We start from the raw sequence: 144179 nt of genomic DNA, 5'->3' as shown, positions 1-144179 counted from the left end.
TATTTAGGAAAAAAATGAGAAATGGGGAACATTAGTTCTGAGTGCAAGATTAATATATTTCCCTTTCCCTGAAATATCATTGTCAAAACAATAAGTTTAGGATTGCAGCATTCATTGATAATGGTATCCATACTCCATATTCTCTATCTTTTGATTGAGGCTATTGCCTAAATAAGCTGTATTGATAATTTTTCCAAACACTTTTATTTTAAGAAATTACCAATTGACATATCCATATACTTTTTACCAGCAAATCATGTCTTTTAATTACCATATGATAATATTTGTTTTCATTTATGGATTTTTGTGAATATGGCATTTCAAGTAGAGAGTGGATATTGTCTTGCAGTGGGTATAGTAAAAATGTGTACAGATGTATAGAATACCAAAGCAGAAGGTAAATGTTGAGAACATAAATTTGTTGTTAATTAGACTCAACTTTTTGAAGTTCATCATAAATTCATACAATTTTAGCCTTGTCAGGAATGTGCTTGTTCCAGATATGCCCATCACTTGCTCTATCCCTTCCTTCAGGCTCAAGTCACTATATCAAAGAGATCTTCCATAAAATACCAGTCTCCCCAGGAAAGATTCCTCAGGGGAGGAACAACCTAAGATAGGCACAGTCGCAGGGGGGCCATCAGGTGAGAAATTGGGGATCAACAGAGGTGAGGCTTAGAACCTCACCCCCCCTGTTTTGAGAGAAATCTTCTGCATCCGTGGATGTTTTGTTGCCCTTGTCTAGCTTGGATTAATACTTAGTCTATAGGCACACACCTGATCATCTACATTTGCACTCTTACAGCACTAAATTATGTTTTCTACCTTTATCTTGCATCTACCTACCACGTCAGCATTTTATTAAAAAAATAACAAGGGAGAAATGTGGGATTCACATATAAATCAAGTATAAAAATCAAACGAATAATCATATCTGACTTGATTGTTTATAGTTCATGATGCGTGATCAAAACAGAAAGTTTCTGTGATATGACTGCCCTTGCACTGTTCACCATGTAAGAACTTATTCACTATGTAAGAACTTGTTCACCATGTAAGAACTTGTTCGTTATGCTTCAGAAGATTGGAGACTGTTGAGAATTAGGCTTGGGGTTGATTAATGATTGTGCATTGAGTCCCCTATACAGAATTTTATTGTTGTTAACAACCATTTGATCAATAAATATGAGAGATGCCCTCTCAAAAAAAAAATACCAGTCTCCCCTCTGTCCTTTTCCATTTGAATAAGTATTTATGGAACCTATAAGGAAACTTTAGAAATAATCCTGCTTACCCTGCTTTTGACGAAACTCATGCCCAGAGAGTCAAAATGCAATGTTATCTAAAGTGATGTTGCTTGTCAAGAACCACGACAGGATTTAAATACTGGCTTCTCACCTCTTAAACTATGGCATGCTGCATGGCTGTCCTTGGAGATCAAGTCTGTGATAACACACTACCTTTAAATCCTATTAATGAGCATTGTCTATAAAATTTCTGTTTTTTGCTTTTTTCCTATGAACATAAAGGACAGCTTGAATAATAGATTATACACAAACTTTAAGGCAATATCTTTAGAAAGATAAATAGTATAGTCTCAAATTCTGTTAGCTATTAGCATATTCAAATAATTAAATACTACATGTGGTCAGCCAGGAAAATAACAATGTTTAAATAACACAGAAAGTGCCTTGTAAATTTGTCTCAGAGTAATGATCATAAACTAATTGTGTGAATGAATAGCCTTTGAAGAAAATGAACTTGATCAAAGGCTTTAGAGGGCAACTATGATGTAAAACAGTTAAAAAAATCTAACAGTAAAAAACAGCAAGGGAGAAAGTATTTACTAATAAACATTACTGTTGACATGTCAGCTTATGAAATATTGGTCTGCCAAAAAGACTTGTAAGTTATTACATTAACATGACGTTAATAATACCACAAGAGCCCTCTGTTTCTAACACAGAATAAGGAATAACTATGGAGAAAAGCACAGTAAAAATAGATCCAGTCTAAATAGACTTTGCAGGTCTATGGCAATAATGGCACTGATGTCCTCTGGCAAATTTAGATGCTTATTGAAAGGATAAGCTAATTCATAGGTCAGCATTTTATATGTATGACAAAATTATGAAAGGCATTCACTGTATGTCACTCTCTCAGATATTTTAGAATGCATAACTAGCTGAGAAGCTTTAAGTATTTTGTATTTCAATATTTATTTCATTTTTTACTTCATTTATGCCAAATTCTCAGCAAGTTTATATTTCTGATGATATATTTAGATAATATGTCCAATAACTAATGTTTCTTTTATGAATGCTCTTGGTTATGTTTGAGTTGGCCAATAATGGAAAATCTCATAAATAATATGACTTTCTGGCTTCCAGATAGTGGAGGCTTTCATGCTTTCAAATCGTCCTATCTAGCTTTGATAGTGAGTAGTAAAAATAAAATGGTCTTTGGAAAACAAAACAAAACAAAATGGAGTGCTTTACTGTAGTATTCAGAATTGGCTTTATTAATGAATAACCAAATTAGTGCCATGGGATGATAGATAAAACTCTATTGTAGCTTTCCCCATTTCCAGTATTTTAAGACATTTTTAAATGAAAATTTAATTATCACAATTATGTAAATCAAATTCAGAAAACAAATTGGCAGTTGAAAGTACTAGAATTTTGCTTGATATTTTCCTGATAATTTAAAATTAATGGAAAAGGAGACCTGCACACATATAAAAGCTTTACAGTAATAGGAGACCAATTAAAACAGCATTAGGTTATCTCATGAAATTAGGGTTACTATATGGCATATGTATTGAATATTTCTATTTCTGTTTCTTCATACTTAAATTATTTTGAATAAGAAAGGTAAGTAAACAACAATGTATATATTTTCTACTACTGAAATTACTGGGAGTGGGTGAATTTAATACAACAACTAGGAGGTTAAAAAAAGTGGCTCTGGTGAAACATCAAAAGGTGAGTTTTCATCAGGCACTCACTGATCTATTAAAATAGATTGTGACTACTTTGGAGATACTCTGAAGGAAGAGAAAATTTTCACTTCCACTTGGTTGATATACAAATTTCCTCACTGGACATTGATTTCCTTGAAGATAATTCTGTATTTAATTATTTTTTCTATCGCCAGAGCCCAAGATTATAATTGTTTAATAACTTCTGGTTGACTGATAAAATAACATTTCACTTGTCACATTGCTTCTGATTTCAAAGCTAAATGTTCCCCGAGTAATAATACATATTCAATTACAAAGAAATATCACAAACAAAGTGGGATTTAGAGTTTTACTGAACATACATACTCATTCCGTCAGTATGCAAATCTACGCTAACCTATTTTGTTGAAGACTTTTGTCATCACAAATGCACCAAGCAGCTTAATCTATTGCTATTTTAATCTAAATTCTCATTAGCTCATGCTATATACGGTAGCCCAGCAGCCTATATGTTGATGGGAGAAACTCCAGATCTTTCCCATCAATCCTTCACACAAATGTTAGTGTCTTCCATATAAAACCTTTTTACCTACCTCATTCTTTTCCCTATCTTTAAAGGGACCACAGTTTTCAGGAATTATTATTTATCCTTCAAGATACACATTTTAGTTTTGGTTAGTTTCATATGAAGGCAGGATAGGGCAACACATCATAGTATATAACTTGAAGGGCATGGCAAGACTTGCTTGGTAAGCATGATTCTCTTCATTAATTTGCCAAGGTGCGATAACTTTTCTATTAGAGATATGCTTAATATAATACAAATACTTTACTTGAAAGTGAAAATTTTGTAGCAAGTATTAGCAGTGATTCTCAAAGTGTTGCTCCCAAACAGCATCAAAATCAACTGGCAAATTTTTAGAAATGCAAATTCCAGGCTTTATCCCATACTTACTAAACCAGAAGCTCTGAAAGAAGGACCCAGTAATAATCAACGAGCTCTCCAGGTGCCTTCAATGTATGCTAAAGTTCTATAACCAGTGGATCAGAGTATCAACTCCCTGGCAGAGAACAGGGAATTAAATGAATGGGATATAGGTAAGGATCTTTTGTGAAAGGGAAAAAGACAGCCACTGTGGAGAAAGGGTCTGAGTAGCACCTGGGTAGCTTACAGGGCAATGTGAAAACCATATAGTATTTAGGAATTCAAAGGAAGGAATTTAAAAAGGTAAGAAAGATGACTATGCAAAAAAATTTCCTTCTAGTCTTGTCTAGAGTTGACCTGGGTTACAGGTTAACTGTGAAAAGCATCCTTGTGTAGAATTCTGAAGTTAACTCTGTTTAGAGAAATTAGTGATTACAGAGATTAGAAGCTGCAATCTCTAATCTTACAATATTTTGAAGCTTTTCTTTTTTATTAAAATATATTTGATATACAATCTTATGATGGTTTCACATAAACAACACAGTGGTTTTAGCATTCACCTATATTATCAAGTCCTCATCCCCTCCACTGCGGTCACTATCAGCGTTGTAAGATGCTGTAGAGTCATTACATTTATTCTTGTGCTGTACTGCCTTCTACGTGACCTACCTATATTGTGATTGTAAATTATGCTGCCCCTTAATCCCATTCTCCCTCCCCACCACCCATCCACAACCCCTCCCCTTTGGTAACCACTAGTCCTTTCTTGGTGCCTGTGAGTCTACTGTTATTTTGTTTCTTCTATTTTGCTTTGTTTTTATACTCCAGAAATGAGTGAAATCATATGATATTTGTCTTCCTCTGCCTGGCTTATTTCAATGAGCATAATACCCTCTAGATCCACCAAGTTATTGTAAATGGGAGGCTTTCTTTTCTTTTTATGGCTAAATAACACTTCATTGTGTATATGTACCACTTTTTCTTAATCCATTCAGCTACTGATGGGCACTTAGATTGCTTCCATTTCTTGGCTATTGTAAATAGAACTGCGATAAACATATGGGTGCATATGTCTTTTTGAATCTGAGAACATGCATTCTTTGGGTGAATTCCTAGGAGTGGAATTCCCAGGTCAAATGGTATTTCTATTTTTAGTTTTTTGAGGAACCTCCATATTGCTTTGCACAATGGTTGAGCCAATTTACATTCCCACCAACAGTTTAGGAGAGTTCCCCTTTCTTTGCATCCTCACCAACATTTTTTGTTTCTTTCCTTTTGGATGCTGGTCATCCTAACTGGTGTGGGGTGATATCTCATTGTGGTTTTCATTTGCATTTCCCTGAAAATTATTGACGTGGAGTATTTTTTCATGTGCCTGTTAGCCATTTGTATTTCTTCTTTGGAGAAGTGCCTATTCAGGCCCTCTGCCCATTTCTTAATTGGGTTATTTGTTTTATGGGTGTTGAGGCATATGAGTGCCTTATGTTTTGGATGTTAACCCTTATCAGATAATTTATGAATATATTTTCCTATACTGGAGGATGTCTTTTTTTTCTGCTGATGGTGTCTTTTGCACTACAGAAGCTTTCAGTTTGATGTTGTCCCACTTGTTCATATTTGATTTTGTTCCCTTGCTTGAGAGGATATGTCCATGAAAAGTCGGTCATATTTATATTCAACAGATTTTTGCCTATGTTTTTCTAAGAGTTTTATGGTTTCACGATTTCCATTGAGGTCTTTGATCCATTCCAAGTTTACTTCTCTGTATGGAGTTAGACAGTAATCCAGTTTCATTCTCTTACATGTAGCTGTCCAGTTTTTCCAACAACAGTTGCTAAAGAGGCTATCTCTTCCCCATTGCATATTCATGGCTCCCTTTATCATATGTTTATTCACCATAGATGCATGGGTTTATGTCTGGGCTCCCCATTCTTTTCCATTGATCTATTGGCCTATTCTTGTGCCAGTACTAATTGTTTTGATTACTGTAGCTTAGATGAAGAGCTTGAAGTAAGTGAGCATAGTCCCCAAGCTTTGTTCCTCTTTCTCAGGATTGTTTAGGCTATTTGGGGTATTTTGTGTTTCCATATAATTTTTAGAACTGTTTGTTCTAGTTCATTGAAGAATGCTGTTGGTATTTTGATAGGGATTGCATTGAATTTGTAAATTGCTTTAGGCAGGATGGCTGTTTTGACAATATTTATTCTTCCTATGAATGAGAATGTTATAAATTACCATTTTTTGGTGCATTCTTTAATTTCTCTGATGAGTGTCTTGTAGTTTTCAGAGTAAATGTCTTTCATCTCCTTGGTTAGGTTTACTCCTAGGTATTTTATTCTTTTGGATGCAATTGTGAATGGAATTGCTTTCCTGATTTCTCTTTCTGCTAGTCCATCGTTAGTACATAGAAATGCAACAGATTTCTGTGTCTTAATTTTGTATCCTGCAACTTTGCTGAATTTAGATATTAGTGCTAATAGTTTTTGATGGATTTTTTTAGGGTTTTCTATGTATAATATCATATCATGTGCAAACAGTGAGAGTTTGACTTCTTCTTTACCAATTTCAATGTCATTTTTTTCTTTGTGTTGTATGGTTGCCATCACTAGGACATCCAGTACTATGTTGAATAAAAGTGGTGAGAGTGGGCATGTTTGTTCCCTAACTTAGAGGAACAGCTTTCTGCTTTTTGCTATTAAGAACGATGATGGCTGAGGATTTATACATGGACTTTATTATGTTGAGGTATGTACCCTCTATACACATTTTGTTGAGCAATTTTTTGAAAATTTTGTTATCATTAATCTACAATTACATGAAGAATATTATGTTTACTAGGATCCCCCCTTCACGAAGTCCCCCCCACACACCTCATTACAGTCACTGTCCATCAGCATAGTAAGAGGCTGTAGAATCACTATTTGTCTTCACTGTGTTGCACAGCCCTCCCCATGCTCCCTACATGCTAATTATAAATGCTAATCATAGTACCCCCTTCTTTTTCCCCACCCTTATCCCTCCCTTCCCACCCATCCTCCCTAGACCCTTTCCCTTTGGTAACTGTTAGTCCATTCTTGGGTTCTGTGATTCTGCTGCACTTTTGTTCCTTCAGTTTTTCTTTATTCTTATACTCCGCATATGAGTGAAATTATTTGATACTTGTCATTCTCCACCTGGCTTATTTCACTGAGCATAATAACCTCTAAATCCATCCATATTGTTTCAAATGGTAAGATTTGTTTTATTCTTATGGCTGAATAATATTCCATTGGGTATATATACCACATCTTCTTTATCCATTCATCTACTGATGGACATTTAGGTTGCTTCCATTTCTTGGCTATTGTAAATAGTGCTGCGATAAACATAGGGGTGCATCTGTCTCTTTCAAACTGGGCTGCTGCATTCTTAGGGTAAATTCCCAGAAGTTGAATTCCTGGGTCAAATGGTATGTCTATTTTGTGCTTTTTGAGGAACCTTCATACTGCTCTCCACAATGGTTGAACTAATTTACATTCCCACCAGCAGTGTAGGAGGGTTCCCCTTTCTCCACAACCTCACCAACATGTGTTCTTGTTTGTCTTTTGGATGGTGGCCATCCTTACTGGTGTGAGGTGATATCTCATTGTGGTTTTAATTTGCATTTCTCTGATGACTAGCTATGTGGAGCATTTTTTCATGTGTCTGTTGGCAATCTGAATTTCTTTTTGGAGAACTGTCTGTTCAGCTTCTCTGCCCATTTTTTAATTGGATTATTTGCTTTTTGTTTGTTGAGGTGCATGAGCTCTTTATATATTTTGGATGTCAACCCTTTATCGGATCTGTCATTTATGAATATATTCTCCCTTACTGTAGGGTACCTTTCTGTTCTATTGGTGGTGTCCTTTGTTGGACAGAGGATTTTCAGCTTGATATAGTCCCATTTGTTCATTTTTGCTTTTGTTTTCCTTGCCCAGGGAGATATGTTCATGAAGAAGTCACTCATGTTTATGTCCAAGAGATTTTTGCCTATGTTTTTTTCTAAGAGTTTTATGGTTTCATGACTTATATTCAGGACTTTGATCAATTTCGAATTTACTTTTGTGTATGGGGTTAGACAGTGATCCAGTTTCATTCTCTTACATGTAGCTGTCCAGTTTTGCTGGCACCAACTGTTGAAGAGACTGTCATTTCTCCATTTTATGTCCATGGCTACTTTATCATATATTAATTGACCATATATGTTTGGATTAATGTCTGGAGTCTCTATTCTGTTCCACTGGTCTGTGGCTCTGTTCTTGTGCCACTACAAAATTGTCTTGATTACTGTGGCTTTGTAGGAGAGCTTGAAGTTGGGGAGCACGATACCCCTCACTTTATTCTTCCTTCTCAGGATTGCTTTGGCTATTCAGGGTCTTTGGTATTTCCATAAGAATTTTTGAACTATTTGTTATAGTTTGCTGAAGAATACTGTTGGTAATTTGATAGGGATTGCATCAAATCTGTATATTGCTTTGGGCAGGATGGCCATTTTGATTATATTAATTCTTCGTAGCGACGAGCATAGGATGAGTTTCCATTTGTTAGTGACCTCTTTAATTTCTCTTAAGAGTGTCTTGTAGTTTTCAGGGTATATGTCTTTCACTTCCTTGGTTAGGTTTATTCCTAGGTATTTTATTCTTTTTGATGAAATTGTGAATGGAATTGTTTTCCTGATTTCTCTTTCTATTAGTTCATTGTTAGTGTATAGGAAAGCCACAGATTTCTGTGTGTTAATTTTGTATCCTGCAACGTTGCTCTATTCCTATATCAGTTCTAGAACTTTTGGAGTGGAATCTTTAGGGGTTTTTTTTTGAGAGGGCATCTCTCATAATTATTGATCAAATGGTTGTTAAAAACAATAAATTTCTGTATGGGGGACTCAATGCACAATCATTAATCAACCCCAAGCCTAATTCTCAACAGTCTCCAATCTTCTGAAGCATAACGAACAAGTTCTTACATGGTGAACAAGTTCTTACATAGTGAATAAGTTCTTACATGGTGAACAGTGCAAGGGCAGTCATATCACAGAAACTTTCTGTTTTGATCACGCATCATGAACTATAAACAATCAAGTCAGATATGATTATTCATTTGATTTTTATAATTGATTTATATGTGAATCCCACATTTCTCCCTTATTATTATTATTATTATTATTATTTTTAATAAAATGCTGTCGTGGTAGGTAGAGGCAAGATAAAGGTAGAAAACATGATTTAGTGCTGTAAGAGTGGAAATGTAGATGATCAGGTCTGTGCCTATAGACTAAGTATTAATCCAAGCTAGACAAGGGCAACAACACATCCACGGATGCAGAAGATTTCTCTCAAAACAGGAGGGGAGAGGTTCTAAGCCTCACCTCTGTTGATCCCCAATTTCTCACCTTATGGTCCCCGTGTGACTGTGCCTGTCATAGGTTGTTCCTCCCTTGAGGAACCTTACCTGTCTCTGGCTAACCAGTCATCTTCCGGGGCCATACAGGGAAATGTAAAGTTGGTAAGTGAGAGAGAAGCAATATTCTTTGAAAAGGTTAGCTTTTTACTTCTTTGCAGATTTATGCCCTGTGGCTTCTATGCGCAGCATTTGTCTTGAGGTATCTTTACCACTTGGAAGAATTATGATACTAGGTAATTTTCGATATGAGGCATGAATTTTACTAAAGGGTTGTGATTAGGAAGGAAGAAGAAAAGCTATAGAAGTAGCAGAAGGAAGAAAACATGGGAAGATTGATTATTTCTTTGACATATCTTCTTGTAGAGTAACATAAGCATGTATAGGTTTTAACAAATTACTAATTAAATTGCATACACACATTAACATAATAGGAATACAGCTACATAACAAAAGCAGACCTACAATCACCAGCCATATCCAGTGAAACCAAGAAAACCGGTTAGGCACCCTAGGCATTTGTGAAAACTTATCAGTGATATGATGGATATTGTCTAACTGAATTTGAATAGTTTGAGAAAAAGCAGACAAATTAAAACAACACATCCCTGGGATCTGTTCACATCCCGTATGTTCTTTTAACAGTAGTTAGTCTATAGTCGCATGATTTTGGAGCACTGCAACTTGCACTTCTCCTGATTCTTGGTTGAGTTCCAACAGTATAGATCCAGTCAAATTTGTTGTTTCACTGTATGCACAGGCCAGCTTAGATATCTCCTTCTTCCTTCCAATGGCAAGTCCAGGAACCGGTGGGATGACTGCAGCTACAACTGCAACAGTGCCAGGATCTTTGTTGAAATTTTTTGATGATCATCTTCTGGAATGACTCTTCCAGGGGATGTTGATGTTGGAAGTTCTTCTTCATATCGTATCTTAGTTCATTTTCTGGGTAGCCAAATTAGCCTTTCATCCTCTATATAAACACAAACAAACCGTACGCCCACAATTTGATATGACCTTTATACAAGTGTGAAGAACCTACTGGAGATCACCACACAGGAACTGCTTTTTTTTTTAAGAGAAAGGAATATTATCAGAAAAATGTAACTCCATAGCCGATCATCTGACACCCTTTAAAAGATTGCATTAATCGATGATTTGCAGTTAGTTTTATCCTATCAGGGAATAATACCCCTTTTCTTTCTCTTTTCTTTGTTATCATTAATCTATAATTACGTGAAGAATATTATGTTTACTAGGCTCTCCCCTACACCAAGTCCCCCCCACAAACCTCAATACAGTCACTGTCCATCAGCATAGCAAAATGTTGTAGAATCACTACTTGTTTTCTCCGTGTTGCACAGTCCTCCCCTTTCTCCCACCCCCCACATTATGCATGCTAATCATAATACACCCTTTCTTCTCCCCCCACTTATCCCTCCCTACCCACCCATCCTCCCCAGTCCCTTTCCCTTTGGTACCTGGTAGTCCATTCTTGGGTTCTGTGAGTCTGCTGCTGTTTTGTTCCTTCAGTTTTTCCTTTGTTCTTATACTCCACAGATGAGTGAAATCATTTGATATTTCTCTTTCTCCACTAGGCTTATTTCACTGAGTATAATACCCTATAGCTCAATCCATGTTGTTGCAAATGGTAGGATTTGTTTTCTTTTTATGGCTGAACAATATTTCATTGTGTATATTGTACCACATCTTCTTTATCCATTCATCTACTGATGGACACTCAGGTTGCTTCCAATTCTTGGCTATTGTAAATAGTGCTGTGATAAACATATGGGTGCACCTTTTTTTTTCAAACTGGAGTGCTGAATTCTTAGGGTAAATTCCTATGAGTGGAATTCCTGGGTCAAATTGTAAGCTTATTTTGAGCATTTTGATGAACCTCCATACTGCTTTCCACAATGGTTGAACTAATTTACATTCCCACCAGCAGTTTAGGAGGGTTCCTCTTTCTCCACAACCTCACCAACATTTGTTGTTGTTTGTCTTTTGAATGGTAGCCATCCTTACTTGTGTGAGGTGATATCTCACTGTGGTTTTAATTTGCATTTCTCTGATAACTAGTGATGTGGAGCATCTTTTCATGTGTCTGTTGGTCATCCGAATTTCTTTTTTGGAGAACTGTCTGTTCAGTTCCTCTGCCCATTTTTTTAACTAGATTATTTGTTTTTTGTTTGTTGAGGTGGGTGATCTCTTTATATATTTTGGATGTCAAGCCTTTATCGGATTTGTTATTTACAAATATATTCTCCAATACTGTAGGGTACCTTTTTGTTTTACTGACGGTGCCTTTTGCTGTACAGAAGCTTTTCAGCTTAATATAGTCCCACTTGTTCATTTTTGCTTTTGTTTTCCTTGCCCGGGGAGATAAGTTCAAGAAGAGGTCACTCGTGTTAATGTCTAAGAGATTTTTGCCTATTATTTTTTCTGAGAGTTTTATGGTTTCATGGCTTACATTCAGGTCTTTGATCCATTTCGAATTTACTTTTGTGTATGGGGTTAGACAATGGTCTAGTTTCATTCTCTTACATGTAGCTGTCCAGTTTTGCCAGCACTATCTGTTGAAGAGACTGTCATTTCCCCATTGGATGTCCATGGCTCCTTTGTCAAATATTAATTGACCATATATGTTTGGGTTAATGTCGGGAGTCTCTAATCTGTTCCACTGGTCTGTGGCTCTGTTATTGTGCCAGTACCAAATTGTCTTGATTACTATGGCTTTGCAGTAGAGCTTGAAGTTGGGGAGTGTGATCCCCCCACTTTATTCTTTCTCAGGATTGCTTTGTCTATTCGGGGTCTTTGGTGTTTCCATGTAAATTTTTGAACTATTTGTTCTGGTTCATTGAGGAATGTTGCTGGTAATTTGATAGGGATTGCATCAAATCTGTATATTGCTTTGGGCAGGGTAGCCATTTTGACGATATTAATTCTACCTAGCCAAGAGCATGGGATGAGTTTCCATTTGTTAGTGTCCCCTTTAATTTCTTTTACGAGTGTCTTGTAGTTTTCAGGGTACAGGTCTTTCACTTCTTTGGTTAGGTTTATTCCTAGGTATTTGATTCTTTTTGATACAATTGTGAATGGAGCTTTTTTCCTGATTTCTCTTTCTATTGGTTCACTGTTAGTGTATAGGAAAGCCACACATTTCTGTGTGTTAATTTTGTATCCTGCAAATTTGCTGTATTCCGATATCAGTTCTAGTAGTTTCGGAGTGGAGTGTTTAGGGTTTTTTATATACAATATCATGTCATCTGCAAATAGTGACAGTTTAACTTCTTCTTTACTAAACTGGATTCCTTGTATTTCTTTGTTTTGTCTAATTGCCATGGCTAGGACCTCCAGTACTATGTTAAATAACAGTGGGAAGAGTGGTCATCCCTTTCTTGTTTCTGATCTCAGTGGAAAAGCTTTCAGCTTCTCACTGTTCAGAATGATGTTGGCTGTGGGTTTATCATATATGGCGTTTATTATGTTGAGGTACTTGCCCTCCATACACATTTTGCTGAGAGTTTTTATCATGAATGGATGTTGAATTTTGTCAAATGCTTTTTCAGCATATGGAGATGATCATGTGGTTTTTGTCCTTTTTTTTTGTATCATTAATCTACAATTACAGAAAGAACATTATGTTTACTAGGTTCCCCCTTCACCAAGTCCCCCCCACATACCCCTACACAGTCAGTGTCCATCTGCATAGTAAGGTGCTGTAAAATAACTACTTGTCTTCTCTGTGTTGTGCACCCCTCCCCGTGCCCCCTATGCACTATACATGCTATTAGTAATGCCCTCTTCCTTTTTCTCTGCCCTTTTCCCTCCCTTCCCACCCATTGTCCTCAGTTCCTTTAACTTTGGTAACTATTAGTCCATTCTTGGGTTCTATGATTCTGTTGCTGTTTTGTTCCCTCAGTTTTCCTTTGTTCTTATACTCCACATATGAGTGAAATCATTTGGTACCTGTCCTTCTCCACTTGGCTTATTTCACTGAGCATAATACCCTCTACCTCCATTCATGTTGTTGCGAATGGTAGGATCTGTTTTTTTCTTATGGCTGCGTAATATTCCATTGTGTATATGTACCAGTCTTCTTTATCCATTCATGTACTGGTGGACACTTAGTTTGCTTCTATATCTTGGTTACTGTAAACAGTGCAGCAGTAAACATAGGGGTGCATCTGTCTTTTTCAAACTGGAGTGCTGCATATTTAGGGTAAATTCCTAGAAGTGGAATTCCTGGGTCAAATGGTATTTCTATTTTGAGCATTCTGAGGAACCTCCATAGTGCTTTCCAAAATGGTTGAACTAGTTTACATTCCCACCAGCAGTGTAGGAGGAATCCTCTTTCTCCAAAACCTCGCCAACATTTGTTGTTGTTTGTCTTTTCGATGATGGTGATCCTTAGTGGTGTGAGGTGATATCTCATTGTGGGTTTAATTTGCATTTCTCTGATGATTAGCGATGTGGAGCATCCTTTCATGTGCCTCTTGGCCATCTGGATTTCTTCTTAAGAGAACTGTCCATTCAGCTCCTCTGCCCATTTTTTAATTTTATTATTTGCTTTTTGTTTGTTGATGCATGTGAGATCTTTATATATTTTGGATTTCAATCCTTTATCGGATCTGTCATTTATTAATATGTTCTCCCATACTGTAGGATCCTTTTTGTTTGATTGACGGTGTCCTTTGCTGTACAGAAGCTGTTTAGCTTGATATAGTCCAACTTGTTCATTTTTGCTTTTGTTTCCCTTGCCCGGGGATATATGCTCATGAAGAAGTCACTCATGTTTATGTCCATGAGATTTTTGCCTATGTTTTTTCTAAGGGTTTGATGGTTTCTTGACTCACATTCAGGTCTTGATCCATTTTGAGTTTACTTTTGTGTATGGGGTTATACAATGATCCAGTTTCATTCTCTTACATGTAGCTGTCCAGTTTTGCCAGCGCCATCTGTTGAAGAGACTGTCCTTTCCCCATTGTATGTCCATGGATACTTTATCATATATTAATTGGCCATACATGTTTGGGTTAATGTCTGGAGTCTCTATTCTCTTCCACTGGTCTGTGGCTCTGCTCTTGTGCCAGTACCAAATTGTCTTGATTACTGTGGCTTTTTATTAGTGCTTGAAGTTGGGGAGAGAGATCCCCCCACTTTATTCTTCCTTCTCAGGACTGCGTTGGCTGTTCGCGGTCTTTGATTGTTCCATATGAATTTTTGAACTATTTGTTCCAGTTCATTGAAGAATGCTGTTGGTAATTTGATAGGGATTGCATCAAATCTGTATATTGCTTTGGGCAGGATGGCCATTTTGACGATATTAATTCTTCCTAGCCAGGAGCATGGGATGAGTTTCCATTTGTTAGTTACCTCTTTAATTTCTCTTAATAGTGTCTTGTAGTTTTCAGTGTATAGGTCGTTCACTTCCTTTGTTAGGTTTATTCCTAGGTATTTTATTCTTTTTGATGCTATTGTGAATGGAATTGTTTTCTTGATTTCTCTTTCTATGAGTTCATTGTTAGTGTATAGGAAAGCTACAGATTTCTGTGTGTTAATTTTGTATCCTGCAACTTCGCTGAATTCCGATATTAGTTCTAGTAGTTTTGTAGTGGAGTCTTTAGGGTTTTTCATGTACAATATCATGTCATCTGCAAATAGTGACAGTTTGACTTCTTTACCAATCTGGATTCCTTGTATTTCTCTGTTTTGTCTGATTGCCATGGCTAGGACCTCCAGTACCACGTTGAATAACACTGGGGAGAGTGGGCAGACCTGTCTTTTTCCCAATCTCAGAGGAAAAGCTTTCAGCCTCTCGTTGTTCAGTATGATGTTATCTGTAGGTTTATCATATATGGCCTTTGTTATGTTGAGGTACTTTCCCTTTATACCCATTTTGTTGAGAGTTTTTATCATGAATGGATGTTGAATTTTGTCAAATACTTTTTCAGCATCTATGGAGATGATCATGTGGTTTTTGACCTTCTTTTTTTTTGACGTGATGGATGATGTTGATGGATTTTAGAATGTTGTACCATTCTTGCATCCTTGGGATGAATCCCACTTGGTCATGGTGTATGATCCTTTTGATATATTTTTGATTTCGGTTTGCTAATATTTTGTTGAGTATTTTTGCATCTATGTTCATCAGGGATATTGGTCTGTAGTTTTCTTTTTGGTGGGGTCTTTGCCTTGTTTTGGTATTAGAGTGATGTTGGCTTCATAGAATGAGTTTGGGAGTATTCCCTACTCTTCTATTTTTTGGAAAACTTTAAGGAGAATGGGTGTTATGTCTTCTCTGTATGTCTGATAAAATTCCGAGGTAAATCCATCTGGCCTGGGTTTTTGTTCTTGGGCAGTTTTTTAATTACCGCTTCAATTTCGTTACTGGTAATCGGTCTGTTTATATTTTCTGTTTCTTTCTGGGTCAGTTCTGGAAGGCTGTATTTTTCTAAAAGTTGTCCATTTCTCCTAGGTTTTCCAACTAGTTAGCATATAGGTTTTCACAGTATTCTCTAATAATTCTTTGTATTTCTGTGGCTTCCGTAGTGATTTTTCCTTTCTCGTTTCTAATTCTATTGATGTGTGTTGACTCTCTTTTTCTCTTAATAAGTCTGGCTAGAAGCTTATGTATTTTGTTTATTTTCTCGAAGAACCTGCTCTTGGTTTCAGTGATTTTTTTCTATTGTTTTATTCTTCTCAACTTTATTGATTTCTTCTCTGATCTTTATTATGTCCCTCCATCTGCTGACCTTAGGCCTCATTTGTTCTTCTTTTTCCAATTTTAATAATTGTGACATTAGACTATTCATTTGGGATTGTTCTTCCTTCTTTAACTATGCCTGGATTGCTGTATACTTTCCTCTTAAGACTGCTTTTGCTGCGTCCCACAGAAGTTGGGGCTTTGTGTTATTGTTGTCATTTGTTTCCCTGTATTGCTGGATCTCCATTTTAATTTGGTCATTGATCCATTGAGTATTTAGGAGCATGTTGTTAAGCCTCCATGTGTTTGTGAGCCTTTTTGCTTTCCTTGTACAATTTATTTCTAGTTTTATACCTTTGTGGTCTTAAAAGTTGGCTGGTACAATTTCAATCTTTTGGAATTTACTGAGTTTCTTTTTGTGTCCTAGTATTTGGACTACTGTGGTGAATGATCCATGTGCACTTGAGAAGAATGTGTATCCTGTTGCTTTTGGATGTAGAGTTCTATAGATGTCTCTATTAGGTCCATCTGTTCTAGCGTGTTGTTCAGTGCCTGTGTGTCCTTACTTATTTTCTGTCTGGTGGATCTGTCCTTTGGGGTGAGTGGTGTGTTAAAGTCTCCTAAAATGAATGCGTTGCATTCTATTTCCTCCTTTTATTCTGTTAGTATTTGTTTCACATATATTGGTGCTCCTGTTTTGGATGCATATATGTTTATAATCGTTATATCCTCTTGTTGAACTGAGCCCTTTATCATTATGTAATGTCCTTCTTTATGTTTTTTACTTTCTTTATTTTGAAGTCTGTTTTGTCTGATACTAGTATTGCAACACCTGCTTTTTTCTCTCTGTTATTTGCGTGAAATATCTTTCTCCAACCCTTGTCTTTTAATTTGTGCATGTCTTTGGGTTTGAGGTGAGTCTCTTTTAACTTGCATATAGATGGGTCTTGCTTTTTCATCCATTCTATTACTCTGTGTCTTTTGATTGGTGCATTCAGTCCATTTACATTTAGGTTGATTATTGAAAGATATGCACTTATTGCCATTGCAGGCTTTAGATTTGTGGTTACCAAATGCTCAAGGTGAGCTTATTTACTACCTTACTGTCTGACCTCATTTGCTTTTTGAGGTGTTATAAACACAGTCTGATGATTATTTCTTTCCCTTCTTTTTCCTCCTCCCCCATTCTTCATATGTTGGGTGTTTTGTTCTGTGCTCTTTTTAGAAGTGCTCTCATCTAGAACAGTCCCTCTAAGACACCCTGTATAGGTGGTTTGTGGGAGGGAAATTACCTCAACTTTTGCTTGTCTGGGAATTGTTTAATCCCTCCTTCATATTTAAATGATAATCGTGGTGTATACAGTATCCTTGGTTCAAGGCCCTTCTTTTTCATTGCATTAAATATATCATGCCATTGTCTTCTGGCCTGTAAGGTTTCTGTTGAGAAGTCTGATGATAGCCTGATGGGTTTTCCTTTGTAGGTGACATTTTCACTCTCTCTGGCTGCCTTTAATACTCTGTCTCTGTCCTTGATCTTTGCCATTTTAATTATTATGTGTCTTGGTGTTGTCCTCTTTGGATCCCATCTCTCAGGAGTTCTGTGTGCCTCTGAAGTCTGAGCAACTATTTCCTCCCCCAGTTTGGGGACGTTCTCAGCAATTATTTCTTCAAAGACACTTTCTATCCCTTTTTCTCTCTCTTCTTCCTCTGGTAGCCCTGTAATGCAGATATTGTTCCTTTTGGATTGGTCACACAGTTCTCTTAATAATGTATCATTCGGAGATCCTTTTATCTCTCTGCATCAGCTTCTATGCGTTCCTGTTCTCTGGTTTCTATTCCATCAATGGCCTCTTGCATCTTATCCATTCTGCTTATAAATCCTTCCAGAGTTTGTTTCCCTTCTGTAATCTCCCTCTGGACGTCTGTAATCTCCCTGTGGACTTCATCCCTTACCTCTTGCATTTTTCTCTGCAGCTCTGTCAGCATGTTTATGATTTTTATTTTGAACTCATTTTCAAGGGGACTGGTTAGGTCTGCCTCTGCAGATCCTTTCTCACATGTAACTATCTTGGAGTGGACCAGATTTTTTTGCCTTTTCATGGTGATAGCAGTGGCTGTAGGCAGGTTGTGGGTGTGTCAGCTGGGAGAAGGAAGTCCTTTCCTGCTTGCTGTTTGCCTTGCCCTTCTTCGCTGCCTGTGTCGGCTGCCTGCACTCCTGGAGCAGCCACCGGGTTAATCTCCTAATCTGCTGTGGGCAGGGTGTCTGTCAGAGAAGCGCGTAACCATGTGGGGATTTGCAGGCACACCAGGTGCACTCCTCTGTGGTAGCGGCGACCCTGCCGGGCAGCTGTGTAACATCAGCTGCCTTTGGGTCTAGCCCAGGCGGCTGTGCGTTTGGCTGGGATTCCGGTTGGCTCCTGGGAGCACGACTGCTCCCTCTGGCTCAACTGCAGTTGCGTGCGGAGCTCTTCCGTGCAGGCTTCTACCGGGCTCTGGCTTTACTGCCGCCAGTGTGCGCGAGCTGTGCCTGGGCTGTTCGGTTGTGCTGTTGCGTGCTAGCACATGCTTCTCCTGCGGCGCACTGATATGCTCTCAGTTCCTTTTGGCACTGCTGACCCTGGAACACGCTGCCACTCTCCTGCTACTGGGCCCATGTGTCGGGGTCTGTGCCAGTTGGAGGAATGACTGGCAGGCTGCCTAGTCCTGTGAGGTGCTTCAGAGCTGCACTGCCAACGTTTAGGGCACCTAAGTTTCCCCAGTATTCCCAGCTGCCGGGACAACTTCGTCCAGCTATGGGGTCCTTGTCTCTTTAAGACTTGCAGAAAGCATTCGCTTTTCTTTTGTCTCAGGGGTGCCAGTTGTGGGCACCTGCCCACAGGTTTTGCTTTTCCTTTTCTCTTATATCCAGCACCCCGTGCACCTTGTGTCTGTGTTCCGTGTGTGGATTTCTAGAGCTGGTTGTTTAGCAGTCCTGGGCTTTCACTCCCTCCCTGTTCTGACTCTTTTCTTCCCACCGTGTTTTGGGGTGGGGAGCTTTTGGTTCCCGCCTGGCTGTGGCTTGTATCTTACCCCCTTCATGTGATGCTGAGTTCTCGCAGATGTAGATGTATCCTGGCTGTTGTACTGCATCCAGTGGTGTCTCTTTTAGGAATAGTTGTATTTATTGTATTTTCATAAATATATATGTTTTGTGGAGGAGATTTCCTCTGAACTACTCACGCCGCCATCTTCCCGTGATCCTTTGTCCTTCTTTTTGTTGATGTGATGGATGATGTTGATGGATTTTAGAATGTTGTACCATTCTTGGGTCCCTGTGATGAATCCCACTTGGTCGTGGTGTATGATCCTCTTGATATATTTTTGAATTCGGTTTGCTAATATTTTGTTGAGTATTTTTGCATCTACATTCATCAGGGATATTGGTCTGTAGTTTTCTTTTTGGTTGGGTCTTTGCCTGGTTTTGGTATTAGGGTGATGTTGACTTCATAGAATGAGTTTGGGAGTATTCCCTACTCTTCTATTTTTTGGAAAACTTTAAGGAGAATGGGTGTTATGTCTTCTCTCTATGTCTGATAAAATTCCGAGGTAAATCCATCTGACCCGTGGTTTTGTCTGATACTAGTATTGCAACACCTGTTTTTTTCTCTCTGTTATTTGCATGAAATATCTTTCTCCAACCCTTGACTTTTAATCTGTGCATGTCTTTGGGTTTGAGGTGAGTCTCTTGTAAGCTGCATATAGATGGGTCTTGCTTTTTCATCCATTCTATTACTCTGTGTCTTTTGATTGGTGCATTCAGTCCATTTACATTTAGGTTGATTATTGAAAGATATGCACTTATTGCTATTGCAGGCTTTAGATTCATGGTTACTAAAGGTTCAAGGTTAGCTTCTTTAGTATCTAACTGCCTAACTTAGCTCACTTTTTGAGCTGTTATATACACTGTCTGGAGATTCTTTTCTTCTCTTCCTTCTTATTCCTCCTCCTCCATTCTTTATATGTTGGTTGTTTTATTCTGTGCTCTTTCGTGTTTCCTTTAACTGCTTTTAGTGGGTAGTTGATTTTATTTTTTGCCTTTAGTTAGTATTTGGTTGGTCTGCTTTCTTTGCTTTGATTCTATTTTCTCTGGTGACATCTTTTTTGTCTTAGGAATCCTCCCATCTACAGCAATACCTCTAAAATAGCCTGTAGATGTGGTTTGTGGGAGGCAAATTCCCTCAACTTTTGCTTGTACAAGAATTGTTTAATCCCTCCTTCACATTTAAATGATAATCATGCTGGATACAGTATTCTTGGTTCAAGGACCTTCTGTTTCATTGCATTAAATATATCATGCCATACTTTTCTGGCCTGTAGGGTTTCTGTTGAGAAGTCTGATGATAGCCTGATGAGTTTTCCTTTATAGTTGACCTTTTTCTCTCTGGCTGCCTTTAAAACTCTGTCCTTGTCCTGGATCTTTGCTATTTTAATTATTATGTGTCTTGGTGTTGTCCTCCTTGGGTCCTTTCTGTTGGGAGTTCTTTCTGTGTATTTCCATGGTCTTTTTAATTATTTCCTCCCCCAGTGTGGGGAATTTTTCCTCAATTATTTCTTCAAAGGCACTTTCTATCCCTTTTTCTCTCTCTTCTTCTTCTGGTACCCCTACAATACAGATATTGTTCCTTTTGCATTGGTCACACTGTTCTCTTAACATTGTTTCATTCCTGGAAATCCTTTTTATCTCTCTCTGTGTCAGCTTCTATGCGTTCCTGTTCTCTAGTTTCTATTCCATCATTGGCCTCTTGCATCTTGTCCATTCTGCTTATAAATACTTCCAGAGTTCGTTTCACTTCTGTAATCTCCTTGTAGATGTCTGTAATCTCCCTCCAGACTTCATCCCTTAGCTGTTGTATATTTCTCTGCATCTCCGTCAGCTTGTTTATGATTTTAATTTTGAATTATTTTTCAGGAAGACTGGTTAGGTCTGTCTCCTTCTCAGGTATTGTCTCTGTAATATTTGTCAGCCTCAAATTTTGCCTTTTCATGGTGATAGAGATAGTTTGCAGTGCTGGCAAGGGTAGCAGCTGGAGGAACTTCCCTTCTTGTTGGTTTGTGGCCTTCCTCTCCTTGGAGAACAGCGACCTCTAGTGGCTTGTGCTGGGCAGCTGTGGACAGATGCGGCTTCTGATTCTTGCCCAGCCGCTATGGAGTTTATCTCCGCTTTTGCTGTGGGAGTGGCCTGCCTTGGGCCGCTGCTCCGATATGGTGGAGCAACGTTGGAGGGGGGAGTGGCCAGGAGGCTGTTTAGCTCAGTGAGGGGCCTCTGAGTTGCCCTGCTATCCAGGGGTTTAGGGTGCCCGGAGTTCCCTGCTGCTGGACTAAGTGTCCCAGGATTCTTCCCTCCAGCTGTGGGGTCCCTGTCCCTTTAAGACTTCCAAAAAGCACTCGGTTTTCTTTGTTCCTGGTGCAGCGGCTGCAGGGACCCATTCACAAGTCTTACTGTCCTGTTTCCCAGTATCCAGGATCCCATGCATGCACTGTGTGTGTGCTCTGGTGCGATTGGCTAGGGCTGGCTATTTAGCAGTCCTGGGCTCCCTCTGCTTCCCCGCTCCAACTCCTCTCCTCCCACTGGGAGCTGGGGTGTGGGGCACTCAGGTCCCGCCGGGTCTGGCTTGTATCTTACCCCCTTCACGATGCACTGGGTTCTAGCAGGTGTGGATGTGGTCTGGATGTTCTCTTGTGTCTTCTGGTCTCTCTTTTAGGAAGAGTTGTCTTTGTTGTATTTTCAAAAATATATGTGGTTTTGGGTGGAGATTACCACTGCTCTACTCACGTCACCATCTTGGCTCCGCCTCCCTTCTTTAGGGTTTTTTTATGTACAGTATCATGTCATCTGCAAATAGTGACAGTTTAACTTCTTCTTTACCAATTTGGATTGGTTGTATTTCTTTGTTTTGTCTAATTGCCATGGCTAGAACCTCCAGTACTATTTTGAATCACAGTGGAGAGAGTGCGCATCCCTCTCTTCTTCCCAATGTCAGAGGAAAAGCTTTCAGCTTCTTGCTCTTCAGTATGATGTTGCCTGTGGGCTTCTCATATATGACCTTTATTATGTTGAGGTACTTGCCCTGTATACCCATTGTGCTGAGAGATTTATCATGATTGGATGTTGAATTTTGTTGAATGCTTTTTCATCTTCTATGGAGTTGATCATGTGGTTTTTCTCCTTCTTTCTGGTTATGTGGTGGATGATGTTGATGGATTTTTGAATGTTGTACCATCCTTGCATCCCTGGGACGAATCCCACTTGGTCATGGTGTATGATCCTTTTGATATATTTTTGAATTTGGTTTGCTAACATTTTGTTGAGTATTTTTGCATCTATGTTCATCAGGGATATTGGTCTGCAATTTTCTTTTTTGGTGTGGTCTTTGCCTGGTTTTGTTATTAGGGTAATATTGGCTTCATAGAATGAATTTGGGAGTATTCCCCCCTCTTATATTTTTTGGAAAATTTTAAGGAGAATGGGTATTATGTGTTCTCTGTATGTCTATTAAAATTCCAAGATAAATCGATCTGACCCGGGGGTTTTGTTCCTAGGTAGCTTTTTGATTACTGCTTCAATTTATTTGCTATTAATTGGTTTGTTTAGATTCTGTGTTTCTTCTTTGGTCAGTCTTGGAAGGTTGTATTTTTCTAAGAAGTTGTCCTTTTCTTCTAGGTTTTACAGCTTGTTAGCATATAGGTTTTCATAGTATTCTCTAATAATTCTTTGTATTTCTATGGGATCCGTTGTGATTTTTCCTTTCTCATTTCTGAATCTGTTGATATTTGTTGATTTTCTTTTTCTCTTAATAAGCCTGGCTAGAGGCTCATCTATTTTGTTTATTTTCTCGAAGAAACAGCTTTTTGTTTTATTGTTTTTTTTCTATTGTTTTATTCTTCTCAATTTTGTTTATTTCTTTTCTGATCTTTATTATGTTCCTCCTTCTGCTGATTTTAGGCCTCATTTGTTCTTCTTTTTCCAATTTCGATAATTGTGATATTAGACTATTCATTTGGGCTATTCTTCCTTCTTTAAATATGCCTGGATTGCTATATACTTTCCTCTTAAGACTGCTTTTGCTGCATCCCACAGAATTTGGGGCTTTATGTTGTTGTTGTCATTTGCTTACATATATTGCTGGATCTCCATTTTAATTTGGTCATTGATCCATTGATTATTTAGAAGCATTTTGTTAAGCCTCCATATGTTTGTGAACGTTTTTGCTTTCTTTTTACAGTTTATTTCTAGATTTTTATCTTTGTGGTCTGAAAAGTTGGTTGGCAGGGTTTCAATCTTTTTGAATTTACTGAGGCTCTTTTTGTGGCCTAGTATGTGGTCTATTCTGGAGAATGTTCCATGTGCACTTGAGAAGAATGTGTATCCTGTTGCTTTTGAATGTAGAGTTCTATAGATGTCTATTAGGTCCATCTTTTCCAGTGTGTTGTTCAGGGCCTCTGTGTTCTTACTTATTTTCTGTCTGGTGAATCTATCTTTTGTAGTGAATGGTGTGTTGAAGTCTCCTAAAATGAATGCGTTGCATTCTATTTCCTCCTTTAGTTCTGTTAGTATTTGTTTCACATATACTGGTGTTGCTGTGTTGGGTGCATATATATTTATAATGGTTATATCCTCTTGTTGGACTGAGCCCTTTATCATTATGTAATGTCCTTCTTTATCTCTTCTTACTTTCTTTATTTTGAAGTCTATTTTGTCTGATGCTAGTATTGCAACACCTGCTTTTTTCTCCCTGTTGGTTGCATTAAATATCTTTTTCTATCCCTTGACTTTAAGTCTGTGCATGTCTTTGGGTTTGAGGTGATTCTCTTGTAAGCTGCATATAGATGGGTCTTGCTTTTTTGTCCATTCTATTACTCTGTGTCTTTTGATTTGTGCATTCAGTCCGTTTACATTTGGGGTGATTATTGAAAGATATGTACTTATTGCCATTGCAGGCTTTAGATTCGTGGTTACCAAAGGTTCATGGTTAGCTTCTTTACTATCTTCCTGTCTAACTTCAGTTGCTTTTGAGCTATTATAGACACTGTCTGGTGATTCTTTATTTCTCTCCCTTCTTATATCTCCTCCTCTTTTCTGTATATGTTGAGTGTTTTATTCTGTGCTTTTTTGTGTTCCCTTTAACTGCTTTTAGTGGGTAGTTGATTTTATTTTTTGCCTTTAGTTAGTACTTGGTTGGTCTGCTTTCTTTGCTGTGGTTTTATTTTATCTGGTTACATCTGTTTAGCCTTAGGAGTGCTCCCATCTATAGCAGTCCCTCTAAAAAACCCTGAAGAGGTTGTTTGTGGTAGGCAAATTCCCTCAACTTTTGCTTGTCGTGGAATTGTTTAATTCCTCATTCATACTTAAATTATAATCATGCCCGATCAGTATTCTTGGTTCAAGGCCATAATGTTTCATTGCATTAAATATATCGTGCCATTATTTTCTCACCTCTAAGTTTTCTTTTGAGAAATCTGATGATGACCTGATGGGTTTTCCTTTGTAGGTTACCTTTTTCCTCTCTCTTGCTGCCTTTCAAACTCTGTCTTTGTCCTTGGTCTTTGCCATTTTTATTATTATGTGTCTTGGTGTTGTCCTCCTTGGGTACCTTCTGTTGGTAGTTCTTCGTACTTCTGTGGTCTGAACGATTATTTCCTCCCCCAGTTTGGGGAAGTTTTCAGCAATTATTTCTTCAAATAAACTTTCTATCCCTTTTTCTCTCTCTTTGTCTTCTGGTACCCCTATAACGGAAATATTGTTCCATTTGGATTGGTCACACAGTTCTCTTTATATTGATTCTTTCCTGGAGATCCTTTTATCTTTCTCTGCATCAGCTTCTGTGTGTTCCTGTTCTCTGATTTCTATTTCATCAATATCCTCTTGCATCTTAACCATTCTGCTTATAAATTCTTCCAGAGATTGTTTCATTTCTGTAATCTCCTTCCGGATGTCATCCATTAGCTCTTGCATATTTCTCTGCAGCTCCTTCAGCATGTTTATGACTTTTATTTTGAATTATTTTTCAGGGAGATTAGTTAGGTCTATCTCCCCAGATTCCTTCTCAAGGGAGACTTTCTGGGTTAATCTGGTCTGTATCAAATTTTTCTGCCTTTTCATGGCGATAGAGGTAGTTTTGGGAAGATGGCGTATCTGTTGGCTGGGAGAACATCCTTTCTTGCTGGTTTGTAGCCTTCTTCTCCTGGGAGAACAGCTGCTGTTAGCGGCTTGTTCTGGGCAGCTGCTTGCAGATGGGGTTTCTAATTCTTGCATGGTCACTGTGAAAGAATCTGTGACCTGCTGGCTCAGGCTGCTGCTCCACTATGGCAGAGCGGCATCTGAAGGGAATGGGCAGGAGGCTGTTTATCTCAGTGAGGGGCCTTCAAGCTGCACTGCCACCCAGGGGGTTAGGGTGCTCAGAGTTCCCTAGGATTCCCAACTGCTGGGCTAAGTGTCCTGGGATGTTTCCATCGAACTGTGGGTTCTCTGTCCCTTCAATTCTTTCAAAAAGCACTCGCTTTTCTTTGTCCCAGGTGCACCAGCTGTAGGGGTCCACTTGCAGGTTTTGCTGTTTTGTTTCCCTAGTACCCTGTACTCCACGCACTGTGTCTGTGCTCCGGTGCAGATGGCTAGGACTGGGTGTTTAGCAGTCCTGGGCTCACTCTCCCTCCCCGCTCCGACTCCTCTCCTCCCACCGGGAGCTGGGGTGAAGGGATCTCAGGTTCCGCCAGGCTGCAGCTTGTATCTTACCCCCTTCATGAAGCGCTGGGTTCTCTCAGGTGTGGATGTAGTCTGGCTGTTTTCCTGTATCTTCTGTTCACCCTTTTAGGGATAGTTGTATTTGTTGAATTTTCAAAAATATATATGGTTTTAGGAAGAGATTTCTGCTACTCTACTCATGGCGCCATCTTGGCTCTGCCTTTGTTGAGCATTTTTATCATGAATGGATGTTGAATTTTGTTAAATGCTTTTTCAGAATCTATGGAGATGATCATGTGATTTTTGTCCTTTTTGTTGATCTGGTATACGATATTGATTTATGAATATTCTACCATCCTTGCATCCCTGGAATAAATCCCATTTGGTCATGAAGGATGATCTTTTTGATGTATTTGAATTTGGTTTGCTAATATTTTGTTGAGGATTTTTGCATCTGTGCTCATCATGGATATTGGTCTATAACCCTCTCTTTTGTGGTGTATTTGTCTGGCTTTGACATTAGAGTGATGCTGTCTCATAGAATGACTTTGGAAGTCTTCCTTCCTCTTCTAGTTTTTGGAATACTTTAAGAAAAATGGGTATTAGCTCTTCTTTAAATGTTTGATGAAATCTAGCCATGAAACGTTCTGTGCCAGGTCTTTTGTTTTTAGGTAGTCTTTTGATTATCAACTCGATTTCATTGCTGGTAATTGGTCTGTTCAGATTATCTGTTTCTTCTTGAGTCAGTCTTGGAAGGTTGTATTTTTCTAGAAATTTCTCCATTTCTTCTAGGTTGTCCAATTTGTTGACATATAATTTTTCATAGTATTCTCAAATAATTATTTGTATTTTTGTGATGTTTGTTGTGATTACTCCTTTTTCATTTCTGATTCTGTTTATGTGTGTACAATCTCTTTTTTTCTTGATAAATTTGGTTAGGAGTTTATCCATTTTGTTTATTTTCTCAAAGAACCATCTCCTGGTTTCATTGATTCTTTCTATTGTTTTATTCTTCTTAATTTTATTTTTTTCTGCTCTGATCTTTATCATGTACCTCCTTCTACTGACTTTAGGCTTCATTTGTTCTTTTTTTCTAATTTCTTTCATTGTGAGTATAGATTATTCATTTGGAATTGTTCTTGTTTCCTGAGGTAAGCTTGTATTGCTATGTACTCTTCTCTTAAAACTGCCTTCACTGCATCCCACAGGTTTTGGGTTTTGAGTTATTGTTTTCATTTTTCTCCATGTATTACTTGATCTCTATTTTTATTTAGTGATTGACCCACTGATTATTTAGGAGTATGTTGTTAAACCTTCATGTGTTTGCGGGCTTTTTAGTTTTCTTTGTGTAATTTACTTCTAGTATCATACCTTTTTGGTCTGCAAAGCTGGTTGGTACAATTTCAATGTTTTTAAATCTACTGAGGCTCTTTTTATGGCTTAGTGTGTAGTCTGTTCTGGAAAACATTCCATGTGCACTTGAGAAGAATGTGTATCCTGCTGCTTTTGGGTGGAGTGTTCTGTAGACATCTGTTAGGTCCATCTGTCCTAATGTATTTTTCAGTGTCTCTGTCTCTTTACTTATTTTCTGTCTAGTTAATCTGTTTATTGATGTAAATGGTGTGTTCTAATATGAATGCATTAAATTTTATTCCTCCCTTTTATTCTGTTAGTATTTGTTTCACATATTTAGTTGCTCCTATACTAGGTTCATAGATATTTACAATGGTTATATCCTCTTGTTGGACCGACCCCTTTATCATTATGTAATGTCTTTTGTCTCTTTTTACTTTGTTTTGCAATCTATTTTGTCTGATGTAAATACTACTACTCCTGCTTTTTTTCCTCATACAATATGAGATATGTTGCCTTATTTTTTCCATGCACACTAAGGTCCCATGATAAATTCCTATTTTGGTGGGTCATAGAGTTACAAAATTCTGGACTATTATACTTGGATGAGAGTTTAGAGAAGCTTAATTAAAAGATAAAGTGGGACCCCAAAAAAGTAGGTTACTTGTTACTTAAGCTCAGAAATTACTTATCCATTTATTTTAACACATAGAGTATTTACTTATATTACCCAGAAAATGAGTTTTGACACATATTTTTTTAAAATTAGTTGCAATAGAATTCCTTGAGTTTCGGATTTCCAAAAAAAATTCCCAGAATAAACAACAATGTTTTTAATATGATAATTTAAAGGAGCAGCCGGTTAATATTTTCACCAAAGTTGAAACATATGTAACACAAATTATGCTGTCAGAAGAAACTATTTTACTTTCTTGTATAAGGAAAGAAAAGATGACCTCAATCAGCATCAGATAAAATATGGAAGCATGTCCACTTTAAAGTAGCTATATTTAGATTTTGTTTTTACACAATCCAACACATACAATTCATATGCTTTTTCTTATATCCTGCGAATCACTTTTGAAGAAATAAAGCCTTTCATTATGACCTTTAATAGTCATAATCTGCATTGTTACTTTAGTGTTTGTTGAGGAAGTCATATAGTATTCATATTTTAAAGTTGCAGTTTTAAAGAGCAGTGTTCACATTTTAAAGTTGCCCCAAAGTTAACAAATACATTTTATAAAATATGTGACGTATGAAGAGACCTATGCTTTCCTAAGCACTATTAATGAAACTCCCTAAAACTGAACTAACTAAAACTTTTACAAGACTGTATAAATGACTTCATTTTATAGCTACAAAAAAGTTAAATGTCAATTGATTGTTTTTAGATTATCTTTTTTGAATAAAATTATGAAAAATATTCATATAAAAATCAAATGAAGATTTGATTTTGAAATTACAACAGCTTCTCAACTGTGTCTATGTGTCTGCAATGTCTCTTCACTTCAATTCATACCTCTAGAATAATTTTTTCGAATATTATTTTCATTAGATATTCCTCAACTCAAATATCTGCATTGACTTTCTTCTGTCTATTAGTCCAATCTCCTCATCTTGATAGTCAAGGACAATTTGGCTGTGCCTTAATATTATTTTATCAGATAGTATTATCCTGTGATTTTCTCTGTTTTAGTCAGATCTGTCACCTCATTGCTCCATGTCTGCAGTGTTCAAAACTCTTCCCTGGTGCCTTGCTGAGACTGTTCTGTGGAAAGAAAAAACCTCTCTGCTTAGTCACACCTTAACCAGAGCTTTGTAGAACCATAGTATATGGCCACTATTAGGCTTCTTTAAGTTTATTCACGCCACCCCTTCACTGTCTGAGACAGATAAGTGAAGTCACTTGCTCAAAATCCTGCACTTAATACGTTTACATCTACAGTCTAGACTGTCAGCTAGGTTGCTTTATGCCCAGTTTAGTGCTTTTGTTGCACCTCAGTCTACTGTCTTCAAACTCACGCCAAAGCTCATCTTTTCACCCAGCCTATTCTGATTTTTTAATGAACTCTTATTTTATGTATGCTTAGTACTATAGAATTTAGCATTTGTGTGAAACCAAGATGACTTGACATCCTATTATATGCAAGGCACAGGGGTAGCTACTCCACTTACATTTTCTCATTACTCATGGTAACCCCATGAGGTAGGCATTTTCATCTCAGTTTCGATGAGAAGTAATCTAAGACTCATAGAGACAAATTTGCCCAAATAAGTGATGGAACTGGGAACCAAATACATATCTTTGATTCCAAAGTGTATAATGTAATTTCTCTCAACAGTTTCAAGATGTTCATCTTGACTCTCTTCAAATACAGGCTAAGTATTAATTTTCCCCATGGATGTAGAAAACCATGACGTAATGGTCCTTTAAATTTGGATAATGCAGGTAAATACCTGAAAGGATGTATCTGAAGCAGGAAAATAATATATTTTATAATATATCACTTATGCCAAGTTGAATAAAAGATTTGTATCAAATTTGTTTAGATTACATCAAACTAAAATACTTTGTCCAAGTATTTGAATAAAAGATTATCAAACATTAGGTGACACATACCAAAAAGACTGTTGGAGCCATGGGAAATAGGTTTATCCTTGGGTATTGAGAATCTTCTGGTTTTTTTCAAAGAAAAAATATTTTCAGGGAGACTGAGTCAAGTAACTTTTAAAACTTATTTTAGACAATGGAGAGAATTTTAAAATTAGTTTATATATTCTGAATTGCTTAGCAACTATAAACTTAAAGAAACATCCTTTGTAGAAATTTTCTATTAGAACAGATTCATTAAAAGGACATTTATTTTGGAGGAGGGTTCTGGGAAGATGGCAGAGTAGGAAATAGCATGAATTTGTCTCCCTACCTAGACAAAAATTGTACTGGCAGAATCTATAAGATGTAACTATTTTAGAACTCTGGAGTCTCTTGAAGGCTTGCAACATCTAGGGGTAAGAGTAAATTGTGGTGAATTTTGATCAATTTTTACTATTAGCACAATAGCAACTACACATCCTTCTCCAGCTCCACAGAAAGCAGTGGTAGCATGTTTTCCTGGAGCAACCTGCACACAGCTTGTGGAAGCCAGAGTGGGCAAAAAGGACCCTGTCCTCCAGATATCAGTTATCTGTGCTCTGATATCTAATTGTTTCTTTTGATCACCGAGGCTCAGATTAACAAATGTGTGGCTGTTTCTCCTCCTCTCAATGTTGCAAGCCCCCTGCCGCCTGAAGTGACTTTCCGGGGATCTTAGTGGCTGATGCTCTTCCTCCCCCCCTTCGTTTTTCTCTTTTCCAACTTTTGGGAGCCAGATTTTAAAGGTTAGGACATTAAAAAGCAACTGAATATATGTGGGGGAAATTAGACAATGACTACACAAAGACAGCCTAAAACATTCACACACAAAAAAATATAGGAAAACCTAGATGAAAGGGACAAATTCCTAGAAACACAATACCTACCAAGAGTAAATTGTGAAGATATAGAAAATATGAATAGACCTAAAATTAGTAAGGAGATTGAGTCAATAACAAAAAAGCTATTGACAAAAAAAGCTGTGGACCTCATGGCTTCATTTATTATGTCTACCAAACATTTAAAGGACTAATGCTAATCCTTCTCAAATGTTTCTGAAAATTTAAGACGAGTGAACACTTCTTAACTCATGCTATGAGGCCAGCATTACCTTGATGCCAAAGTCAGAAAAAAAAAAATGCAAAAAAAGGAAAACCACATATCAATATACCTTGTGAATACTGCTGCAAAAATCCTTGACAAAATAGTAGGAAACCGAATTCAGCAACATTTTAGAAGGATTATACACTGTGACCAACTGGAGTTTATTCATGAAATTCAAGGATATTTCAACATATGAAAATTGATTAATATAATGTACCACATTAACAGGATGATAGGAAAAATCACATGATCATCTCAGTTGATGCAGGAAAAATATTTGACAATACTCAACACACTTTAATGCTAAGAACACTCTGCACACTAGGGAATAAAAGGAATTTACCTCAATATAATAAAAGCCATATATGAAAATCTCACAGTGAAATCACACTCAACTGTGAAAGACTGAAAGCTTTTCTTCTAAGAATGGGAACAAAGTAAGGATGCTCTTTCACTACCTCTATTCAACACAGTGGTGGAAGTTCTAGCCAGAACAATTAGGCAAGAAAAAAAAGTGAAGGTCATTCAAATTGGAAAAGAATCTGCAAAATTATCTCCGTTCACAGATATGATATCATATATAGAATATCTTCATTATTCCACATTCAAAAGAAAAACTGTTAGAACTAATAAATGTATTCAACAAAGCAGCAGGATAAAAAGTCAACACACAAAATCATTTGCATTTCTAAACACTAATAATGAACATTTAAAAAAGGAACTTGAAAAATTCCATTTACAACAGCATCAAAAGAATAAAATACTTAAGAATTAACTTAACCAAGGAGGTTACAGACTTGTACAATGAATACTATATAACATTGCTGAAAAAAATTAAGATATAAGTCAATGAAAACACATCTCATGCTCATGGAATGGAAGACTTAACATTGGTAAGATGTCAACACTGTTCAAAATGATCTACAGATTCAATATAATCCCTATCAAAATCACAATGATGCTATTTGCAAAAATAGAAAACCCATCTTAAAATTCATATGGAATTCCAAGAGACCCTGAATAGTTACAGTGATCTTGAAAAAAGAACAAAGCTGGAAGATTCACAATTCTTGATTTCAAAACTTACTACAAAGTGACAGTAATTAAGACACCATTGTACAGGCATAAAGACAGACACATAGACCAATGGAAAGAATAGAAAGCCCAGAAATAAATTCTCACATATATGTTCAAATGATTTTTGACAAGGGTTCTAAGACCATTCAGTGGTGAAAGGACTGTCTTTTCAAGAAATGGTGTAGAAAAATGAGATATCCACAGGCAAAAGAATGAAGTTGGACCCTTACCTAACACCATACACAATAATTAATTCAAAATGGATAAAAGTTTAAATGTAAGACCTAAAATTATAAAATTCTTAGGATAAAACAGGGCAAAAGCTTCATGACATTGGATTTGGCAGTGATTTCTTGGCTATGACACTAAAGGCATGGGCAACAAGAGACAAATCAAACAAACCAGACTTCATGAAAAAAATTTAAAATATGGCAACAAAAGAATATCAACAAAATGGAGAAAAAAATTACAAATCATATATCTTCTAAGGGATTAATGTCCAGGTTGTATGACTATCACTCAACAACAAAATATCAAACAACTTCATTCAAAAATGGGTAAAAGACAGACAGTTCTCCAAAGAAGATATATAAGTAGGCAGTAAATACATGAAAAAAATGCTCAACATCATTAATCATTAGGTAAATGCAAATTAAAACTATAGTGAGATATCAGCTCACACTCATTAGGATCATACCTATCATAAAACTAGAATATGACAAGTGTTGCCCAGGATGTGGAAAAATTGGAACCCTTGTGCACTATTGGTAGGAATGTAAAATGATGCAGCTGCTGTAGAAAACAATATAGAAGTGCCCCCCCAAATTAAAAGTGGAATAAACATATGAAGCAATTCCTTTTCTGGGTATATACTCAAAAGAGCTGAAAACAGAGTCTCAAAAAGATATTTGTACACTCATGGCAGCATTATTCACTAAAGCTAAAATGGAAGTAACCCAAGTGTCCACTGTTGGATGAATGAATAAGCAAAATGTGGCATAAACTTAAAATGGAATATTATTCACCTTTCAAAAAGAAGGGAATTCTGACATATGTTGAAACATGGATGAACCTTGAGGACATTATGCTAAGTGAAGGAAACCAGTCAAAAAAGACATATACTGTATCATTCCACTATATGAGGAAGTCAAAATAATAGATACTGAAAGTAGAATGGGGGTTGCCAGGGGCTGAGGAAGGGGGAATGGGGTATTATTGTTTAGTGGGTATAGATTTTTAGGGTTTTTAGGTGGTAATGGTTGGAAAACCATCCATAATATATTATGAATATATTTAACACCACTGAAATGTATACTTAAAAATGGTTAATATGGCAAATTTATGTCATGTATATTTTACCATAATAAAATATTAGGGAAAAAAGGGTATTTATTTTTATGTAATTTATGATTACACAGACAAAACACATAAATCTATAAATTAATTACATCAATAGTAGTTATTTTATGTAAAAATGTAATTTGTTACTTTCTTCTCGAGGTTTTTTTCTTAACATAAAGGAACATAAGGTCAGTGCTCTCAAAATCAAAGAAATAGAATTTCTGTTATGAGCATTTTCTGTGAGCCATGAGTTACTTTCTGGAACCCATCACTGCCATACAAGTGCTCCAGTTCCAAGTTCTTCCAATTTATGACATCTATAGCTTTGAATAATGATGTATTTTGTTCTTTTTAGCTTTCCTTTCCTTATTTTTATCTACAGTGAGGGTACTATTGCATGTGAAGGTGACTTAAAACAATAACTGTTAAAAGCACATATTGTGATAATGCTTCATGCAACTGCTAAGCCTATATAAAAACAGAAGGAATTTTTAATATTGTACATTTTTTCTTCTACATGTGGGGTAAAGGTGAGGGTTTATCTTCGATGAATTTTGAATATCACCACTTAATGTTACTCAGGAATCTCCATATAAATTGTCATAAACTAATATACCTCTATCCCATACATGTTCTCTCTAATTTGGTTAATGACACCACCATATATATCACCATGACAGAAAGCTGGGAATTATACTAAAGATTTCTTTCTTTCCTTCTTTCCTCCTACATCAAATAATCCAGTAACTTTAGCCATTTTTGTCTTAATAGCTCTCAAATTTGTCCTGTCTTCTCCATTCTTACTAATTACTGCTTTATTTCAAACCCTTTTCAATTAGAAAATTAAGACAGCTTTGTCTTAACAGGTGTCCTTCTATTCTTCCTCCCCTACAACTTTTCCTTAAATCCATTCTCCACAGCACCACCAAAGTTATTTCTCTGAAGCACAATCAGACAACATTGCCACCATGCTTACAGTCCCTTAAAGGTTACCCATCACTTCTGGGATGAAGTCTAAATTTCCTACTATGACAAACAAGGTTCGTGCTGTCTTTGGTCTCACTTACCATCGGCCTTCAGTCAGATCGTGTATTATATGCATGCTACACTATGGGGAGTTACCCAAATGTGCTATTATCTTTCTCAACTGACTTTAAAAATAGAAACTTGGGAATGGGAAGATCAATATTGTTAACAGAAACTTGAAGTTCCATGAGTGAGGTAGGTCTTGAGTAGAGGGAAGGTAACCAAAATGAATACACTGCCTATATATACAAACAGGACAATGTAGGGAAAAATTGGGGAGACTCACCTACCTGGAGCAGAGACTTGGGTTTAACTAATAGAAATGATAGAGAGAGTGGTGACATATTATGGAGGTCTTAAACAAAGGTTTTGTAGTTGAATTCCTAAGTGTCTTGTAGTCCTCAAATGTATCTGCAATTACTACTCACAAAGAAGTGTTTGTTTCTTTAACTACATCTGGCAGCCTAGCCCCTATTTCTAACTGCAAAGGAAAGACATGTAGTTTCTTTTAGTTGTTTCACTGTTTTTTCCAGCTCTCTTGTCATGAGCTATTAAAGTTCTATAACTTGTTGAGCTGCTTTCTGGCAGCTCCAGAAATAGCCTCATTCATTCAACTCATTCATCTCTAAAACTTCTTGGTAAAGAATATGTTACCAGTTTTCTTAGGATAGCAAGGTTGAGTAGGATAAATAGCAAGTTATGCAAACACTGCACAATACTTATGAATCTCAACTATTTTAATTTTGTTAACCATACTCATAAAACAATAACAATAAGCAACATTAACAATAAAATAGCAATTTATTATGGTGCTATTAAATTGAGTGACCATCACAATATTAAAGGGATCTGTCAAGATTTGTCAAAAGTTAAGACCATTTTCTTCTGGAGACAGACCTATGCAAAAGATAGAGATAATTTCTGTTCGAAAAATTTGATGGCACTTTTGAGTCATTAACAGTTGCTAGAAAGGGCCACAGTTTGTCTTTTTCCTAATTCCAGAGTCTGCCAGAAGCAAATAAGATGAATGGGGCAATTGTCACATGGTATTTTGAAGCAACATCTTTGGCCCCAATAGACAATAAAGGCATGGTCACATAATGGGAAGGGGATGTGAGAAAGAACATATAATAAACATTGCTCAGGGATCTCTGTAATTTTTTGAAGTTATTTGCTCAAATACTCAAAACCTTCTTGGCTGTGCCTCTGTCTTTTCCAGCTCAAGGTATTCTTTTCATTAATCAAGGGCCAAGGTTTTGTCTGCTACCTGTGTGGAGGATGAGCTGCAAAAATAGGATAAAAAGAAACTTGGGAGTTAAAAGTTGTAAGAGAGAAAAATATATTTTTATCCTTAGACCACTTTAAATAGATTATTTAATAGAAAATACTGGATATCATGACATTGAAAATATCAAATCCATATCCAAGAAGCTACTATGATTACCTTACAATCAAAGTTATAATACTGTCTCTTAAAATACTGAGATAGAACCACAGTAATGGTCATTTTGTAACATAGGTGCCTGTAATAGGTTAATACAATGTTTACTATGCTTGCACCTTTAATTACATGTTATTTTAAGCATATAAAACTGTACATTTTTCAGTATAGGCTCAGAAACTTTTTCACTTGGTAACTGTGTGATCATAAAAAGGTTACTTGACTACATAATGCCTCAGTTTCCTTATTTGTAAAGTAAAGATAATAGAAAAAATTATGCGACTTCATAGGGTTGTTGAGAGGATTAGATAAGCTAATACTTGTAAAACTCAAGAATGCTTGTCAGATAGTAAGTGCTACTAACTATTGGTTATTAAATGACTGCCTGAAGATTTATCTTGAGTTTTATGTATTTTCATATATTTTCCAATTTCAACATTGATGTCTCCCCAGTCTTTTGTATGTCACATCACATTCTATTTATAAACTATATTCAAGAGTAATAGGAAGTTATGAAAATAATTATATGGAGAATTGAATTTTGTGACCCTTTGCTTAAACCTCTCACAATTAGCAATCTTAGTCATTTTTTTTCTGATTCAGAGCCTTTTGCAGCTTTCTAGATATGGTATTTTGAGGTCCTAGAAAAAAGCTTTGCTTGCCTCATTATCACTATATAGTCAGATTGGATGGACTATGCTTCTTGGCTGTGACCAGTATCCATTGGTGGTAGAGCAATTATGGAATAAAATAAAATGTTGCTTGTACTCGTTTCTTCAATTGTTTCCACTTCACTTACTACTTGACTGGCCATCTTTTCATTCAGGAATTACCAAGATAGTAAGTGTGGGTAAATATAGATTGTTCTCAATTAATAAAAAAGCTGCATTCCATAAATTCATTTATAATTGAGTTGTTTGTAATAAAATAATTTTCTTATTAAAATCGTCAGCAAACAGGTAGTACAGATGGTTCAGAACAGCTTGACAGTTTGGTTATTTTCTGAATTGAGCAGGAAAATTAGGGAAATAGAGTGACCTGAGAATGGGAAAAACAGAAGCTTGTAGTAAATAAGTGATGGTTTGTTAACACAGGGGGCTTATATTTTTGGTATTTGCAGCTTTCAAATTGTGTATGTGTGTGTCTGATGAGATGAGGGCAGGTCAGGAAGTACAAAGGATGATGTAGAAGAAAAATATTTTCTTTACAAATGGATTTAGACTAGCCAGAACATACTGGGATTCAATGATATGATAAAAAAGTAAAGCTTACTGCAATCATGTTTATTATTGCACAATATTCCTCTTTCTCCATATAACATTATTTCCATTGCCTTCACTTCCCATATACTCTTTTCTTACTGCTACCTTCTTACCACTACTCTTTATTTTTTTGAGGAACTCTATTACATTGGTCCCATAAACACTCCATTTAATTCATGCAGGTATCTATAGAAAGGGTTTGGTTGACATGAATCATAAAAGGCAAAAACTGAAATTTCAAACTTGCTTATTTAATCATTTCACATTTATTTTCTTTGACACCTAATATGTCCAAACTCAAACTTAAAAAACTTTGGAAAATGTAGTCTGTCAGTTGTCTTTCTAAGTAGAAGATGGAATAAATCAGGTGCCTTAGTTTATTTAAACCAGGAAAACATGGCAGATTAAACAGATCCTGTAGCTGTTGAATGAAAATATCCACTGCAGCAAACACTTCGGGAATTTAAAATTCTAGTGAAATTTTTTTGAGAATAAAATGCATCTTTAGTCAATTATTTAAGATTTATGATGTTGAGTGGCAGATAGTCACTCCTAATTTAGTCTCTACCAATATTTGAACTCAAGTTGATTTGGTCTGATTTTCTCTCTCAGTATTGCATTATTGATCTTGTTGCTAGATCAGAGAGAGCTGAGTCAAAGAACCTTGAGCCATCAGGGAAAATATGATTCTGAAATTTCTACAGAAAGAAGGTTACTGGCACAAATTTTCTGCATTAGGGACAGTAACAAAAAGCTCTTTGAGCTTGGGGCAACTGGTTCTCCTTTGGAGAGCTCACCTGGATCATTGTAAGTTTGTGGTTAGCTCAGAAACTATACATGTTGTAGATAAAGGGAGGAGGCTGGATTCAGTATGAGATCTTGATCTTTTAGCAGATTAACAGTTGTGTTCTACAAAATTATTCAGAGAACAATGGGCAGGCCACATTGTTAGCAGGAGGAACTTTTGATTTGCTTGATATTATTTATTTAGTTACATTCAGTTTGAGATCTTTTACTAATTCATCCCAAAAGGAGATTCCGTCTCAGTTCACTCTATCTCAATTTAATCCTTTCAGGACCCTTATCTTACCTAACAAGGAATCCAGAAATACAACGCTTTAGTATTACGAAGAAATATGAGTAAATTGATATATAAAGGGGGGACTTTATGGGCAGGTTTGGTGCAGAGGTGGCCTCAGTAGTTTACCAATTAACAGATCTTGAGCAGGTTGGCAGTATCTTTGGACCAGAGATGGTTGGTTTTGTTGTATTTTAGATTGAAAATTCCCAGAAAATATGTCTTCCACTGTAACGAAACACAGCATATTCTTAAAAAGCTAGGAATTGAAAAACTGTTTATCTGTATGTAAGTATATTTAGTTAAGAAGCTTTTAGTCAGGACATTGCTTTAATTAACTGGAGCATGTGGGTAAACCTGACTAAAGGTTTGGCTCAACTTACATTTATTTCAATGAATATTAAGCAGAAGAATTAAATGTATTAATGTATTCCTATGGCAATATGAGCAGGAAATAAAAGATGCACTGGGTAGAACATTTTGAAATGAAAGTATGAAAACTTTTAGCTACTTCAGCCATTCTTTCTTTTGAAGATATTGTACTGTAAATTTAACCTTTCCTGAACCAAGACTTACCTGTAGGCTTCCTCAAATTTTCAAGGTATTTATAAACAAAAGCATTTTTTGGTGGTTAATTTTTGGAGCAATTACTAGAGGTACTATTTTAAGAGAATTTTGGTGCAAAAAGCATAACACGTTTCATTGGTATGTTCAGGCATCTGCTGCTAGAAATGCTTAAATAATTCAAACTCCATATTTACAAACTCTCATTTTAATAGAGTGTACTACATGAGAATTTTTCTTCAGTGTTACTATTGCATCATCTTTGTTCCATAACCACAATTAGCCACTTTGAATGACCCTACTGCATTTCTTCTCAAGTATATTGGAAACTGCCAAGGACTTAAACTAATTAAATACTTGCGTAAGTTTTGTATAAAAGCTGTTTTCACAGTTTAAGAAAGGTAGAATGACTACTGATTTTATCTTTTATATGGAATCACATTATGTCTGAAGGATTGTAAGTAAGTTCTTGATAATTTATTAAATGAAACTAGAATCTTAGTAACATAGCTCTGAAACTACTTTCAGTGGAAGTCAGGATAACTCTCACAAAATGAAAGACAATTCAAAAGTTATAACCTTGGTTATTTCTAAAAAGTGCAACAGACTAATAATACACACACATATATTTCCAACTACCTTAATATATTGGTAACATGTGGTCTGGCTATCCAAAATGTTTCTAACCTTTCTGGAAACTCAGTGAGATTGCCATTTTATTTGTCTTCATGTAGCTTCTACACGCTGACACTTGTTTTCCTATTAAGGTGAGTAGGCTGCAAGCACTTTAAAAAAAACTAACTATGCTTTTCACTTAGTTTGTATATTCTTTGAGACTTCTAAAGTTTCATTATTAAATACCTATTGAAAGAGTGAATGATAAGGGTACAAATGGCTTGACTGTAAGTTCTAATGGTGAGTTGGTTGGATCACTTATGGTTGGTAGAAAAGTTTATTCCTTTTAAAGTGAACTTCTCTCACTTCTTAAATTGTTTGGGGAAAGCACCTCTGTTACCCCATTATAATTGCTTGTGATGGAAATACAGACAAGGGTGTAAGATACCAGGAAAATGTGGAAATACCAAAGGTCTAAAGGAGGGGAATTATCCATTCTTTCAGAAAAATGTTTTATTAATGAAGTCATCCAAAATACATAGTTTCCTAAGCTATTAATGAATGTATTTTGAAGTCTTTCCATCTTTATTGAAAATAAAGAAAGTGGTTGCCTGTATACCATTATCTAGTAATGGTCTGTAATGTATAGATGTACTACGCATAGTATATATACAGCTATACAGCTAAATATTCTATTAAGAGCTCATTCTTATTATTACATTTTTGGGGAATCAAATACTTTCCATTTGAAAAATGTGATTGTTTTTTGGGGGGAGTACCCTACTTTGTAGGTAGTTTTCATCTAAAATCAACACAGTATTTTACATACCGCAACTTAGGATGCATAGCTCTTAGATACTGTGATTTGAACTGCAATATGTTGGCTACATTCCTTAACTAGTAAGCTAAAACTTCTAACCATAGTTTCATTCAGCCAGAAACACTAAAACCATCAAATTAAACATATTTTTAGTGCTTTCATACTACTTCAAAATTTCATTTGTGAAAAACAACTGGGGAAAACATCTCTTTTTTCTAATGTTAAGGCCTATATCTTATCAATATTATTTTTATTATTTGTAACTCGCCAACATTACCCTTAAGTTTATATAAGGAGAAGCTATAAAACTATACTAGATAATTATAACTGCTTACAAGGAGGTATGTTCTCTTGGGAAAATCACAAAATCATTATCTATTAAAGTAGAAGCACTAAGGAGATACCAATTTTATACTTTCATTTGTTCTAATTAATTTTCATTATAAAAATGCATGTCTTATTTTAAATGCACAGTTACATTCAGTTGCACATTCTAGTAGAAAAAAAAGTAATTATATTGTTTCACACAGATACTACAACCCAAATTAAATGTATTTGTTTACTATGTCTAGTGAAGTAGAACAAGGATAAAACTGAATATAAACCAACTTAATTATGTCTTAATGACAAAATGTTAGTAAAGTTTCATAGAAAGGAATATTATTTGTTGCTGTCAAAAATAGTTTTTAAATATTTAACAATCTTTGTGCATGTAATTCAGAGTGCTAGAAGAAACACTTGATAAAGACTCATTAGGAATATAATTTTACTTATTTCCAGGAGAGAGAAAGTAAATTTTAAGTCAAAAGTAGCAAAAGTTTTGGGTTCTTTGTTCCCTAATATCATGTCGCCAAAGTAATTCAAATTCTATTTAATTAAATGAGAGATTAGAATATCATGGCTATTTCTAACAACCTTCTTAATAAAATGTGATTTTTGAGAGATACTTGTTTTATTTATCTAATGGTATTTAAAATTTGTTTAACTTTATTATTTCTCTGTATATAGAGGGAATGACCAACAGCAGGCTAAGTATAGTTGAGAGTAGGTAGGTAAAACATTACTTGGTTGTTTGTGATTTGATTTACATTTATCTATGCAACCCTCAATAGAGGTGGTAGATGAGCCAGTCACAGTGCAATCAAAGTCATTTGCTGTATGCTAGTTTTATAGCACATGGATTTTTCTAATGAAAAGCCATCTTGCTGGTTACAGCTGCAAAGGAGAAATAATATGGACACCTTGTCTCCTCTCCTCCATGGCTTGCATGTCCAAATAAATAAAAAAAGGACTTTTTTGATCTCATTGAATGACCTAACAATCTGAATTATGGGAAATGAGGAAGAAATTTAAAATCTTCATTTATATAAACTTACCTTAAAAATTTGATTCACAGCACCTAATGATATGGTTAACTTCTGAACATCTGGTGGTTCAGCTTTCACTATAATATAAAAACTAGGAAGTGGAATATTTGAACTGGAGTCAAAGTTTAAACTAGCATGATCTTTGATACCAATGGGATTCTGAACTCTGGACATTTTTAAAAATCCAGATTCCTTGGCATCAAGGACATCCTTGGACTCAGTAACATACTTAAAGCTAGCAGAGTCCATGGAGCCAGCGGAGTCTTTGAGGCACACTCCAAATTTGTGGTCATCAAATATTGTATAATCTCTATCAAGCTTAGATGGATCAGAAAATCCAGGGATGGTTACATTTTCAGAAGTGAAAGTACAGTTAATGCAAAAGTGGGGTAATTACCATAAACAATATTAGGAATAGAGGAACTGGGACCTATTTCCAATTCAGGCTCAGAGAAACTATTAATATTGCTGGTACTAGTAGACTTGTGACCGTTATGAGTATTTATGACATAATTGGGATTGATGACAAAGTTGGAGCCAACAACATGAGTAAATCTAGGGTCATGGTTACTGTCTGAGGCATAGTCAGTGCCAGCAGTATAGCTAAGCTTAATAGTACCAGCGCAAGCAGTGGTATTGCTGGTGTCAGTGACACTGACAATGCTAGCTGTAATACTAGCTCTGGTGACAGCATAGCTGTTTCTGGCAATATAGTTGGGGTGGACTACAAAGCTAGAACCTACTACATGGGTAAATCCTGGGTCAGAGTCAATATCTGAGTCATGGTTTGAGACAGTTGCAGAGTTGTGGCAAGCAGCACTGGTGGGTTTTATATCATAGCTGGAGTTGGCATCCTTGTTAGGACTAATAGCACTATTGTGACTAGTAGCGTCACTAAGCCTGACATTATAGTTAGAGTGAGCATCTTTTCTAAGGCCAGGGTTATTATTGTCAAGATCAGTGCTATTGTCATTGTGTTCAGGGCTATGGCTGGGGCCAAGGCCACTGATGTTAGGGCCAGAGCTATTGCTACTGGGACCAGGGTTATTGGGACCTAATGTGATATTTTGGGGATGATGGGCATTGTTTTGGAGGCCAGATCCATTGATATTAGAGCCAGGCCTGATGTTGTTGGGGCCCAGTCCATTGTTGGTGCAAATATCATTGCATGACCTTGTGGCATTGCTGGGGCCAGAAGTGTAGTCCAGGTCAGTTCCACTTGGTAGCCCAGAGGTATAGTTTGGATTAATGCCATTGTTGGAGTCAGCAGCACAGTCTCGAATAACACCACTGTTTAGGTCAGAGGCATTGTCTGAATTGTTGGTGTGTTTTCCCTCAGAATCAGTGCTGTATTTGGAGTTAGTATCACTGTTAGTGGCATTATCAATGTTAGTGTCAGGTTTATTGCTGGAGTCAGTTCAATTGCTGAAGTCACCATCTATGTTGGAATCAGCTTCACTTGGAGGGTTAGCATCACCACTAGGCTCCATTATTTGTGTCTGCATCATTTTCAGCATTGCTATCTTTGGGATCAGTGTCATCAGACTCAGACATATCTTTGGGATCTTTCTTATCTTTGGTTTTGTTTTCATCTTCAGAGTCTGTTTCATCTTCAGGATCATTCTCATCTTCAGAGTCTGTCTAATCATCATGGTCTGTCTCATCTTTGAGAAGAGGCTTGTCTTTGGCATTACCTTACTTTTTAGATTGGCAGTACTGACCAGTTTAGGCTCATTGTCCAGATTGGCAGTAAGATTGAACTTGCCCTCACTCACAAGACCAGCAAAATTGCTGGTGTTGATTAAATTTTTTGGGTCAGTGGTACTATGGTGGCCCATGGTATTTTGAGGATTCATGGGTAATGTACAGGTAACAGTAGAGCTTATGAGATTTTGGCGAGCTGAGCAATTTTCACAGTATAAATAAGAAATTGAAACCAAGGAATATTTAGAATCTTCCTGGTGTAGAGGACAGCAGATGCCCACAGGATTATTAGGATACAGATACTGAGATAAAGAGCTGGTCCAAGAAGTCTTGTGGGGTCTAATAAATTTAGGGCTCATAAAATATTTAGAATCCAAGGTAATTTGGAGATGTAAAGGAGAATCAGGGTCTGTATTGTCATCAGAATCTATGAAACATTTATGAAAAGGAGAATTATTGATTTCCATGAAACATTTGGAATATATTGCAGCTCCAGTGTCCAAAGAATATATGTTATTTCTGTGAATCTTGGGGCAGACAACAGACCAAAGGCTCATGGAAGTGGGGTGACAGACAGGTGCTGAGACTTCAGAGGTATAATCATCAGCACTTAGGAGATGAATAGGATTCATTTGAGACCCAAAACTCTGGAAACTCTGTAGGTATCTATAGTCCTTGCAATGACTCCTACAGATGGAAATTTTTTGGCTGGCATTTCTGTGATGCTTGTTATCCATGATTGTATTTGGATCTGGAGAATGGTTGTGGCTCTGCTTTTCCTTTAACTTTTGCTGTGAGTTTTGCTTGTCACTGAGAGTTCATGATACCTCTGAATCTCACAATCTTGTCATCACTCAGGTATCTTACAAGTTGAATTCTAGAAAATGAGAGAGGAGTAAAATATGAGCAAGAATAATGAATAATGAAGTTTCACTTAGACACTAATGTTACAACACAAAATATGTGCAAGGGAAAAAATACCATTTCCTTCAATAGGTTACTTTTATTTGATATTTCAAAAGGAGGCCATGAGCCTAAATTTTCCCCTCAAGTAGGTACTATTTTGAGAAATATGGTCATTTATGTCATACTTCTGAATTTCAGATACGGAGAGCTAACTCTTTAGAAAAATAACTCATAAACAGGAATTCATTGGCTTGATATAGTCAAAATAAAACTTGTTTTACACAGCTTGGTCACTAAGACCTATAATATTTTTTTCATTTTTCTTCTAGAAATACTAGCAGTTTATTATCTCTTGTGATATAATTCCTGAAATTTATACAATCTTTATGTTTGGAGACAAAAATTTTCTGAGCTTGATATGTCAAAATTCAAAATTTTCTGATATTAAATTTAACAGCAAAGATCCATTTCTGTAGCTATCAAGAACTCACTGCACATAATTTTGGAAATGAAGATATTTACCAACACCTTAGTTTAAAATTGAACTAAAAAGTTTAGTAAATATCATTGTGAGATAGCTTTGTTTTCCAGGTAAATATACAGAAATAGAGTAAAATAAATATAACTTAATTTTAAAAATAAAAGAGCTCTTTCCACTTTATCCTCAAGGTCGTAAGAATGTTTTCCCCAGGTAATGGCTTTGAATACAAAATCATACTTGAGAAAGAGGAAGAATGTTCGGTAGTAGTTTTCATTTTAAAAATTGATAGTGACTTTTTATAGAAAAGGAGTTATGTCTTCTCATCCAAATTCCCTTAAATATTAAGGTCATCTAGAATCCTTAAGGTAAATTTTTAATTGTACACTCATAAGTCTTCAGGCACTTATAAAAGAGACAACTTTAAGTAGGTCCATTATGAAAAGTATTCTGTAGGGTATAGTATGTATGACTTGGTCTACAGTGAAACATATTTACTGTATAGCCCTCCTAGATTTATTTATAAGAAAAGGAGCTCATATTCTCATAAATACATGAAGACGTATGTTGCCTCTGATAACATTCAATGGTCCTCACATAATGTAAAATACATGAAATCTTGGCAATATATGTACTGTCTTTTGTGGTAAATACTAGCACAACTATAAATTTTCTATCTCAAGCCAAGTGTCAACAATTATTGAAGGGAAGTGGTAACTATTATCTTTAATGGCTCTGCTCTTCAATAGCATGTATTATTTATTTTACTTACACAGTGCTACTATCATAAATTAACAATGACATAGGTTTATAGCCTGACAGAAACAAAAAAGTAATGTAATTTGGCTATTAGACTCTTTCACATTCATGATAATTGTGGAATGTACTATAACAGTCATAAACCATTTGGCTCAAAAGCAAATTGGAAGTATATGGATACTGAAGGTGAACAGGGTTCTTAAGTTCAATGAAAAAATAGTTTGAAAAAGAGCACATAAAATATAAGAGTTTGAATCACTAAATTACTATCTTACCTTGTGATCAGTAGTGAGGCACAACACTAAGAGTGAGATAAAAATGAGAAAGCAGTACTCACACTGTTCTGCAGAACCCGATAATTTAAATTACAACCAATAAAGTGCCTTTCACTAATAAATCTGAAGATGTGTCTCTTATTTCCAAAAATAAATGAATACATTCATATGCAAAAGATATAATAGAGCATCTATAATGATCAATTTATTTTTACACGATAATCTGTATCTGCTGAGCTTGGTGTGGCTATGGCACAGAATGCATAGGGTGTATAGTGGAGATCTTTATCAGAGGTAACTTAAAGTCTTTATTTTTTTTATGACTTTTAGAGGAGGGGGTAAAAATGGACAAATGATAACAAAGTAGAATCTTAATGACATTATCAGAGCAGAATAATTGTTTCTATGTGACCTAGAGAACTCAATACTGTGTGTTAGAAGGAGCACTGGTTTTGAATCAACCCATGTCTGATTATCTGGTTCTGCCATGTATTAGTATATGATTTTGGCAAGTTATATGACACTTAAAAACCATGGCTTCTTCAGGTAAAACAATTATAGTAGTATCTACCTTTTAAAGTTGTTATGAAAGTTAAATGTGATACTCAATAAATGTTAGGCATTTCTACCCTCTCAAGTAGGGACAGTATAATATTAAATATTAAAATTGTTAAACTAGGTTTACCCCTTGTAAATCTTATATTCTTGGTGATAAGTTCTCAATTTTGCATTATTATGTTAATTTTCCTAATTTTCTGAAAGTTAAGAAGAATACAATTGTTCAGTTTCTAAGGATAAAGTTTTTAGGCAGTTTTGATTTATATATACTTATACTAGTATTGTTCTAAGAAGTTCAATACCTATTTTCCCCACTCTCTTCCATAAAGTGATAACAAAACATCATAAAGTAAAAAAAAATCATAAAGTATAATACTAGAAGTAGATGATGTTACTAAAAGTATTTATTAAATATAATTTAAGGAAATAGTTAACAAAACAAGTTTGTTTTAACACAGCAATATTATGACTAATGCAGATTCCTGCAAAGCCACGATTATAGAAATAATAATGGATAATAGATAGTTTGAATGATATGTAATTGCTGCTTGTGCATTAATGTTGAAAAAAATACTCACATGAAAGGAGACAACTGAATTTTATCTGGATAGATTAAAATACTAAGTGGTCTAAGCAAAGCAGAAAAGTGAGAAACTGTAAAAAGATGTTTGCTAATTTTTTTAACATCAGTCAGAAATAGAGCTAGATATTCAACTTGAAGATAATCTTAGTAAAAAGACAGCAAGACTTTTACTGAGTTTTTCTCTTATCCAGATTTCCATAATTCTCCAATATTTTTACTAAATCATTTAATAAAACATCATTAAGCATATAATTTTATTATATAGAAATCAGAATTCTAGTGTGATTGAATTTTGATTTTGTTGTTGTTGTTACTAATGAACTTTTAAAATGTCTTATTTTTTGAAGATTACACAAGAGATTTGAAATCATTGAAAACTTAGGAGAAAAGTTCTTCCAGAGCTGCATCCTTTCACAAACCAAGTAATGAGAAGGCAAAACTGTTAGAATCAACTTTTTCAGAACTCTAGAATCAAAAATTTACAAAAACCAGGGGAAAGCTGATGATAACAGAACTGCTACTTTGCAATGCAAGAGTGCTATGGCATTTTAAACTGCCCTAAAACCATATCTTCTACAACCTAGATCCGTAGAAGCAATGAGGCTGGCAGCCTGCATTCATAGTATAGATTGCTAGTATGAGGGAGAGCAATATATGCTTTATTCTCAAAGAATTGTAGTTGTAGGTTTCAACTTACCTGGTAGCTCCCTGATAGACTACTGCAAGAACTTTCCTTTTTTTTGCCCAGTTGGGAACATTTCCATGGATAGGCATCTTCCTGGACATCTTTAACTGAAAGCATTCAAAGGTAGAATTATTATCTTCAGCAGCTTGGGGAAAGGGACAACAGTTTTGTCAAGCATTAGACAGACCATAAAGTCTGAGATGGAAGAGGTTGTAAAAGGAGATACATGTGATATGGACTTTTAAAACTCTTACATATACTTATGAATCAAAAAGGTTATATGTAGGGTCAAAGATGAAATCAAAAGGGAAATTTTAAAACTCTCAAAACAAAAGACAATGGAAAAATAACATATAAAATCAATGGGATTGTTCACCATGTAAGAACTTATTCACTATGTAAGAACTCGTTCACCATGTAAGAACTTGTTCGTTATGCTTCAGAAGATTGGAGACTGTTGAGAATTAGGCTTGGGGTTGATTAATGATTGTGCATTGAGTCCCCTATACAGAATTTTATTGTTGTTAACAACCATTTGATCAATAAATATGAGAGATGCCCTCTCAAAAAAAAAAATGGGCAAAGACTCTAGATAGACATTTTTCCAAAGAAGACACCCAAATGACCAACAGAAACATGAAAAGATGCTCAACATCACCAATCATCAGGGAAATGCACATCGAAACTACAGTGATGGAGTCCCCGGGTCCAACTTCGAGAACAATTGCCCTAAGGTATTGTTTATGTGATGAATTAACTTCTCTCCTATGTATCTAGAATGGTACGCCTTTGGGAAAACTGAGAACAAAGTCACTCGAATTTTTCTCTGTAGGATTTAATTATTTCTATAGGGCTTAGTTTATTCCCAGTTAAGAATGGCTTCTAGAAGAAGAGCTTAATGCCTTTGCAAGTAGCCTTGATCAAAACCGTTTTCTTTTAAACTCACTAGAAAATAGACTTGTCATCAGAAAACAGGTTTAAAGAAACCACAAACCACCCACCACCTGCTATACAACCCAGACCATCAGGCTAACCCCTCCAGGCACGAAATGGCCATGAGTAATGGCTTGCCACATGGCCACCATTAGAATGTAGGCTGGCAATATCCTTGGGAAGATCCTGACCTCTGCATTGGAGCTAGTCAAGAAGTCCATATTTTAGTTTGTAACAAGTAGTCAAATCAAGCACTAAGGGGAAAGCAAGGACATATATTTGGAAGGATCCAGTTATTCTATCCACTTTACACACCCTTCGCAAATGTTTCTGGGGAAATATGTGACTGCCAAGGAGAAAGAATGACAGATGTTAGGATCCTAGCGGGCTCCAGACAGGAGGACTCAACGTGTCCACCAGAGACAAGGGCCAGTCAGCTTGCAGTGAACCCTGAAGGGGCGTCTAAAATATCTAGGAGAGCCATGTAAAAGAGAAGAATCTGTGCGTTACTCCTAGCCTCTGTTCCCACCATCCACCCTTAATTAGCTTCACACCTACGTGCCATCCTGCAATAGTACAAATCATCATGAATAAAAATAACTTTGAAGTTTTGGAGTACCTTAGGGGAACTAGTAGAACTTTATTTCCTATCATTCCCATATCTGTTAAGATATCAGTATAGAAATGGCTACTGTTCACTGATGATACTGGAAGGTTTTCAAAAAAAATGCATAAATAATTTAAAAACTTGTATCTGGAGCACTTAATGGTCTGTTTTCAGTTTGATTCTTCATTTCATTTTCCTCTGGATTTCACTGGCCTTCTACAACTATGACTAAATGACAGGAATAAGCTGGCTTCTTTCTGGTGGAAAGCTACATACAGTGCCTCTTGAGTTCCAGATTTGAACATTCTTTGTGAATAGTCTGGATGGATTTTGATAAAGATGTTACCAATGAAAGAGAAAACCACCTAGATGATAAGACTGTGATTATCATGACCTCGCAGAAGGCACTTCTGCATGTAAGTCATAAAGACTGTATTCATTGAACACAGTGACAATGCCCCATTTTTATGCCTTCGGCTCAAAAAGGTGTTTTCAATTTATTGAAGTGGTGTGGGGTTTGTACAACTTCTCTGACAACCTGCTGGCAGCGGGCTTTGTCATTACAGCCTGACTCCTAGCATAAGGGGGCTACCCTGTGGTTTATTCTTTACTTACTGGGTAAACTTGTAATAGAAAGATTCTTTCATTCGGAAATGTGTCATTTTGAAATAATCCTTAAAGCAATATGTGATTGTGATTTATTAATTTTAAAGTGTTCAGATCTTCTTGAAAGAATTTTTTTTAATTAAAAAAATAAAATATCTAGCAGGTCAAAAATAAATCAATGGGATGTTTCAAAAGCAGCTCTGATAGGGAAGTTTATAGCAGTAAATGCATATATTAAGAGACTAGAAAGACTTAAAAATCCCAACCTTTCTATGTCAATAAAATATAAAAATAAAAACAAAGTACAATGTTGCAGATGAGAGGAAATAATAAAGATCTGAGTGGAAATAACAGAAATAGAGATGAGAAAAATAATGGAAAAGAGCAACAAATTAAGAGCTGGTTTTTGAAAAGATACTTGAAATTGATGATCTTTTAGCTGGACTAATTAAAAAAAGAGAAAATACTAAAGTACATAAAATCAGAAGTGAAACAGGAGACATTACAACTAATAATATAGAAAAAAATAAGATCAAAAGCAACTACTATGAACAATTACATGCCAACAAATTAGATAACCTAAAAGAAATGGATAATTTCCTAGAAAAACATAAACTACCAAGATGGAATCAGGAGAAATAGTATATACTAACAGATCAATAACAAGTAAAGAGATTAAATCAGTAATCAAAACCTCTTAACACAAAAATCTCCAAATCCAAACAGCTTCACTGGCAAACTCAACCAAACATTTAAATAAAAATTAATGCCCATTCTTTGCAAGCCCTTCCAAAAATTTGAAAAGGAAGAGACACTTCCAAACTCATTTTACAACACCTGATATCAAAGCCAGATAAGGACAGTACAATGAAAGAAAACTATAGACCAACATCCCTGATGAAGATGCAAAAGTTCTCAACAAACTGTTAGTAAACCAAAATGAAGAATGCATTAAAAGTGGGATTTATCCCTGGAAAAATAAGGTCAACATACACAAATCAATACAATGCCTCAATAGAATGAAACATAAAATCAGAGAATATCTCAATAGATGCAGGGAAAGCAGTAAAACAAATATAATATACTATAGTAATAAAAACCCTCAACAAATTAGGTATAGAAAGAACATACTTCAACATGATAAAGGCCATATAGAACAAACTCTCAGCTAACATTACACTCAACAGTGAAAATTAAAAACTTCTCATCTAAGATCAGAAACAAGTCAAGAATGCCCATTCTCACCACTTATTCAGTATAATATTGGAAGTCCTAGTCAGAGCAATTTAGCAAGACAAAGAAATAAAAGGCATCCAAATCAGAAAGTAAGAAGTAAAATGATCACTATTTGAAGATAGTATGATTTTATATGTAGAAAATCCCAAACACTCAACCAAAAACTCTTGTAACTAACTTTATTGAATTCAAAAAAGTTTCAGGATTTAAAGTCAACATAGAGAAATTATTTGCATTTCTTTCTATACACTAATAATGAAACACCTGAAAAGGAAACAAATAAAACTGTCAAATTCACAATAGGATAACAAACACCTGAGAATAAATTTAACCAATAAAGTGAAGTATTTGTACAATGAAAACTATATGACTTTGTTGACACCAAAAAGAAACAATCAAATGGAAAAATAACCCGTGTTCATGGATAAGAATTTATACTGTTAAAATGTCCATATACCAGAAGCCAACTATAGGTTCAATACAATCCATATCAAAACTCTAATGGTATTTTTCATGGAAATAGGAAAAAAACCCTGAAATTTACATGGAATCAAAAAAGACCCTGCAATCATAAAGGTCATAGATAAGGCAATTATAAGAAAGAACAAAACTGGGGGCATCATACTTCTTGATTACAAACTACAACACAAAGCTATAGTAATTAAAATGATTTGATACTGCCATAAAATAGACAACATAGGCCAATGGAAAAGAAAAAGAATAACAGAATTAACTCACTACATAAAGTCAACTAACAGTCAACAAAGGAGCCAAAAACTCCTAATGGAGACAGGATAGTCTCTTCAACAAATGATGTTGTGAAACTGGATAAACATTTGTCAAAGAATGAAATTGGAACCCTGTCTTACACCACTAATAAAAATTAACTCAAAATGGATCAAATAATTAAACATAAGACCTGACTCCTAGAGGAAAACATAGGGTAGAAGCTCTTCAACATTGGTATTGACTATAATTTTTTTGGATGTGACACCAAAGCAAAAGCAACAAAAACAAAAAATGAACAAGTGGGACTACATCAAACTTAAAAGCTCCTGCACAGCAAAAGAAACAACCAACAAAATGAAGAGGAACTCTACAGAGTGGGAGAAAATGCAAATCTTATATTGGATAAGAGGTTAATAGCCAAAATCCATAAAGAACTCCTACATCTCAATAACAAAAAAAAAATCTGATTAAAAGATGTGCAGAGAGACCAAATAGACATTTTTTCCAAAAAAGACATTAAAAATGCCCAAAAGGCACATGAAAATATATTCAACATTATTAATCATCAGAAAGAGGCAAATCCAAACCACAGTGAGATATCACCTTACCCTGTTAGAATGACTAACATCAAGAAGACAAGAGATAGCAAGTTTGGTGAGGATATGGAGAAAATGGAACTCTTGATTATTGTTACTGAGAATGTAAACTGGTGCATCTACTATGGAAAATAGTATGAAGTTTTTTCAAAAAATTAAAAATAGAACTACTGTATATCCTAGCAATTCTCTTCTTTTTGTATATACCCAAAATAAATGAAAACAGAATATTGAAAATTTATATACACTCCCATGTTTGTTGTAATATGATTCAACAATAGCTGAGATATAGAAAAAAACTTGTGTTCATCAATGGATGAATGGAGAAAGATGTGGTATCTATATCTATATCTATATCTACATATCTATATCTGTATCTGTATCTATATCTACATCTGTATCCATATATCTATAACTATATGATACATGTCTATATACACACACACACACAAAATGGAATATTAAGGAAATCCTGTTTGTGATAACATGGATGTAACTTGAGGGACCTATGTTGAGGTAAGACAGAAAAAGACAAATACAGTATGATATCACTTATACGTGGAATCTATAAAAGGAGGAACTCATAAAAATGCAGTGTAAAATGGTGGTTATAAGGGCTGGGGAATGGGGGAATAGGAATTGCAACAAGTGGACAAACAAGTCTTGGAGAGTAAATGTCCAATATACTGATTGATTATAGATAATAACATGGTATTGGTATTATAAACATCTAACTTGCTATGAGACTAGATATTAACTTTTCCCACCATGGAAAATAATTCTGTGATGGGTTAGTGTTGCTAGCAAACACTATAATGGCAATGATATTACAATATATAAATTTACCAAATCAACATGCTATATACCTTAAAGTTTTACAATGTTTCTGTAAAATGTATTTCAATTAAACAGAAAAGGCTACATGTATGCCAGACTGGGCATATATATATGAGAAAACTGGGTAATCTCTACTGGTCTATCTTCAAGTGTGCTGATTCTTTCTTCTCCTTAGTCAAATATCTTTTTGAGTCATTTTAATGAAATTTTCAATTCTGTTTTTCTATTTGTCCATTCACCCAAAATTCCTTGAAGAGAACTTAAGTTTTCACCTTTAGTTAACCTTCAATCCCTACATAAGCAGGGAGTGAATACTAAAGCAGAATTGTAAATGATATGACTAAATTTTTAAGGAGTATCTAATGCAGAGTCAATTGGTAAAGATTAAGAGAGGTTTCCCATCCCCACCTTCATTCCAGGCTTTTATGGAAACTCTGTCAAAACAAGAAATGAGCACTAAGTTAATGGAACACTGTATTCAGTAGTCACACATGAAAAAAAATACAGAATTTCCAAATATAATTTAGAAGTCACTAAACACTCAAATAATAAAACCCCACAGAAACCATAATCAACAAACTAGAGGGAAATTGGAGAATTTGACTTCTAGAGTTGCCACATTAGACTATTCATAATAATCAATTTTAAAAATTTTGGTATCATTAATGAAAATTACATGAGCAACAGTATGGTTACTGTACTCCCCCCATTATCAAATCCCCACCACATACCCCATTACAGACACTGTCCATTAGTATAGTAAGATGATATAGAATCACTACTTGTCTTCTCTGTGTTGTACTGCCTTGCCCATGCCCTAACCCCCTACATTATGTGTGCTAATTGGAATGCCCCTTTTTCCCCCTTATCCCTCTGTTCCCACCCATCCTCCCCAGTCCCTTTCCCTTTGGAAACTGTTAGTCCATTCTCGGGTTCTGTGACTCTGCTGCTGTTTTGTTCCTTCAGTATTTTTCTTTATTCTTATACTCCATATATGAGTAAAATGATTTGATACTTGTCTTTCTCTGCCTGGCTTATTTCACTGGGCATAATACCCTCTAGCTCCATGCACGCTTTTGCAAATGGTAGGATTTTTTTCTTCTTATGGCTGAATAATATTCCATTCTGCATATGTACCACATCTTCTTTATCCATTCATCTACTGATGGACACTTAGGTTGTTTCCATTTCTTGGCTATTTTAAATAGTGCTGTGATACACATAAGGGTGCGTATGTCTTTTCCAAACTGGGCTGCTGCATTCTTTGGGTAAATTCCTAGAGATGGAATTCTTGGGTCAAATGGTATTTCTATTTTGAGCTTTTTGAGGAACCTCCATACTGCTTTCCAATGGCCACTCTAGGACAAAGGAAAGATGGGAACTTTGAAAGACTTCCCAACAGTGAGAGAGCTGCTAAAAAGGCAAGTATTACACAGAGCTTGCTGTTCAGGAGAAAGGACAGGTGGACAAAATCAACCTAGCACACATAGCCCAGCAAGTTGGGAACCTTCAGGACCTTCAGTTGGTCAACTCCTCTTGCTGGCAATGCAGTACCAAGGCTCCTGACTGTGATAAACAGCCTGCTGATCCTTCCTCCCGGCTGGCACCAGATAACAAACCTGCCGCCATTGGCATTGCACCAGGCCAGTTGGAGTGTGGCCCTGCCTATGGCAGCTATGAGGGCATAACGCAGAGGCTCCTCCCCATGTGATCACTGGCCCCAGGAGTGGAGGCAGGCCCTGCAGCCAGGAAGAAGGAAAAATTCTTTCCTCCCAGCAGGCACTGGCATTGCTTATCTGCGACCCTTAGCACTGCTTCAGGTGTTGGGCAGCTTCACAGAGTAGAGCTTCTGGTCACTAGAGAGTGCTACCTACACAAAGTTATTATTCCATAGTAATCATTAGAAAACTGAAAAGGCAAAATAATCTGGTATAAGCTAACATCCCTCAAACACCAGAAAGAGGGCTAAGTGAAACTGAAATCACCAATCTACCTCTTAATAAATATTTCAAAATAAAAATCATAATCATGCTCAAGGAGCTACAGAAAAATATTCAAGATGTCAGGGAGGACCTCTACAACCAGATAGAAACATTAAAAAATATATTATCTGAAATGAAACATACAGGGATGGATTGAAAAGCAGAGTAGATGAGGTACAGGACACAGTAAATGAAATAGAAATTAGAGAACTGGAAAAAAATAGCTGAGGCACAGAGAGAAAATACAATCTTAGAGATAAAGAATAATAAAAGAAATGTGTGACAAATCCAAATGGACCAATATTCACATTATAGGGGTACCAGAAGAAGAAGAGAGAGAAAAAGGGAGAGAAAGTGTCTTTGAGGAGGTAATTGCTGAAGATTTCCCCAGTCTGGGGAAGGAGATAGTCTCTCAGGCCATGGAGGTGCACAGATGTCCCAACACAATGGACCTGAGGAGGACAAAACCAAGACATATAATAATTAAAATGGCAAAGATCAAGGATAAAGACAGACTATTAAAAGCAGACAGAGAGAGAAAAAGGATCACATACAAAGGAAAACCCATCAGGCTATCATCAGACTTATCAACAGAAACCTTACAGGCCAGAAGGTAGTCACATGATATATTTATTGAAAAGAAACTGAAGGGACTTGGAACAAGAATACTCTACCCAGCAAGTTTATCATTTAAATTTGAAGGAGGGATTAAACAATTTCCAGATAAGCAAAAGCTAAGAGAATTTAGGTGGCCAGGCAAGATGGCGGTGTGAGTAGGGCAGCAGAAATCTCCTCCTATAACCATACATATTTTTGAAAATACAACAAATACAACTATTCCTAAAAGAGAGACCAGATGATAAAGTACAACAGCCAGGCTACATCTACATCTGCAAGAACCCAGTGCCTCACAATGGGGGCAAGATACAAGCCAGGGCCTGGCGGGATCTGAGCACACTCCTCACTCCAGCTCCCCGGTGGAAGGAGAGGAGTCAGAGTGGGGAGGGAGAGGGAGACCAGGACTGCTGAATACCCAGCCCTTGTCATCAGCACTGGGAGCTCAGACACACAGTGCATGGTGTGCTGGATACTAGGGAAACGGAAAAGTAAAATCTGCAAGTGGTTCCCTGCAGCTGGCTCCCCAGAGACAAAAGAAAAGCGTGTGCTTTTTGAAGGTCTTAAAGGGACAGGAGCCTCACAGCTGGACGGAAGTGTCCTGGCACACTCAGCACAGCAGCTGGGAATCGCGGAGAACTCCGTTTGCCCTAACCCCCTGGGCAGCAGCACACCTCTGAGGCCCCTCACGGTGATAAACAACCTCCCACCCGTTCCCCCTCTGGCGTGGCCCTGCCATAGCAGAGCAGCAGCCTGAGGCTGGCCATGCCCACAGCAGCCATGCAGAGCCACCTCTGCGGCCACCCAGGCCAGACTTAGAGGTCCCGTCAGTGCGCAGCTGCCCAGCACAAGCTGCTAGGGGTCGCCATTCTCACAGGAGAAGAAGGTGATAGGCAAGCAGGAACAGACTTTGTTCTCCCAGCTGACACACACACCAACTGCCCACGACTACCTCTATCACCATGAAAAGGCAGAAGAATTTGATCAAGACCAAAATAACAGAGACACCCCCTGAGAAGGAGCCTGGGGAGATAGATTTAACCAATCTTCCTGAAAAAGAATTCAAAATAAAGGTCATAACCATGCTGATGGAGCTGCAGAGAAAAATACAAGAGCTAACGGATAAAGTTGGGAGGGAGAATACAGAAATAAAACAGTCTCTGGAAGGACTTAAAAGCAGAATGGATGAGATGCAAGAGGCCATTAATGGAATAGAAATCAGAGAACAGGAATGCAGAGAAGCTGATGCAGAGAGAGATAAAAGGATCTCCAGGAGTGAAACAATATTAAGAGAACTGTGTGACCAATCCAAATGGAATAATATCTGTGTTACAGGGGTATCAGAAGAAGATAGAGAAAAAGGGATAGAAAGGGTATTTGAAGAAATAATTGCTGAAAACTTCCCTAAACTGGGGGAGGAAATAGACAATCAGACCACGGAAGCACACAGAATTCCCAACAGAAGGGACCCAAGGAGGACAACACCAAGACACATAATAATTAAAATGGCAAAGATCAAGGACAAGGACAGAATATTAAAGGCAGTCAGAGAGAGAAAAAAGGTCACCTACAAAGGAAAACCCATCAGGCTATCATCAGACTTCTCAACAGGAAACCTTACAGGCCAGAAGAGAATGGCATGATATATTTAATGCAATGAAGCAGCGGGGCCTTGAACCAAGAATAATGTATCCAGCACAATTATTATTTAAATATGAAGGAGGGATTAAACAATTCCCTTACAAGCAAGAGTTGAGGGAATCTGCCTCCCACAAACCACCTCTACAGGGTATTTTAGAGGGACTGCTCCAGATAGAAGCACTCCTAAGGCTAAATATATGTCACCAGAGAAAATAAAATCACAGCAAAGAAAGCAGACCAACCAAATACTAACTAAAGGCAAAAAAATAAAATCAACTGCCCCAAAAGTTAGGAGAATTTAGCTCGCAGAAACCATCTCTACACTGTATTTTGGAGGGACTGTGATAGAAGGAAGTGTTCCTAAGGCTGAACAGCTGACACCAGGGGTAATTAAAGGAACAGTAAAGAAAGTAGAACAATTAATTACTAAGCAGAGGCAAAATGAAATAAACTACCCCCGAAGTCAGTCAAGGTATAGACAAAGAGTACAGAATATGACACCTAATATATAAAGAACTAAGGAGGAGGAAAAAAAGAACCTTTGCATTGTGTTCATAAAAGCATGCTATGTGAGTTGTTAGTCTCGTAGATAGTAAGGAAGTTACCCTTGAATGTTTGGTAAACATGAAACTAAAGTCTGTAATGGCAATAAGTACATACCTATCAGTAATCACCTAAAACAAATGGTCTGAATGCACCAGTCAAAAGATAAAGAGTCACTGAGTGAATAAAAAAAAATCTGTCTATATGCTTCCTAAAAGAGAGTCACTTCAAATCCAAAGACATATAAAGAATGAAAATGATATTTTATGCAACTAACAGGGAGAAAAAAGCAGTAGTTGCAGTAATTGTATCTGACAAAATAGACTTAAAAAAAAGTAACAAGAGGCAAAGAAGGACATTAAATAATGATAAAGGGGTCAGTCCAACAAGAGGATATAACTATTATAAATATCTATGAACCCAACAGAGGAGCACTACAAATGTGAAACAAATACTAACAGAATTAAAGCAGGAAATAGAATGCAATGCATTCATTTTAGGAGACTTCAACACACCACTCAATCCAAAGGGCATATCAACCAGACAGAAAATAAGAAAGGAGACAGAAGCACTGAACAACATAGTAGAACAGATGGATTTAATGAACATCTACAGAACACTCCATCCAAAAGTAAGAGGATACACAATTTTCTCAAGTGCAAATGAAACATTTTCAAGAATAGATGATTTACTAGGCCAAAAAAAGAGCCTCAGTATATATAGAAGGATTGAAATTATACCAACCAGCTTCTCATATCCCAGAGGTATGAAACTAGAAATAAATTACACAAAGAAAATGAAAAAGCCCACAAACACATGGAGGCTTAATAACATGCTCCTAAATAATAAATGGATCAATGACCAAATAAAAACAGAGATCAAGCAATATATGGAGACAAATGACAACAATAATTCAATATCACAAAATATGTGGGATGCAGCTAAGGCTATGCTATGAGGGAAGTATATTGCAATACAGGCCTACCTCAGAAAAGAGGAACAATCCCAAATGAACAGCCTAAACTCACAGTTAACAAAACTAGAAAAAAGAAGAACAAATGTGACCCAAAGACAGTAGAAGGAGGAACATAATAAAGATTAGAGAAGAAATAAATAAAATCAAGAAGAATAAAACAATAGAAAGAATCAATGAAAACCAAGAGGTGGTTCTTTGAGAAAATGAAAAAAAATACATAAAACCCTAGCCAGATTTATCAAGAAAAAAAGAGTCTACTCACATAAACAAAATCAGAAATGAGAAAGGAAAAATCATTATGGACACCACAGAATTACAAAGAATTATGAGAGAATACTATGAAAAATTATATGCGAACAAACAGGATAACCTAGAAGAAATGGACAACTTTCTAGAAAAATACAACCTTCCAAGGCTGACCCAAGAAGAAACAGAAAATCTGAATAGACCAATTACCAGCAAGGAAATTAAATTGGTAATAAAAAAACTACCTAAGAACAAACCCCTTCATCCAGATGGTTTCATTGCTAAATTTTATCAAACATGTAGTGAAGATATAATACCCATCCTCCTTAAAGTTTTCCAAAAGTAGAAGAGGAGGGAACATTCCCAAACTTATTCTATGAGGCCAGAATCACCTTAATACCAAAACCAGTCAAAAACACAACAGGAAAAGAAAATTACAGATCAATATCCCTGATGAACATAGATGCAAAAATACTCAACAAAATATTAGCAAACCAAATTCAAAAATTTATCAGAAAGATCATCCATCAGGCTCACTTCAGCAGCACATTTACTAAAATTGGAATGATACAGAGAAGATTAGCATGGCTCCTGCGCAAGGATGACATGCAAATTTGTGAAGTGCTCCATATATTTTTAAAATATAAGATCATCCATCATGATCAAGTAGTATTTATTCCAGGGATGCGGTACAACATTTGAAAATCCATCAACATCATCCACCATATCAACAAAAAGATGGACAAAATCCACATGATCATCTCCATACATGCCAAAAAAGCATTTGACAAATTCAACACCAATTCATGATAAAAACTCTCAACCAAATGGCTATAGAGGGCAAGTACCTCAACATAATAAAGGCCATATATGACAAACACCCAACATTATACTTAACCGCAAGATGCTGAAAGCTTTCATTTTAGATCAAGAACAAGAGAAGGATGCCAACTCTCTTCACTTTTATTCAGCATAGTTCTGGAGGTCCTAGATATGGGAATCAGACAACACAAAGAAATAAAAGGCATCCAGATTGGCAAGGAAGAAGTTAAGCTGTCCCTGTTTGCAAATGACATGATGTTGTACATAAAAAACCATAAAGAATTCACTCCAAAACTACTAGATCTACTATCTGAATTCAGTAAAGTTGCAGGATAAAAAATTACTACACAGAAATCTGTTGCCTTCCTATACAGTAACGATGAACTGGCAAAAAGGGAAGTCAGGAAAACAATTCCATTCACAACTGCATCCAAAAGAATAAAATACCTATTTATAAACCTAACCAAGGAAGTGAAAAACCTATTCTCTGAAAACTACAAGACACTCATGAGAGAAATTAAAGAAGATACCAATAAATGGAAACACAGCCTGTGCTCATGGATAGGAAGAATTTGTATTGTCAAAATGGCCATCCTACCTAAAGCAATCTACAAATTCAATGCAATCCCTATCAAAAGACCAACAGCATTCTTCAGTGAACTGGAACAAATAGTTCAAAAATTCACATGGAACTACAAAAGACCCTGAATAGTCAAAGCAGTCCTGAAAAGGTAGAATAAAGCGGGTTATATTACGCTCCTCAACTTCAAGCTCTGCTACAAAGCCACAGTAATCAAGACAATTTGGTACTGGCACAAGAACAGACCCATAGATGAAAGGAACAGACTAGAGAACCCAGATATAAACCCAAGCATATATGGTCAATTAAAATATGATAAAGAGCCATGGATATACAATGGGGAAATGACAGTCTCTTCAACAACTGATTCTGGAAAAACTGGACAGCTACATGCAAAAGAATGAAACTGGATTATTGTCTAACCCCATACACAAAAGTAAACTCAAAATGGATCAAAGACCTCAATATAAGTCATGAAACCATAAAATTCTTAAAAGAAAACATAGGCAAAAATCTCCTGAATATAAACATGAGCAACTTTTTCCTGAATGCATCTCCTTGGGCAAGGGAAACAAAAGCAAAAGTGTAGAAATGGGACTAAATCATGCTAAAAAGCTTCTGTACAGCAAAGGACATCATCAGCAGAACAAAAATGCATCATACATTTTGGGAGAATATATTTGTGAATGACATACATGACAAGGGGTAAACATCCAAAATATATAAAGAACACACATGCCTCAACAACCAAAAAGCAAATAACCCTATTAAAAAATGGGCATAGGATACGAACAGACACTTCTCCGAAGAAGAAATTCAGATGGTCAACAGGCAAATGAAAAGATCCTCCACATCGCTAATTATCAAGGAAATGCCAATTAAAACCACAATGAGATATCACCTCACACCAGTAAGGATGGCCAATTTAGAAAAGACTAGGAACAACAAATGCCGGTGAGGATGCAGAGAAATGGGAACCCTCCTACACTGCCAGTGGGAATGTAAACTAGTTCAACCATTGTGGAAAAGCAGTATGAAGGTTCCTCAATAAACTAAAAATAGACATACCATTTGACCCAGGAATTCCACTTCTAGGAATTTACCCTAAGAATGCAGCAGTCCAGTTTGAAAAAGACAGATGCACCCCTATGTTTATTGCAGCACTATTTACAATACCCAAGAAATGGAAGCAACCTAAGTGTCCATCAGTAGTAGATGAATGGATAAAGAAGATGTGCTACGTATACAGAATGGAATGTAATTCAGCGATAAGAAGAAAAGAAATCCTACTATTTGCAACAACATGGATGGAGCTAGAGTGTATTATGCTCAGTGAAATAAGCCAGGTGGAGAAAGACAAGTACCAAATGATTTCACTCATCTGTGGAGCATAACAACAAAGCAAAAACCGAAGGAACAAAACAGCAGCTGACTCAAAGAACCCAAGAATGGACTAACAGTTGTCAAAGGGAATGGGACTGGGAATGGTGGGTGGGAAGGGAGGGAGAAGGGGAAAAGGGGCATTATGATTAGCACACATAATGTGTGTGTGTGTGGGAACAGGGAAGGCAGTATAGCACAGAGAATACAAATAGTGACTCTACAGCATCTTACTATGCTGATGGACAGTGACTGTAATGGGGTATGTGGTGGAGACTTGATAATGGGGGGAATGTAGTAACCACAATCTTGCTCATATGACTGTATATTAATGATACCAAAAAAGTAATACCAATCAAAAAATGAATACAAACAAGGAAAAATAATATCTAGATAGGAACATCTATCTGGGATCATTTCTGTTAATCCTGAATAACTATTTTGAGTGTTTTTTGGTAGTGTCTGTAAACTGGTGATATTTTCTCTTAGATATTTTTCTGCATGAACAATGTCCTTTATTAACCTTCATTTTTTAATCCAGCTCTATTGAGATATAATTGACATACAATGTTGTGTAGTTTAAGGTGCACTATGTACTGATTTGATGTGGTTGTGTAATGCTGAACGATCCCTACTAAAAGGTTAGTTAACACATTCATCATCCTCAGTAACACTTGTTATTTCGTGTTTTTGATGATAGACATTCTAACAGGTGTGAGGTGATTGATACTCATTGTGGTTTGGATTTGCAATACCCTGATGAGTAATCTTGAGCACCTTTCCATGTACCTGTTTATACCATTTGTATATCTTTGGAAAAAAAGTGTATTCAGTCTGCCTATTTTTAATAGGGTTGTTTTGTTTTCTGCTATTGACCATGTGATTTCTTATATATTTTGGTTATTAACCCCTTAACAGACATGGTTTGCAAATGTTTTCTTGCATTATGTAGGTTGTAGCCTTTTCATATTGCTGAATGTTTCTTTTTCTGTACAAAAGCTTTTTAGTTTGATGTAGTCCCACATATTTAATTTTGCTTTTGGTGTCATATCCACAAAATCATTGCCAAGACCAATGTCAAGAAGTTTTTTTACTAAATTTTCTTCTAGGAGTTTGTGTTTTCAGGTCTCACTTTTAAGTCTTTAATCCATTTTGAGTTAATTTTTGTGATAGGCATAAGACAGGGTCCAAATTCATTTTTTTTTCATGAAAACATCAAATTTTCCCTAAACCATTTATTGGAGAGACTTTCCTTTATCCATTGAGTATTTGTGGTTCCCTGCCAAACATAAGTTGAACATATATGCATTCATTTATTTTTCTGGGTTCTTGATTCTACTCCAGTGCTACATGTCTTTATTTTTATGGCAGTACGGTACTGCTTTGATTACATTTTCTGGTAATATAGTTTGAAATTAGGAAGCGTGATGCCTCCAGTTTTGTTCTCTTCTTTTAAAATTGTTTGGGTTACTCAGGGTCTTCTATTCCATACATCTATTTATGAAAAAAATGCCACTGGAAGTTTGACAGGGATTATGTTGAATCTATAAATGGTTTTAAGTAGCATGGACATTTTAACAGTATTAATTCTTCCATCCATGAATACAGAATATATTTTAATTCATTTGTCTTCTTCAAATTCTTTCACCAATGTCTTATAGTTTTCAGTGTACACAATTTTCACTTGGTTAAATTTATTTCTAAATATTTTGTTTTTGATACTATTATAAATGGGATTGTTTTCTTTATCTTTTTCTAGATAGTTCATTGTTGGTGTACAGAGATATAACTGCTTTTTGTACGTTGGTTTTATATCCTGTTACTCTACTGAAATTTTTATTAGTTCTAACAGTTTTTTGTGGTGTCTTTAGGATTTTCTATATTTGAGACCATATCATATGTTAATAGATACAATTTTATTTCTTCCTTTCTGATTTTGATGGCTTGTATTTATTTTCCTTGCTTAATTGCTCTGGGTTAAGATTTCCTATTTCAAATAGGAGTGGTGAAAATGAGAACACTTTTCTTGTATCTGATCTTGGCGACATAGCTTTTAACCTATCACCATTAAGTATAATGTTAGGTGTGGATTTGTGTATATGTCTTATATTATGTTAAGGTATGTTCTTTTTATTCTCATTTTTTTAGTTTTTTAAAATCATGAAAACATGTATCTTGTCAGATGCTTTTTTTGCATCTATTTAGATGATCATATGATGTTTATCATTCTATTAATATGGTGTATCATGTTCATTGATTTGTGTATATTGAGATATCCTTGCAACTAAGGAATACATCCCAAGTGGTCATGATGTATATTCCCCTTAAGGTGTTGTTGAAATCATTTTACTGGTATCTTTATGATTTTTATATCTTCATTCACCAGAGATATTGGTCTACGTCTACAATCTTCTTTTATTATAATGTCCTTATCTGGCTTGGTATCAGGGCAATGCTGACCCTGTATAATGAGTTTGGAAATGTTCCTTCCTCTTCACATTTCTGGAAACACTTGAAAAAGACTGGTGTTAATTATTCTTTAAAATTTGGTAGGATACATCAGTGAAGCTATCTGGTTGTTGGAGGTTTTTAATTACTGATTCAATCTCCTTACTCATTATCAGTCTATTCATATTTTCTATTTCCTTCTGATTAATTCTTGGTAGGTTGCATGTCTCTAGGAACTTATCCCTTTCTTCTAGGTTATCCAATTTGTTAGCATGCAATTATTAATAGTAGTCTCTAATGATCCACTGTATTTCTGTGGTACTGGTTATAATGTGTCCTCTTCCATTTGTGATTTTATTTATTTGAGTATTCTCTTTTTTCATGAATCTAGATAAAGATTTGCCAATTTTGTTTTTCTTTTCAAAAAGTCACTTCTTTGTTCCACTGATTTTTTTTCAATTATTTTTTTTGGTATCCTTTCATTTATTCTCCTCTGATCTTTGTTATTTCCTTCCTTCTACTAACTTCAGGCTTAATTCATTTTTTTTTCTTTTCCTAGCTTCCTTAGTTTTAAAGTTAGGTTGTTAATTTAAGTTCTTTTTATTAACATACAGTTGTCACTATAAACTTCTTTCTCAGAACTTTTTTTGAAACATCCTATACATTTTGGCATATTGTGGTTCCTTTTGGGGGGGGTTGTTTCAAGATATTTCTTAATTTTACATAAGATTGTTCTTTGATCTGTTGGTTGTTCAAGAGTGTTTTGTTTGTCCCATAGGTCTATTTAGTCTAAAGTATAGTTCAGTCCAATGTTTCCTTATTTATTTTATTTATGAATGATCTATCCATTATTGAAAGCGGAGTGCTGAAATCCCCTATTATAGTATTGTTGCATATTTCTCCCTTCAGTTCTGTTAATATTTTATTAATATATTTTGGATCTCTAATGTTGGGTGCATACATCTCTATAGTTGTTATATCCTTATTAAGAATTGATCCCTTTATCATTATATAATGACCATTTTGTCTCCTTTTACTGTTTGACACTCAAAGTCTATTTTGTCTTATGTGAACATAGCTACTCCTGCTCTCTTTTGGTTTCCATTTGCATGCAATATACTATTCCATCCTTTCTCATTTCAGTATATTTGTACCCTAAAGGCTAATGTGAATCTCTTGTAGGCAACGTGTAGTTGAATCTTGTTCTTCAATCAGTTCAGCCACTTTAAACCTTATGATTGGATAATTTAATCCATTTACATTTACTAATTATAAGTATTAGTAATTACTAATACCATTTTATTGTATTCTGAATATTTTGTAGTTCCTTTGTCATTTTCTTCTCTTCCTGTCTTTGTGAATTCATGGTTTTCTGTAGTAGTATGCTTTAATTCCCTTTTCGTTATCTTTTGTATATCAGCTTTAGATATATTGTTTTGTGATTACCATGAGGCTTACATACAACATCTTATAAATATAAATCTATTTTAACCTGATAATAACTTAAATTGAATACAAAAATTCTTCCCTTTTACTCTCCCCTCCCACAATTTGGTTTTGCTATCAGAGTTTACATGATTTTTATTTTGTATACTTTAACAATTTGTTATAGCTATAGTTATTTTAATACTTTGTCCTTTCCTCTTTATGATAGAATTTAGGGATCAAACCCCCATAATACCATATTGGAGTATTTTGGACATGACTATATACTCATGTTTACCAGTGTGTTTTGTATTTTCATATGTTTTTGTGTTGTTAATTTGTGTTCTTTCATTTCACTTTGAAGAACTCCTTAAAACATATCTTGTAAAGCAGATAGAGTAGTGATGAACTCCTCCCTTTAAAAATTCTCTCCTTGTCTTTGACTTTAGAAAGGTTTATTATGATGTGTCTTAGAGAAGATCTGTTTGGGTTAAAATTTTGTGGTGACCCTATTAACTGCATGAACTTGGTTGTTCAAAACTCTTCTGCAAATGGGAAAATCTCAGCCATTCTTTTTTTAAATAAACTTTCTACCCCTTCTCCCTCTCTTCTTTTGGGACTCCTATAATGTGTAGATTGTTTCTCATAATAGTACCCCTTAGTACACATAGGATTTCTTCACTCTTTTACATTATTTTTCTTTGTTCTCCATTGAGTGGATCATTTCAAATGATCTGACTTGAACTTCACAGAGCATCTGCTGTTGATATTCTCTATTGCATTTTTTATTTCATTCATTATATTATTCATCTTCAGAGTTTCTATTTGATTATTTTTTATGCTTTTTATTTCTTTGTTAAACTTATTTTATTTGTGTATTGTTTTCCTGATTTCTTTTGAGTATCTTTCTGTGTTTTCTTGCAGTTCACTGAGCTTCCTTAAAACAGCTCTTTTGAATTCTTCATTGGAAAATTTAAGATCTTCATTTCTTTGGTATGCATTGCTGGAAAATTATTGTGCTTCTTTGGTGGTGCCATATTTCCTTGATTTTTTCATGTTCCATGAAGTCGTGAGTTGCTGTCTCTGCATTAAAAAGGGGAGTCACCATCTCCAGTCTTTACTGACTGACTTCCAGAGAGAAATACCTTTGGCAGTGAGCCCTGCTAGGGATTCTGAGGGTTTCTCTGACTTTTCCTATGGCTGCAACCACTCCTCACTTCTTGTTCACTCTTGGGAGCGAATTTTTAAGATTGTATGCCTTCTTTCAATCCTACAAATTCTACTTGGGTGCTCATAGCACCCATTTGCTTTCCCTACAGCAGTGTTAAATTCACTAATTTGGGTGCTTTCTCCCACTCTTGCAGAGTTGAGCCAGCTTTCTGTACATGTGTACTAACTGTCTTGAAAGGTTCACTCTTACTACCCTCATGGGTGCTCCTATGGAGCTGGAAATGGGGGCCGGGTGGGGTACATGTGCATTGTGGGTACCCATGGCCCAGTTGTGGGGATCTGCAGGTGAAATGTCCCCAGTAGTTCATGGGTGGGCTTCCTGCTAAGCATCCACAATGCAGTTAACAGGGTCTGCCTCCCTTCAATCTCCTCTGAGAGTCCTGATTGCTTTTCTTGCAGCCTCTTGCAACCCTCAGTTGTGTAGCAAACCTCAGTATTCTGGATGTGGCAAAAAAAGAAGTGGATCTGTGGTAACATTTTGCACAGCTGGGGAAGCTGGGCACTTACATACTCTAAATTTCCACTTTGGGAGAAACTGTGGGCTGGAAAATTCTCTCAGCATTAAGCTGTGCTGCCTTGAAGGTGCAGAGACACAGGTGAAGCTTATGAACACCATACCTCTTTGTCTCTTCAGTTCCTCCAATTTTGGACATTTTTGTTTCAAAGATATGCTGGAACTGTTTCACTGGACTCCCAGACTTCCACAAAGGAACTATCTTCTGTTGGTGGTTGTCAAAATCAGTGTTCTTGAGGGGAAGGAGGTAGAAAACTCCTATTACACCATTTTGATGATGTTATTTACTCCACTTTTCTCTTTGAATGATAATTTCAAGGGTACAGAATTCTGGATTGACCATTTTGTCTCCCCTGCAGGAAGGTAAAGTGTTGTTCCATTCTTTCTGGCTTTGACTTGCTTTGATAAGAAATTAGATGTAAGTCTTATTGTTATTCTGTGAATGTACTATATTCACTTTTCCTTTTAAAATACTCTATCTTTATCTTTGGCTTTTAGCGATTTGACTGTCATTTGTCTAGGTGTGATTTTCTTTTTTTTTAGTATCCTGCTTGGTGTTTGGTAGGTTTCTTTGATCTTTGGCATGATATTGTCCACAACTGGTTGAAATTCCTCAGTCTTTTGTCTCTTCAAATATTATTTTTGGTCCTATTTTCTGTATTCTATATTTTCAGATCTCCAATTAAATGCATGTTATAACATTTGATATTTTCCACACAGGTCTCTGATACTTTTCTCAACTTTTATTTTTCATTCTTTCTTCCTTTTTGTACTTCTCTTCAGAAAATTCCTACTGATTTGCTTTTTTATTTCTTTAACACTCTTTTATCTGCTGTGGTTATTAATATGTGATAAAGCCCCTTTAACTCTTCATTTCAAATTTTGTATATTTTGGTTCTAGAATTTCCACTTGATAAGTTTTTAAAAAGTATTTTCCATTTTTCTTATTAAACTTCCCATCCTTTAACCCAGGAATTTGCAAACTATGGCCTGTTTTTGTTTGGCCTGCATGCTATGAATTGCATTTATACTTTTTAAGGAATGCAAAAAATAAGAAATATGCAACATAGCCTACCAAACCTAAACTATTGACTGTATGGAAAAAATGTCTGCCAATTCCTTTTCAACCCATTGAGTTAATCTTTTCCTCTAAACTATTTAATACATTTATGATTTTAAAATTACTTAACTTCAAAATCTGACTTTTTGGTATATCTACTCTTCCCATTTTAATCTTGCTAACATTCTCATTTTTATGTTTCTTCATTTACAATTTTTTATTACATTCTGGAAACTTATACAATTGTATCTGAAAGAAAATTAGAGACTAATGTTTTCCCCTAGAATTCGGAGGTCCCTCCCTTTTCTCTGTTAAACTGCTAGGGTGAAGGATTAATTTATTTATCTTCATCTGGGATTAATTGGTATCTGGATTGGATCAGCTTTCATTAGATTTAGTTCAACATTGGTTTCAAATGTTTTAAGAGCAGGATCACACTCTTCCCTCCAGCAGGGCTTGGTATGTAAGAATCCATGAGACTTTGGAGGTCTCCGTGTTTTGCAACCCAACTACCAAGTTTGTCTGCTGACAGTGATTTCTATCTGATCTCTAGCTCCTAGTGTGGCCTTCTGTGGCACCAGATTTTTCATCTCTCTGCCCTCTTGCCCTACCCATACTGCAAAAGCTATATGTACTTGGATAAATCTCCTTGCAAAAGAATTATAGAGTGGCAAGGACTTCTTTTCTATCTGAAGCTCCTCTGGTTTCCTATGTGTCCTGCTAGTCCAGATGCACTATTAAAATTTCAGTTAGTTTATCTTTATTCTGAGAATGCCTGGTATTTTGGGGGGTTCACTCCTTCCAGTGGTTTGGAAGATATGTCCACAAATTCTTTGACACTCCTACCCTCCAAAAATATAACTTAATTGCCTCCTTTTGAGAGTGTCTTGGAATTTGTGACTTACTTCTGGTAACTAAATTGTGGGAAAATTGATGCTATGTCACTTTTAGAGTAGGTTATAAAAAGGATGCAGCTTCTTATTGGGTACATGTCTTTAGAATCCAGCTGCTATGATGTAAGACAATTCTGGGAAGAGAAAAGTCATCTGCTGTGTAGTGATTTTACAGCATCTTACTGCACAGATGGACAGTGACTGTGAAGGGGTATGTGGGGGGACTTGGTGAAGGGGGGAACCTAGTAAACATAATGTTCTTTCTGTAATTGTAGATTAATGATACAAAAAAAAAAAACCTAAAATTTAAAAAAAAATATGACCCAGTAAACCACTTCTGGGAGTTTACCTGAAAAAAATAAAATCCCTGATTTGAAAAGAAAAAGAAAAAAAAAACCATTCAGACAAACTATGGAAAGGTTCTTGAGGGAACATGGAAGCAGACTCTCCCCAATGTAGCCCTGGGTGACAACTTGACTGCAACCTCATGAGAGAAACTGAACTAGAAACACCCCAATAAGCCACTCCTGGATTTATAATCCACATGAATTGTGAGATTATAAATGTTTGTTTTTTAAAGCCACCAAGTTTGGAGTAATTTGTTACAGAGCAATAGATATTAATACACTCCTCCATCATATATACCTTCAGAGTTTAAATTACTTGGGGGTCTTGCTTCACCTTGGAAGAGTTTAGCTTTCTTTGGAAATTAACTCACATAGGTTGGTTTGCATTATCAATTAACAGATTTTTTTAAAAACGTGCTTTTGTAGTTTACCTAGTGTTACTTAATCATTAAAGTGGAATAGAACAAGGAAGATGGGTAATAAAAATTAGCCTAAGAATTCTATACCACCTTCTAATCGTAACTGGAAGTAGAACTCACTTTGACATTTGAATGACTTCAATTTTTATGAAAAAGCTATGAACAGATGATTACTCTGGAAGGGAAAAGGCCAGAAGCCAGGGCAGTTTTTCAGGTTTCTTTGATTACATTTACCATTAATGGCACTTTCTCTCCTCTCATTTTTCCTTGTTGCATCAGCATACCATCACATCACAGTCAGTCATGAGATTCTTCTGGTACTGGGAAATTTTTGCTACAAATCTTTACAGTTTGTCTTCTAGTCTCACTTGATATCTAGATTGTGGGAGCTTCCCCATTCTTACTACTCTTTATAGTTTTCAGAAGAAAAATGGAAAAATTTAGAAATAATTTTTTACCATGTTTCTATGAGATTCTTAAACCACACTCCACTCAAACTTCTGTCATCACTATTCTATTTAAAATATTTTTATCAGGCTCACCAGTGATCTTTGTACTATCAAATTCAGTGGGAATTCTTATCCCTTATCTTTCTTGACCTATCATTCACATTTAATACAGCTGGTCACTTCATTTGCCTTGAAATGCTGGCTTCACTCAACTTCCCATGCATCATGCACCCTCTTAGGATTTTTTTCCTCCTATCTCACTGGCCACTCCTTTTCAGTTTCCTTTGTTGGTCCTTCTCCACATCCCTAACATCTTATCCTTGGATTATTCCATAAATCATTCCTTGGAATTCTTCTTTACAATAAATCGTTTGATAATATAATGCAGAGGTATCTATGCACCAGTTGATCAATTATCTATTTAATCTCTTAAATGTATTTTTAAGACAAGTCTACTCTTCTAAATTTCATTCATATGTACTACTACCTATTTTATACTTCTTAACTGTTGAATTGATATCTCAATGTTAATGTATTTAAGTCTGAACTCCAAGTTGCCTTTTTCCATCCACTGACAAAAAATTTGTTTTCCTATCACATTAAAACAGTAAATATTCCTTATATTTTTGACTGGGACAAAACTCTTGATACTATCCTGAGTTCTCTCTTTTATTAAATTCTACATCCAAATCTCAGGAAAGCCTGTGCCTATAACTTTAAAAACACATGACCAGTCTGATCACTTCTTACCATCTCCAATTGTACCAGTCCAGTATAAGACTTCATCATTTCTCATCTGGATCACTAAATAGCCTTCTACATAGTCTACTTGAGGCTATCCTTGTCCTCTCACAGTCTATTCTCAAAGGATCAAAAAGGTGATTCTATTATAACATAAAGGAAATAATGCCATATCTTTGTCAAAATCTTTCCATTGTTCACTTATTGGAGTAAAAGCCAAAGACCTTGCAAAAGTCCACAAGGTCCTATATATAAGTCTGAATTTCTATTAATTTACTAACTTTATGTCCTGTAATTCTCCCTTCACTTATTTACATTAGCCTTTGAAATTTCTGCTTCCTTGGCCTAGAGTGCCCTTTTCACATGTATCTGCATGGCTAGCTTCTTCATTTCTTTAAGTATTTCCTTGAATATTATCTTCTCACTGAGGCTTTTACTGACCACCCTATTCAAAACTTCTAACCTCCCTTAGCGTTATCCATCTTTCTTCCCTGCTTCCTTTTTATTCATAGCCTCTATCACCTAATACTATACTATGTAACTTATTGGTTATTTATTAAGGTTAATGTCTCTTCTCATTAGAATGTAAACTATATTAAGACAAGGATTTTTTTTTCTGTTTTGGTAACGACAGTATCCTTAAAGCATAGAGCAATGATTGAAATTAGTAAGGGCTCTAGAAATATTTGTTGAGTGTATATATAGTTTATACTCACTTTTCTCATTTAGCAATATATGGTGAATGCCTCTCCATTTCGGCAACACTATTTTTACATTATAATTTTATGAATATACACTATTACATTGTATGGATAGACCAGTTTATTCAACCAATCTAGTTTAGATTTAATTTTGATTATCTTAAATAAGTATTAAGCATATTAAATGTGTATCAAATAAATGCAAGATACTGAAAGCCCAAGGAATGCTGAAACAGAAACTAAAATTCTAATACCAGCAATCTTTTCTTAGAAAAATGTATGTACTTTTGCATTTCCCTAAACTCTTGAAATTAGTATTGCAGCAGATTATTAATGTTAAGAAATCAAAGTGTAGAATTTACTCTTTTTTCATTCAGCTCGATCTAATTTCCAAAAAAATTTATTTCAAGCTGGAAATGCTTTCCAGCCATATGTAAGATGTCTAGGTGTAAGGATGTTGGACAATTAAGAGATATGTAAGAGGCAAACTGATGTCCTGAATTTATTTGGAAGGAGGTTCTAATTTAATTTCACTTAATACATGAACTTTGCTCCATAATTCATTGCACAATCCTCTTCATTAATACCTTTGCATTGCATTGATGAAATATGTGTGCATACTGTGTATCTGTGTGTGTGAGAGAGAGAGGGAGAGAAAGACAGAGAGAAGACAAAGAGAGGGAGAAAAGAAAGGGTATAGGATGAGTTCAGATATGATGGTGGAGTTTATGTTGGGAGAAAAAGAGAATGGTTTAAATTGTATGGGGAGGAGACAAGAGTGAACCATTCTAGTCTCTTTCTTTACTCAGCCTTCCTATTATACCTAAAAGCAAAGGGTGTAAAAATTGTAGATACAAGACAGGTGTCCAGAAGAGTTAACATATCTGGTCTGAGGCTGCTATTTTTACAAAGGCCTTCTTTCAAAGTTGGCTCTTGGCATATAGGAACCTGGATCTTTTGAGGACTCCTAATATTCTCAGAACTAATAGGAGTGGCTCACTGTGCCTAAACTCACTGTACAAACAATATGGTTTATGCTGAATATCTGCTTTCCTTGTTAAAGTATGGAATTTTTCTACATGCTAAGCAGAAAACATCTATATAGCTAGCTCTCATGAAACCCCTAGGCATTGAATCTCTAATAAACTTCCCTGGTACTACACATTTCATACATATTGTCATAATTCGTTGTTGAAGGAGTCACCCTCTGTGACTCTACTGGAAAAGGACTTTGGGAACCCTGCATCTGTTTCCCTTTGGTCTTTGCCATATCCACTTTTGCTGATTACTGATTTTTCTTTGTATATTTTCACTGAAATATGTCATAGCCATGAGCACAACAATAAGCTGAGCCCTGTAAATACTCCTACAGAATCTTCAAATCTGGGGATTGTCTTCATATCTCTGACACAGCAACATCAGAATTGGGTTTTACTAAAATAAGGATGACTCACTGAAATATTGAGAAAGCAAGTATTTTTTTGGCAAAAGGAAAGGGCAGGGATGATAAATACTTGGTGCTTGGATGGCTAAAGAATCATCACAGCATGAAATAAAAACTGTACATTGTCAGAGGTAAAATACCTATAGAATTAAAAAGTTCCTGCAAGAGTTGGCTTACTGGATCACCTGGCTGCTTTTGACCTTGCTGGCTGTAGTAGGTGGAAAAAGTGAACACCAGGTGATGCTTTCGGTTTTTGTTATTTCCCCCATGTGAGAGCTGTAAAGAACCCAAAATTCCCAAATTTAATCCCTGGATGGGCTAAAAAAATTCAAAAGTTTATGTTGTCATCTCCTTCAAGTGGAAGGGAAAAAAAGCTTACATCAGTTTTCTAGGCTCCATTAAAGCTTTAGATAAACCAGAAAAAAAAAAAACAGAGGGAATACTTCAGCGATATCTTTACCTAGGTGCTGTTGTTTCAACAGCCTTCCTCCCCTTACATTCCAGTACATTACCTCCCTGCAGCTATAACGTTAACCCTGAATATTCTAAATTTGCTACTAGGGGTTTGAGTAAACTTCCAATGATGGGAAAAAGGTTTTTTAGTTTTTCTTTTTTTGTGTAGCTATTATATATGTATCTATGATAAAAGTGATGTAAAATGTTAAACACCTGTAGTATCATAAGTGGTAGAAGAATCATCCCGATCAGAGAAAGCATCACATAAAAACTGTTAATGGGACAAAAAACTCCTCTGCTTTTTGTCACTCATGAACAGTTTGAAATTTAAATGCTTTGAAAATTGGAAACAGAACAAATCCTCATAAATGATAATTTTTATAATTATTTGTGGCTATCTGAGTCTTTGATAAAATGTGTTGCTTGAGCCAATTACTTATTTTCTCTGTTTCCTTAGGTGTCATGGGAGGAGATTCATTATTTAATACACTTAACTGTCTTCATTCATAGTTGATCAAAACATTTCTATTTATTTTAATTTGGGGAAGTTTCTTTCATGTGAAGCAACAACTATGCAAGTAATTAAGAAAAGCTTGGTAGAGATTTATAAAAATTGCCATTTCACAATAAATTCCAGAAACTGCAGTAAAAAAAAAAGGGGAGACAACATAAAAAGAGAGACAAACTCTAGATGTAGTTGAAGTTTTTAAGAGCAGCTTATAATCGCTAATGAGCACTTGTTACATCAAATGTCTGGCACTTATGGCCTTATGATTTTTCTGACCAGATGTGCATATTTTTGAGCAGGTCAATTTGAACCTCAAGACTGGTAAGATAAAATGGACTTAGGAAAGCCTTGCTTGTCACTTGGACTAGAACCAACTATCTGGCCCTGTGCAGTGTCTGTCTTGACTTTGCTGCTGCTAAAAGAAATCTACTGTTTTGTGTTTTTGAATCTTGGAGTTCACAGATCTTTATTGTCTAGATGACTTTGAGCTGAAATCTGATACTGTCTGCTGAGAAACTGTTTTAGCCTCAACACTAGCTGTTCCAAAGTGAAGTCTGGTGAAATATATACAATCAATGAATAGAACTCAAACTCTGAAACTGTTTAAGATTTAGGACACCCCTCTGTGTGGCCATAGAATATAGAAGCATCATTGATGATGGATGAACTGTCTGGATCATATATGAATGCCCACAGGAAAGAGTTTGTCCTCTGATATGATCATCTAAAATAGAAATGCTAATGACAACTATATTTCTGACATAGAGACTAATTGCATTCCTTATGTATGATTCCTGACCAAACTGTAAATTGAGGGGGGCACAGCACACCACAGGGTATGTGACTTCACCCACTCCTGATAGAGGTGACTCTGAACTCTTTCTGAGGGATGTCTCACTGCTGCTGGTTTACTGTTGACTTCCAGATTAGTTGTAGTTTGCAGCAATGGATTGATAGCTTATACTTCCTTCACATTTTTCCTGTTATTTACACCTTAATATAGAAATTGGTCTGCTACATGATGTTGTCCCCAGAAAGGAACTGATCATTTCTAGGCTGCTCATCAGATAAATGATTAGGGTGAAAATGGTGGGAAATTATGAACATGCATTTGAAAAGTTAGGATTGTGTACTGACTAATTCCTAAATACATTTTCCTGGGTATTTTGTACAAAAATATTTCTCCTTAAATTTTTTTTTTTACTTTTTGTATGCAATCCATCTAGACAAAGGTCTGGGTGAAAATAGGGGATGATGGAAAATGAAATGTAGGTATTACTGAATGGGATATACTGATTTTGTAACAATGGAGAAAAAACAAACCCTGACATCTGGACACACATGAGTGTGCCTTGATCTGGTTCATCAAAACTCTTCCTGTAACCTTTCCCCTCTTACTGAAGGAAAACTCTGTACTCACTTTGTAAGCTCAGGGCAGAAGTTCCCATGGAGGGAATGGAGGCAGACCACCGTGAGGCTCTTGTTAACCCTGTATTCCTTGATTAATTTACATCCTGTGTGGGGTGTATTTACAAGAGTTCAATGTGTACCTTCCAGGATTGTGTTTCATATATATATATATATATTCAGACATGCATTATAATTTAATATCTGTATATGGTACAAAGTGATCACCTCAGAAAATCTAGCTACCATCCATCACCCTATAGTTGACCCCTTTCACCTACCCCTCAATCCCCTTCCCCTCTGAAAACCATCGATGTGTTATTTGAATCTATGAGTTTGTGTTTTGCTATGTTTAGATTTTATTTAGGCATGAGTGAAATAATTTGAATAAATACCCCATAGTAGAATAGCTTGATTATATGGTAGTTTTATTCTTAAATTTTGAGGAATCTTCATACTGTTTTCCATAGGGGCTGCACCAATTTACATCCCACTAATGATACATAAGTGTTCCCTTTTCTCCACATCCACTACAACACTTGTTATTTCTTATCTTTTTGATAAAAGCCATTCAAACAGGTATGAAGTGATATCTAATTGTGGTTTTGATTTGCATTTCCCTAATAATTAGCAATGTTGAACATCATTCATCTGCCTCTTGGCCATCTATATGTCTTCTTTGGAAAAATTTTTATTCAGATCCTCTGCCCATTTTTCAATATGGATTTTTTGTTTATTGTTGTTGTTATTGAGTTGTATGAATATGATTTGCAGATATCTTCTACCATTCAGTAGGGTACCATTGTGTTTTGACAATGGGTTTCTTCACTCTTCAGAAGCTTTTAGTTTAATGTAGTCCCATTTGTTTATTTTTGCTTTTGTTTCCCTTGCTTTTGGAGTCTGATTCACAAAAACACTGCTAAGACCAATGTTAAGGAGATTACTGCTCATTTTCTTCTAGGAGTTTTATGGTTTCAGGTCTTCAATCCATTTTGAGTACATTTTTGTGTATGGTGTAATATATTGTTCTAGTTTCATTCTTGTGCATGTGGCTGACCAGTTTTCCCAACACTATTTATTGAAGAGACTGTCCTTTCTCCCATGCTTGTTCTCAATTCTTTTGTCACAAATTATCAATATGTATGTGGGTTTATTTCTGGGGACTCAGTTCTGTTCCATTGATCTCTTTGTCTGTTTCTGTGCCAGTAACATACTGTTTTTGTTGCTTTATAGTGCAGTGGGAAACCAGAGAGCATGATACCTCCAGCTTTATTCTTCTTTTGTAAGATTGCTTTGCCTATCTGGGATCTTTTGGGTTCCCTATAAATTTTAGAAATATTTGCTATACTTCTGTGAAGTAGGCCATTTGAAACTTGGTAGGGATTACATTGAAACTGTATTTTGTTTTGCATAGTATGGAAATTTCAATAATATTAATTTTTCTAAACCATGAGATAGAAAATGTTTCCATTTATTTGTGTCTTTCTTTGATCAGGGTCTTAGTTTTCGGTGCACTTGTTTTTCACCCCCTTGGTTAATTATTCATAGATATTTTATTCTTTGAATTGCAATTGTAAATGAGGTTTTCTTAATTTCTATTTCTGACAGTTAGTTATTAGTATATAGAAATACCACAGATGTCTGTATGTTGATTTTGTATCTTGTGACTTTGCTTAATTCATTTGTTAGTTCTAACAGGTTTTTGGTTCCGTTTTTAGGATTTTTCATATATAGTTTCATTTCATATGCAAATAGTGACAGTTTTACTTCTTCCTTTCTGATTTGGATGAATTTTATTTCTTTTTATTGCCTAATTACTGTAGCTAGGACTTCCAATACTATGTTTTGTAAAAGTGGTGAGTGTGGGCATCCTTGTCTTGTTCTTTATGTTGAAAGAACAGCTTTTAGGCTTTCCTGTTTTGGTATGATGTTAGCTGTGGATTTCTCATATATGGATTTTATTGTGTTGAAGTGTTTTTCCTCTATACTTATTTTGTAAAGAGTTTTTAATTATAAATGGATGCTGAATTTTATGTAATGCTTTTTCAGCATCAGTTGAGATTATCATTTGATATTTTATCTTTCATTTTGTTAATGTGGTGTATCACACTGATTATATATGTTGAACCATCTTTGTATCTCTGGAATAAATCCTACTTGATCATAATGTATGATACTTTTAATGTATTGTTGAATTTAGTTTGGAAATGTATTTTTGAGAATTTTTGTATCTATGTTCATCAAGGATATTGGATTGTAATTTTATTTTTTTGTTTGGTGTCCTTGTCTGATTTTGGTAGCAGGGTAATGCTGGCTTCAATAAATGCATTTGGAAGCATTCCTCCCTCTTCAATTTTTTGGAAGAGTTTAAGAAAGTAGGTATTAATTCTTTGAATGTTTGGTAAAATTATATGGCTTCTCTGATTTCTCCATCTGGTCCTGGACTTGTGCTAATTTGGAGGTTTTTGATTACTGAATCAATCTCCTTGCTAGTAACCACTCTATTCAAGATTTCTGTTTCTTCCTGATTTAGTCTTGGATAATTGTATGTTTCTAGGAATTTATCCATTTCTTCTAGATCACCCAATTTATTGGCATGTGTTTCACAGTACTCTGTTATGATTCTTTGTGTTTCTGTGAGATCAGTTGTAATTTTTCCTCCTTCGTTTCTCTGCTTTTCTTTTTTTGAGCCCTTTTTCTTTTTTTCCTGGTTACTCTAGTTAAAGGTTTGTTGATTTTGTTTATCTTTCCAAAGAACCAGCTTTTAGTTTCATTCTTTTTTATTGTCTTAAAAAATCTATTTCATTTATTTCCATTCTGATCATTATTGTTTCTTCATTCTACTAAATTTGGACTTCCACTAACTTTGGGCTTTATTTATTATTTTTCTAGTTACCTTAGGTGTGAAGTTAAATTGTTTATTTGAGATTTTTCTTGTTTCTTGAAATAGGTGTGTGTTGCTATGAACTTCCCTCCTAGAACAGTTTTTGCTGCATCCCATAGATTTTGGTATGTCATATTTGTTTTCATTTGTCTCTGGGCAGTTTTTACTTCTCCTTTGTTTTCTTCGATGACCTATTTGTTGTTCAGTAGCATGTTATTTAGCCTCCATGTTTTTAAATTTTTCCAATTTTATTGTTATTGATTACTAGTTACATACTATTGTGATCAGAGAAGATGCTTGATATAATTTCAATCTTCTTGAATTTATTGAAATTGTTTTGTGACTCAACATGTGATCTATCAATGAGAATGTTCCATGTGCACTTGAGGAGAATGTGTATCCTGATGCTTTTGAATGGAATGTTCTGTATATACACACTAAGTCCATCTGGTCTAATGTATCATTTAAGGCTGATAATTTTTTGTTGATTATCTGTCTGGTTAATCTATTCATTGCTGTAAGTGAGGTGTTAAAAGTTCCCTACTATTATTTTATTGCTTTCAAATTCTCCCTTTAGGTCCATTAATATTTGTTTTATATGTTTCATTGCTCCTATGTTGGGAGCATATATTTATAAATGTTCTATCTTCATGTTGGATTGCCCCCTTCATCTTTATGTAGTACCCCCACTCTTGTTTTAAGGTCTGTTTTGTCCAATATGAGTACAGCTATATTAGCTTTCTTTTTGTTTCTATTTGCATGGAATTTTATTTTCTATCCCTCCATATTCAGTCTGGATGTGTCCCTACTGCTGAAGTGAGTCTGTTGTATGCAGCATATAGATGGATCTTTTTTTTAAAATTCCATTCAGCCACTATTTGTCTTTTGATTGGCAAATTAAACCCATTTACATAGAATGTAATTATTGATAGTTATGTGCTTTTTTCCATTTTGTTAATTGTTTTCTGGCTTTTTTTTTGGAGTTCCTCTCTATTCCTTTCTTCTTCTCTTTCTCTCTTTCCTTGTGGTTTGATGACTTTCTTTAGTGTATACTTAGATTTCTTTCTAACTTTCTTTTGTGTATTTACTGTGTTTTTTTCTTGTTGTTACCATGAAGCTCACACATAACATCCTATTTACATGACAGTCTATTTTAAGTTGATAGCAACTTAAATTTGAACACATCCCTGAGTTTTAGATATTTATTCCCCCACCACATTTTATATTTTTGGTTTCACATTTTCTATCTACTTTATGTATCCCTTAACAAGTTATTGCAATTTTAGTTAATTTTACTGCTTTTGTCTTTCACATTGCATTTGCTTTATAAGTTCTTTATAAAGCTACATTTACTATAATTCCCTTTTCACTGAGGCATATAATTCTTATGTTTTCTTATTATTAATTAGTGCCCATTAACATTAACCAAGTCTGGTTCAGTGGTGATGAACACTTTAAGCTTCTGTTTATTTGGAAAACTCTTAATCTCTCCTATAATGATATCCTTGCTGGGTAGAGTATTCTTGGTTGGAAAATTTTTTTTCCTTTCAGCACTTTGAATATGTCATAGTACTCCCTTCGGGCCTGTAAAGTTTCTGATGAAAAATCTTACGTGATAGTCTTCTGCTTATAGTTTTATATGGTTTCCCTTGTATGTAGTAAATTGTTTTTCTTTAGATGATTTTAAGATTCTCTCCTTATTCAACTTTCACTATTTTATTTGTAATGCATTTTCATGTTGTTTTCTTTGGGTTCATCTTCTTTGGAATTCCAGGTTTCCTGGACCTGGGTGTCTGTTTCCTTCCCTAAACTAGAGAATTCTCAGACACTATTCTTTGAATAAGTTTTCTGGCCCTTCCTCTCTCTTCTTTTTCTGGGACTCCTATAATGTGAATTTTATTCTGCTTGATGTTGTCATAGAGGTCCTTTAAGCTATCTACAGTTTTAAAAATTCTTTTTCATTGTTCTGCTTTGTCTCAGTGAGATCTGTTGCTTTGTGTTCCAGAGCACTAATTAATTCTTCTACTTCATCCATTCTGTTGTTATACCTCTCTAGTGGATTTTTTCAGTTCACTTATAACTTCTTTTTGGAACTTTCTTATATATCTAAATCTTTGTTGTAGGTCTTTGCACATCCTTTATTTTTCTGAGTTTGGCAAGCATCTTTATGGCCATTGTTCTGAACACTTTATTGGATAGTTTATCTCCATTTCATTAAGATTTTTTATTTCCTGAGGATTTGTCTTGTTCTTTGGTCTATAACATAATCCTCTATTTCCTCATCTTGCCTACTCCTCCCAGTCTTGAAGAAATGGTCTTACATAGGAAATGAACAGTGGGGTCTAGTGGCTCAATCTCCCTTGGCCTCCAGAACCAGGTACTCAAGGAGCACCCTTCATGTGGACTGCATGCACCCACTGGCTGTAGTGGAACCATGTCTGCAGTTTGGGATGGGTGGAACAGGGGGTGTAAGCCCAGCCTGGTTGTGGCATAGCTGCTGCACTGGGAGTTTAGGGCATGGTGCACTTGTCTGACATGGTTGTGACATGCCTGCTGCATGGGGTGGGTGGGAGTTGAAACACTCACCTGGCTTGGCTGTGATGCTGCTGCTTTTCAGGTATGATGGGATGTTTTGTACTTGTGGCCCAGTTGAGTTATGGCTGCTTTGCAGGGTAAATGGGGCTCATGGCACTTGTCTAGCCCTGTTGCTGCTCCTCACACATGGGATACAATTTGCTTGCCTGGCCAGGCTGTGGTGTGGCTGCTGCATGAGGTGCAGCAGGGTAGGCAGGCTGCAGCTGATTCCCACTTGTGCTATCAGGGAGAACACCTCTAGGGAGGGCACCAATAACAGTATCTGCCAACTGTGTCACCAACAAGGTAGAATGAAATTGCAAAACTGGCACCTTCTAGTGCTTTTGTCCCTGGAGAAAGTCTGTAGGTTCTTGCCTCTTGGGCAGCCTCTTTATGATTAGTAATGGGTCTCCCTCACTTATGGTCTAGTTAATTTTCAAACTGCTGCTTTTTCACTGGATCTCTGGGTGAGTGAGTCTGCACATGAGCCCTTAAGTGTGGGCTCCCCATTCCCTACAGTTCTATAGCTCCCCTGGCATTAATTCCTGTTGATTTTCAAAATCAGGCATTTTGAGGGCTCACTTTTCTGGTGCCAAGGGTTGGGATGCCTGATACGGGCATAGTCACTTCACTCCTTGAGAGAGAAAGTACTGTATTTTAGGGATCCCTTCCTAATCACAGTCACTGTACCTGTGGTGGGGTCCTGGGTGAGACCAAGTCTCTATCTCTCCTACATGTTTATATATATGTTTTTATCTTTTGGAGGTACTGTTAATCTATTTCTTAGGTCCTTTTATAAGAATATTATTCCTTATGCAGCTGTAAATTTGTTGTATCCACTGGAGAAGGTGAGTTCATGGTCTTCCTATGCTGCCATATTGAACCCCTCCTCAGGATAGTACTTCTTGTGTATTTACCCTACTATGACACTGCCTCAGATCTTCAAGGCTTTCAGGTCAGCTCCACCTTACTAGGCAGTTATACTATGCTTGAAATTATGTTTTAGGCCAGATAAAAAGGTTGACTAATAGAGAAACTTAAGGATGATGAAATATGGCTTAATAAGGTAAATCTTTCTGATTAATAAGATCTCTTTTAGCTGGCTATATCAAGGAAACCTAAGGGGAATAACTGGGATTAACACTGCAGGTTGATATCACCATGCTGTGTGAAATTCTACTACTAATAATTTTCCTATAAAGATACCCTGGATAGGGCCAAGGAGGCGGACTATGCAGAAAAGGGTTAATATAGAAGCCCTGAGACTGTTATACTTCCAAAGTCTTGCTTTGAAGTTTGGTCCTTGGCTGGTATCTAGAAACTTGAATTTGGAGGTGAAGGATTCACTATATTCCCAGAATCTGTAAGAGTGGTTCATTGCACCTAAGCTGTTCATACAATCAATGTGATTTATGGTGAACAACTGATTTCCTACTGAAGGTATGGAGTTTTTTGGTACATGCTAAGCAGAGTATACTTACATGACCAGCCTCCAGTATAATCACTGGGCAGTGGGGATATTGAATTCTGGTATGACAACATGCAGAGCTCCATGGATTCACTCCCAGTCAAATTTGTGAAAATATTTTCAAACACCAACCATTTAAAATCTCTGGGAATAGTATTAGGTATATTAAGTGTATACAATAAATAGAAACTCCTCTTTATGAAAACCTACTAGAAATCAGTAAGAAAAGACAATTAATGGCTTTTGAAACATGCCTCCCCTCACTCAATATAGCAAGATGGAATCTCCATTCCAGACACGTGCAATGAAGAACACAGGGCTACCTCTCCCTCAAACAACTAGTTGGAGGACTTTCTTCTCCAGTGTCAGATGTCTTCATTTCTTATCCTGCCCGAGGGTCTCTGTTACTGAAGCTAAAATCCAGGAGAAGTTGCCAAAAGGTAGAGGTTATCTTCTTCCTAACAGTTTCCACTCATGGATTAGAGGTTCTGTCTTGGATGTGGTGCCAAGCTTATGTAGGCTGCAATTGTCTTTGTCTCAGCATATAAGATAGTTGTTCCATGCCAGGAGAAGCAAGTCCAGAAAACCATTGGCTCCTTTCTATCTTCACTCAGTAGCTGGATCCTAAAGTAGACATAAGCGCACCACTGTCCCCACCCCCAGCTCCGGATCTTTGTCTCAGAGATGTTTTCTTGAGGCAGAAGCATGCCATAAATCAGATAGCTCTCAATCTCTTCTCAAAGTAACTGACTTCCTTTTGTTCTCATACTCCACATATGAGTGAAATCATTTGGTACTTGTCTTTCTCCACCTGGCTTTTTTCATTGAGCATAATACACTCTAGCTCCATCCATGTTGTTGCGAATGGTAGGATCTGTTTTTTTCTTATGGCTGAGTAATATTCCATTGTGTATATGTACCACCTCTTCTTTATCCATTCATCTACTGATGGACATTTAGTTGCTTCCATATTTTGGCTATTGTAAACAGTGCAGTGATAAACATAGGGGTGCATCTGTCTTTTTCACACTGGAGTGCTGCATTCTTAGGGTAAATTCCTAGAAGGAGAACTCCTGGGTCAAATGTTATTTCTATTTTGAGCCTTCTGAGGAACCTCCATACTGCTTTCCACAATGGTTGAACTAATTTACATTCCCACCAGCAGTGTAGGAGGATTCCCCTTTCTCCACAACCTGGCCAACATTTGTTGTTGTTTGTCTTTTGGATGGTAGTCATCCTTACTGGTGTGAGATGATATCTCATTGTGGTTTTAATTTGTATTTCTCTGAGGACAAGCGATGCAGAGCATCTTTTCATGTGTCTGTTCACCATCTGAATTTCTTCTTTAGAGAACTATTCAGCTCCTCTGCCCATTTTTTAATTGGATTATTTGCTTTTTATTTGTTGAGGTGTGTGAGCTCTTTATATATTTTGGATGTCAACCCTTTATCAGATCTGTCATTTATGAATATATTCTCCCATACCGTAGGACACCTTTTTGTTCTATTGATGGTGTCCTTTGCTGTACAGAAGCTTTTCGGCTTGATATAGCCCCATTTGTTCATTTTTGCTTTTATTTCCCTTGCCCGGGGAGATACGTTCAAGAAGAGGTGACTCATGTTTATGTCTAAGATTTTTGCCTATGTTTTTTTCTAAGAGTTTTATGGTTTCATGACTTACATTCAAGTCTTTGATTCATTTCGAATTTACTTGGTGTATGGGGTTAGATAGTGATTCAATTTCATTCTCTTACATGTAGCTGTCCAGTTTTGCCAGCACCATCTGTTGAAGAGACTGTCATTTCCCCATTGTATGTCCATGGCCCCTTTATCGAATGTTAGTTGACCATATATGTTTGGGTTAATGTTTGTAGTCTCTATTCTGTTCCATTGGTCTGTGGCTCTGTTCTTGTGCCAGTACCAAATTGTCTTGATTACTGTCGCTTTGTAGTAGAGCTTGAAGTTGGGGAGTGAGATCCCCCCCACTTTATTCTTACTTCCCAGGATAGCTTTAGCTATTTGGGGTCTTTGGTGTTTCCATATGAATTTTTGAACTATTTGTTCCAGTTCATTGAAGAATGCTGTTGGTAGTTTGATAGGGATTGCATCGAATCTGTATATTGCTTTGGGCAGGATGGTCATTTTGACGATACTCATTCTTCCTAGCCAGGAGCATGGGATGAGTTTCCATTTGTTAGTGACCTCTTTAATTTCTCTTAAGAGTGTCTTATAGTTTTCAGGGTATAGGTCTTTCACTTCTTTGGTTAGGTTTATTCTTAGGAATTTTATTCATTTTGATGCTATTGTGAATTGAATTGTGTTCCTGATTTGTCTTTCTATTAGTTTATTGTTAGTGTATAGGAAAGCCACAGATTTCTGAGTGTTAATTTTGGATCCTACAACTGTGCTGAATTCCGATATTAGCTTTAGTAGTTTTGGAGTGGAGTCTTTAGGGTTTTTTATGTACAATATCATGTCATCTGCAAATAGCGACAGTTTAACTTCTTTACCAATCTGGATTCCTTGTATTTCTTTACTTTGTCTGATTGCTGTGGCTAGGACCTCCAGTACCACGTTGAATAACTGTGGGGAGAGTGGGCATCCCTGTCTTGTTCCCGATCTCAGAGGAATAGCTTTCAGCCTCTCGCTGTTCAGTATGATGTTAGCTGTGGGTTTATCATATATGGCCTTTATTATGTTGAGGTACTTGCCCTCTATGCCCATTTTGTTGAGAGTTTTTATCATGAATGGATGTTGAATTTTGTTGAATGCTTTCTCAGCATCTATGGAGTTGATCATGTGGTTTTTGTCTTTCTTTTTGTTGATGTGGTGGATGATGTTGATGGATTTTCGAATGTTGTACCATCTTTGCATCCCTGGGATGAATCCCACTTGGTCATGGTGTGTGAACCTTTTGATGTATTTTTGAATTGGGTTTGCTAATATTTTGTTGAGTATTTTTTCATCTACGTTCATCAGGGATATTGGTCTGTAGTTTTCTTTTTTGGTGGTGTCTTTGCCTGGTTTTGGTATTAGGGCAATGTTGGCTTCATAGAATGAGATTGGGAGTATTCCCTCCTCTTCTATTTTTTGGAGAACTTCAAGGAGAATGGGTGTTATGTCTTCACTGTATGTCTGATAAAATTACGAGGTAAATCCATCTGGCCCGGTTGTTTTGTTCTTGGGTAGTTTTTTGATTACCACTTCAATTTCGTTGCTGGTGATTGGTCTATTTAGATTTTCTGTTTCTTTCTGGGTCAGTCTTGGAAGGTTGTATTTTTCTAGGAAGTTGTCCATTTCTCCTAGGTTTCCCAGCTTGTTAGCATATAGGTTTTCATAGTACTCTCTAATAATTCTTTGTATTTCTGTGGGGTCTGTCATGATTTTTCCTTTCTCGTTTCTGATTCTGTTGATGTGTGTTGACTCTCTTTTCTTCTTAATAAGTCTGGCTAGGGGCTTTTCTATTTTGTTTATTTTCTCAAAGAACCAGCTCTTGTTTTCATTGATTTTTCTATTGTTTTCTTCTTCTCAATTTTATTTATTTCTTCTCTCATCTTTATTATGTCCATCCTTCTGCTGACCTTAGGCCTCATTTGTTCTTCTTTTTCCAATTTCAATAATTGTGACATTAGACCATTCACTTGGGATTGTTCTTCCTTCTTTAAACATGCCTGGATTGCTATATACTTTCCTCTTAAGACTGCTTTTGCTGTATCCCACAATAGTTGGGGCTTTGTGTTGCTGTTGTCATTTGTTTCCATATACTGCTGGATCTCCATTTTAATTTGGTCATTGATCCATTGATTATTTAGGAGCATGTTGTTAAGCCTCCATGTGTTTGTGAGCGTTTTTGCTTTTTTTGTACAATTTATTTCTAGTTTTATGCCTTTGTGGTCTGAAAAGTTGGTTGGTAGGATTTCAATCTTTTGGAATTTACTGAGGCTCTTTTTGTGGCCTAGTATGTGGTCTATTCTGGAGAATGTTCCATGTGCCCTTGAGAAGAATGTGTATCCTGTTGCTTTTGAATGTAGAGTTCTGTAGATGCCCATTAGGTCCATCTGTTCTAGTGTGTTGTTCAGTGCCTCTGTGTCCTTACTTATTTTCTATGTGGTGGATCTGTCCTTTGGAGTGAGTGGTGTGTTAAAGTCTCCCAAAATGAATGCATTGCATTCTATTTCCTCCTTTAATTCTGTTAGTATTTGTTTCACATATGTTGGTGCTCCTGTATTGGGTGCATATATATTTATAATGATTGCATCCTCTTGTTGGACTGAGCCTTTTATCATTATGTAATGTCCTTCTTTATCGTTTACTTTCTTTATTTTGAAGTCTATTTTGTCTGATACTAGTACTGCAACACCTGCGTTTTTCTCTCTGTTGTTTCATGAAGTATTTTTTTCCATCCCTTGACTTTAAGTCTGTGCATGTCTTTGGGTTTGAGGTGAATCTCTTGTAAGCAGCATATGGATGGGTCTTGCTTTTTTATCCATTCTATTACTCTGTGTCTTTTGATTGGTGCATTCAGTCCATTTACATTTAGGGTGATTATTGAAAGGTATGTACTTATTTCCATTGCAGGCTTTAAGTCTGTGGTTACCAAAAGTTCAAGGTTAGCTTTTTTACTATCTTACTGTCTAACTTAACTCTATAATTGATCTATTATAAACACGGTGTGATGATTCTTTATTTCTCTCCCTTCTTATTCCTCCTCCACCCTTCTTCATATGTTGGTTGTTTTGTTCTGTGCTCTTTTTAGGGGTGCTCCCATCTAGGGCAGTCCCTGTAAGATGCCCTGTAGAGGTGGTTTGTGGGAGGGAAATTCCCTCAACTTTTGCTTGTCTGGGAATCGTTTAATCCCTCCTTCATATTTAAATGATAATCATGCTGGATACAGTATTCTTGGTTCGAGGCCCTTCTGTTTCATTGCATTAAATATATCATGCCATTCTCTTCTGGCTTGTAAGGTTTCTTTTGAGAAGTCTGATGATAGCCTGATGCGTTTTCCTTTGTAGGTGACCTTTTTTTCTCTCTGGCTGCCTTTAATATTTAGTCCTTTTCTTTGATCTTTGCCATTTTAATTATTATGTGTCTTGGTGTTGCCCTCCTTGCAGCTCTTGTCATGGGAGTTCTTTGTACCTCTGTGGTCTGAGAGGCCATATCCTCATCTAGTTTGGGGAAGTTTTCAGCTATTATTTCAAAGACACTTTCTATCCCTTTTTCTCTCTCTTTTTCTTCTGGTACCCCTATAGTGCAGATATTGTTCCATTTCAGTTGGTCACACAATTCTCTTAAAATTCTTTCATTCCTGGAGATCCTTTTATCTCTCTCTGCATCAGCTTCTCTGCGTTCCTGTTCTCTGTTTTCTAGTCCATTAATGGTGTCTTGCATCTCATCCATTCTGCTTTGAAGTCCTTTCAGAGATTGTTTCATTTCTGTATTTTCCCTCCTTAGTTCTTGCATATTTCTCTGCAAGTCCATCAGCATGGTTATGACTTTTGTTTTGAATTATTTTTCAGGAAGATTGGTTAAATCTATCTCCCCAGGTTCCTTTTCAGGGGAAGATGTAGAAGATGTCAAATATATCTGGGTTAGTCTTGTCTGGATCAAATATTTTTGCCTTTTTATGTTGATGGGTGTAGTCATATGCTATTGACTCATCTGTCAGCTGGGAAAGCCAAGACTTTTTCCACTTGCTCCTGGCCTTTCTTTACTGGGACAACTGCAACCCCTAGTGGTTTGTGTTGGGCAATTGCCTGTAGATTGGGTCTCTGTGTCTTGCCTGGCTGGTATGGAGGAAGCTCCCTTGCTGTGGGCGTGGCCGGCCTCAGGCTGCAGCTCTGCTATGGCGGGGCTCTGGAGTTGTAATGGACGGGGGGCTGTTTGGCTGTTTACCTCCGTGAGGGGTCTCAGAGCTGTTGCCCAGGGGGTTAGTGCTCCCTGAGTTCCCTGGAATTTCCAGCTGCTGGACTGTGACCCAGGATATTTCCATCCAGCCGTCATGTCCCTGTCCCTTTAAGACTTTCAAAAAGCACTCACTTTTCTTTGTTCAAGGGGCACCGGCTGCGGGACCCGCTCACAGGTCTTAGTGTCCTGCTTCCCTAGTTTCCAGCACCCCATGCATGCACTGTGTGTCTGCGCTCTGGTGCGAATGGCTAGGGCTGGGTGTTTAGCAGTCCTGGGCTCCCTCTCCCTCCCCGCTCCAACTCCTCTCCTCCCGCCAGGAGCTGGGGTGAGGGGCCTCAGTTCCCGCCGATCTGTGGCTTGTATCCTACCCCTTTCACCAGGCACTGTGCTCTTGCAGGTGTGGATGTAGTCTGGCTGTTGTCCTGTGTCTTCTCATCTCTCTTTTAGGGATAGTTGTATTTGTTGTATTTTCAAAAATATATATGTTTTTGGGAGGAGATTCCCACTGTCCTACTCACGCCGCCGTCTTGGCTCCACTGGGTTGTTTGCCTTATATAAATTGGAGTTAAAGATGACATTTCTACATGAAAAAAAGTTCTTTTTAACCCATGTCCCTAATTTATTCTTCAACATTAATAAACAATATTCTTTTATGCACAATTCTATGAATAAGTGAATTATTATGCAGGAAATTTTAGGCCAAATAATTTATAATAATATATTATTGCTAGAGTCTGAAATAAAGGTTGAATAAGTCTAAAGTCACCTTTTTCCTATCATCCATCATAAAGTCGTTGTGAGAATTTTTATCTGTACACTCACCTGAATAAAGCATTTAAAAATGTGTCATAAGTCACTTAAGTTGTTTTAGTTTAGGGACTTGAAGTGCCATAGGAAAGCATTAACATGGTTAAGCAAAAGTAAGGCAATATTTCTCAATGGTGAAATTAGCCCATTCATATTAAACTAACTTGGCCTGCAATGAAATCCAATATATTACATTATAGAGATAGGGTGCTAGCTGCAGTATTGATGTCAAGGCTTATGTACAATAATGGAAAATATTTTAATGGATATGCCCATATTTCAAATAGTATGAAGAGCATGTAAATGTGCAATGAAAATGTCATCTCACTGCTATATCCTCATTCCCCAGTAGAGTGTCTTATATATAATAGGTATTCAACGAATTTTTATAGAAAAAGGACTAGACATGGAAGGAACTAGGGAAGAAAAAAAGGAAGGAAGGAAGGAAGGAAGGAAGATGAAGAGAGGAGAGAGGGAAGGAGGAAAAAAAGGAAGGGAGAAAACCCAAAATATTTTTCATTTACAGATTGGCCACATTACTTCTTACAACATGATGATAGTGTTGATAATTGCTTTTTTTTCAAATAGACTTTAGTAATATATAGTACAATAGGTAAGCCCTTGAGATTTGGTAATAGGTGATAAAAGTTTACATCTCTATTATTTCACACATATGAGATTTCAGATGATTTTTTATTTGTATTGCATCCATCATCACCACCACTACCATTACTATTACTACTATTACTATGACTCCAATAAAAAAATTATTTACAAATGAAATATTATTAGCTGTCTTTAAATAATTAATCCATCTGTTGTATTTGAAATAGAATCTCATGTACAAAATTTCAATTTTAAACAATTGTCCCAGAAAATGTCTGCTATGCATTAAAATGTGTTCCTCTAAAATTCATAGGTTGAAGCATAAGCCCCAATGTAACTATATTTGGAGAGAGGGCCTTTAAGGAGATAATTAAGATTAAATGAAGTCATCTGTGAGAGTGTGGCCCTAATCTAATGGGACTGGTGTCATCATAAGAGGAAGAAACAGCAAAAGTATACACATGAAGAGAGAAAAGATTACATGAAGACACAGTAAGAAGGCAGCCACAGGCGAGTCAGGAAGAAAGGACTCAACCAGAAACTACTCCTTCTAGCACCTTGATATTGGATTTCTAGCCTCAAGAACTATGAGCAAATAAATGCTTGCTTAAGTCACCTTGTCCATGGTCTTCTGCTGTGACAGCCCAAGCAGACTAATACAATATCACTTGTTCAAAGTGAGGCTTAGATAAATTAATGTTTCAGCCAACTTTCTCTCTGATTACAGGAACCCTGGAGTTCTGTTTTAATACTGAATGTCCCAGATATACCTGGTGGGTTTTTGATGCTGTTGTTTGAGGAGAAGAGCTTTTAGCAGCTTCCAGAAAAAGGTATTTAAAAATCAATTGACCTTCAGAAAACTTAAAGAAAGATTACCTTAATGAAAAGGTTAACAATTGACCTTAAAGAAAACTTAGTCCAACCATCTTATTTCAAAAAATGAATAAAATGAGGCCTTAAGAGGTTTATATTAAAGTTAGTTAGTGGTGGAACAATGATTAAGTGCCTAACTTTCTAAAAGTGATCCTTCCAGTAACTTTCTAAAAGTGATGCTTCCAGCATAACAGCTTACAGTATTTCAAAGAAACGAGGACTCAAATAAATGCCTGAGAGAGATCAAAGGGTCTAATGGTTCTACCATTTAGTAGGTTCATTCATTGTCATTATATATTATTATTTCTACAGAGTGAATTATTAACTTAATGCCAAGGACTATGTTATAAATTACAAAATAATGACTAGATGCTAAGCAACAATGTGATTCCAATCCAAATATGTTTTATTTTATGAAAAATGAAGTTATTGACAAAAGCTAGGGCCACATAGATCAAAAACTGATTTCAGTAAAGCCTAATCATAAACATTATAATCTTATAAAAGCCACAATTTAGTAATTTTCTCTTTAAATGATAATTATACAACAACAGCAACTCTACTTCAGCCATTAGTGTTTGTATACCATGAAAACAAAAATATGTTAATATAAAGAATTAATGGACTTCTCCACTCATAAATCTCCACCCTTGTAAAATTCCTTAAGTCTTTAAATTAAATCTAAATTTCCTTTTTAAAATAATGGCTTTAGTAAGATATAATTCACATACCATAAAACACCCCCTTTTAAAGTATAAAACTCAATGTTCTTTAGTATATTCACACATATGTGCAACCATCACAACAGTCAATTTTAGTACATTTTTATCCTCTCAAGAAGACACCCCACACGCATTAACTATCATGCCCTATCTCCCCACCATCCCCAGCCTTAGCAAACACTGATCTACATCTGTCTCTATATAATTACTTGTTTTGGACATTTCATAAAAATTGGATCATATAATCTGTGGCCATTTTTGTCTGGCTTATTTCATTTAGCATAATGTTTATAAGGTTCTTTTATGCTCTGTATGTATCAGCATTTTACTCTTTTTCATGGCAGAAAAATACTCTATTGTATATCTGTATTTTGTGTACCCATTGATTAGTTGAAGGACATTTGGGTTGTCTCCACTTTGAGTATTATCAGCACTAAACTTCCTTTTGAGACTTGAAATTTCAGAAACACGTATTATCCATAAAGATTAGTTCTTCCCTCTCAGAACCACCAAATTATATATGTAAAAATATTTAATGATATGATGGGTATAAAGGATAAAATTGATTTATAAGTTACCATGTCTGAACCATGTAAGTATTATTTTTATATGCATGGCTGAATTAATTAAATATATTAATACTGTACTATACTAATCAACATATAGTTAAATTAGAAAACAGTAAATTGAGTCAAAGTAATTCATCTAATTGCACAAGTGAACACAAGCAGAATTTCACATGTGACATTTCACCCTTCAAATTATTTTCAATACTCAAACACATCCTACTCAGAAAACACAATCCAATTCATCATTTCTAGCTTGACTAAATGTTGTTAAAGTCTTTCATTCTCTTAAAGTTCCAATAGATTATATCATATGATGATGATATGTGATACAATAACTCTGTATGAGTCTACTGCAAAGCTTAGGTGTTCAATGAAACCCTGTTCCAAATCCAAGGCACCTTATAATCCAAATGCTTTTCAAAGCTTTGGATTCTCATTTCATTTCAGAAAATGTATTTGGCATTTCTGGAAGCCAAGAGTATAACAGAAAAAAAAAAAACAAGAGAAATGACAAGCAAGTAGATTCTTTTTTTTTTTTTAACTCTCTATGACTTTTATAAGCAAAGTGTTTGTGATATTTTATGTCCCTCTAGCTCCCATGGTCTCATACTGGGGAGCCAGCCCAGAAGCTTATGGGAACTCAGAAAGATATAGGTTTGTTTCTTTTTTGATTCACCATATAAACAGAAATAAAGTCATAAATACAGAGAACAAACCAGTGGTTGCCATAGGGTCGGGGCTGAGGGGTATGGGCAAAAAAGGTAAAGGTGATAAAGAGGTAAAAACTTCCGATATAAAATAAATAAGTCATGGGGATAAACAGTACAGAATAGGGAATATAGTTAATAATGTAATAAATTTCTATGGTGACAGGTGATAACTACACTTACCATGGTGAGTATTTTGTAATGTATATAATAGTTGAATCACTATGTTGTATACCTGAAACCAATGTAATTGTCATTCATCAATTATACTTCAACAAAAAATTAATTAAAAATAGGGTTCAGCTGAAGAGACAAAAAAATAAACAGCAAGCTTGCCCAATGTAAATACTGTTTTCTAGGTGGAAGGTTATTCAATGTGTGTATGCACAGATGGATTACACAAAATTTTACAAGCATAAAATGTTCTAAAATGTCTAAAATATGATAAAATTTAAGTATAACAATACCCATGTGATGAAATTTAAATCCAGTAATGGTTTAGATTTGCTAGGATTATAAAAAACATACCAAGGAAAGTTGTATTACCACATCAACTGGTAACTAATTTTAAGAAGTATTGGAGATATTTTATTCTTGGCTGCATTGCAGTCAGCACATATTTTTTTAAAAAGATCACTAAACGTTAGATTTTTACTGTTCCTTAATGGAAGCATATTTATTTTGGAACATGTTGAAACAAGGAATATCCATATTCTTACAGCAAGTGAAATTATGCTGTACTTTTCAAACTTTTCCCTAACCCTATCTCTATCTCTATAATTACCTTTTCCATTTTTATTACCACGCAGGAATCTACTGACATCTTGAGTACAGCCAAGCATGGCGTTAATATCTCATATATTTGCATATAGTACAGTGTTCCCTTCCACCTTTGTCTCTGCCAATCTCCAATGTAGCCTGGAGCATAGAGAAGAAAGTTAGCTGTCATATTTATATTTTTATTATATAAATAATTTATATAATAATGTGTAATACCCCATAATTCTAATGTATTTATTATATGATTTACATAATAAATAAGAAGTATAACATAAATTACATAATTATATAACATTATATATATTATAACAAATATATGATTTATATAAGAAGGTATAATATCCTATAATTCTAATTAATTTATTATAAAAATAATTTAGGTTACAACTCATTATATAAATTATTTATAATTATATAAATCATAAATAAATGCCATTTATATTGTATTGTTGAATTTATATTGAATGCTGCTCTCATATTTGTGCCATATTTCCCTCTAAAACCTGGATACTGAGGATGCTCTGGGAAAAAGATAGTTAATAGGACAAGATGTGATTTGTAGGGTGCCACAAAATCTTGCTTTGCCAAAACAAACTGTCTATAATTACTGGCATTAGAGATTAGAAGACACAGGGTGAAATTTATCTGTATTTGACTGTGACTCATTAGCCCAATGGGCCTTTAATTTTAGAGTATACTATTATCACCTTGGAAGGTTGTTAAAAATACCCAGTCAGGGGCTCTACCCCCAGAGAGTCTACTGCAATAAATCTAGAGTGTGACTCTCGACTCCGAATTTTTACAGAGCACCTCATTTCTCCACATCCCAAGAGATTCAGATGTATAACTGAATAAACTTGGGAAACACAGTCTTTGCTTCTTCCATTGATTTTGATTTTTTTATTTAACATTTTCATCTATGGAATGAAAAGCCCTGATTGCAGAATTTAAGAGTTCTGAGTTGTGTCATGCTCTGGGTAAAATTGTAATATTCCAGAATGCCCCCCCTGGCTTTACTGCATCTGCCTGCGTATGAACAGGCATTCCTAAGGGTGGATAGAGGTAGTTCATCTCCATATCAATGGGTAATTAACTGGGTGACCAAGGGCTTATCTGAACCTGAGAGGTTGGGGGAGGCTTCGCTTGCTTCTGCCAGAGCAGGAAAGAGATGACCCCCAGACCACAGCTTGTAACCAATAAATGGATTTTAAATTTTATTTCTCCTTTTGACTGATTTCGGTTTTAGAGGTTTTCTGCCCCAGGATTTCCTCTCCCCAGAATTACATCCGGTGGTAGTTGGCAGGACCTCTGAACCTGAAATCTGTCTAAATGGGTGGGACCCTTGGGCGGGCTGCCTGTAGAGATGATGGGGAGATGCCAGGAAACCCCCTGTGGATAGTGGGGAGGCCCCAGTGGTTGCAGCAGCAGAAGGTGCAGCTTCAGGTGGGAGTCTCCTATCTTTGGGGCTTCCAATTTGTGAGCACCTAGTGGAGAATTGTTCTCGGGTAAAGCACCTCCTAGAGGGGTGGGATCTTCCCCAGATCTAGGGAAGGGTAGACACACTGGAAGCTGCAGAATTAGTCCCCCATGAGATAGAAGCCTGCTTAGAGGACCTCAGTGGCCATGTAGCAGCTGGCATTGTAGGGTCTCTTTTCATTGAGATAGTGGAAAATGTTATCCAGGAAAGAGAGAGGGTTATACAAGAAAGAGAGAGGGCTATTGAGGTGAAAGAGAGGATTATCAAGAAGGTTAGGAGAGAGAGCGACTTAGGTGGGAGAGAGACACACTTCATCATCACTTGGAGGATGCCATTAGAAAGAGAGACAGTTATTGAAAAGACAGATCATGTTTCTGGAACATTCCTTAGCAGTGGCAAGGTGGAAGGCAGCAGGAAAAGCCATGTTGCAGGCTGCCATGGGGGAGGGGGAGGAAAGAGTTGTGTCTTCAGCCCCAGAGATGGAGATGAAGCTGCAGGGAGAAGAGGAGGAGGCAGGGCCATGGGACCATCTGCTATCAAGGCCACCACCTGGGGTACCATCCTTTCCTGTTTTAAAGGCCTGCCTGGCTATAATTACAAAAATAATAATGAAACAACCACAGCCTCCTCAGTGGGAGGAGTCACCCCTTCCCCAGATTGTGGAGCACTCCATTGTTTGTCCCTATACCCAGGATGAGCTGGTGGACATGAGCGTCCGGTATAGGCCAAGGCCATCAGAATCTCTGCCTACATGGCTTTTACATCTCCAGGATATAGGGGTGGAAAACATTGCTGTGTCAGGTACTGAGGTGAGTAGAATGGTTTCCCTGATGACTCACCCTTCCCTCCTGCAGTGGTTTCAAAATGCCCATCACGCCTCAGGGAAGATCAGACACTCCTGGAATGGCTGACAGCTGCCATCAGGATAGTTTGCCCTAATCAGGGTGATTTGCCATATTTTCCCAGTACTTGGAAAACATATGCAGAGCTCCAACAGGTACTGTGGGAATTGGGTATGAAAAACATTATCTATATTATGGACCCCCAGGGCCCTGATGAGGAGGTGTTCACTATAGGAATGAGAAACCTGGTGATGCATATAGTTCCCACATCTCTCTTTTGGTCCCTACTAAGTACTCTTGCCTCCCACACAGGACAACCTGTAAGTGAGGCTTCTCATACTTTAGCAGATCTGGGGGAGATTGAAACAATAAGGGCATGGAAGGAAGTACAGGCTATGACTGAAAGGAGAGGTGCAAAAGACCCCGTGAAGGACTCGAGGACCCAGATGGGGGTTGATTTGATAAAGGCTGGGGTAGTGAAAGAAAAACTTGATGGGCAGCCCAATAGAATATTGTTAGAACTGTGGCACCAATTAAAGCCAGAGCAGCAGTTTCAGCCGCTGAGGTCCAGGACACGGAAACTGGAGTCAAGGCCTCATGCCCGACCTGTGACCTTGCAAAATTTCCTGGGGGACAGTACTAATGATTCGCCTGAGACCTCACCCCTACAGGAGGATGATTGGTTATCACGGTTCGAATGGGGGGTGGCAAGGCCCCTACCTTGGGGGTATGGTGGGGACCAGAGGCCACATGTAGAATTAGCAATTCAATGGTTCCCTGTGAATTTACATGTCCTGGCGCTAGTGGACACAGGAGCTGAATGTTCTCTGATTTACAGTAGCCCTGAGCATTTTCTCGGGATGAGCTGTGATAGATGGCTATGTGGGTAAGGCAATTAGAGTGAAGAAAGCCCACTGGTTATGGGGTGTTTAGCCCTAAAGGAGTATACTGTGTACACTTCTCCCATCCCTGAGTATATTTTGGGGGTAGATATCCTGCAGGGCCTGTGGTTACAGACTACTGCAGGTGAGTTCAGACTAAAGGTACGTGTGGTAAAGGCAGTTTTGAGAGGGCACACTAAGCACTCACCTGTAGCTCTGCCTTTACCTAGGCAAGTGACAAATACTAAGCAATATAAATTGCCTGGGGTTCACAAAGAAATTGGAGAAACTCTATAGGAGTTGGAGAAGGTGGGCATCATAAAGCCCACTCATAGTCCTTTTAATTCCCCACTGCGGCCAGTGAAAAAGCCAGACAGCTCCTGGTATGTGACCGTGGACTACATGGAATTGAATAAAGTCACACTCCCTTTGCATTGCTGCTGTACCCTCTATAGCAGACATTCTAGAAACCCTCAGCCATGAACAGGGAATGTATCATTATGTTGTAGACATTGTTAATGCTTTCTTCTCTATTAACATACCATAGGAAAGCCAGGAATAGTTTGCCTTCATGTGGGAAGGCTGGCAGTGGACATTCACTGTCCTTCCACAGGGATACCTCCACAGTCCCACCATCTGTCATGGACTTGTAGCCCAGGACTTGGCCACATGGAAGAAACCATAAATGGTGTGGTTGTATCACTACATTGATGATATTACGCTCACATCTGATTTTCATGCAAATTTAGAAGGGGCAGTTCCTAGACTGCTACAACATCTACAGAAAAAAGGATGGGCTGTGAACAGCACCAAGGTTCAGGGAACTGGTTTATCTATAAAACTCTTGGGGGTTTTCTGGACATGTAAACTAAAGTTATTCTTTAAGCAGTCATAGACAAGGTCGAGGCCTTTCCCCACCCCCACCACTGTGGCAGTATTACAAGAGTTTCTGGGTCTCTTGTGCTACTGGAGAGGGTTTATTCCACACTTGGCAGAAATTCTGAACCCCCTATACCAGTTGGTACAAAAGGGTATCAGATGGGACTGGGATGAGACATGTACAGCTGCCTTTATTGCTGCTAAGCTGGCAGTCAATGCCATGCTGGCTTTGAGTATAATGGACTCATCAAGGCCCTGTGAGCTAGATGTTCATGTAACCAATAATGGTTGTGCATGGAGCCTTTGGCAGCAGCTTGAATGGACACGCCAACCTATTGAATTCTGGTCACAACTATGGCAAGGAGCAGAGGTGTGGTACAACTTGATAGAGAAACAACTGGCTACCACACCTTGATGGCTATAGAATCCATTACTGGAACAGCTCCAACCAAGGTAATAACCACCTATCCCATCACAGAGTGGGTGCCAGACTGGACCCAAAGGCCATGGAGTGGCATGGCACAGGCACCTATAGTGGCCAAATGGGGTGCATATTTACAGCAGTGTAGCACCCTCTCTACTAGCCCCTTAAGTGGAGAACTCCAATGCTTACTGGGGCCAGTAACCTATACCAGTGGAAAGCAGGAAGACCTTGCTTTTGAACCATTGGTGGCCAAGAGTCTTTATCAGGAGGGAAAAGCCTCTATACCTGAACATGTTTGGTATATAGATGGCTCCAGTCTTCAGCAGTCCCCAAAGTGGAGGGCTGTGGCTTTCCATACTAACAGTGAGACAGTATGGATGGAGGATTGAGAGGGCAAGAGCAGCTAATGGGCTGAGTTGTGGGCAGTATGGCTCATGATTACACAGGAGCCTTCCCCCATAGTTGTCTGCACTGACAGCTAGGCTGTATATTGGAGCTTGACCCTGTGGCTACCAATATGGTACCTTGCAAACTGGATGGTTGGTCATTGGCCCCTTTGCGGGTACGAGTTATGGGAAGACCTACGGGCCTCTAGTCAGACTAAGTCTGTTACTGTATATCATGTGACTGGCCATTTGCTTTGGCATCCCCAGGGAATGATGAAACAGACCCATTGGCGCAGGTGCACTGGCTAGAAGGAAAGCCTGCCTCTGATGTGACCTAATTGTTACATCACCATTTGTTGCACATGGGGCAAAAGACAATGTGGGCTGTAGCCATCTGTGGGGCTTTCCATTGACCTTTGAAGAAGTCAGCTGAGCCTGGAAGGAGTTCCTTGTGTGCTTTAAGAGGTACTTACACCGATTCCCTCACCAACATGGGACAATAGTAAGGGTAAGGGGGCTTATACCCTTTGTCAGGTGGCAGATAGACTATATTGGGCCTCTGTCCATATCAGAAGGATATCAGTATGCCATGACTGTGTGGACATGGCTACTAGACTTTTGGTTGCTTTTCCTGCATGTCGTGTAAATCAGCAAACCAGTAAGAGGGGCCTAGAGCATCTCTTTGCAGCCTATGGCTGGCTGCAGGTGATTGAAGGCAATCAAGGCACCCACTTTACTGGATATGCATTACAAGGATGGGTGCAGCAATTAGGAATAACGTGGAAGTTTTATGTATCATATAACCCTACTGGGGCAGTCACGATAGAGAGGTACAATGGTTTGTTGAAATCTGGCCTGAATTTGGACACCAACACTGAACGGGGCTGATCCATTCCCTTATGGACAGTGCTACGACATTTGAATGAGAAGCCCTTAAAAGGAGGCTTGAGCCCTGTGGATATACTCACACACCTTGCTTCCTCTCCTATGAAACTGTATGTGTAAACCAAAGAAGAGTTGTTGAATCCAGGAAATGGCCAGAAGAGCAACATCCTGCTGCCTGCCCCAACTGCATTACACCCTGGAGACACTGTTGAATGGACAAGGCCCTGGACATTTTGACACATGGACCAGTGATGGCTGGCCCTTCTGGCACCATGGGGAAAAGGCCTGGAAGTTGGCCTCATCTGTATTCCTGGAGTAAGAGCAGAGTGGTCCCCAAAGATCATGTTAGTGTACCTAAAAAGTCTGGGAGGTAAGAGCATCTTACAGGGAAGTTTTGTTTTATCTTTATGGTCAGTACCTGTACCTCCCATAGCCCTATATATTGACCCATCAGTAACTCCCACAGGGAGGGGAGTGAAAGTCTGGTATACTAGACCAGGACGAGTTCCCATTCCTGCCACTGTCCTATCACAGGACCAGTCTCTTGCATGTATCCTACCTGATGGACAAGATTTGGTGTCATTAAAACATGTATCTTATCACCCTTAAGTTTATTTTCTTCTACAGTCCTTGTGTCCTGGATGCGACCCTGACTGCAGATGCCATGTGATGATTGCTTTGAACTCTCTACCTTTTCAGCTACTGCCTGCTGGAATAGGCAAACTGTCATCTTAATCAGCATAGGACTTTGAACCTAGCTGAACTTGCTTGAGGATTATCATTTTATTGCTGTTGCTATTGTATGTCATTAGTCTGGTCACAATGGTCCAGTTTTCTTGCCCAGGGACCACTGTAGAAAAGGCAGAACAAGGAGATTGTAAGGTAAGATTTCTGGAGGGGTGGCCTGTGGGTAAAATTTTAATATTGCAGAATTCCTCACCTGGCTTTAGTGTATCTGCATATCAACAGATGTTCCTAGTGGGTGGAGAGCGGTAGTTCATCTCCATATCAATGGGTGATTACCTCGGCTATGGAGGGTTTATCTGAACCTGAGAGTTAGGGAGGAGGATGGAAGCTTTGCTTGCTTCTGCTGGAGTAGAAAAGAGATGGCCTCCAGGCTGCTGTTTATAAGCAGTAAATGGGTTTTAAACAGTTTTTGTCCCTTTAACTGATATCAATTTTAGAGGTATTTTGCCCCAGGATTTCCTCTCCCCAGAGTTATATATGCTCTGTCACTAACTATATATATCTAGGTAAGTTAACCTCTCTGGACTTTACTTAATTTATTGTAAAATAAGAGGGGTGCCTAGAATGATCCCCATGTTCCCTTCCAGTTCCAATATCCTACTATTCTTGGATACACAAATGAAAAATAATATTTTGATTTTGGGGGAGATTTTTTGTTGTAGTTACACAAGTGACAGAAATCTTAACCTTGTTTGGATGAGCTCATAGTCATGTTTACTCTCACAACAAGGAGGAATTCCATAAACTTAATAAGAGAGTGACTTATCTAGTATCTAGTATATGTCAATGCGTTGCCAAAAAGGATTTGTTTGCATCAGACTTAAAAATGGTTTCACCAAGGAGTCAGTCTGGCTATCCCGCTGTTCTCAGCAGCTCTACATACCCCAAACATATCTTGACCTGTATCCCGAATTCTAAAATAATGGAAAGACTTCAGAGATTTATATTAGAATGTAGACTAGCCCAAGAAAGCTTTATTTTTACTCACTCTTAGTATTGTTCCTGCTTGTATTAGCTATTATGGAGCATTTACTACTTTATTAGAGCATATCTGGAACTTCATGTAAAGTTCCAGATTTAAAACCCTGACCACTTTATCAATAGGAAGATTTTGTTGTTATTGTTCTTTTCTTTGGTCCCTACAGGGGTCAAATTTATAATAAAAATAGCTATTTCTTCTCCTTTTCCTCTCTCTTATTGGGCTTAAAAATGTATTTATAAAAAATTAATATGTCTTGTGCATTACTTTTTACTCAGAATATTAGTGAACAAGCTCTATATTAATTCAATGATTTATAGACCTTTTTCAAATGCAGATGTTAATCAATAAATGTTTCAAAGCTGCTCTAGTCTAATTATATCATTCATACACAAAGGATTTGGGCTAAAAGGGACTCAGTTTTTATTTATTCTATAGAAATATTAAAGCACAGTTAAACTATTCACAAAAAAGCCAAATCATTTTTAAGGGAACCAACTGAGTCTGGAGAATTCCTTAAATCTTCTTAAAAGTTCCAATGATAATATACACAAAGAGATATGAATTGTCAAAGACATTCTGAAGGATTAGTAAATAGGTCTGTGTCTGCCTTAAGTACCAAAACAGTAGAAGATGCTCTTCATGATTTCTTCCTCTAAAGAAGTGGAATTTATTTAGAACTGAAACCACCTTGGCCAAAGTATGAATTAAAAGTACTGAATCTGAGAATGCACTCACAAAAAATGGTGTTTGGAGTAGAACCTGAGCCATTAAAAAGCTGACTTTATATTCACCATTCAGTAGGCAAAAATGCTTGGAACAAAAAAACCTGTGCATGAATATTTATAGATCTATTCATAATTGCCCAGCACTGGAAACATCCCAAATGTTTTTCAGCGGATGAATGTATGGATAAAAAGAAACACAGGCCCAACATGGTGTCACTTCTGTTAGGCCAGGCATCAAACCTCAACCTAGTTAGTTTCAACCTTCCCCAGAAATGTAGTTAGTCAGAAATATTCTGGTCTGTGTCATTGATGAGATAATCTGTCACATGAGCCTTTTCCATCTTCCCTAAAAGAAGATGAGATCTGCATTATAAGATTCATTGCTTTTCTCACTAACAGAAAGTGACTTTGTCTGAAACAATCTTTTCTTTCCTTTTGCTAATAACATTTTCCCTATCTGCCTGTCTGTAAAAACCTTCCATATTTTAGAATTCCTTGGAGCATCTCTCTACTTGCTAGAGGGGATACTGTCTGATTCATGAATCACTTAATATGCCACTTAGATCTTCAAATTTACTTGGATGAATTTTTTTAACAGTATAAACAAAATATGGTACTTCCATGCAATGCAGTACTACTTAGCAATATAAAGGATCAAGCTACTGATACACGTTAAGAACTTGAATTAATTTCAAATGCATTTGCTGAGTAAAAGAAACCAATAGCAAAAACTTACAAACTGTATGGTTTCATTTATATGCATTTTCACCAAGGCAAAACTACAGTAATATAAACAGTCAGTGTTTGCCACAGGTTTGCCACAGGAATGAAGCATGTGACTACATAGGTATAGCACAAGGGAGTTTTTTGGAATAATGGAACTGCTGTATATCTTCATTGTTCTGGTGGTTACATGACTGTATATATGTATGAAAATTCATAGACTTATACATTTAAAAGGTCAATTTTATTCTATGTCAATTTAAGAAGTGAAATTTTTTAAAAATTAAAAATGTGTGGAGCAACTATTCTGCAAAAGGTAAAAAAAATGGGACAAGTGTATTAATCATACCTTTTTTGGTATTTCTGATGCTTTGACATTTAGGACTTTGCTGACCCTGGAGATACTGACCCTCTCAGGGTTAGCCAATTCCTAGAGATAGTAAACAACTCCCCTGTGAGCATGTTTTTCATATGTGGAGAGCCCACACGCCTCCACACACCACTTCCACTATCTGGCTTTTACTGCAGGGACACTATTTCCCTGTTATCAGCACTCCAGAGCTAAGTTATCAGACAACTACAGGTAGTTCGTATACTTCAGAGCCTGCTGAAATTATCCAAACTAGCCAATCCTAAACCTGCTTACCCTACTTCACCTGTCTCTTCTTATTGAAACTTCAATATAGATCTTGCCCACATTTTTCTCTCACTACCTCTCCCACATGACTGACCTTTCTGCTTCCCCATGTGGACCTTCATGGTGAGGTGTGCCCATCTATGTGGAAACTGTAGCAAACTATCCTTTCAATGTCAATCACTTCCTGATCTGTTGGCCTCATCATACCCGAATAATATAATAACCTACACTTCAAAACACCAAGTAAAGGTAATGCATTATCCTTGGACATGGAACAAAGACTTCTACACCACCACAAAAGATCCATGATGTTCCATCAGATTTCCTTTGTGCTATGTAGGAAGTAATTTATTTGGTTTTCTTTCCATTATTAGAAATTTAAAATGTAATTCTGAATAGAGGAATAGTTTCAGAAACCATCTTTTTAAGTTCTTATAATTAAATTTGTCAATTGACACACTAACCACAACTGTATAACACATAATTATATCAATCTATGACATTCTGAGCTAAATCACCTCTACCATATTCTTTATGATGCTAAATATCCTAGAAAGGAAATTTAAGAACCCAAAAGATGATGAAGTCTAAGCCAGAGCAAGGCTTAGATTTAAGGCTGGTAGAGCAACTACCTAACATCAAAACTTGTTGGAACACAGAACAGATAGTAAATTATGCACACATAGTAGGATCATATTATGACCAGAAACTAAAAATCCACCATTCTCCAGTTGTTGAATATTTTTGCAATGAAAATGATTCCCTGTAGTCTGTCATATTCATTGGGAATACAATATGGTAGCATTCACTAACATAGTCTGCAGCTGTTGCTGGAATCTGCAGTTGTACAGTATGTTAAACCATTTAATACAACATAAATTACATAGCAATATTAGAATGCTCTGTAAAATTATGGAAAACCCATGTATATTTTACTTCTTTCAATTACTCTTCACCAATGGCTTTTCATCTTACTACCTCTATTTTCTCACTACCAATTGTTTACCATATGTAATGCCCCTATAGTGGCCAAGATCAGGCTACCCCAAGATGTGCCAATTTGGCATGCAGATTATGTCAGAGCTCAAAACAACTGAAGTCCAAAAGACTCAGGAAGAAACTTTAGTCTCCCCTCCAACTACACGAAAGGAATTTAGGTGGAGGAACTCCTCCAGGAAGAGAGCTATCACTGTAGAGAACTCCATTATAATATGAAGTAAGTGTGGTAGATGGAGAGGAATGTGGCAAACTCTGTTCAAATTCCTCTCTGTGTCTCATTATTTCTGTGTGGCTCATCAAGCATTTCTTTACCTAACATTTACCCTTTCATATTCTGTGAATTACTTCCCTTTTCCTTTGAAGTGTCAGACTCCTACCTTCTCGTCCTTAGCTCAGGATAACATATATCCCATTGTCCCTGATTGTCTTTGGAATCTCTTGTTTATGAATTCCCCCTACATATGCAATTTAACTTAATTTTTCCTGTTATATTGCCTCATGTCAATAGGATTCTCAGGCCAGCTAGAATCTTCAATGGTAGAGGAAAATTCTTCCTCTACAACATCCCAACTCCCAAGAGAATTTTATGAACTGTAGAGCATCACTGAAGGGTACTGGCTCATAGCCTTCAAGAAAAAAATTAATTAACTGCTTTTGTTCTAGTAAATAGGTAGCCAGACATGAGCAGGGAAGGGGGAGAGGGACTTCAATAGCATGTTTGCTTACATTCTACACATTCTGTACAAGCTCTTTCCATGGGATGGGGAGTGAGGGTATAGATAATAGGCCAGCCAAAACTAGCTGGTTCCAACATGGAGGAAAAGTTGATCCTGACTTCTCCTCCAAATACATTATACATTCATTAACACAGTAAAATTCATGCCCCTCCATCATTAACAACGTGAAAAATCATACTTTCCTGAGCCATGACAGTTCCAAAGAGAACCAAATATAGTCAAAAACTCCCCTGCATGATGTAAGGGTCTAGCAAGGCCAAACTCCAGGAAGACTTCACCTATTTCCTTGGAAACCTAACTTCAGTTGAATATTCATCTCCTTTCATATATATAAAAAATGGATCCCTATTGTTCATTTGGGTGCGACCTCCTCTGAGTCTGCCCATGCCTCAACTCTTGAGTGCATACTCTTGCATTTTTCTATAATCTTGTTTTTCAAATAAACTCCTGATGCTTAATGGATTTTCTTGTCTGTTTTTCAGTTATTTTTTACAACAATACCAAGGACTTGTCTCTGGTAACACTTTGGGAGGTGCACTAACCCTATCCTGGCTATTAAACTACAGTGATAGGTACTTTCCAACTCCTGGCATCCATGTCCTCCTCTAAGTATTGGCTAGATCTAGACATATGCTTTTTATCAATAGAATATGGTGAATGTGATGTGATAACACTTCCAAAATTAGGTCATAAAAACTAAAACTCCCCTCTTGCTGGCACTTTCTGTTTCTTGCTTGTTCACTCTGTCAAAGCCAGTTAACATTTATGAGCTGCTCTGTGGGGAGGTCCACATACTGAGAAAATGAGGGCAGCCTCTGGCCAACAGCCAGCAAGGAACCAAGGCCCTTGATCCAAAAATCCAGGAGGAACTGAATCCAGGCAAAAACCACATGAGTAAATGAGAAGTAGATCCATTCCCAGGCAAGCCTTGAGATGACACCAGCCAACACCTTGATTATTGTCTTGTGAAAAGCCCTGAACAGAAGAACTAACTAAGCCCTTCAAGGATTCCTGAGCCACATAAACTATCCTATAAATAAATGTTTTTGTCTTACACTGCTAATGGTTTTTTAATAATTTCTTATGAAGGAATATATAACTAATACATGTTCACATCAGTAAATTAGAGCTCCAGTGTTCAAAATATACCAGAAACTTAACAAAAGTTATTTGCTATATGGTGATGATGAGTATATGTAGGGAAAATGGAAGTTCCATGGCCAGGATCCTCACCTGATCCTGACCTACTTGCCCACTGTGTATGTGCAGCTATGTAATAGTTAACCCACTGCACAGGCTCATACTTGCACACCCTTTGGTGATAAGCCATTATTGCCTGTGTTGCTATAAAAAGAGGTCTGCCTGGTGCTAGAAGGTGAGCAGAGCCTGGAGCAGACACAGAGCCTGGAGCAGAGGCAGCACCTGAGACAGACTTGCTACTTGCAGACTGCCATGCAGGCAGATGGGATTCTAGCAATCAATCTATCACCATGAGAATAAAGCTTAGTATAAGTTCCTTTTTACCCCCAATGTTCCACTGTCATTTTTCAGTCTAATCAAATCCAAAGTGAACTTGTCCACAGCTGAGAAAACCTTCCAGCCTAGAGTTGCAGTATAATGTGCAAATTTTTTGTTGATGAAGATGTACATAATATTATAAAAATAACATGTTCTACCAAAACACTGTGAATCACAGTTTCAAGTATTCTAACACAGAATGATTGTCTATGTTTTGGAATTTAATTTGAAAATGAAGTTGTTTTATGTAAGTGTTGCTAGTGGCATTCAAGTAATGAAAAGTTTAAGTAGGAAAGTTCCAAATACAGAGTTGACAAATGGTAGTGAAAAAAATCTATAAAGTGTTAGAGAAATTGTAAAAATTCCCCCAATCACTTCACTGGTATTTCTCAACATGCTCTCTTTTTATATTCAAGGTCATGATTATCTTTGAGGGGAAATACTATGGGGAGTTAAGTAAATCTTAAAACCTATCTCCAAACAAAACACCTTGTATTCACTACATAATTCTGCACCCATACTTTAAGCTTTGTACTTATTAATCAAACAGTTCCCAAGTGGCAATATGAAAAATGTCCTCTAGGCATAAAATCAACACACAGAAATCTTAGAGAGGATCTATATGCTTTCTTTAAAGCTATATGTGCAACTGCAATAATGCAATTAGCAAATCGATTTAACTCAGCACTCAAAGATTAACCTATCAGGAAAGACACATTATTGATAAGACAGCCACATTTTTTCACTTGTCAGATTCCTTTCTGTGAATCAAAAAACACATTTCCTGTCTAGAGACGCACCCACCTTTCCAAAGAAGAGCAACTGCTTGGTTTCAGATGACGGACTCCAGGCTCTGCAAGCACTGTGCTTATTTAGAGCAGCAATTTGGCAGTCCAACAACCAATGAGGGAAATCACCTTTACAAGCTTGTTTTTATGTATTTTAATTCCTTTGTAACTGAAGACCTTCAGACTCATCAAGCTATTAATTTTGAGAATGCAAAAATTCTGAAATGTCCTAAATTCCGTGACATAAGGGCCAGAGAATGAGAGAGAGACAAGGGAAGGTAATAGTTGATAGCCATGGGATAGAGCTAACCAGAAGCTCTACATTCCTGGATGAAGTTATTTCAACAATCATCTAGAAGGTCCCCAGAACTACTGCATCTCTCTTGTGCATAGTGAGTGACTGACCACCATCATTGCCCAATATACCAGCCTTTTCTATCAGCTAACCGTCTATCCCTGGATTTTCCCTGCTTCACATTAGCACACCTTCCTTATCTATAGCCAGTGTGAATATAAAGAACTTTCTTTCCTTGATATCTCTCTTAAATATCCCATTTATTGAGTCTGGTGGACAAGTTGTTTCTGTTAACTGTCCTTACTGCTGTTGAAGCAGAAATGTCTTGTCTGAGGAGTCAGTCCTTATTCTGGCTTGTATCTGTAAAAGCCTCAGTAAACCTTTTTATTTCAAAGATCTCTCATTCTTCAGAGTTTTTGATTTGTAAGTCTCAAGATTTAACTCCACATCATGACAACATCCATTCTAGATAAGGAGAATGTAGCTTTTAGTATAACTTTAAATTACCATTTTGACCAAATTTCATCCACCATTTACAAATATATTAAAGAGCCTCATCAAAAATCCTCTATGAAAATCATTTGTCAGGAATATTATGATCTGAAATTAAATAATCATGTTCATACCAAAGCAAAATCTGAAGAAATTTGCTTCTACCACATCTCTCCACACTAATTTCTCATTGAAGCTCAACCACCACTGAAGGCAACATTTCATATGTTCATACCCTCACAAACATCATTCTATATATATTATACTTAATGTCAATAGGGAAAGAAAAAGATCAAAAACAAAATGAAAATTTTGATATCCACATTTGGATTTTCCATTTTGTAAATATCCACGATCCCTTAAATCTTCACTACCATTATTCAGAATCAGGACTAAGATTACAAACAGGCACTTTAGTAAATCAAACTTTATCAGGAAGGTCAAACTGCCATGGCTTTCCAAAAGCATATGAATTATAAAGAAAACAGAAACGCCACTCATGTGATTCATTTTAGAAGATCCAGTCAATGGTTACCCTCTATTAGCATGCTTATTCAGTGACAGGTTTTCCTTCTAACTCCAGATGATATGAAACATGACTACTCACTTATGCTATTCAGTTCTAATCCTTTCCTTTCCACTCCCAGCAACATGACTCACAGCATTTTATTGATAACCTTCCCTTTTCTACAAAGTATTCCTGTGGCCATATATGCAATCACGTTTATTGCTGTTAATGAAGTTGTGAATTGTTTTTCCTAGGTATTCCCGATTCCCCAAGTATGACATTGGTAAAATAGCATTTTCTCAGTCCCAGACTCCAACACTTTCTCTGGAATTCATTAAATTCGTCCAGAACACACAGGAGTACATAATTGATTCTTCAAGTATAGAGGCAGTTCATCATATTTATAAAAGAGCTACCCTTCTTGGTGACATTAGCTGAATATGTCAGGCAGTATGTTTTACTGCTCTACTTCAGTATGGCCTCATTTTATCTCATAAAATTTCTACATTTATTTTGATGTTTTATCTAAAGAAAATAGTTTTAATTTTTTCATTATAATTGCTCAAATTGGGCATAATTGTATCATAAGCCAACTTAAAATCCTAAAAATAAGCCAGTATTTTCCCATTCCATCTTATCTAAAAAGGAGATAAGTGAAAATTTAATAATCATTTAACTTTGGGAATGGAAAATGCTTTATACTAAGCAGAAATCTCTCATGAAATCTATTTTTGGTTTACTTTTCAAAAACTTGTTGAGAATTCTATTTGCATCATATTGTAACCATATTTTCCATTCCAGAAAAAGTACTAGCTTAGTTTTCTGACAGCTAGGACATTTAAATGTATTGGTGAATAAGTATGGTAAATTCAACACTAGAATTTTTCATCTTCTGCAAAAATAATTTTTAACTTTTCAAATATTCCGAGAAATTGGATCACTGAATAAGCCTCTTGCTTGCTATTGAGGGAGGGATACAAAAAGAGGGGAATTGCTTTTCCATAAAATATAAAATGAGGGTTATTATATTTGATTACATGGAAGGCACATTACATATTATTAGACCAAAGGGGGTTAACAGATATCAAATTAGACTTAGAATCTGTCAGTATTAACAAGAACTAAAGTGACTTGCCCAAGACCATTTAGCAAGTAAGTAACAAAACAAGTGCTCAAACACAAATCTGTGTGGTGCAAAAGCAAGTGCTCTTTCCACTAAATTACCTCTTAGATGATTTATAAATTCCTTGATGAGATTTTATCCTTACTTTCAATTCAATGTTCCAGAAGTACGTAGTGAATATCTCCAGTGTCCACAAAATTATACTAGGTTTTATGGGATTGTAAAAATGAATGACTTATAGTCCTTGCTTTCAAAGTACTTGTATTCCAGTAGGGAAGAGAGACATATAAACAACTAGCTTTTATACAGAAATACTTTGTCATGCAAGCACACTAGCATCAGTATCAACTGGGAGCTTGTTAGTAATGCAGATCTATGGCCCCACCCCAGAACTACTGAATCAGACTCTGCATCTTAACAAGACACCCAGGTGACTTAAAATGAGCACTAAAGTTTGAGAAGCACTACTCTATTCCCCTGGTTAGTGCTGCCTCTAAATTCTGCTGAACATGCTACTGAGTTGTAATCAACACACATAGATAAAGACATAGGTGTTGGAATAAACACTCCATGTTTAATACTTTAATAAACATTACATGGGCATTTTTACAAATTTTATTCTGATAATAAACTTAATACCTGTTCGTTATAAATATTTTGAAAGTACAAAAAAGAAAATAAAATCAACTTATATCAGAATTAAAATAATCTCATATCAGAAGTAACAACTAGTGGTATTTTTGTTAATTTCAGTATGTTTTGTCTTTCCAATGGGTTTCAGCCCTGGGGAAGTTTGCAATAGATTCACTGTGACCACAGAAATGATAGTAGAACATTCTTGGGGGGAAAGGGCTTATTACCTGGCTTGTTCTCCCAGCAGTATGCCAAGCACTAGAGTTACATCTGCATCCAACAGTCTGCAGGTCTGTAATCCTCTGTTGTTTCTGCCTCCACCCAAAGCAATGGGCCGAGTTCTTCATAGAGTGACTCAGTCAATAATAATTTATTGCCACAGGTGTGGAAGCAGTAGCCTAGCAATAGCCCAGTTACATCTTCAAGTGGTTTTGGTTCAGTGAGGATCCTAGCCATAGGAACTCCAACTTTCTTCACACTTCACCCCTTCAGTATTCTTGCCTCACAGTCTACATGCTCTTAATCTTCCACAATGGTCCTTGTGTGAAAAAGCTGGAGCACTGTAACCAGATTCCACAACAGCAACAGAGGATAACAACATAGAGATAATAATAAAAATTAAGATACAACAAGATTTTGATACAGATAACAAAAATTATAATAATCCTCAAGCCAGAGGAGGTTCCCAATCCGCAAAGAATTTAGGGGCAATAAAACAAATGTTTTAATGACAACAACACAGGCAAATCTTGTCCATCAGGTAGGATGCATGCAAGACAGTGGTCCTGTGACAGGACGGTAGCAGGAAGGGGGTCCCATCCAGGTCTAGTATACCATAATTTCACTCCTTTCCCCATGGGGGTTACTGAAGGTTCTATGTATAGTGCTACTGGAGGTGCACCCACTGGCCATAATGATAAAACAAAACTCTCTGATAAGATGCTTCTACCTTCTGGCCATTCAGGATATACTCCGGTGATATTTGGGGGGCATTCTGCTGTTATCAGGAATACACAGGAGGCCAGCTTCCAGGCCTTGTCCCCAATGTGCCAGGAGAGCCAGCCATTGTTGGTCTATGTGTTGAAAGATCCAAGGCCACATCCATTCAGTGGAGTCTCCAGGGTTTAGTACAGTTGGTGATGGCAGCATGATGTTATTTTAGTGGCTGAAACTCCACTTCAATGATTCTTCCTTGGTTTGTACTTGCAGTTGTACAGGGGAGGCAACCATTTGTGTTAACATGTCTACAGGGCTCAGGGCTCTCTTTCAGAGTCTCTCGTTCAAACAGTGTACCACAGTACATAAGTGAACTGACCATCCCCACAGACTATTGCTATCTGACTTCAGTCCGGATTTAACAAACCACTGTTCCTCTCTATCATGCCTGCTGTGGTAGAACTTATGGAACGTGAAACTTCCATTTGATTCCCAACTGTTGCACCCATTCTTGCAGTGTATGTCCAGTAAAATGGTTGCCCTAATCACTGTCAAATACCTGTGGTTGGCTGTAGGTGGCAGAGACATATGAGGCCTCTTTGGTTGTCTGTTGGTCTGCACAATGAGGAGGAAAAGCAACCAGAAGTCCAGTATGTGTGTATACACAAGTCATGGCATACCAATGTCCTTCTGACACAAGTACAGGCTGAATATAGTGTATCTGCTGTCTGACAAGGGGTATGCAACAAACGCTGATGTAACGATTGGGCTACATCAAAGGCAGGCTTTCCTTCTAACCAACTTATCTGGGCCAATTTATCTGCTTCATAATTTCCTGGGGATGCCAGTGGCAAATGACCTGTCACATGATGTACTGTAATTATTTTTGTCTCACCACAGGCCCATAACTCTTGGCACAATTCTTGCCCCCAAAGAGGTTGGTGACCAACAAGCCAGTTGGCATGGTACCAGGTTGGTAGCCACAGAGTCAAACCCCAATAGCCCAGTTGTCAGTGTAGACAACTATAGGTGAGGGTTCCTGGCTGATTACAAGCCATAATGCCCACAGCTCTGCCCATTAACTGCTCTTCACCTCACCATCTTCCATCTATATCGTCTCAGTCTTAGGATGGAAAGCTATGGTCCTCCATTTTGGGGGCTTCCAATGGCTGGAGGCATCTGTGTACCATGCATCTTCAGTTATAGGGGCTCTTCCCTAAAAATAAGGACTCTCTGCTACTAATGGTTCTAAAGTAAATTCTTCCTGCTTTTTGCTAGTATATGACACTGGCCCCAATAAGCATTGGAGTTCTTCATTCAGGGGGCTATTAAAGAGGGCACTACACTGCCGTAGGTAAGTACCCCACTTCACCAGTGTAGAAGTTTGTGCCGCACCACTCCTTGGCTTTTGGGTCCAGTATTGTACTCACCCCAAGATGGGTTAGGTGTTTATTCCCTTTATCAGGACTGATCCAGTGATGTGTTCTGTAGCCTACAAGGAGTGAGGTATGGCAGCCAGTTGTTTTTCTATCAAAGTGCATCATACCTCTGCCCCTTTCTGGAATTGTGACCAGAATCCAATAGGTTGGTGAGTTCATTCAAGCCGCTGCCAGAGACCACAGTCATAACCATTTTCAGTCACATGAACATCCAGCTCACAGGGCCTTGATGGGTCAATCACACTCAAGGCCTGCATGGCCTTGATTGCCCATTTTGCTGTAGCAAAGGCAGATGCACATGTCTCATCCCAGTCCCACCTGATGCCCTTTCATAGCAACTGGTATAAGCACTTCAGAATTTGCGCCCAATGTGGGAAACACTCTCCAGGAGCCCAGAAGACCCAAAAACTCTTATAACAATGCTACAGTTGTAGGGGTAGGAAAGGTCTCAACTTTATCTATAACTGCTTCTGGTATAAATTCAGTCTTACTCAACCAGATGATCCCCAAGAATTTGACTGACAAACCAGGTCCCTGAACCTTGGTACTCTTCACAGCCCATCCTTTCTCCTGTAGATGTTGCAGCAGTCTAGGTGATGCACTATCTAGATCTGAAAGAGAATGGGATGTGAGCATGACATCATCAATATAAGGGTACAGCCACACCATTGGCTTTTTCTTCCACATAGTCAAGTCCTGAGCTACAAGTCCATGACAGATGGTGGGGCTGTGGGTGTATCCCTGTGGAAGCAGGGTGAATGTCCATTGCCATCCTTCTCACATGAAGGCAAACTGTTCCTGACTTTCCTGTTCAATGTCAATGGAAAAGAAGGCATTAGCAAGATCTACCATATAATGGTATGATCCTAGTTCATGACTGAGGGTATCCACCAAGCCTGCAATAGAGGGGACAGCAGCATGCATACAGGCTATGACTTTATTCAGTACTCTGTAATCCACAGGTATATACCAGAAGCCATCTGGTTTTTTACTGGCCACACTAAGGAACTGAATGGACTAAGGGTGGGCTTTATAATACCCACCTTCTTCTGCTTCTGGAGAGTTTCTCCAATCCCCTTATGTGCTCCAGGCAGTTTTTATTGTTTGTATTATTCACCTGCTGAAGCACAGGTAAGGTATGGGTGGGTGCCTAGCATGTCCCCTCAAAACTGCCTTCACCGGATGTATTCTCAGTCTGAATTCACCTGGAGTAGTCTGCATCTATAGAACTTGCATGATATCCATCCCAAAAATATACTCAGGGATAGAAGATATATACAGTATACTCCTTTGGGGGTAGACACCCTTTTCCCAAAGGGATTTGGGCTTGTTTCACTCCTACAGCATTATCCCCATATCCATTTATGACAGTGGGGGTCCTGGGGAACTGCTCAGGATTACTGTAATCAGTGAACATTCAGCCCCTGTGTCCACCAGAGCCAGCACATGTTGTATGTTCACTGGGGACCAATGGATAGCTATTTAGAAATGTGGCCTCTGGTCCCCACCTGGTCCCTCAGGGAAGGTACCTCAAACCTCTCCTCAGTCAAACTGTGTTCCCCAGTCATCTTCCTGTGTGGGCTTGAGTGAGGTTGGCTCACTCTCCAGCAGGAAGTCTTGCAAACACACAGGCCAGTCATGTGGCTCTGTCTCTGACCTCTGCCTCTTTGCCTTAATGGCTGTAACTACTGCTCTGGTTTCAGTTGTTGCCATATCTCCAGTAAGATCTTATTTGACTTCCTGTCTAATTTCCTTCCATCTGCTTCTGTGCAGATTAAATCAACCCACATCTGGGTTCTTGTAACCCTCATGGGGCCCTTTAAATTCCTCTTGTGAGTAGCAGACCTTATTTCTTTCCATATTCTCATTGCTTCAGCCTCTCCTAAGTTGGCTACCATACGTGTCACCTCACTTATGGGCTGCCCTAAGTGCTGGGAAAGAATGACCACTAGAGACCCAAGAGGAATGTGGGAGCCATTTGAAGCACAATATTTCTCATCCCAGTAGTGAAAATTCTTCATCTGGGTCATAATTATCTGGACTATAGATGGCATTTCTTATGCCTAGCTCTCATAGCACCTGTTGGAGTTCAGCATAAGTCTGCCATCTAACAGAAGATGGTAGATCTCCCAGATTCAGCCACACATCACGACATGAAGCCATAAGCCAATCAAGGAGGGAGTGACTCCCTGGGGTCTGGTGTGCATTTCGTAATTGCTGCCTCAAAGTGGGCTGCACCATCCACCCCTAATCTCACAGATGCAGGAGCCAAGCTGATATTGACTCCGAGGGCTTCTACCTAAACTGGGAGCCCAAATCCACCTGCTGAGCCTGCGTATAGGGGCAGAGTATAGAGTGCTCCATGACCTGGGGAGAGGCCTGCTCTTCTCCTTGGGGAACTTCCAGCTGCTGGGTCTTTATTTTCTTTACAACCACTGGGTGTGCTTTCAGTACAGGAGGGTTCAGTGCCTCCAGCACCACCCCTTCATCCTTCTCCAGCTCCTCCATTTCCAGGGCTTTTGGCACCTTTCTGGGCCCTACCCCGATTGCCTCTTCTGTTACAACCGTTACCTTTTCTACTATGCCTTGCAGCAATGCTAACTCAGTCTTCAGCAGCTCTCTTACCTTCACCTCAGTGCTTCACGGCTGGCCTTCTCATGCTGCCTCCTCCTGTGCTTCCCTCAGCAGTATGTCTTTTTCCTTTATGGCCTTTTCCTCCTTCAGAGCACCTGGCAGCGCTGCTGTCTCATTCTATAAGGAATCTTCTACCTCCTTCACTGGAACTTGCAGTTCACGTTCTTGCACTGTCTCTTCTTGTGGCTTTTTCAGGGGTCCATCCTTTTCTTCATGGCTTTTATCTTTTCACTCACACCTCACTGCCAACATTCTCATGCTGCCTTGTCTCATAGCAATGTCATTTCATTCTTCAGTGAATCCACAGCAGTTCACAGCTCGCGATCTTGTGCTGACATTTCTTGTGTCTTTCAGGAGCATGTTCTCATCTCTATACTTTGTTAATACTGTGAGAAGCAGTTAACCCACAATCCATGCTGCCTCATGGCACTCTTTCTCTCAAAATACCTACTCACTATGCCAAGGGCTACCCCTAGTGCCTCAGGTATCACCTCCACTTGCCTCTAGTTCTGGGGTGGGGCCCAGCCCTCTTGGAGGCAAACCACATACCCATTGGGCAACAATCCACTGTATCCCCATTCACAGGGGCAGCCCACTGAAGCACCACTCCCATAAGGGCAGCCTATCTTTTTCCTTGGTCAACAAGGAACCTTGCCAACTAATGCCAATTTTCTTGCCAATGGGTTTCAGACCCAGGCAAGTTTCCTATGTATTCAATGTGAACACAGAAATGATAGTAGAATGTTCTTGTTGCAAAAGGGTTTATTACCTGGCTTGTTCTCCTGGTAGCAGGTCGAGCACTAGAGTTCTGTCTGCATGTCTGTAATTCTCCATCATCTCTGCCTCTGCCCAGAGCACTGGGTCGAGCTTTTTATATAGTGACTCATTTAATAATAGCTTATTGCCTATGGGTGTGGAAGCAGTACCCTAGCAACAGGCCAGTTACAGTTACATCATCAAGCAGTTTAGGTTCAGTGAGAATCCTGCCCATAAGAACTCCAACTTTTCCCACAGTTTTAAATGTATATATTCAGCATTTAGGTCAGATTACACATACAATGCTTTACCAAATGTATTATCATATGAGTTTATTCATGCCATTAAGTATTTGTTCTTCAAAAATATGATTTTCATTGGTTGCATCATATTGTTTCTTAAGGATATACTATAACTTAAATATTACCTATTTGTTCAAGGAGGTAATTAAGAGGAGATGACTGCCAGTTCACCCTTGAGCTGGACCTGGGTAGAGATTCCTCACCCACTCTTGTCCATGGAATGTATACTCTGCTCACTGTTCCCAGAGTGGGAACTGTTCCAAGGATATAGCCTTGAGAGAATAAAGTGTTGTTGAGACCACCTGAACAGAATATATGACTAAAACCAGTTAAGACTTCTATGTAATTTTTTTCTGATTCTGGCTGGCAGATGCAAAGATCTACTCATTTTGTGGCCTAAGACAAGCCTCATATTTAAGTTCCCTTGCTCATTAAACCTTCCACCTACCAAGCTGGAGTGCTGTTTCCTTCTTTGGTCTCTCCCTGCCCTCCATGTATCTGGCTGGTTTTAGATTTCACCTGGGAAGCTTCCAAGATTGTGAACTAACACTATTGCTGAATACTTAAGTGATTCACATTTGTGTTAGGGTGAATTACAATGCAGTAAACATCCCTATAACTCTAGATTTCTTAAAATATGGTCCAAGAAGCCCAGGGGGTGCCTGAGACCTTTTCAAAGAACCTGTGCAGTCCCCTCTTTTCCAGCTACATATCCATGTGGCCAAATTTCTTTACACCTTCAAAACAAATTTTGGAATAGATTGAATGGAGATACAAATATGAGTATCCAGCTACCATCTATTAGGCCAGACATTAAAGAGAATTGCCTTTAGGTAAAACTACTATTTTCATTTTTCACTTTAGAAAATAGTTATTTTTCTATATGCATTCATTTTAACATGTGTTATTATCATGTTAAGTCAAATAACAAATGTCCATTTTTAAATTATAAATTTTAAACTTGATTTCTAAAATAAACATGTATAGATATTATTACATAAAATATTTTTTTGGGGTCCTTTACAATTTTTAAGAGTCAAGAAATTCTGAAACTAAAATTTTGAGAACCAGTGCTCTAAATATACTGAACGCCCTTCAGGCCCTAAACCATATGAAGATGGACTTTCCCTTTTGTCAAATAACTAAGCATTACTCAAATTATTACAGCACCTAGTGAAAATTTTCAAACATCACAAGTATCAAACACATGCATTAAAGAATTATAGCCTACTATGTATCATAATATAGTGAGTCTAATTTATGAAAGAAATATTCAATCCTGCCATCTCATTTTGCTTTTAGAGACACTTACTGAAGAATAATACTAGGCTTTAGAATTTCTCACCTTTGAAGTGCTGCAATTTCAAAACAAAGTACCACAAATACTGGGAGATTCCAAATGCCCTACCATTTGTTACTGTTGACCTTAACTACCAAGCAGAAAACTATCTCCTCAGAAGCCTTTACATATGCTATTTCTGTGCCCGTAATATGCTTTCTCAACTCCCCTCTTTTGCCTAGACAACTCCTATTGAACTTTCAGGTTTTACATAAATGTCAGATTCTCTGGTAACCCAATCCTAATCTAAACTTTGTCCAACATTATTATTTCCTAGCATTTCATTTCCTGTACTTTTTCACATTTTATGTTTAATAGCATTTTATTTGATATGCCTCATATATAAAATAAACATACATATAAAGTTAATAATTGCCTACTTAGTAACTTCATACTATTTTGTGTAATTATCTCCCCCCACTAAGCTTTAATCTCCATAAAGACAGGGGCTGTGATTTCCTTATGCATTACATTATCCATCATACCTAAGACTTTACCTGTTATCATAGGAAACACTCAAATAATCACTGAATGAATATTGAATAAGCTTTCTAAGAGGAAAATGGCCTGAAATGTTCTTTTCCATGTAAGATAATTGGCCTCTGAGAGTCAAGTCCAGACTAAGCTGAAGCTTCAAAAGTAGAGCTACCATGTGCCTTGATGAGTATTTGGGAGTAAAAAGTAGGGGAAAAGTGGGGGCATCATTTTGCTGACCAGTGGCCTTCAGTTAATGGTCAGAATTCACAATTAGTATAACCCTCAATGTTTATTTATGGTTTAAACTAGTGTATTATTAAGGACTATATCAGAGCATGGGTAAAATCTATAGCAGAAACATTGTTCTTTCATCTATTGAGTTTCAATGTTTCATAATATACAATAATTAGGACTGCAATTTTAAGAATAAAACCCTACACTATTTCTTAATTTGAGAATTCTAATGTATTCCTTATTGTATGATTCCTTTTACATAAAGTTATAAGCAGGCAAAACAAACCTAAATCATTAGAAATCAAGATAATGGTCACTGTTTAAGGGAGAGTAGTGACTGGGAGATTGTGCTAGGAGTTTATTGGCTGCTGGTATTGTTCTATTTTAGGAACTGGGTTCCTAAACTGGTGTATGTACAACTGGTGTATGTACTTCATAAAAATTCACCAGCTAAACATTTATGAGTTGAGTCCTTTGCTGTACAGATTTTTAAATAAAAATGTTATTAAAATGTGAAATTCTTGTTGTGAAGATTAATTTTCTTTTTTATTTTAATATTTTGGTATCATTAATATACAATTACATGAAGAACATTATGATTACTAGGCTCCCCCCTTCACCAAGTCCCCCCCACATACCCCTTCACAGACACTGTCCATCTGCATAGTAAGATGCTGTAAAATCACTACTTGTCTTCTCTGTGTTGCACAGCCCTCCCCGTGCCCCCCCACTATAAATGCTAATCGTAATGCCCCCTATCTTTTTCCCCACCCTTATCCCTCCCTTCCCACACATCCTCCCCAGTCCCTTTCCCTTTCGTAACTGTTAGTCCATTCTTGGGCTCTGTGATTCTGCTGCTGTTTTGTTCCTTCAGTTTTCCTTTGTTCTTATACTCCACATATGAGTGAAATCATTTGGTACTTGTCTTTCTCCACCTGGCTTTTTTCATTGAGCATAATACCCTCTAGCTCTATCCATGTTGTTGCGAATGGTAGGATCTGTTTTTTTCTTATGGCTGAGTAATATTCCATTGTGTATATGTACCACCTCTTCTTTATCCATTCATCTACTGATGGACATTTAGTTGCTTCCATATTTTGGCTATTGTAAACAGTGCAGTGATAAACATAGGGGTGCATCTGTCTTTTTCACACTGGAGTGCTGCATTCTTAGGGTAAATTCCTAGAAGGAGAATTCCTGGGTCAAATGTTATTTCTATTTTGAGCCTTCTGAGGAACATCCATACTGCTTTCCACAATGGTTGAAATAATTTACATTCCCACCAGCAGTGTAGGAGGGTTCCCCTTTCTCCACAATCTCACCAACATTTGTTGTTGTTTGTCTTTTTGATGATAGCAATCCTTACTGGTGTGAGGTGATATCTCATTGTGGTTTTAATTTGCATTTCTCTGAAGACAAGCGATGCGGAGCATCTTTTCATGTGTCTGTTGGCCATCTGAATTTCTTCTTTAGAGAACTGTCTATTCAGCTCCTCTGCTTATTTTTTAATTGGATTATTTGCTTTTTGTTTGTTGAAGTGTATGAGCTCTTTATATATTTTGGATGTCAATCATTTATCGGATCTGTCATTTATGAATATGTTCTCCCATACTGTAGGATACCTTTTTGTTCCATTGATGGTGTCCTTTGCTGTACAGAAGCTTTTTAGCTTGATAAAGTCTACTTGTTAATTTCTGCTTTTGTTTCCCTTCCCAGGGAGATACGTTCATGAAAAAGTCACTCATGTTTATGTCCAGGAGATTTTTGCCTATGTTTTTTCTAAGAGTTTTATGATTTCATAACTTGCATTCATGTCTTTGATCCATTTTGAATTTACTTTTGTGTATGGGGTTAGACGGTGATCCAGTTTCATTCTCTTACACATAGCTATCCAATTTTGCCAGCACCATCTGTTGAAGAGACTGTCATTTCGCCACTGTATGTCCATGGCTCCTTTATCAAATATTAATTGACCATATATGTCTGGGTTAATGTCTGGATTCTCTAGTCTGTTCCATTGGTCTGTGGTTCTGTTCTTGTGCCAGTACCAAATTGTCTTGATTACTATGGCTTTATAGTAGAGCTTGAAGTTGGGGAGTGAGATCCCCCCACTTTATTCTTCTTTCTCAGGATTGCTTTGGCTATTCGCGCTCTTTGGTGGTTCCATATGAAATTTTGAAGTATTTGTCCCAGTTCATTGAAGAATAATGTTGGTAATTTGATAGGGATTTCATCGAATCTGTATATTGCTTTTGGCAAGATGGCCATTTTCATGATATTAATTCTTCCTAGCCAGGAGCATGGGATGAGTTTCTATTTGTTAGTGACCTCTTTAATTTCTCTTAAGAGTGTCTTGTAGTTTTCAGGGTATAGGTCTTTCACTTCCTTTGTTAGGTTTATTCCTAGGTATTTTTTTTTAATGCTATTGTGAATGGAATTGTTTTCTTAATTTCTCTTTCTATTAGTTCATTGTTAGGGTATAGGAAAGCCACAGATTTCTGTGTGTTAATTTTGTATCCTGCAACTTTACTGAATTCCGATATTAGCTCTAGAAGTTTCGGAGTGGAGTCTTTAGGGTTTTTTATGTACAATATCATGTCATCTGCAAATAGTGACAGTTTGACTTCTTCTTTACCAATTTGGATTCCTTGTATTTTTTTGTTTTGTCTAATTGCCATGGCTAGGACCTCCAGTACTATGTTGAGTAACAGTGGGGAGAGTGGGCATCCCTGTCTTGCTCCCGATCTCAGAGGAAAAGCTTTCAGCCTTTCGCTGTTCAGTATGATGTTGGCTGTGGGTTTATCATATATGGCCTTTATTATGTTGAGGTACTTGCCCTCTATACCCATTTTGTTGAGAGTTTTTATCATGAATGGATGTTGAATTTTGTCGAATGCTTTCTCATCATCTATGGAGATGATCATGTGGTTTTTGTCTTTCTTTTTGTTGATGTGGTAGATGATGTTGATGGATTTTCGAATGTTGTACCATCCTTGCATCCCTGGGATGTATCCCACTTGGTCATGGTGTGTGAACCTTTTGATGTATTTTTGAATTGGGTTTGCTAATATTTTGTTGAGTATTTTTTCATCTACGTTCATCAGGGATATTGGTCTGTAGTTTTCTTTTTTGGTTGGGTCTTTGTCTATTTTTGGTATTAAGGTGGTGTTGGCTTCATAGAATGGATTTGGGTGCATTTCCTGCAATTCTATTGTTTGTAAAACTTTAAGGAGAATGTTTATTATGTCTACTCTGCATGTCTGATAAAATTCCGGGGTAAATCCATCTGGCCTGGGGATTTTGTACTTGGGTAGTTTTTTGATTACTGATTTATTTCCTTTGCTGGTAATTTGTCTGTTTAGATTTTCTGTTTCTTTCTGGGTCAGTCTTGGAAGGTTGTATTTTTCTAGGAAATTGTCCATTTCTCCTAGGTTTTCCAGTGTGTTAGCATATAGGTTTTCATATTGTTCTCTAATAATTCCTTGTATTTCTGTGGGGTCCGTCATGATTTTTCCTTTCTTGTTTCTGATTCTATTGATGTGTGCTGATTCTCTTTTTCTCTTAATAAGTCTGGCTAGGGGCTTATCTATTTTATTTATTTTCTCGTAGAACCAGCTCTTGTTTTCATTGATTTTTCTATTGTTTTCTTCTTCTCAATTTTATTTATTTCTTCTCTCATCTTTATTATGTCCATCCTTCTGCTGACCTTAGGCCTCATTTGTTTTTCTTTTTCCAATTTCGATAATTGTGACATTAGACCATTCACTTGGGATTGTTCTTCCTTCTTTAAACATGCCTGGATTGCTATATACTTTCTTCTTAAGACTGCTTTTGCTGTATCCCACAATAGTTGGGGCTTTGTGTTGCTGTTGTCATTTGTTTCCATATACTGCTGGATCTCCATTTTAATTTGGTCGTTGATCCATTGATTATTTAGGAGCATGTTGTTAAGCCTCCATATGTTTGTGAGCTGTTTTGCTTTTGTTGTACAGTTTATTTCTAGTTTTATGCCTTTGTGGTCTGAAAAGTTGGTTGGTAGGATTTCAATCTTTTGGAATTTACTGAGGCTCTTTTTGTGGCCTAGTATGTGGTCTATTCTGGAGAATGTTCCATGTGCCCTTGAGAAGAATGTGTATCCTGTTGCTTTTGAATGTAGAGTTCTGTAGATGCCCATTAGGTCCATCTGTTCTAGTGTGTTGTTCAGTGCCTCTGTGTCCTTACTTATTTTCTATGTGGTGGATCTGTCCTTTGGAGTGAGTGGTGTGTTAAAGTCTCCCAAAATGAATGCATTGCATTCTATTTCCTCCTTTAATTCTGTTAGTATTTGTTTCACATATATTGGTGCTCCTGTGTTGGGTGCATATATATTTAGAATGGTTATATCCTCTTGTTGGACTGAGCCCTTTATCATTATGTAATATCCTTCTTTATCCCTTGTTACTTTCTTTATTTTGGAGTCTATTTTGTCTGATACTAGTATTGCAGCACCTGCTTTTTTCTCTGTTGGTTGCATGAAATATCTTTTTCTATTCCTTGACTTTAAGTCTGTGCATGTCTTTGGGTTTTGAGGTGAGTCTCTTGTAAGCTGCATATAGATGGGTCTTGCTTTTTTGTCCATTCTATTACTCTGTGTCTTTTGATTTGTGCATTCAGTACATTTACATTTAGGGTGATTATTGAAAGATATGTATTTATTGCCATTGCAGGCTTAGGTTCGTGGTTACCAAAGGTTCAAGGTGAGCTTCTTTACTACCTTACTGTCTAACTTAACTCGCTTATTGAGCTATTATAAACACGATCTGATGATTATTTCTCTCCCTTCTTATTCCTTCTCCTCCATTCTTCATATGTTGGGTGTTTTTTTCTGTGCTCTTTTTAGGAGAGCTCCCGTCTAGAGAAGTCCCTCTAAAACACCCTGTAGAGGTGGTTTGTGGGAGGCAAATTCCCTAAACTTTTGCTTGTCTGGGATTTGTTTAGTCCCTCCTTCATATTTAAATGATATCATGCTGGATATAGTATTCTTGGTTCAAGGCCCTTCTGTTTCATTGCATTAAATATATCATGCCATTCTCTTCTGGCCTGTAAGGTTTCTGTTGAGAAGTCTGATGATAGCCTGATAGGTTTTCCTTTGTAGGTGTCCTATTTTCTCTCTCTGGCTGCCTTTAATACTCTGTCCTTTTCTTTGATCTTTGCCGTTTTAATTATTATGTGTTTTGGTGTTGTCCTCTTTTTTCCCTTCTCTCAGGAGTTCTGCATGCTTCCGTAGTCTGAACAACTATTTCCTCCCACACTTTGGGGAAGTTCTCAGCAGTTATTTCTTCAAAGACACTTTCTATCCCTTTTTCTCTCTCTTCTTTTTCTGGTACCCCTATAATGCAGATATTGTTCCTTTTGGATTAGTAACAGAATTCTCTTAATATTGTTTCATTCCGGAGATCCTTTTGTCTCTTTCTCCATCATCTTCTATGCATTCCAGTTGTCTGGTTTCTATTCCATCAATGGCCTCTTGCATCTTATCCATTCTGCTTATAAATCCTTCCAGAGATTGTTTCACTTTTGTAATCTCCCTCCGGACGTCATCCCTTAGCTCTTGTATATTTCTCTGCAGCTCTGTCAGCATGTTTACGATTTTTATTTTGAGTTCTTTTTCAGTGAGACTGTTTAGGTCTGTCTCTGAAGATTCTCTCTCAGGTTTTGTCTGAACTATCTTGACTGGGCTAAATTTTTTTGCCTTTTCATGGTGATAGTGGTGGCTGTAGGCAGGTTGCGAGTGTATCAGCTCGGGGAAGAAAGTCTTTTCCTGCTTGCTGGATGCCTTGCCCTTCTCCGCTGCCTGTGTTGATTACCCGCACTCCTGGAGCAGCCACCGGGTTAATCCCCTAAGCTGCTGTGGGTGGGGTGTCCTTCAGAGCAGCTTGGAGCCCTGTGGGGAGTGGCAGGTATGCCAAGTGCTCTCCTCCATGATAGCGGCCCCCCTACCGGGTAGCTGTGTGCCATCAGGGGCCTTTAGGTCTGGTCCAGGTGACTTTGCATCCGGCTGGAATTTTGGTTGTGTGTGGGGAGCGCAGCTGCTCCCTCTGGCACTGCTGCAGGTGTGCGTAGGCCTCTCCCATGTGAACCTCTCCCAGGCTCCTCTGGTGCCACTGCCACCGGCTCGCACGCCCCACACCCTGACTGTTCGGTTGCTGCCGAGGCGGGCTTGTACGAGCCACTCCCGGTCCCCACTGGCACCACCGGCACACCTGTTCTGCTCCCAGTCCCCTCCGGTGCCTCTGCTCCCAGAGCGCGCTGCCACTCTCCCACTACTGGGCCTGTGTTTTGGGGTCCGTACCAGTTGGAGGAATGACTGGCAGGCTGCTTAGTGCTGTGAGGGGCTTCAGAGCTGCTCTGCCAGTCCGGGGTTTTGGGTGCCCAAAGTTTCCTGGGATTCCCAGCTGCTGGCTAAGTGTGCCGGTCCAACTTCGACCAGCTGTGAGGTCCCTGTCTCTTTAAGACTTGCAAAAAGCACTCACTTTTCTTTTGTTTCAGAGTACCTGCCTACAGGTTTTGCTTTTCCATTTCTTTAATATCCAGCACCCCATGCACCTTGTGTCTGTGCTCCGGGTGCAGATTTCTAGAGCTGGTTGTTTAGCAGTCCTGGGCTTTCACTCCCTGCCCATTCTGACTCTTTTTTTCCTGCCAGGTTCTGGGGTGGGGGAGCATTTGGGTCCCCCCTGGCCACAGCTTGTATCTTACCCCCTTCGTGTGATGTTGAGTTCTCACAGATGTAGATGTATCCTGACTGTTGTACTCCATCCACTGGTGTCTCTTTTAGTAATAGTTGTATTTATTGTATTTTCATAAATATATATGTTTTCGGGAGGAGATTTCCACTGAGCTACTCACTCCGCCATCTTCCTGTGATCCTCTCTGAAGTTTTATTTTCTAAAGTATAAAACAAAAGTTAAATACACCTTTACTTTCATTTCCTCTGCAAGGTATGACAAAGTTTCATAGTAATTGATTTGAGGCCTTCTTTATTATTTGATCTTAAGAGACTCTTACTTAGGAACCTAAATTACCTATGCCATAATGGCATTTACTGTAGTATCTACATTTTAGATGTGATAGTTATAATGTATTTGGAGGAAAAGGGGATCAGAGTTGGAAGACATAAGGTCAAGTATCACTTCCAGATGTTTAGAGTAGTACATCCAAGAATTAATCAAAACCTTTCTAATCTATCTATTAAATGGGAATTATAAAACAACCGTAACTGTATGTGAGGATTAAATGAGATATTATGTGTGAAAACACTTTTTAAATTATATAATTTCTAACTACGAAGTATGAGAAGAAAACAATAACCATGCCATCAATTTCCTATGATACTACTCTTCCTTCTAAATCACTCATTGTCAAATTTATTAAAGAGGAACAATTATACATAGGCTTTATAATAATCTTGACTTTATAATTTATCTTATCTATGAATTCAAAGTATTTTAGACAATAGAGAGCAAAATAGAGTTCAAGGCTTAAAAACATAGGAAAACATCCTAGATGGCAGGTTTAGATCAGCCTAGTTACCTGAAACTGATGACTTAGTTCTGCTAAATGTTTAATTGCAAGTTATATACTGAAAAGAAAATTGATCTTGCTCAACTACTTAACTATTCAACTCAGAGCTATATTAGACCAACAGCAAAGAACATCATCATTTTGTAAGTAGTATTTTCCAATACTCTGTACTCATATAATTCCAATACTCTGTACAACTGCAAAGTGTTCTTTCTGAGAAGAAACATCATGACTTAATTTCTTGTATGACCTATGTCACTATTAAGTGTTGTGAATGCAAGTTGTTCATCAGTAAGTGTATGTTTGATTGACTAGTTTCAGAGGAACCTCTCTTCTCCAGTCTGGTAAATACTTCTAGAATTTTCCATTTTAAAGTTTTTTTCCCCATCATAAAGTATAGCCAACTGATATGCAAGTAATACAATGCTTTACATTAAACTTTTTCTTTTATTCTGACTTAAAGAGGGGGACATATATGATATAATGGTACTCTATAATAGAAAATGATAAAGAAATGATGGAGAAATTATGTAATGATAAAAAATATTAATAGAAATATAAGAATTTCAAAGTAATAAAATTTGAGATAATAATGCCAAGAATTGCATCAACAGATCAAATATGAGGTGTAATTGCCTTGTATAAACTGGGTGAAAATATCTAGTCTTTGAGTTATACTAAGTGTAACCTCTTAAGGATATCTTCATCACTTCTTTCAAATACAGTGACTCACAAAAAACTATTCATAATTTATCTTCAATTAGAACAATGTTTTCCTTCTTTAGAAGTCTATGGGAGTTGTTATGTTCCACAGATAAGTGAAATCATATGGTATTTGTCTTTCTCCACCTGGCTTATTTCACTGAGCATAATATACTCTAGATCCATTCATGTTGTTGCAAATAGCAGGATTTATTTTCTTTTTATAGATGAATAATATTCCATTGTGTATATATATCCCATCTTCCTCCAGCATATAATACTCATTTTAAAATATAGCTTTTAGGGTTACTTGAATGGTAAGCCTTGGCTCACCAAAATGGGTGGTATATGGTTGTTCCCCATATCTATAAAGGATTAGTGCTTCTGTTAAATACATTTTTAGTTATTGATTGCACACTGCAACCTGGTAAATATTTAGCAGTTATTTGTATAAGCATAAAGTTCTTTATACCTTGAAATAAACATCCTTGAATCTTGGTCAGGTCACCTGAGAATGACTGCTGCAAATAACTGCTGTAATTCTCAGCAAGAGAAATCTCAAGTTTCTCTTACTGTTTCTCAAATTGGACACTCATTTTTCTTAGAGGTAAATAACACACTTTTTGGTTTCTTCACTTCAGTTTAAGTGAAAAACAGTGCTGGAGACTGAAATGTTGTGGTTTCTTCTTTTCAAGACAGCTAGGGCAGCCTCTTCTACCATTTCCAAACTTACTCAGTAGAACATAATGAAAACCTTCCAGAAGTCTGTTCCTTTTATCTCTAAAACGTTTTTTTAAAGTCCTGAGAAATGTCACGTCAGATAAAGGGTTTCTGAGAATTCTTTGCTCCCCAAATTGCAAAACAAAATATTTCTACTGTGACATTATCCAAGTAGGGAGATTTTAATTCTGAGTTCTGAATGAACCACAGCATGGATCATGAACTAGGAAAGAACGTGACAGTTCAGAGCATCTCAATGGTCAAAAGGGACATATTACCAAAGACAAAAATCACTATGTATCTAAGAGATGGTCCTTCAAATGATTGCTGTTCTTAACCATATAGTACACTTTCAATGTACTCATTTCTCAATGGTTTTCCATTTCTAGGTCCATCAGATCTCTTTCATTAATTAAAATAATTGACAATGTTACAAATCCTTGAAAATATTGGAAAATGTTCAACCCAATTAAGTGCAAAGATGAGGTAAAGGAATGGAGTAAAGGAATTCACAAAGATAAAGATGAATCCTTGGAATTAAACATCTTGATTGCTGTTTAAAAGCAAACATCAGTTCTTTAGAGGTCTTCCCTTAATAGCATTAAGATCTAAGATGGTATTTATATAGGATTAAATCTGATTTATACATCTTCATCTTATAAATGCTCATTTCAATGACATACTGGGATGAAATAAAAATCCTATGTCCTCTTGAACCTAAATCATTTGCTCTGGCTAAAAAATAACCCTAAAACAGAAAAGTTAGATTAGAACTACTTTAAATGCATCTCAACAGTCAGTGAGCACAGCTAAAGTATAAAACAAAAATATGAACATAATAAAAATAGGTAAGTGCATAGATCACTTTATTATGTTCCAAGCACAATGCTACATGCTTTACGGGCATTATCTTATTTAATACTCTAAATACCCTATAAGATAGATATCACTGTTATCATTTGACAGATGAGGATACTGAAGCAGAGAAAGGACAATTTCCTAATAAGTGGTGGAGGTTGAATTCTAACCCCAGTACACTAATATCATAATCCACAATCTTACTTGTTATAATATAGTGAGATAGTTAATTATTACTCTAACTTTACTTAGACAGTAATTTTAAGAAATGTACCTATAAGAGACGATTCTGTCAGTAATAAAATATTGTTTTAAAAGCAACACTTTAAGCATGTAAATTCTACAAATAAGAGCTTCTAATTGAAAATTCAAATAAATGTATTATAAACTCACAATTTACAGTAAGAAATAAAAATGGACTGGTAGAGCATTTTACTGTGGTCTTTAGGTGAGCAGGAGTGTCAGTTCTTCATTCTCCCCTTTAGTACTTCATTATTTAAGGATTTCTATCATTTTTTAAAACTTCTGTGATTGTTAATCTTATTCATATCCCTAGATTGTAAAGTTTTCAAAGGCAGACATTGTCAAGCACTGGTAGTCAGAAGACCTAGATATAATCTATGTCAAATAATGACCTACCAATTTATTTACCTGTGTCTTAAGTACTTTCATCTGTAAAACTGGGATAACACCATCTTCTCTCATTAAGGCCAAATTAGATAAAGGACATAAAAGTATTTTGCAAACCATATAGTACCATGCCAAACAAAAACTGTGTCACTATTGGTATAAGGATACATAACTCTAATGCCTACTGAAGTAACTATCTCTGACAACCAACTCTGACAACTCTGATGTCAGTGGTGACCATGTCGAATCCATAACCAGCAGTAATAAGATACACTCACTTAGGTGCCAACGGATGGTGAGTGAAGGAACTGGATTTCTGTTTACACCTGGAATTAGTGAGCTAGTGCCCCCACCCTTTCTGCTGCTGCAGTAGAGTCAAGGAAGGCCAGCTAAAGCAAAAAGTTTAAATCAGATCCAAAATCTTATAATACAGCATGAAAATGTCCAGGTTTCTATATACTCACCACACAAAGACCAGGAAGATCTCAAACTGAATGTAGAAAAGACAATTATTAGGTACTAACATTGAGAAGACAAATATATTAAAATTATATGACAAATATTTTAGACACAGTTATAAGATAAATAATTTCTTGGGATCTAATATACAGCTAACAGTACTGTAATATATACTTGAATGTTGCTAAGAGAGTATATCCTAAACATTCTAACTACAAAAAATGACACCTATGTGAGGTATTAAATTAATCATCAATGTAATGTGGTAATTATTTCACAATATTGTATTGTGTATTCATATTATCATATTGTGCATCCTAAATGTACATAATGTTACATGTCAATTATATCTCAAAGCTGTAGAAAGAGAAATAATCTTGAAAGCAGTGAGAAAGAAACAGGACCTTACTCATAGTGGAAAAACAAAACGATAGCAGAATTCTCACCAGAAATCAAGGAGGTGAGAAGGAAGTGGCATGATATAGTACTAGGGAAGAAAAACAAATTTAAAAACAGAACTGTTCAAGAATCTTTTAACCAATGAAAATACCCTTCAGGAATGAAGGGAAAATCAAGACATCCTCACATGAAGGAAAAGCAAGAGAAGTTGTTGCAGGAGATGTATCCTAAAAGAATGGCTAAAGGAAATTTTCTAATTGCAAAGGGAAAGATAAGAAGGAAACCTGGAATATCAGGATGGAAAATCAAATGATAGGCAAAACTATGGGTACATTCAATAGGCTTTCTTTCTCCCCTTGAGTTTTCTAAATTATGTCTTGTATCTGAAGGAAAATCATAATGTTGATATGTTTCTAAATGTATATAGAGGAAATATTCAAGCCAACTACACTATAAACAGGGAAGGGTAAAAGGACATAAAAAGAATTAAGATTTCTATACTTCACTCAAACATGCAAAATGATAATACCAATAGACTGATAAGTTATGTATATATAATGTGTGTATGTTTGTGTGTGTATATGTATATATCTAGAGCAACCACTTAAATGGCTATACAAAAAGATACACTAAAAATACTATAAATCAAAACTGAATTCTATAAAACAATCATGTAAGCCACAAAAAGGATATAGAGAACAGATAAATGAAAAACAAAAAATGAACAAAAAATTTTTATATGGCAAGCTTAAGCTAACATCAGACAATTACATTAAATGTAAATGTTTCACATGACCAAGTGAGATTTATCTCAGGAAAGCAAAGTTGTTTCAGCATGTGGAAATGAATACCTGCAACAAATGACATTAGTATAAAAAATGAAATAAAAACAGCTATTCGTCTCAGTAGTTGCAGAAAAACATTTGACAAAATATAGTATTCACTCATAGTAAAACACTAAACAAACTAGGAAAAGGAAATACTTCTCAACCCTATAAAAGGAATCTTAAAAACCAGCAGAACATCTGACTTAATGTTGCAAGATTAGATGTTTTCCCCCTAAGATCAGGAAAAAGACCAAGTTGTTTCCTCTTGCCATTCTCTTCAACATTGTTCTAGAGGTTCTAACAAGGTCAACTGGGCAAAAAACAGAAATAAAGGACATCGAGATTGGAAATGAAGAGTGGAATTATCTCTTTTTGTAGTGGGCATGATGTTGTATATACAAAAACCTGAATAACACACACACATACACACACACACACACATAAATCAGAGCTGAAAAATAAGTTCCCCAAGAATGAAGAATTCAAAATTGATAGAAGACTAATGTGCATTTTATCATTTAGCAAAGAACAATAAAAAGTGCAGTTAAGAAAATAATTGCATTTATATAACATCAAAAGGAATAAAATATTTAAGAATAAGTTCCTCAAAAGAAATGTATGATTGTACAATGGAAACTATAAAAATAGTGTTGAAGGAAATTAAAGAATACCTAAATAAAGAAAAGATATCTCACATTCATTTGGATAGGAAGACTTAATATTATTATAATGACAGTACTTTAAAAAGCAATCTATAGATTCAACATAGTCTCTATCAAAATACCAGCCAGCTTTTTCTGTAGATGGGACAAGCTAATTCTAAAATTCATATGGAAGTATGGGTTGCCAAGAACAGAACAAACAAAAAAACCTTGAAAAATAAGACAAAAGTTAAAGGACTCACATTTCTTTATTTCAAAACATACTATAAAGCTATAGTAATCAACTCAGAGTGATACTGTGATACCGGCATAAAGCTACACATACATATCAATGAAAAATTTAGAATGTATTAATAAGCCATTATAACAATGGTAAATTGATTTGTGGCAATGATGGCAAGATAATTCAATGTGAAAGATATATTTAAAAATTAAAAGACTTTCATTTTCTTAGAGCAGCTTCAGGTTTATAGAAAAATTGAAAAGTACAGAGTCCCCAATATCCACTCTCCCTCCCCCCATAATTTCTTATATTATTTGCATCTTGTATTAGTGCAATATATATATACATTTGATGAACCAATTCTGATACATTTTTGCTAACCATAGTCCATGGTTAAAAATGTCCCAATTTAAAAAAGACCCAACTATATGTTATCTATAAGAAAATCACATGAGATATAAGAACAATTATATTTTTAATAAGAGAATTGAGAAAGATACCATGCTAACATTAAAAAAGATAAACTGGGCAAAGCTGTATCAGTATCAGAAAAAAACAGGCTTCAGATAAAGCAAATTCATCAGGGAAAAAGAGAGGCATTACATAGTGATAAAAGGGTCAGTTGTCTAAGAAGACAAAACAATCCTTAGTATGTATGTATTTAACAACAGAGCATCAAAATACATGAGAGGGAAAGTGATATAACTTCAAGAAGAATTAACAAATCTACTATTTTAATTGGAGACATCAACAACCCTCTATCAGAAATGGATAGATGCAACAGAAATAAAATTGGTAAAGATATAAGTGAACTCAACAGCACCATTAATAAACTGGATATGGGGATCACGGGAATATGGTGGCGTGAGTAGTTCAGAAGAAACCTCTTCCCCAAAATATATATATTTATGAAAATACAATAAATACAACTACTCCTAAAGGAGACATCAGTGGATGCAGTACAACAGCAAGGATACATCTACATCTGTGAGAACTCAACATCACATGAAGAGGGAAAGATACAAGCCGCGACCAGGCGGGACCTGAATGATCCCCCACCCCAGAACCTGGCTGGAAGAAAGGAGTCAGAACGGGGAGGGAGTGAAATCCCAGGACTGCTAAACAACCAGCTCTAGAAATCCACACCCGGAGCGCAGACACAAGGTGCATGGGCTGCTGGATATTAGAGAAATGGAAAAGCAAAACCTGTGGGAAGGTCCCCACAACTGGCGCCCCTGAGACAAAAGAAAAACAAGTGCTTTCTGCAAGTCTTAAAGAGACAGGGACCCCATTGCTGGACGAAGTCATCCCGGCACAATTAGCCAGCAGCTGGGAATCCTGGGGAACATTAGGCGCCCTAAACCCTGGGGAGACAGTGCAACTCTGAAGCTCCTCACAACACTAAGCAGCCTGCCAGTCGTTCCTCCAACTGGCACAGACCTCGACACTCTGGCAGAGTAGCGGGACAGTGGCAATGTGTGCCAGGGACGGCAGCACCAGAAGGGACCAGGAGCGGATCGTGTATGCCAACGGCAACAGAGAGAACCAGGAAAGGCTTGTGTGAACCTGCAGCGGCAGCGACCGAACAGCCCGGGTGCAGCTCATGTGCACCGGTGGCAGTGGAGCCAGAGCAGTACAGGAGAGGTCCGCACGGGAGAGCCCCACGTGAACCTGCACCGGAGCCAGAGGGAGCAGGCACACTCGCAGCAGCCAACTGGTATCCCAGCCCAATGCACAGCCGCCCGGGCAAGACCCAAAGGCCACTGCTGGCACACAGCTGTCCGGAAAGGTGCCGTTATCACAGAGTAGTGCACCTGGCATGTCTGCAACTCCTCACAGGGCCCCGCGCTGCTCTGATGGACACCCCACTCACAGCAGTTTAGGAGATTAACACAGTGGCTGCTCCAGGAGTGCGGGTAACTGACACAGGCAGCCGAGAAGGGCAAGGCATACAGCAAGCAGGAAAGGACTTTCTTCTCCCAGATGACACACCTGCAACCTGCCTACAGCCACCGCTATCACCATGAAAAGGCAAAAAGTTTAGTCCAGTTCAAGATAGTTCAGAAAACACCTGAGAGAGGATCTACACAGACAGACCTGACCAGTCTCCCTGAAAAAGAATTCAAAAAAAAATTATAAACATGCTGACAGAGCTGCAGAGAAATATGCAAGAGCTAAGGGATGACATCCGGAGGGAGATTACAGAAGTGAAACAAACTCTGGAAGGATTTATAAGCAGAATGGATGAGATGCAAGAGGCCATTGATGGAATATAAACCAGAGAAGAGGAACGCATAGAAGCTGACGCAGAGAGAGATAAAAGGATCTCCAGGAATGAAACAATAGTAAGAGAACTGTGTGACCAATCCAAAAGGAACAATATCTGCATTATAGAGGTACCAGAAGAAGAAGAGAGAGAAAAAGGGAGAGAAAGTGCCTTGAATAAATAATTGCCAAGAACTTCCCCAACGTGGGGGAAGAAATAGTTGCTCAGACTATGGAAGCACACAGAACTCCAAAGAGACAGGCCCCAAAGAGGACAACACCAAGACACATAATAATTAAAATGGCAAAGATCAAGGACAAGGACAGAGTATTAAAGGCAGCCAGAGAGAGAAAAAAGGTCACCAACAAAGGAAAACCCATCAGGCTATCATCAGACTTCTCAACAGAAACCTTACAGGCCAGAAGAGAATGGCATGATATATTTAATGCAATGAAACAGAAGGGCCTTGAACCAAGGATACTGTATCCAGCATGATATCACTTAAATATGAAGGAGGGATTAAACAAATCCCAGACAAGCAAAAGTTGAAGGAATTTGCCTCCCACAAACCACCTCTACAGAGTGTCTTAGAGGGACTGCTCTAGATGGGAGCTCTCCTAAAAAGAGCACAGAAAAAAACACCTAACATATGAAGAATGGAGGAGAAGGAATAAGAAGGGAAAGAAATAATCATCAGACTGTGTTTATGCTGCTTACACGAGACTCACCTCAAACCCAAAGATATGCACATATTAAAAGTCAAGGGATGGAAAACAGATATTTCATGCAAACAACAGGGAGAAAAAAACAGGTGTTGGAATAATAGTATCAGACAAAATACACTTCAAAATAAAGAAAGTAGCAAGAGATAAAGAAGAAAATTACATAATGATACAGGGATCAGTCCAACAAAATATATAACCATTATAAACATATATGCACCCAATACAGGAGCACCAATATATGAGAAACAAATACTAACAGAATTAAAGGAGGAAGTACAATACAATGCATTCATTTTGGGAGAATTTAATACACCACTTACTCCAAAGGACAGATCCATCAGACAGAAAATAAGTAAGGACACAGAGGCACTGAACAACACACTAGAACAGAAGGACCTAATCGGCATCTTTAGAACTCCACATCCAAAAGCAGCAGGATATACATTCTTCTCAAGTGCACATGGAACATTCTCCAGAATAGACCACATACTAGGCCACAAAAAGGGCCTCAGTAAATTCAAAAAGATTGAAATCCTACCAACCAACTTTTCAGACCACAAATGTATAAAAGTAGAAATAAAGTGTAAGAAGAAAACAAAAAGGCTCACAAACACATGGAGGCTTAACAACATGCTCCTAAATAATCAATGGATCAATGACCAAATTAAAATGGAGATCCAGCAATATATGAAAACAGATGACAGCAATAACACAAAGCCCCAACTTCTGGGGGATGCAGCCGAAGCAGTTTTAAGAGGAAAGTATATAGCAATCCAGGCATATGTAAAGGAGGAAGAACAATCCCAAATGAATAGTCTTATGTCACAATTATTGAAATTGGAAAAAGAAGAACAAATGAGGCCTAAGGTCAGTAGATGGAGGGACATAATAAAGATCAGAGAAGAAATAAATAAAATTGAGAAGTACAAAACAATAGAAAAAATCAATGAGACCAAGAGCTGGTTCTATGAGAAAATAAACAAAATGGATAAGCCTCTAGCCAGACTTATTAAGAGAAAAAGAGAGTCAACACACATCAACAGAATCAGAAACGAGAAAGAAAAGATCACGACGGACCCCACAAAATACAAAGAATTATTAGAGAATACTATGAAAACCTATATGCTAACAAGCTGGTAAAACTTGGCGAAATGGCCAACTTCCTAGAGAAATACAATCTTCCAAGACTGATCCAGAAAGAAATAGAAAATCTAAACAAACCGATTACTAGCAACGAAATTGAGTCAGTAATCAAAAAACTACCCAAGAACAAAACCCGCAGGCCAGAAGGATTTACCTCGGAATTTTATCAGACATACAGAGTAGACATAATACCCATTCTCCTTAAAGATTTCCAAAAAAATAAAAGAGGAGGGAATACTCCCAAACCCATTCTATGAAGCCAACACCACCGTAACACCAAAACCAGGCTAAGACCCCACCAAAAAAGAAAACTACAGACCAATATCCTTGATGAACGTAGATGCAAAAATACTCAACAAAATATTAGCAAACCGAATTCAAAAATACATCAAGAGGATCATACACCATGACCAAGTGGGATTCATCCCAGGGATATAAGGATCGTACAACATTCAAAAATCCATCATCATTCACTACATCAAGAAAAAAAGGACAAAACCCACATGATCATCTCCATAGATGCTGAAAAGGCATTGGACAAAATTCAAAATCCATTCATGATAAAAACTCTCAAAAACATGGGCTAGTACCTCAACATAATAAAGGCCACATATAATAAACCTAAGCTTACATTATACTGAACAGCGAGAGGCTGAAGTCTTTTCCTCTGAGATCGGGAACAAAAGAGGGATGCACACTCTCCCCACTGTTTTTCAACATAGTACTGCAGGTCCTAGCCACGGCTATCAGACAAAACAAAGAAATACAAGGAATCCAGATTGGTAAAGAAGAAGTCAACCTTTCACTAGTTGCAGATGACATGACATTCTACATAAAAAACTCTAAAGACTCCACTGCAATACTACTAGAACTAATATTGGAATTCAGCAAAGTTGCAGAATACAAAATTAACACACAGAAATCTGTAGCTTTCCTATACACTAACAATGAACTAATAGGAAGAGAAATCAGGATAATAATTCCATTCACAATAGCATCAAAAAGAATAAAATACCTAGGAATAAACCTAACCAAGGAAGTGAAAGACCTATACCCTGAAAACTACAAGACACTCTTAAGAGAAATTAAAGAGGTCACTAACAAATAGAAACTCATCCCATGCTCCTGGCTAGGAAGAATTAATATCATCAAAATGGCCATCATGTCAAAAGCAATATACAGATTCGATGCAATCCTTATCAAATTACCAACAGCACTTCTCAATGAAGTGGAACAAATAGTTCAAAATTCATATGGAACCGCCAAAGACCCCGATAGCCAAAGCAATCCTGAGAAGGAAGAATAAAGTGGGGGGTATCTTGCTCCCCAACTTTAAGCTCTATTACAAAGCCACAGTCATCAAGACAATTTGGTACTGGCACAAGAACAGACACACAGACCAGTAGAACAGAATAGAGACTCCAAACATTAACACAAACATATATGGCCAATTAATATATGATAAAGGAGCCCTGGACATACAATGGGGAAATGACAGTCTCTTCAACAGATGGTGCTGGCAAAACTGGACAGCTACATGTAAGAGAATGAAACTGGATCACTGTCTAACCCCATTCACAAAAGTAAATTCGAAATGGATCAAAGACCTGAATGTAAGTCATGAGACCATAAAACTCTTAGAAAAAAACATAGGCAAAAATCTCATGGACATAAACATGAGTGACTTCTTCATGAACATATCTCCCCAGGCAAGGGAACAAAGGCAAAAATGTACAAGTTGGACTATATCAAGCTAAAAAGCTTCAGTACAGCAAAGGACACCATCAATAGAACAAAAATTTATCCTATACTATGGGATAATATATTCATAAATGGCAGATCCAATAAAGGTTGACATCCAAAATGTATAAAGAGCTCACACACCTCAACAAAAAAAAGCAAATAATCCAATTGAAAAATGGGCAGAGGAGCTGAATAGTCAGTTGTCTAAAGAAGTAATTCAGATGACCAACAGGCACATGAATAGATGCTCCACATCACTAATCATCAGAGAAATGCAAATTAAAACCACAATGAGATATCACCTCACACCAGTAAGTATAACCATCATCGAAAAGACAAACAACAAATGTTGGCGAGGTTGTGGAGAAAGGGGAACCCTCCTACACTGCTGGTGGGAATGTAAATTAGTTCAACCATTGTGGAAAGCAGTATGGAGATTCCTCAGAAGGCTCAAAATAGAAATACCTTTTGACCCAGGAATTCCACTTCTAGGAATTTACCCTAAGAATGCAGTACTCCAGTGTGAAAAAGACAGATGCATCCCTATGTTTATCGCTGCAGTATTTACAATAGCCAAGATATGGAAGCAACCTAAATTTCCATCATTAGATGAATGGATAAAGAAGATGTGGTTCATATACACAATGGAATATTATTCAGCCATTAGAAAAAACCAGATCCTACCATTTGCAACAACATGGATGGAGCTAGAGGGTATATGCTCAGTGAAAAAAACCAGGTGGTGAAAGACAAGTACCAAATGATTTCACTCATATGTGGAGTATAAGAACAAAGGAAAACTGAAGGAACAAAACAGCAGCAGAATCACAGAACCCAAGAATGGACTAACAGTTATGAAAGGGAAAGGGACTTGGGAGGATGTGTGGGAAGGGAGGGATAAGGGCGCGGAAAAAGAAAAGGGGCATTGCGATTAGCATGTATAGTGTGGGGCGGCACGTGGTGGGCTGTGCAACACAGAGAAGACAAGTAGTGATTTTATAGCATCTTACTACGCAGATGGACAGTGTCTGTGAAGGGGTATGTGGGGGGCACTTGTTGAAGGGGGAGCCTAGTAAACATAATGTTCTTCACGTAATTGTATATATAATGATACCAAAATAAAATATAAATAAATAAACTGGATATACTTGACATCTGTAGACTACTTTATACAAATAGAGCAGAGTCCAAATTCTTCTGAAGCTCACATGGAACATTCAACAATATAGACCACATTGAGGATCATGAGAAACATCTTAACAAATTTAAAAGATTAGAGTAAAAAAATCTACTGTCAGGAAACAATGAAACTAGATGTCAATACAAGAAAGACAGCTGGAAAATCCCCAAATACTTGTATATTAAATATCAACTTGTAAATAACATATGCATCAAATAAAAACTCTTCAGAGAAGTTAAAAAACATCTTGAAGTAAATGAACATGAAAACACAAGTTTATCAAATTTGTGGGATATTGAAAAAGCTGTGCTTAGAGAGAAATTTATACTATTGAATGCATATATTTACAAAAGGAAAAGATCTAAAATCGATGATCTAACCTTCCACTCTTGATAACTTGGAAAAGAAGAACACTAAATCCAAAGGAAAGAAGAAGAAAATAAGTATTAAAAATTGGTTCCATTAGAAATCAACCTAGAAATACCATTTGACGAGTAATTCCACTCCTTGGAATTTACCTGGAAAAGACAAAGTACCAAATTCGAAAAGGCGTATGAACCCCTATGTTTATCACTGCACTGTTTGTAATATTCTGCAATGTAAAACCCCTACCTATGACCCTATTCCAAGCAACACACATTATGCATACACATATGTTGTAGGCTAAATAATTGCCCCAAACATATCCACATTCTAGTCATAGAATCTATTCTATGATGAATAGTAAGAGGGCCTTTGCAGATATGGTTGAATATCTTGATTAAGATTCTGGATTATCTGGGTGGGCCTTTAAAATATTTACAAATGTCTTTAGAAGATGGAGGCAGAAGGAGATAGGACTACAGAAGAGTAGTAGATGTGACAATGAGAGCAAGAAGTTGACATGATGTGGCCTAGTAATTTAAGAGGCCTCCAGAAGCTAGAAAATTTTGGGAAACACATTCTCCCCTAGAGCCTCTAGAAAGAGCCAGCCCTACTGACAGCTTGACCTTAGCCCAGTGAAACTGAATTTGAACTACTTACCTCCAGAACTGTACGATAATAAACTTGGGTTCTTTTAATCCACTGAGTTTGTGTTAATTTCTGTAGTAGCCACAGGAAAGTAATGCAATATATAATTAAGAGTTATAATTATGAGAGCCATTTATTATTATGTGAGAGGTACAGAGAAATATAAAGTCATGATTAAAATAGATAGAGGTAAATTAGGCAGGTAGCAGAATATAAAGCCCTAGAGCCTCTTACCCCCACCCCCATGAACACACAGCTTCAACAATAATTCATAGGCATATTCCATTTGTAAGAAACCCATAAACTGAGAGGCTGTTGCACCATGGGTGAGCACAAATCCAGCCACACTGAAGGTGGTAGGGAAATTCCAGATACCCTCTTGCCATAATCCCCAGTACCAGCACAGCACCATATAACGAAGATAAAACCATCCAGTTCCCAGCTTCTTTCTAGGGAGGAACAGAAGTGCACTATATGTCCAATGTCCCAAGTTTTCTAGGGGCTACCCATAGTACTAGCTTCTGTTTAGTCTGTCTTAAAACACTGAGGGGATATCAGGCATGGCATATTCTAGCCACCGTGGGCAGTGAGAACAGACAGCAGTTTGGGTTGACAGTTACCATAACTATACACCTCAGCTCAGCAAAGATCCAGCATTTGAAAAATCCCAGCTCCCATTTTCTCCCTGAAGAGGGAAAGATATTTGCCACATGTTCAATGTCCCGATTATCCAAAGAGTACCAAGAAAACTAGCTTCTGTTCAGCTTGTCTCAGATCACTGATAAAACATGTAATACATCATGCTCTAGCCACAGGCTAGTGAGAATAGAAACAGAGATTCGGGCTGGCAGTCCCCATAAGCTATTCACTGGCTCAATACAGAATGTGGGCAAAAAGCCCCAGTTTCCATCTTCTACCCATGGAAGGAAATAGGTGCACTTTCTGTCAAAAATCACAATTTTCAAAGGTGCTACCCAGAGTACAGGCTTCTGTATAGCCCACATTGGAGTGTTGATGGCACCTGGCATACTTTGGCCACCCAGGACCAGTGAGAACTGAGACAGCTCATGCTGACAGTCTTCAGAGCCACACCCATGGCTCAGTACAGAGTGAGCACATAAAAATCCCAGCTGCCAATTTCTATCTAGGGAGGGAAAGAGGTTCACAACACATTCAACAACACAACTATCTAGAGGCTGCCTGAAGAATTGACTTCTTCCTCAAGTCTTTCTTGTCTCAAATTGTTGATGAGACTTGGCATACTCTAGACATCTGGTAGCTTTTAAGAACAATGAAAGCAGGTAGGATGAGCACAAAGGTTTGAGAGCTGCCAAGAATCTCCAGCTAGGTAAATTGATGAGGATTATCTCCAGTAAAAAGACAGTCCATAAAGGCTAAGAAAGGTGGGTTTTTTTTGTCTAATGTGCTGTGGATAAAATGAGAGTTCCTATGGCCAGGATTTTCATCTGGCTGTGGTTGAGTAGCTCAGTGCACACCTGTGGGAAATACATGGCTGTTGACTATATAAAGAGCTCTGCTGTGTTCTCTGGGTGTGACACAGTGGCACAGCTGCAAGGCTGCAGGAGAGCAGAGCAGAGGCTAGAGTGGTGGCAGCGCTGAGGACAGAGGCCCAGAGGATGGCTGTGCAGGATGGCTGTGCAGGCAGAGAGGCCCAGAGGATGGCTGTGCAGGATGGCCATGCAGAGAAGCCCAGAGTACAGCTGTGCAGACAGAGGAGCCCAGAGGCAGAGACTGGCTTGCTACATGCAGACTCACTCTGAGTGAACAGGATTTTAGTGACTGACCTGCCACTTGGAAATAAAGTTGTGTATAACCCTTTCACCCCAAGAACATTTTGCTGTCATTTTCTTTTGTCACACTGAATCCACAGTGAACTTGCCTGGGGCTGAAACCCACTGGCAAGACATGTGCAAATAAATACCAACACAGAGAGTCAAGAAATAGGAAGAAACTGAAATATTTTCCAAAGAAGGAAACAAGTTTATAATCCAGAAATTGAAACTAATAAAACAGAAATATACAGTTTCCCTAGTTGAATAAACAAAATAACCATAAAAAAGATGCTGACCATGGTCAGGAGAACAATGCATAAACAAAATGAGAATTTCAACAGAGAGAGAAAATCTTAAAAAGTGCCAAGCACAAATTAAACAAATGGAACTAAAGAATACAACAACTGACCTGAAAAATCCATTAGAGGGGTTTAACAGCAGAATGAATCAAGTGGAAGAAGAATCAGTGTGGATAAAGTGAAGGCTCCTATGGCCAGCTTGCTCATTATACACGTGTGGGCAATACATTGTTACTGACACTATATATAGAGCTCTGTCCAGTGCTCTGGGTGACACAGTGGCATGGCTGCACAGCTGCAGGAGAAGAGAGACTGGAATGGTGGCACTGCCGAGGACACAGACAGAGATTGCTGTGTGAGTAGGGATGCCCAGAGGCAGAAATCATCTTGCTGTATGCAGACTTGCTCTGAGTGGACAGGATTCTAGTGATTGACCTGTCACCATGGGAATAAAGTTGGGTATAAACCCTTTCACGTCAAGAACATTCCATTGTAATTTTTTGGTCTCATTGAATCCATAGTGAACTTGCCTGGGGCTGAAACCCATTGGCAAGACAATCAGCAAGCTCAAAGACAGGGCTGAGAAAATCATCCAATCAGAGGAACAAAAAGAAAGAAAAAGTGAAAAAGAGTGAATATTGGTTAAGGGACTTATAGGACACCATCAAGCTGACTAATATTCAAGTCATAGGGGTCCCAGGAGAAGAAAGAAAGGGGCAGATAGCTTATTTGAAGAAATAATGGCTGAAATCTTCCCTAACAAGAACTAAATACACAGAGATCCAAGAAGCCTAGGAAGTTACAAATAAGATAAACCCAAAGAGACCCAAACAACATCCATTATACTTAAATTGTCAAAAATAAAGAAAAGCAGAGAATCTTCAAAAAGCAAGAGAAAACAACTTGTTAGGTATAATGGAACCCATAAGACTATCAGCAGATTTTTCAGCAGAAACATTGAAGGCCAGAAGTACTGTGTAATCAAAGATCTGAAATAAAAAATTTTGAATAAAATTACTATACCTAGCAATGTAGTCCTTCAGAATTGAAAGAGAGACAAAAAAATTTCCAGACAAGCAAAAGCTGGCATTCATCACAGTGAGATGAGCCTTATGAGAATGTTAAAGGAGAATGTTCCAGATGGATAAGATGGCAGAGTAGGAAAACAAGGAAGAAACCTCCACCCACATACACACCAAGGAAGCAACTGCAGCATATACAACTAACCCTGAAAATGACCTCAAGGATACAGAACAGACCATCTAACATCTGATAAAGAAGAGAAGACCACAATGAGAAGGGTAAAGTGGCAGAGCTGCAATCAATCAGGACCAAGCCCTTCCCAGCCAGCCCAAAAGCAGAAGAGAGAGGAATGGAGCACAGAGGGGACAAGCACTCAGGAATCCTGCACACAAGGCCCAGGAGATCTGTTCTGGGAACACAAGTCCACATTGCATTGAACTTTGGTTATTAATGGAGCTGGACAACAGGGAAAGTTGGAGTACTCTGGGAGGCTGAGACATCGTTGAATGTGGAAGACAGGCATGCCCCATCAGTCCTGATGAGACCCAAAACAAAGGTGGTAGTTTGAAAGATATACCAGCAATGGGAAGTGTGCCAGATGGGCAGATTGAAGGGCACTCTCTCCAGAGGAGAAATGGAAGGTGGAAAATGCTTTCCCAGCTCTGCCTCAGTTTAATTAGTTGGAAGCTCATGGGAGGCACCACAAAATGCTCCATCTACCTTGCTGGTGGCTCATCACACGGTATGTTTCCCTGCACAACTGGCTGCCCAGCCCACTCAGCCCAGCAGCAGTCAGACTTTGTTGCCTGGCAGGTAAAAGAAAGCTTTTCCAGACCTCTGTCAGCCCCACTGGTAGGTTGCTTGTGGTAGTCATCTCCAAATGTTCCATCTCCTTCACTGGCAGCTCAGCCCTCAGGTGCTCCTTTGTACACCACCCCCTCTTAGCCATTCAGCCCAACACAGTTTTGACTTTGCTGGCTGGCAGGCAGAAGGAGGCTGTCCTGTTTCCTTGGTATCCCCTCAGACCAAACAATCCAGCACCAGGGGGAGACAACTCTAAAACTTTCTATTTCCCTTGCTGTGGATAAGCTCCATATCATATTACTGTGTGAAACTTCCCAAACAACCACTCCCAAATCACGTGGCCCAGAAGCAGCTGCATTGCTGCCCAGCATGCAGGGGGTGGCCTCGCTTACAATGAAATCAACAGAAGCATGGCACAGCACACAAAGGGCAACAGAGGTGAGCTGTCAGCTTCTGCTGAGAAACACCAGTCACTGCTATCAGTCAGGAAGGAAGGTGGCCCCACTCAAAGCCCAACAACAAATGGCGCTCCACAATAAAGGAGAACCAAGCACTGGTGAGTGGTCTTCAGGTTCTGGGCACAACAGGTGTCTTCTTCATAAAGTCATTACTTTCTAAACCAGGAGACATACCTGTTCTATTTAATACAAAGAAAGAAACACAGAAACCTAGACAAAATGAGAAGGCAGTGGAATATATTCCAAGCAAAACAACAACGTAAGACACAAGA

At 37.2% G+C, this 144179-nt stretch overlaps 1 protein-coding gene and 1 non-coding gene across 2 annotated transcripts; one reads left to right on the top strand and one right to left on the bottom strand.

Moving 5' to 3' along the window:
- Positions 1 to 35506: 35506 nt before the first annotated feature.
- LOC118922483 (uncharacterized) lies at positions 35507 to 133067 on the bottom strand. The gene is given in 10 exon segments (XM_036905344.2): positions 35507 to 35548; positions 41422 to 41675; positions 41810 to 42897; positions 42899 to 43106; positions 43109 to 43947; positions 43949 to 43993; positions 47373 to 47505; positions 124402 to 124733; positions 129357 to 129382; positions 132903 to 133067. Coding segments are annotated over 10 exon segments (3132 nt in total).
- LOC118922497 (U6 spliceosomal RNA) lies at positions 59439 to 59543 on the top strand. Its single transcript, XR_005028793.2, has one exon. It is a non-coding gene; the product is annotated as a U6 spliceosomal RNA (small nuclear RNA).
- Positions 133068 to 144179: the final 11112 nt, after the last annotated feature.

Source organism: Manis pentadactyla, chromosome X, assembly GCF_030020395.1.
Source record: "Manis pentadactyla isolate mManPen7 chromosome X, mManPen7.hap1, whole genome shotgun sequence".
NCBI classification, from domain to species: domain Eukaryota; kingdom Metazoa; phylum Chordata; class Mammalia; order Pholidota; family Manidae; genus Manis; species Manis pentadactyla.
This window is presented reverse-complemented; position numbering and strand designations above follow the sequence as displayed.